Here is a 110,729-nt window from a genome sequence, read left to right as displayed (position 1 = left end):
CAGACATCCTACACAGACACATCTGGCTCCGTCTGATGTGTTACTCCGTTCCCCCAGTAGGACTTTGACCAACTATCAGACCAGAGTTAGGCAACCCACCGACCCACCACCATCACCCCGCTGGGACTGCACACTGCACACTGCTCCAGCTGATTCAACACATGAGCTCATCTTCACTGTCCTGATTTCAAAATGTTGGAGGGAGGAAATGAATTATGTTCTGACTGAAAATTCTGAATCAACAGCCTGGCTGGCTGGAGTGAGTGAATGTGGACTCAATGGCAGCCCTCTCGGACTCACTTAAGTACTGTAACATCAATCTAGTGAGAAGCAACAACAACAAAAAATCAATGTGCTCACTTCCATTCTTCGTCTTATCTGATGTACAGTAGATCCAAAGCCAGTATCTTGTTAAGTTGTATTGCACTTTTTACAAATGCACAAAGTCCTCAACATACTCCCCCCCACTAAACCCTCAAAATACCTAACCAGGGTGAGGGTGGAGAGGAAACCTCCTTGGTCCACAGAAACATTGAGAGGAACCAGACTACGGGATCATCCCATTCTCGGCTGCATGCCTGCCGCCCTATCTGCTTGCATTCTTATCTTCCTTCCTGTCTGTCTTCCTTCCTGTCTGTCTTCCTTCCTGCCTGTCTTCCTTCCTGCCTGTCTTCCTTCCTGCCTGTCTTCCTTCCTGTCTGTCTGCCTGTCTGGGTACACTAATTATATGACGGATCAAACACTGAGGGGTAAATGGATCCGGAACACAAACACCTAAATCTGGTCATTTATCCCTGTATTCAGCTCTCCCTGTGATATACTCTGACCACAGGCAGAGCTGCTGGACACCACTAAAAGGCCAGAGCCTCAAACACACAAAGATGTCCATTAGTGGTATCACTCATACTCTGTGTGGTTGTTGAAGGAGGGGGAGGGAAGGAGGGAAAGAGAGAGAACGAGAGAGACGTGGCAGTTAGATGGCAAGGAGTGCACATGGCCTCTAGTACGTGCACGCACACACACACACACACGTTGCTCCACCTCCCTGTTGGGACTTGTACAATGCCCAGATCCATCTCTGTGAACTCATACATACAGACACATAAGATTTGTCAGGTGTGCTTCATTCTGTTTTACAGAAAGCACATCATACCAATGCAGTTATGAACCCAGAAACACACAGTGACAGACACAATGAGTAGAGAGGGGAGAGAGAAAACATGAAGAGTGGAGAGAAGAGAGGGGAGAGGTGAGAGGGGAGAGGGGAGAAAGAGGAGAAAGAGATGAAGTATAGAAAGAGAAGAAGTAGAGAAAGAGAAGAAGTAGAAAAAGAGAAGAGGGAGAGAAGAGAGATAGAAAGAGAAGGGAGAGAGAAGAGAGGGAGAGAAAGAGAAGAGAGAGAGGGAGAAGAGAGATATAAAGAGAAGACAGAAGAAATGGGGAGAAAGAGAAGAAGCAGAGAAAGAAGAGAGGGAGGAGAAAGAGGAGAAGCAGAGGAGAAAGGGGGAGAGAAAGAGCAGAGGAACAGAAGAGAGGGAGAGAAAGAGAAGAGGGAGAGAGGAAAGAGAGTCAAATTAAAATAGGAATCTTAAGTCAGCTCATGTAACGATGTCAGGGTAGTGGCAGCTGCACTAGTCCTTGTATCCATGGCGACCCCAAAGTGCCGTCAGAGTGGTGACGCTACTGGGATCGCTGTGCTGAACTGAGCTGCATTGAGGCACGTGCCTAAACCTGGCTCCACTCAGCGTGACTATTCATAGCACTCAGTGTCGAGGCAGGACTATGGCAGAGGTGTGGCTATGGGCAGGTGTACGGAGGGACAAGGCATGGAGCTGCTGTTTTTCTCGCTCTGATCCTGCTCCAGACTCTGGAGGGTGACACCTGGTCTCCCTACTGCCTTACAGAGATGGACCGTATGTCTAGTCAATCACAACACAGAGCTTATGAGCTTTCCTCTGGGCTGCATTCAGGATCACACTGATCATGTAGATTGGAGAAGTAACAACAACCTCCATTAGTAATAGGACTGTTAGTCTTAAAGGAGTCGTGGATTCAGTCCTGATTCTTCCTGTCCTGTTGAGCTGAGATTTCAACACGTCATTAGTATTGTCAAAACCATAGCAACTTTACCTAAACCCGTGTCATAGGGTGTTAGTGGAATGCAAGATGGCAGGAGCATTAGGGAACTGTCATCCCCCCACCGTATCCATGTAATCTCCTAAGGCCTAGCTGTGAGTCAGTTTCACTGTAGTGACTCAAGGCCTGGCTCTCTCTCACACACTGGCCTACTAATTTATCCATATCCAATCAATAGCTGACATGCAGAATGATCTAATTCAGCTGAACAGTGAATAACGGCACCCAGTCTCCATAGCACACAGTGCTAGCTGGATGGCTGGCTGGCTGGCTACTGCCCAATGTTCTAGGGTACGTACGGCCAGGGGGGTGGACCGAGTGAGCACCTCCCATTGTGAGCGATTGTTCAAGCTCAATTGGCACTTCTGTAACATTGCTTTGTCGGAAGGATCAGCGGGGAGAATGAGCCAGGCTCTGAGGTGCAGAGAGAGCCCTATTGTGGCCGGGGCCGGGACAGTGTGAGGGACACAGAGTTGCTGAGTGAAATCGATCTGGGTGGGATTAGGACCACTCTTTCATGAGTGTGTGGCACGGGCCGGGCCAGCTTTGTTGAATTCAGCCGACGCAGGCCTTTCCCACCCCTCGGATCAGCAGTCCCCCCCCCCCCCTCCACAGGACAGGGAGACAGTGGGGTGGGCTTTTTGGAGACCCCCTTTGTGCTCCTATTGTGCCCAGGCACATCAATGGTGCTGGGCATAACCCTGGGCAATGGGAAAGTGCTGGAGAGGACACTTTAGGATAAAGCTTCCATGCACCTGGTGTGGCATGAAGGAGAGAGGTAACAAAGAAGATGATTAGCTTTGATGAGCATAGAGTTGGCCCAAAAAGACAAACGTTCACATGACCCACGTTGCACCATCACGCCAATGTTCATCGCTGCAATAAAGATTGTCTCCGCCCAATACATTTGGAAGGAATAGGCGCGACTCTCGTTCACAATAAAAACGTGATACTTGATTGATCTGATTAGAGCTGAAATCGGCTGTCAATGTCCTTCATCAGAAACATGTTTCCAGTACATTCACTTTTTCCAGATACAGGACAATGATTTATCCCAATGATACCATTGCCATGGCCACAGCTACATGTCACACCCGCCAGTGTGTAAAAATAACCGTAGTACCAAGGGCCTATGGCTTGTAGTGTGTTGTTTAGGGCCCTCATTGCATAACAGCTGAGATGTGAGCAAGCCTGGACATGTTTCTCGTCCTCACATCGAGAATGCCTCAGCAAATGGTTGAGTGAACTGGAGAGGCAGAGACCAAAATGTTCAAAACATGGTCCTGTGTGTTCCTCCCAGTAAATCATTGTCCCATCCTGGCAAAGGTCTTGGTAACACTTTAGTAATCCTACTTAAATAATCCTACTTTAGTAATCTTACTTTAGTAATCTTACTAATCTTACTTTAGTAATCTTACTTTAGTAATCCTACTTTAGTAATCCATGTCAGCAGGTAGCCTGGCGAGTATGAGCATTAGGCCAGTAAACGAAAGGTTGCTGGATCGAATCCCCAAGCGGACAAGGTAGAAATCTGTAGTTCTGCCCCTGAGCAAAGCAGTTAACCCACTGTTCCCCTGGCGCTGAAGACATGGATGTCGATTATGGAAGCCCCCCACACTTCTGTTTCAGAGGGGTTGGGTTAAATGCAGAATACCCATTTCAGTTGAATGCAATCAACTGACTAGGTATCTCCCATTCCTTAACATAGGGTGTCATAGCAGAAATCGAAAGTGGTTCAAATTATTTGTTGTCATTCAAGTCAAGTGTCACTAAAACCTAAGAGAGAGCGCATTTACCTCTGATGGCACTCCTACGTAGCTTCTAGATACAGGATGTGTCTGGGAATGTCTGGGAGTGTGTGCATCCAAGCTGTCCAACACTGAATAGAGGTACAGGTCCTCCTAGGGTGGAATCACTAGGAACCAAAACAGAGAGGGACCTACCTCAATTTATCCAATAAGAAACTCCTGTTCTTGTTTTTCCGTTGAAAAACGTTTTGCTATGGTGTGCTCTAATGAATACATTCCTAAACTGTCTAGTAGACACACCTGATGCACAACAGACCATGTGCAACAAAGTGACTACACAGACCTATATCAACTCCTCTGCACAGCACCTGTAGACAGGTCCCTGTGGCTGTGTGCCACCATTCTATTCAAAACCTGATGGTATTTTTACCTTGACATTTCCAACCAATTAATGTCATATCTAAGTGTAACCATAACAACAGGGGGCTTTGCGTTGGTTTGAAATAAACACGCACACACAAATACTACACAGAGATACACACACACACACCAATGCGCACGCACACACACACACACACACACACACACACACCAGAGGTGTTGTTCATTATCACTATAAGTGTGATTAGCAAGAGTAACATGTGTCCTGAGCATGCATTGAGCAAGACCAGAAATTAATAATACTCAGTATTCACGAGAAATTATGACAGATTTGGTGAATTTGATTGATAGGCTATTTGTCACGATAAAACATATGTCAAGTCCTGCAGTAGGTTATATTGATTAAGCATTTATTTCAGATTTAATTATTCTCTCTCTCTTAAAAACACAACAGGATTTGACCGTATTACTACCATCCTCTCCCTATCCTCGGCGCCATGTGCCAGTGAGGGCATCCATTCAGTTTATGAATGGATGGGTGTGGCGGAGGCGGTGGATGAGTGACTGGCGCTAGGTTGTCGTCACTGCTCTCGTTGATAGGCACTGGCGTTTTGTCGCTGGCTGGACTGGATTAGAGCGCAATTTGGCTCCTCCACCGTATGTGACAATTGAGAGCGAGAGACAGACAGCGACACCACAGCGACTCAAGCCGAGGGGTGAACTTCGGGCGGATTTGGTGAGGCTATGGGGCAGTCTCGCACCGCATGCACTACACGCGTTGAAGGGGTGGAATTGGAGCAGGGTTACAGAGAAACAAACGATTTGAGATTCATTTTTTTTGTCTCAAAATGTCCTTACTGACAAAAAAACAGAGTCTATAGCCTATATAAAAGCATTGCACGTAGTGAATTCCACGTTTCCTTTTGTCTTATGCTTGCGCTCACATTTGTGTAGACCAGGTTTCGGCTATAGTTAGATTTGGATGAACGTATAGGCAACCAGTCACTGGTTAGATAATAGTCTAATAAGAAAGATCAAGAAATGTACAAAAATATATATTGTTTTGGTAAAGGCGATAGAAGGAAACAGACAAAGAAAGTCGGGCACATGCCTTTCCTCCAATGGCCCCTTTTAGGTGTGACAGAAACAAAGGACGTGGACAAACTCGCATCAGCACCAGTGAACACCCAGTCCCCTAAACAAGATTGTCTCCAGCTTTTGCAATATGCAATATGCTGCATATTTACATTCCTTCTGGCGTCAGTACATGGGAGTGTTTTAGAGCTGACTGGTCACAACAAAACCGGTCCAAAAGGCATCGGAAGACAGGCGTCAAGTCTCACCAAGAAAAAAACTTGCCAGTAAATATTAAGTGCACACTGTTCACAAATCTTTTTATCAGTAGCATGCAGGAATGTACTGAAAATGGTTATTGTGTGTTGTGCCTTGCAGCTAAGAGGGAAGAGAAATATACGAGCGCTGTGAAAATAACTGTAAGAAAGCTAAAAGTGGAGAGTGTGAAGTGGACTACGCAGAACACCGAAAAGATTCCAGAGGCGAATGACCATTGAAGGTAAATTCCTAATTGATTGCAATAATCGGGCGAAATAATGTATGCTAATGTGTTATTATCATAAGAAATTACAAGCAACTGACCACACATGCACAGTGGTATACAAAAGTTTCGCGGGCCAGCAATGTCTGAGCCCACCGTATGAGCCATGGAAAGTCTTTAGCGCACACCATAAACTAAACGTTTTGCAAAAGAAGAACAGGCGTTTCTTATTGGACAAATTCAGGTAGGTCCCTCTGTTTCGGGGTGTTTGCTTCCTTTTGGCAACCTCATAAACAATTCATGGTAATTCATGGTAACTTCATAAACAATTCATTTAGACCTGCCGTTTATTTGAGAGGCGTTTATTTATGGTGTGTACTTGCTGATATGTGTGCTGAGGGAGCATGTTGCTGTTTTAAAGCTAATTTCATGCAATTCAACACATTTTGACATGGGTCAGAGAAAACAATTTGCAGTTGTATAGCTAATCTCATGCTATTCTACACATTTTGCAATGACACTGAGAGAATTTAGAATTTTTAAAGCTAATTTCCTGCAATCGTAGCTTGGTTAAACCCGTATATTAGGCCAAACGTTTCAACAACCAATAGGTAACAGAAATCTTATTAAAAATAGAGTATTTAACATGGGTTTGTATAGCCTATCTCAATAAGATAGGTTACTTTCTTTCGTAGCACCTGCTGTCAGTGGACCATGACAAAGAGAAAGCCACCACAACAATGTGTCTCCTGAGAAGTTACGTTATTAGAATGACAGCAGGAACAGTTCATACCTACCCCTCTCTATAGACACCCACTGTAGCCTATAAACGTTCAAGCGTTTTGCCTCTGAAAATGACACCACCCTTCATATCTTTATCAACTTGACCAACAATCTACATAATTCCCCCATCTCTCTCTATCTCTCTCTCTCTCTCATTCAATTCAATTCAAAGAGCTTTATTGGAATGGGAAACATATGTATATATTGCTCCATCTCTCTCTCTCTCTCTCAGAATTTCCCACTTTATGAGATGTGGATTGTCAGATACAGTGTTGACAACGGTTCCTCTGCTCTGTTTTTGTACCAGCTGTAGAATTTGAGCCATTCTTCCTTGGGTGAGGCCTGTACGGCTCTGTGGAATATGTTAGTCTCCTGAGGGGGCTGGGAGTGTGTATTGGCAACTGGGGCTTTCCACTGGGGTTGATCACCAAACATTCCAGGCTGCTGGATGGAGGGTTAGCGGGCCAGCTCTGCACAGCTGGGAGCCATACACACACACACACACACACACCCTCCGACCCCCACCACTGTTCAACTCTGCATACCCCGATGAACGCATGGGGTGGGAGGCCGTGAGGGCAATGTATGTGTGTGTGTGTGTGCATTCCACTCTCTACCAAGGGACAGAGAGCTGCTGAAACCATGTGACGCTTCATAACAGTTAGACGTAGTCTCCGTAAGATACATTGCAAGACAAAGGAACACACACAGACTGCACAGTGCGCACGTGTGCAAACTCTCTCACACACACAGCCATTGTCACCTTGGCAGTCATAAAACATTCACTGATATACCCACAGAGATACACAGAGATACAAAAGTTAGTTATCCTCTCTAAACCACATGATGTTTGTCTCTCTGCTGAAGTAATGCTGTTTCAGGGAGAGGGAGAGAGTGAATAAAGGAGAGAAGGAGAAAAGGAGAGAGGGAGAGAAGGAGATAGGGAGAGGGGAATGTAGCAGGCGATTGAGAGAGGGATGGCAGTCATACAGTTCTTTCTTTCTTTTCTGGCTGCCACTGTGGTTGTTTTTTAAGCAGGGTGTCAGTGTGCAAAGAATGTGTGTCCGTGTGCGCATGCATGTGTTTGTATGCTAGTGGAGAGCAGAGAGCAGAGCTGGGGATGAGACAGTGGGCCTCCCCAGAGAGGAAAGGAGGAGCACAGACCCCGAGGAAGAGGGAAGCAGCCAGGAGAACAGCAGAGAGGAACACAGACAAGAGGGCTAGATATCACAAAGCCTTTGTTTTGCCAATACAGAGTTGGGAGTCAGGTACTAAGTCCGTTACAACACCTTGTGAAAAACATAAACAATCCAACATGGGCATAACAGAGGCAGACAGACAGGCAGGCAGACAGACAGAGACAGGCAGGTAGGCAGGTAGGCAAGCAGACAGACAGGCAGGTAGGCAAGCAGACAGACAGGCAGACAGACAGACAGGCAGACAGACAGGCAGACAAGCAGGCAGACAGGTAGGCAAGCAGACAAGCAGACAGACAGGCAGGCAGGCAGACAGACAGACAGGCAGACAGACAGACAGACAAGCAGACAGACAGGCTACTAGAGTCATCTACTTGCCATATATTTTACAGTAGTGCTCCCTCACTTCCTCTGCTCCTCAGGTGAATCCTAACTTCCACTTGAAGTAAAATGTTAATTTAGTCTCCCATTGATATCAATGAATAAAAAGACATCAGTTAAAGTTAAGATTCGCCCCTTTCCAAAGTAATTCCGCTTAGTTGAGTAATGTCATTAGTCAGTGCACTCAGTTACTCTGTGTTACATAGGTCTGAGGCTCTGCAGCTGCTGCTACACATAACCGTGTGCATATTTATGTAATAACAGATCTAACAAACACTGCCTTTCAAAGACATTTATCTTTTTTTCATATTCATATTTTATTCTAGAAAAACCAAAAAATACAGTTTGTAATATTCTACATTTCTATACCTACATGTACACTCACTGTCACGATCGTTGGACGCATACTCGGACCAACGTGCAGTGTGATCTGGGATCCACATCTTTTATTAGAAATAAGTGAACAACAAACCAAAGCCTAAACAAACCGTGACGACACTAGCGGGAATCATACAAATCACCAACAAAGAAAATAAACTAGAACACCACATAGAAATAAATAAACTAGATCACCCCCAGTCACGCCCTGACCTACAACACCATAGAGAAACAATGGCTCTCTATGGTCAGGGCGTGACACTAACACTCCTATCACATTCACATACAGTACATATATACATGGAAGTTTACGTTTAAGGTGATCACATATACACAAGCACACAGAAACATTTTCAAGCCCTCTGTCCTCTCCCTCTGTCCTCTCCCTCGGCCCACTCCCCCACTCTGAGAGCCCTAGGCTGGGGACAGGGCCTGAGTGGGTGTCCTGTTTGTGTCCCTGGTCCAGGGTGACGGGACAGATAAGCGTGTCTGTTGCACAACCCCCCATACTGGCACACTTTGGGGTAAGAGCTCCGAGCTTCCAAGTCAAATGTTCAGCACAGCAAAGTGTGCCTTTCTTCTATGGGGATTTTGGCTTCCCACACTGGATTGTAGCATTATTGCATTGTCATTTCTGGCAACTCAAAGGCCCTCTTTATAAACTTTTCCAGTTGCTAATGACATTATTTGAAGCTCTCCCTCTGCATTATGTAATGATCTCACAGCGTAAACACAGATCCTAAGAAGTGGTGGAAAAAACAGCATTAGCACATTCTCGGAAGGACAGGGCTTCAAATGACAGCACCAGACCTGAGGTAGGACAAGGTCTGGGTCAAATGACAGCACCAGACCTGAGGTAGGACAGGATCAGGGTCTGGGTCAAATGACAGCACCAGACCTGAGGTAGGACAGGGTCAGGGTCTGGGTCAAATGACAGCACCAGACCTGAGGTAGGACAGGATCAGGGTCTGGGTCAAATGACAGCACCAGACCTGAGGTAGGACAGGGTCTGGGTCAAATGACAGCACCAGACCTGAGGTGGGTCAGGGTCTGGGTCAAATGACAGCACCAGACCTGAGGTGGGTAAGGGTCTGGGTCAAATGACAGCACCAGACCTGAGGTAGGACAGGGTCAGGGTCTGGGTCAAATGACAGCACCAGACCTGAGGTAGGACAGGGTCAGGGTCTGGGTCAAATGACAGCACCAGACCTGAGGTAGGACAGGGTCAGGGTCTGGGTCAAATGACAGCACCAGACCTGAGGTAGGACAGGGTCAGGGTCTGGGTCAAGTGACAGCACCAGACCTGAGGTAGGACAGGGTCAGGGTCTGGGACAAATGACAGCACCAGACCTGAGATAGGACAGGGTCTGGGTCAAATGACAGCACCAGACCTGAGGTAGGACTGGGTCAGGGTCTGGGTCAAATGACAGCACCAGACCTGAGGTAGGACAGGGTCAGGGTCTGGACAGGGTCAGGGTCTGGGTCAAATGACAGCACCAGACCTGAGGTAGGACAGGGTCAGGGTCTGGGTCAAATGACAGCACCAGACCTGAGGTAGGACAGGGTCAGGGTCTGGGTCAAATGACAGCACCAGACCTGAGGTAGGACAGGATCAGGGTCTGGGTCAAATGACAGCACCAGACCTGAGGTAGGACAGGGTCTGGGTCAAATGACAGCACCAGACCTGAGGTGGGTCAGGGTCTGGGTCAAATGACAGCACCAGACCTGAGGTGGGTAAGGGTCTGGGTCAAATGACAGCACCAGACCTGAGGTAGGACAGGGTCAGGGTCTGGGTCAAATGACAGCACCAGACCTGAGGTAGGACAGGGTCAGGGTCTGGGTCAAATGACAGCACCAGACCTGAGGTAGGACAGGGTCAGGGTCTGGGTCAAATGACAGCACCAGACCTGAGGTAGGACAGGGTCAGGGTCTGGGTCAAGTGACAGCACCAGACCTGAGGTAGGACAGGGTCAGGGTCTGGGACAAATGACAGCACCAGACCTGAGATAGGACAGGGTCTGGGTCAAATGACAGCACCAGACCTGAGGTAGGACTGGGTCAGGGTCTGGGTCAAATGACAGCACCAGACCTGAGGTAGGACAGGGTCAGGGTCTGGGTCAAATGACAGCACCAGACCTGAGGTAGGACAGGGTCAGGGTCTGGGTCAAATGACAGCACCAGACCTGAGGTAGGACAGGGTCAGGTTCTGGGTCAAATGACAGCACCAGACCTGAGGTAGGACAGGGTCCAGGTCAAATGACAGCACCAGACCTGAGGTAGGACAGGGTCTGGGACAAATGACAGCACTAGGCCTGAGTTAGGACAGGGTCAGGCTCTAGGTCAGCACACATTCCATCTCAAATCAAATCAAAGTTTATTTGTCACGTGCGCCGAATACAACAGGTGTAGTAGACCTTACAGTGAAATGCTTACTTACAGGCTCTAACCAATAGTGCAAAAAAGGCATTATGTGAACAATAGGTAAGTAAAGAAATAAAACAACAGTAAAAAGACAGGCTATATACAGTAGCGAGGCTATAAATGTAGCAAGGCTACATACAGACACCGGTTAGTCAGGCTGATTGAGGTAGTATGTACATGTAGATATATTTAAAGTGACTATGCATATATAATGAACAGAGAGTAGCAGTAGTGTAAAAAATGAGGGGTTGGCGGGTGGTGGGTGGGACACAATGCAGTTAGCCAATGTGCGGGAGCACTGGTTGGTCGGCCCAATTAAGGTAGTATGTACATCAATGTATAGTTAAAGGGACTATGCATATATGATAAACAGAGAGTAGCAGCAGCGTAAAAAGAGGGGTTTGGGTGGGGCACACAATGCAAATAGTCCGGGTAGCCATTTGATTACCTGTTCAGGAGTCTTATGGCTTGAGGGTAAAAACTGTTCAGAAGCCTTTTTGTCCTAGACTTGGCACTCCGGTACCGCTTGCCATGCGGTAGAAAAGAGAACAGTCTATGACTGGGGTGGCTGGGGTCTTTGACAATTTTTAGGGCCTTCCTCAACCCCGCCTGGTGTAGAGGTCCTGGATGGCAGGTAGCTTAGCCCCACTGGGCCGTACTGGGCCGTACGCACTACCCTCTGTAGTGCCTTGCTGTCAGAGGCCGAGCAATTGTTGTAACAGGCAGTGATGCTCCCGATGTTGCAGCTGGGATTTCTGGGATAATAATGTTGATGTGAGCCATTACCAACCTTTCAAAGCACTTCATGGGTATGGACGTGAGTGCTACGGGTCTGTAGTCGTTTAGGCAGGTTGCCTTTGTGTTCTTCGGCACAGGGACTATGGTGGTCTGCTTGAAACATGTTGGTATTACAGACTCAATCAGGGACATGTTGAAAATGTCAGTGAAAACACCTGCCAGTTGGTCAGCACATGCCCGGAGCACACGTCCTGGTAATCTGTCTTGGCCTGCAGCCTTGTGTATGTTGACCTGTTTAAAGGTCTTACTCACGTCGGCTACGGAGAGCGTGATCACACAGACGTCCGGAACAGCTGATGCTCTCATGCATGCCTCAGTGTTGCTTGCCTCGAAGCGAGCATAGAAGTAATTTAGCTTGTCTGGTAGGCTCGTGTCACTGGGCAGCACGTGGCTCTGCTTCCCTTTGTAATCTGTAATAGTTGGAATGCCCTGCCACATAAGACGAGCATCGGAGCCGGTGTAGTATGATTCAGTCTTAGCCCTATATGGACGCTTTGCCTCTGATGGTTCGCTTTGCCTCTTTGATGGGCATAGTAGTATTTCTTGTAAGCTTCCGGGTTAGAGTCCCGCACCTTGAAATCGGCAGCTCTACCCTTTAGCTCAGTGTGAATTTTGCCTGTAATCCATGGCTTCTGGTTGGGGTATGTACGTACAGTCACTGTGGGGACGACGTCCTCAATGCACTTATTGATAGACAGTGACTGATCCCGGAACATATTCCAGTCTGTGCTAGCAAAACAGTCCTGTAGTTTAGCATCTGCTTCATCTGACCACTTTTTTATAGCCCGAGTCACTGATGCTTCCTGCTTTAATTTTTGCTTGTAAGCAGGAATCAGGAGGATAGAGTTGTGGTCGGGTTTACCAATTGGAGGTAATAAAACACATCTTCAAATGTATGGGAAACAACCAGCAGCATACCACCCTGCATACAACTGCTGGCTTCCTTCTGAAGCTAAGCAGGGTTGGTCCTGGTCAGTTCCTGGATGGGACACCAGATTCTGCTGGAAGTGGTTTTTGGAGGGCCAGTAGGAGGCACTCTTTCTTCTGTTCTATAAAAAAAGATATATCCCAATGCCCCAGGGCAGTGATTGGGGACACTGCCCTGTATAGGGTGCTGTCTTTCAGATTGGACGTTAAACTGATGTCCTGACTCTCTGGGGTCATTAAAGATCCCATGGCACTTATCGTAGGGGTGTTAACCCTGGTGTCCTGGCTAAATTCCCAATCTGGCCCTCAAACCATCACGCTCACCTAATAATCCCCAGTTTACAATTGGCTCATTCATCCCCCTCCTCTCCCCTGTAACTATTCCCCAGGTTGTTGCTGCAAATGAGAATGTCTTCTCAGTCAACTTACCTGGTAAAATAATAGATTAAATGTAAATAAAATAAAACCCCACCTAAAACACAACAGCAGATTTGGACTGTTTTCTCATACCCATGGTACATGCAACATTTTCTCACAGCCTTAATGACAGAATATGTAGAATAGCATTATGAGACTGCAAATTGAGATGTAGGATCTTAATTTGATCACCCTGTCACAGGATGCAGGAAATTCAAAATTTGCAGTTTATTTGAGGTTTTATAAAAAGGCTTCTGAAGTTAGTAAATTCCATAATTAGTATTTTCTCTTCCTACAGGATATTTTTTTTTGCTGTAGCAAGCTGGCTCAAGTTAAGATCTTATATCTACACAGTACGTCACTGTGACTATGTTTGTATTTTGGAGTGTGTGTCAGGGATTTGATCTGGAGGTGCCATTCTGTAGCGTCTGCTGCTGTTCTCATGTTTGTGTTGGAAAGCTGATCCCCCTGGGAGACATAGCACTTCAGTCATATGACTGTGTGTGTGTATGTGTGTGTGTGTGTGTGTGTTGGGGGGGGGGGGGGGGGGGGGGTTGTGCGTGTGCATGAGAGAGAGTGTGTGTTGTCACAATATATCACTACTGTGTGGGATGTGTCAATGTTCATGTGTGCATGTTGCATAAGTGTGTGTTTGAGCGTGTGTACATGATTGTGTGTCTGTGTTTGCATTATTTATTTTATTTTACCTTTATTTTACCAGGTTAGTCTCATTGATGTTAAATATATATTTTTCAAGAGAGACCTGGCCAAAAAAGCAGCACACAAAGTTTCTAAGATTTACAACATAAAGCACTTCCTACTAAGTATGTACCGATGACGATGTATTTTTTTGGTCCTGTCCGGACCAGCCTTCTTGTTTTGGTCCTGTCCGGACCAGCCATCTTGTTTTGGTCCTGTCCGGACCAGCCATCTTGTTTTGGTCCTGTCCGGACTAGCCATCTTGTTTTGGTCCTATCCGGATCTTTTTTTGGTGCAGTCCAGCCTTGATTTCAATGCCCACAGACGTCCGGTCCGGACTAGATTTAGCCCAAACATAGACGTCTATATTTGGTTTAGATTTGGTCTGAATTTTGGTAGATTTGGTCTGAATGAATCATAGATGTCTATGGTTCACAAATTTGGACAGCACGGTATAGTGCAGTAGAGCAGGGGTTCCTAAATTTTAGAAAAATACCCAGCATGCTTTGCAAGTATTTGTTTTTACATTTCCATTTTGGTCATTCAGCAGATGCTCTTATCCAGAGCGACTTACAGTCAGTGCATTCAACTAAGGTAGATAAAGAACAACATATCAGTCATAGCCAGAATTGTTTTTTATGGAACCATTACTGAGAATGTTATTGTAGTTGAAGTGGTCTGTTAGTTTCTTCTATGATTTTGATTACTTTAAACATCATAATTGACAGTTTTGAAGTTTGAAAGAAGTCTAACATAAGTGCTTGTGGCTGAATGGAGCAATAAAAAATATTCTGCTGTGAACTCCTTTTTCCTACAATAAGAGGCTTGAAATATTATTAATGTGACTAAAGGACACCAATAAGCAGAAGAGACTTGCTTTGGCCAAGAAACATGAGAAATGGACATTCGACCAGTGGAAATCTGTCCTTTGGTCTGATGAGTCCAAATTTGAGATTTTTGTTTCCAACCACCGTGTCTTTGTGAGACGCAGAGTAGGTGAACGGATGATCTCCACACGTGTAGTTTCCACCATGAAGCATGGAGGAGGAGGTGTGATGGTGTGTGGCTGCTTTGCTGGTGACACTGTCAGTGATTTATTTAGAATTCAAGGCACACTTAACCAGCATGGCTACCACAGCATTCTGCAGCTATACGCCATCCCATCAGGTTTGCAGTGGGACTATCATTTGTTTTTCAATAGGACAATGACACCTCCAGGTTGTGTAAGGGCTATTTGACCAAGAAGGACTGTGATGGAGTGCTGCATCAGATGACCTGGCCTCCACAATCACCCGACGTCAACCCAATTGAGATGGTTTGGGATGAGTTGGACCGCAGAGTGAAGAAAAAGCAGCCAACAAGTGCTCAGCATATATGGGAACTCCTTCAAGACAGTTGGAAAAGCATTCCAGGTGAATCTGGTTTTAGAGAATGCCAAGAGTATGCAAAGCTGTCATCAAGGCAAAGTGGCTAATTTGAAGAATCTAAAATATAACATTTATTTAGATTTGTTTAACACTGTTTTGGTTACTACATGATTCCATATATGTTATTTCACAGTGTTGATATTGTCACTATTATTGTACAATGTAGAAAATAAAGAAAAACCCCTGTGTAATGTGTAAGGACAGACGCTTGGAGACGAGAAGCAAGTACAGGGAATGAACATTTAATGAATAGTGGACATGAAACAAAACAATAACAGCGTCTGGACAAGGGAAACATAACGGAGTGGTTCAACTTGGGTTCAAAATGGCAACATAGCCTAGCATAGCCTAGTGGTTAAAGCGTTGGACTAGTAACCAAAAGGTTACAAGTTCAAATCCCCGAGCTGACAAGGTACAAATCTGTTGTTCTTCCCACAAAGTGTGTACATTCTTATGTGTGTGTGTTTTTTATTTTTTGTTTAGATGATACTATGCCTTTTTGGTCAGACACACACACTAGCCATGCCTGTTATGTTCAGACTCTCCAGTATTCTCTGGTGTCTCCTTGCATCTCTCTGCTTCCTGCCTTCCTTTAATAACATCCCACATCACACTCTTCCAGTGGCTGTGGGTTTCATTAAATCTGAATTAAGAAACACCATTTGCACCTTCGTCGCCAGCGGTGTTTGTGCTTGTGTGTGTGTGTGTGTGTGTGTGTGAGAGAGAGAGAAAGAAACCGATTGAAAAGACAGTATTGAAAAGACAGTACCAGAAATTGAGGAGTGATTTGTTATGAATTCCTTCTACACTTTCTCTACAGATCTTATAGCTCTTATGTCTGTCATTTATATGTTAATGTTTTAAATATATGTCAATTATATGGTATTTTTGTTTGTAATATATTTTGTGTTACGTGTCGGACCCCAGGAAGACTATCTGTTGCCATTGGCGATCCTAATAAAATCATAAATAAAATCATAAAATTATAAGCTCTAATTTTCTATGTGTTTGACATTGATGCCTGTGCCAATAGGCTAGATAGTATTGTAGTTGCTAGTAGGCTCGATAGTACTGTACTGGGCAGTTTGTTAGATCGGGAGGTCCAAGGTACTGCAGGGGGCCATTAGTTAGCAACAACAGAATAAACAGCCTTTGAATTACATACCTACAGTAGAAAATAAGAGAACATCTCTTTCTAATGATTTCTCAACTCCTAATATTGAGCTAATTACACTATTCAGAGCCATGTAGTATCTGACATAGGCTTTCGAAAAGCATCCACCAATAGGCTAGCAGTGCAGAAAATGCCTCTGGCGGCTGGTATGTTAGAGTTTACACTTCATCTTCCAATTATAATGTGGGGAGGTCAAAATAATGAAAAACTATCTACCAAATCTATTCATTTAAAAATGTGGATTACTTCTCCTTGCCATTATCATTCACCTGATGATAAGACAAGAAACGTGAAAAATCTAAGTTTTGCTAATGCATGATAGGGGTACCTGAGTCTCCAGTTTGCCTTGGAGGGGTCCACGGGCAAGAAAATGTTGAAGACCCCTGTGCTAGATAATATTGTAGGTGCCAGTATGTTAAATTGTATGGTATTTGCCAGTAGGCTAGATAGTATTGTATTTGCCAGTAGACTAGATAGTATTGTATTTGCCAGTAGACTAGATAGTATTTTATTGGCCAGTAGGCTAGATAGTATTTTATTGGCCAGTAGGCTAGATAGTATTTTATTGGCCAGTAGGCTAGATAGTATTTTATTGGCCAGTAGGCTAGATAGTATTTTATTGGCCAGTAGGCTAGATAGTATTTTATTGGCCAGTAGGCTAGATAGTATTTTATTGGCCAGTAGGCTAGATAGTATTTTATTGGCCAGTAGGCTAGATAGTATTTTATTGGCCAGTAGGCTAGATAGTATTTTATTGGCCAGTAGACTAGATAGTATTTTATTGGCCAGTAGGCTAGATAGTATTGTATTTGCCAGTAGACTAGATAGTATTTTATTGGCCAGTAGGCTAGATAGTATTGTATTGGCCACCCTGTTCTTCACTAAGGAGGTTGGCAATTACGACCAAGCAGCATCGAAAAGACATTGGCCATATTCAGCTGCCATAGATAGAAACTAAACTGGATTTTAAATGGCACATGCATGCCCACACACACACACAGACACACAGACACACACACACAGCCTCACACCTAGATTGACCTGGATGTTTTACAGAGACTAGAGGTCTACTGATTATGATTTTTCAACACCGATACTGATACCGATTAATTGGAAGACCAAAAAAAGCAGATACCGATTAATCAGACAATTTTTATTTATTTATTTGTAATAATGACAATTGCAACAATACTGAATGAGCACTGATTATAACTTAATATAATACATCAATAAAATCAATTTAGCCTCAAATAAATATTGAAACATGTTCAATAGGGTTTAAATAATGCAAAAACAAAGTGTTGGAGAAGAAAGTAAAAGTGCCATATAAGAAAGATAACGTTTAAGTTCCTTGTTCAGAACATGAGAACATATGAAAGCAGGTGGTTCCTTTTAACATGAGTCTTCAATATTCCCAGGTAAGAAGTTTTAGGTTGTAGTTATTATAGGACTATTTCTCTCTCTACCATATGTATTTCATTAACCTTTGACTATTGGATGTTCTTATAGGCACTCTAGTATTGCCAGTGTAACAGTTTAGCTTCCGTCCCTCTCCTCGCTCCTACCTGGGCTCGAACCAGGAACACATCGACAACAGCCACCCTAGAAGCAGCGTTACCCATGCAGAGCAAGGGGAACAACTACTCCAAGTCTCAGAGCGAGTGACGTTTGAAACGCTATTAGCGCGCACCCTGCTAACTAGCTAGCCATTTCACATCGGTTACACCAGCCTAATCTCGGGAGTTGATAGGCTTGAAGTCATAAACAGCTGCTGGCAAATGCACGAAAGTGCTGTTTGAATGAATGCTTACGAGCCCGCTGGTGCCTACCATCGCTCAGTCAGACTGCTCTATCAAATCATAGACTTAGTTATAACATGATAACACAGAAATACGAGCCTTAGGTCATTAATATGGTCAAATCCGGAAATTATCATCTCGAAAACAAGACGTTTATTCTTTCAGTGAAATACGGAACCGTTCCGTATTTTATCTAACGGGTGGCATCCATAAGTCTAAATATTCCAGTTACATTGCACATCCTTCAATGTTATGTCATAATTACGTAAAATTCTGGCAAATTAGGCGGCCCAAACTGTTGCATATACCCTGACTCTGCGTGCAATGAACGCAAGAGAAGTGACACAATTTCACCTGGTTAATATTGCCGGCTAACCTGGATTTCTTTTAGCAAAATATGCAGGTTTAAAAATATATACTTCTGTGTATTGATTTTAAGAAAGGCATTGATGTTTATGGTTAGGTACACATTGGAGCAACGATACGCACCGCATCGATTATATGCAACGCAGGACACGCTAGATAAACTAGTAATATCATCAACCATGTGTAGTTAACTAGTGATTATGATTGATTGATTGTTTTTATAAGATAAGTTTAATGCTAGCTAGCAACTTACCTTGGCTTACTGCATTCGCGTAACAGGCAGGCTCCTCGTGAGGCAGGTGGTTAGACCGTTAGACTAGTTAACCGTAAGGTTGCAAGATTGAATCCCCCGAGCTGACAAGGTAAAAATATGTCGTTCTTCCCCTGAACGAGGCAGTTAAACCCACCGTTCCTAGGCCGTCATTGAAAATAAGAATGTGTTCTTAACTGACTTTCCTAGTTAAATAAAGATTAATTAAAGGTGTAAAATCGGCCAAATCGGTGTCCAAAAATACACATTTCCGATTGTTATGAAAACTTGAAATCGGCCCTAATTAATCGGCCATTCTGATGAATCGGTCGACCTCTAACAGAGACATCTACTGTCATGGCGCTGTAGTTGCTGTTCAGGGTCAAACCAGTTTGCATGTTTGCAAGCAATCCAGGAAGCCATTAGGATTGGCTGTCCTAATCAACCTTGTGAAAGAAGCCACTTGTTATAATGGGGAGAACTGATGTAACATCACTGCCATAGTGAATTAGTCAGCCACCCAAACCACAGGTTGGACGTGTTGCTGCGGGCGCTTTCATCCCACTGAGTGGGAGAGTCTCCCAGTCTCTGTCTGGCTTTGTGGTCGACTCCCAGCCCAGCCAATACTGGGAGGTCACTGTGGAACAACTATCATCTCTGCATTACAATAGATAAAAGCTAAGCGGGGCCCCTGGGTACAATAAAACACAATGTCATGTATCATGATGGGGAGGCCTTATTGTGCATATCATACCAGGAAGGGATCAGGGCATAGCACGGTGATAGTGACAAATGTCACACCGTACTGTCTATAGATAATTGCCTCTGTGTGAATTACAGTTATGACTGTGCTCATAAATCTTCAGAGCGCTGGAAATAGGCTCAGCCAGCTCTCTGGTCATTCAGGGTGACTCTTACTAGCTTGTCTTACTGTACATGAATAGCCAGCTCTCTGGTCATTCAGGGTGACTCTTACTAGCTTGTCTTACTGTACATGAATAGCCAGCTCTCTGGTCATTCAGGGTGACTCTTACTAGCTTGTCTTACTGTACATGAATAGCCAGCTCTCTGGTCATTCAGGGTGACTCTTACTAGCTTGTCTTACTGTACATGAATAGATGTGCATATAGTGTGCTCCTATTTCATCACACTCTGATGATTGTTTTGATTGGCACCTGTATGACTACATGTACTGTAGATGCACAGAGCACATCCAACAGTGGAGGCTGTTGAGGGGAGGACGGCTCATAATAATGTCTGGAATGGAGTCAATGGAATGGTATCAAACACATCAAAGACGTGGTTTCCATGTGGTTGATACCACTCCATTGACTCAATTACAGACATTATTATGAGCCTTCCTCCCTTCAGCAGCCTCCACTGGTATCCAACTAATCTCACCTAAATGTACTAATCATTTACCTAAGAGCATTTAGGCTATGGTTGCTCTATTGGGTATTGTTCAGCCTTATCTTAATTCCATAGGTTACAAACTGCAAACTATAAAGATACAAATGTGTATGAAATCATAGTCAAAAATAATTACTGCAACCATAGCCTAAATTATCTTTCTCTATCTAGGCCTTTTTTTCAGTCCCAGTCACTCACTGTCTGTCGCTGTCTATGTGTCTGCGACGCTGTCTTTGACATGTGGTCACAGTGTGTGGTGATGGTTGGTAACCCATGTAGAGTGGGAAATGTGGGGACAGTGTCCAAGTGGACAACACATAGCTAGCTATGTGTGTGGAAAACAGTTCACTTGTTTAGTACAGTTTGTTTGTAACTCCATTCGCTACTTGTAGCTGTATAGTCCGTTTGTTTGTGCTGTTGGTTTTGGCTAGCTTATTTTCCTAGTTTTGGCTAGCTTATTAGCTAACACTCACTCAAGTGGCTCCTAGCACCATCATGAAAAGGGGCATGAGGGAAGCCCTACATATTATGTTGTTCTAAGTAGTGAGATCGCTCGGGAGCAGGCAATGTTGAAAAAATAATCTTTAGACATCTTGTACTTTTCTTAAATGTAGTTTTGTAATTGATAAAACAACCAGAAAACAATAACATTTTGTTGGAAAAAGGTTAAGTTTTTGCTGTGAGCCAATGAGGTAACCTAGGTAACCACAGGTTATGTTCCCCTCAGACGGGCGGGGCCGCAATGTTATTTATTATATGGACTGGGACTGTGTGTTTCCCAGTCAAATTGCCAGGGTTAGAGGTACCGAGCCCATTCTATTCACTCTATTTCTATGTGTGCTGCTGCAGGGAAGGGGGCCTTGCGAGTCCATGTTACCGCATAAACGGGCTTAACCCTAAGAATGCCTGGCAGTCCCGTCTTCAGTCAGCTGTTTGTTTTTTAAAGGAAATTTAAAACGGCCAATGACGGTTATTTTATTTTTCAAGCCAGTCTTCATCCATAACTGTCGCTAACACGGTTATAGAGTAATTGTGCTAGCCCTACGTGTGTGTGTGTGTGTGTAGAAGAGTATGAAGAACACAGAGCAAAGCAGTTCAGACAAACAACATTCAAGCTATTTGTAGTAATCACAACAAAGGCCCTTCCTGTTTGCAGTGGGAAAAGCCCCTATGAATTCAATTGAGTGGGGTCTCTCTTACTGAGCTAGACTGTCTGGTGATACAATATGTTCTCCCTCTCTTCCTCTCTCTTTCTCTTGACCCCGTTCCCCTCTCTCTCTCTCTGTTGACTTTGTCTGAAACATTGTAGTGTGTTAGGACCTGTGTTTGTCAGTGTGGTTACAGTCTGATCAGTGGCCTCAGGCTGCAGGCAGCTCCATCAGGCTGAAGTCCAGAGGTGTTTGACTTGGCCTGCGACTGTGTTTGATCAGGCTGTTACTGGAAAACTGACCACTGGTTCTGCCAAAAGCCCCCCTCTCTTCCACCTCTCCAAGGTCTCTCTCTCTCTCTCTCTCTCTCTCTCTCTCTCTCTTTCTCTCTCTCTTTCTCTCTCTCTCTCTCTTTCTCTCTCTCTCTCTCTCTCTCTCTTTCTCTCTCTCTCTCTCTCTCTCTCTCTCTCTCATCCTGTCTCTTATCCTGTCTCTCTCACATCCTCTCTCGCTCTCATCCTGTCTCCCATCCTCTCTCTCATCCTCTTTCTCTCTCGCTCTGCAATATTTGTTGAGGTATTAGTCTTGCTCACTGAAATACAGATCTATCATAATTTAATTACTATGTATGACATTAGGGACAATTTCTCATCAACCATATCCCAGTCCAGCAGCATCGTACCATTCTCTTCCATATCCTGGTTGGTCAGGGTGAGGTCAAGCAACATCAGTGCGACATTACCTCTCTCTGGCTCTCTGTGTGTGTTGTCTCAACCCCAGTCCAAGCTTTACTAAGTGTGAAGAGTGGCTTGGACCTGTTCGAAGTTCACACAGGTTAAGAACATTCCAACAATCCCACAAGTAGCACAGGGCTGCAAATGCTTCGTAAGTGGATGGTGAAACAGGCCAGTGGAAAGATATAGGGCCTAGAAGCAGGGCTGCTTGAATCAGGAACCTCTCTGCATACAGTAGGATACAGATGCTACGGCTTCCCATGTCAAGTGGCTCTTTGATCCAGGGTGATGGATCGACTAAAGGACGTAATCTACAGTACTAAATGAGGTTGGGAACAATTCTAGCAGATGAACCTCATTTCAGACTGATCTCTGGACGTATGGGACAAGTAGTTAGTGTGTGAGTAGTATGCAGAGTGATCGAGGGAACATGTTCACTGGATTCTACTCTTTAAACACTAGACACTCTGGACCTAGATGTTTTGATCATTATACTGGCCTTAGAGTTTTCTCATGCCAATCCTAAATCTGGGAGCTGTGTGTGTGTCCCTGGCCTGTGTCATACAGAGGTGTGTGTGTGTGTGTGTGTGTGTGTGTGTGTGTGTGTGTGTGTGTGTGTGTGTGTGTGTGTGTGTCCAGTGCAGAGGCAGGTTGTGGGGCCGTGTGCTTGCATACTTGTGTGTGTTTGGCCTGGGTAATTAAGCCCTTGAACAGCGGCTGAGTGGAGCCTTAATGAGATTAGAACTGCCACTTGACAGAGCCACACTGTAAGGAGCACCTCTGCTGACCTGTGTGTCCCTTTCCCCACTGAGGGGATGTGTCCCTATAAGATACGCCTGAGCAACCTCGCTCCCCTTGTAGCAGTAAGTACAGGGTGGTGTGTGTAAGTGAGTTCGGGGTTGACACATGGCAGGCTATCCACAGACATCGTTCCATGCAGTTTGTCTCCATCAAAGCAGTCAAGAATTCAGAGCGTCCACTTCAAACCCCTCCGTCTCTACCTCCCCTCACCCCTCACTCACTCCTTACTAACTGTGTTGCACTCAGGGCTGTGGCATTTCAAACACTGAAGCAAAACAAAAACAGTTTAGCTAGAAAACAATGTCTGGAATTTCTTGTGTTTGACTTGAGCACTGTGAGGTGTTTGGACTTGAGCACTGTGAGGTGTTTGACTTGAGCGCTGTAAGGTGTTTGGATTTGAGTGCTGTGAGGTGTTTGGACTTGAGCGCTGTGAGGTGTTTGGACTTGAGCACTGTGAGGTGTTTGGACTTGAGCACTGTGAGGTGTTTGGACTTGAGCACTGTGAGGTGTTTCACAGCTGAGTTCCTCCCATGCCCCCCACCCCCTGAGTTCCTCCCATGCCCCGCGCCCCCTGAGTTCCTCCCATGCCCCCCGCCCCCTGAGTTCCTCCCATGCCCCCCGCCCCCTGAGCTCCTCCCATGCCCCCCGCCCCCTGAGTTCCTCCCATGCCCCCCACCCCCTGAGTTCCTCCCATGCTCCCCACCCCATGAGTTCCTCCCATGCCCCCCACCCCCTGAGTTCCTCCCATGCCCCCCACCCCCTGAGTTCCTCCCCCACCCCCTGAGTTCCTCCCATGCCCCCCACCCCCTACTTTTAAGCGGTGCATATCTAGCTGAAGGGGGTAAGGGAGTGGTGCAGAAGTGATGGCAGAGAGCAGAGATGCCACATGACTGTACATGGGCTGTGGCTGGTGTGAAAGGACTGCCTGCCTGCTCAGTGGTATGGTGGTGGTGGTGGGGGGCTCTGATAAAACTCACTGCTGGCATCATCATCATCAGAGGCCTGTTTTACATCCCTGAGACACAAGGCATTTAAACACAACACATCCTCTTCCCTCTAAGTCACTTCACATTCCCTGCATAGCTGCATTCATCACAACCTCTCATCACAGCTACTGACGTGGACAGGAGGGTTATAGTCATCTAGCTAGCAGTCTAGCTCAGGGCCATATCCAAACTGATCCTAGATCAGCTCTCCTACTGGGGGCCCTGTCGTTCTGTAATTGTTTGTAATGTGTTTTTAGTTCTGTGTTGGACCACAGGAAGATTAGCTGGCGTCATGGTGTCAGCCAATGGGGATCCTAAGAAAATTCAAGATTCCTATGCTGAGACACTTTGTGAATATGGCCTATGATCTTATCCAGCAGAAAGGCCTTTTGTCAGTGCATACTTTTAAAGTTGTAGGGCAAAAGGCATAGACATGGATATCACAAACAAAACTATCGGAAAGTATGTAGGACCTAAAGTCCTTGCCTTCAATATCTGCTGTTCTATATAGTCCTACACAATAGTACAACCAATATAAAGTACAGCATTACACATGACAACTATTACATTACATTGAGTACTGCATCAGAAGAAGAAACTGAGGTGCCCTACATTATACTATACAACCTCATACCCCACAACAGTTACATACTGGTCAAATGTAAGTGTGTTTCCTGTATCATGGAGGCTATGTTGTTGTGCTGTGTGCAGAGACTGATATGTCCCCATTAGGACTAGTGAGACGCATACTGTTTACTGACAGCTGGGCTGACATACACTGTGTGTGTGTGTGTGTGTGTGTGTGTGTCTGTCTGTCTGTCTGTCTGTCTGTCTGTCTGTGTGTCTGTGTGTCTGTCTGTCTGTCTGTCTGTCTGTCTGTCTGTCTGTCTGTCTGTCTGTGTGTCTGTGTGTCTGTGTGTCTGTGTGTCTGTGTGTCTGTGTGTCTGTGTGTCTGTGTGCACGTGCATGTGTGTGTGTATTTAGGAATGCCAGCTTCACTTTTCCCAACAAGGTCGCCTGCCCCTCCAGTATCATCATCTTCACCCCTCACCTTTGACCACTACGTTTCCCTGAGGACAAGCAAGCAGCAAACTCCACTTCCCTTTGCAAAACAAAATAAAAAACTATCTCCCTGATGACTTCCAAACTTCCTCAAGCTCTGACAGAGTGAAATTGAGAGTTGACTCTGTGGTAAGCCTATCTCTTCCCTGGTTTTGGGGGACTGTTGGATGGCCCACTATGACACTGACCTAGTTGTGTCAGTGTGGAGGCTTCTGGCTGTCACATGGTGTCTGAGGGGAGCTCTCTGTGGGTGTGGAGGTGCAAGATGCTGGGTGTTTTGACCAGAGGTGGAAAAAGTACCCAATTGTCCTACTTAAAAGTAAAGATAACTTAATAGAAAATGACTCAAGTAAAAGTGAACGCCACCCAGTAAAATTTTACTTGAGTAAAAGTGTCAAGGACATTGGACTGAGCTGACAGGGATTGAGACTGAAGCACGGGACATAGGACATTGGACTGAGCTGACAGGGATTGAGACTGAAGCACGGGACATAGGACATTGGACTGAGCTGACAGGGATTGAGACTGAAGCACGGGACATAGGACATTGGACTGAGCTGACAGGGATTGAGACTGAAACACGGGACATAGGACATTGGACTGAACTGACAGGGATTGAGACTGAAGCATGGGACATAGGACATTGGACTGAACTGACAGGGATTGAGACTGAAGCACGGGACATAGGACATTGGACTGAGCTGACAGGGATTGAGACTGAAGCACAGGACATAGGACATTGGACTGAGCTGACAGGGATTGGGACTGAAGCACGGGACATAGGACAGTGGACTGAACTGACAGGGATTGAGACTGAAGCACGGGACATAGGACATTGGACTGAGCTGACAGGGATTGAGACTGAAGCACGGGACATAGGACATTGGACTGAGCTGACAGGGATTGGGACTGAAGCACGGGACATAGGACATTGGACTGAGCTGACAGGGATTGAGACTGAAGCATGGGACATAGGACATTGGACTGAACTGACAGGGATTGAGACTGAAGCACGGGACATAGGACATTGGGGTGAACTGACAGGGATTGGGACTGAAGCACGGGACATAGGACATTGGGGTGAACTGACAGGGATTGGGACTGAAGCACGGGACATAGGACATTGGGGTGAACTGACAGGGATTGGGACTGAAGCACGGGACATAGGACATTGGGGTGAACTGACAGGGATTGGGACTGAAGCACGGGACATAGGACATTGGACTGAACTGACAGGGATTGAGACTGAAGCACGGGACATAGGACATTGGACTGAACTGACAGGGATTGAGACTGAAGCACGGGACATAGGACATTGGACTGAGCTGACAGGGATTGAGACTGAAGCACGGGACATAGGACATTGGGGTGAACTGACAGGGATTGAGACTGAAGCACGGGACATAGGACATTGGACTGAACTGACAGGGATTGAGACTGAAGCATGGGACATAGGACATTGGACTGAACTGACAGGGATTGAGACTGAAGCACGGGACATAGGACATTGGACTGAGCTGACAGGGATTGAGACTGAAGCATGGGACATAGGACATTGGACTGAACTGACAGGGATTGAGACTGAAGCACGGGACATAGGACATTGGACTGAGCTGACAGGGATTGAGACTGAAGCATGGGACATAGGACATTGGACTGAACTGACAGGGATTGAGACTGAAGCACGGGACATAGGACATTGGACTGAACTGACAGGGATTGAGACTGAAGCACGGGACATAGGACATTGGACTGAGCTGACAGGGATTGGGGGAAGTGTCAGTGTCTGAATGTGGCTCATCTTGGGGAGCTGTTGGGTGAATGTTCTCAGGGTCAGGGATTCATGGTCTGGGCACAGAGGGAAGAAGACACAGGCAGACAGACAGACTGTGGCCTAGTCAGCAAGGCTCCCCTACTGCTCCAGCAGCCTGTGTAAATGTGTTCTATCCTTGTGTGTGTGTGTGTGTGTGTGTGTGTGTGTGTGTGTGTGTGTGTGTGTGTGTGTGTGTGTAAGAAAGCTAAATCAACAAATATGGCAGAGCATATTTCCCAGTCTTATGTTTGTGTGACGGCCACTTGTTACTCTGTATTTTTAGGAAATAATTTACTTTGTTTAGATAAGATAACTCTCTTCCTTAATCTATGGCCTCAATTATTCTCAACCCACAGTTCATTACAGTACACCATGAAAGATCATTCTCAACCCACAGTTCATTACAGTACACCAGCAAGGATAATTCTCAACACACAGTTCATTACAGTACCCCAGCAAGGATCATTTTCAACCCACAGTTCATTACCGTACACCAGCAAGGATCATTCTCAACCCACAGTTCATGACAGTACACCAGCAAGGATCATTCTCAACCCACAGTTCATGACAGTACACCAGCAAGGATCATTCTCAACCCACAGTTCATGACAGTACACCAGCAAGGATCATTCTCAATCCACAGTTCATGACAGTACACCAGCAAGGATCATTCTCAACCCACAGTTCATGACAGTACACCAGCAAGGATCATTCTCAACCCACAGTTCATGACAGTACACCAGCAAGGATCATTCTCAACCCACAGTTCATGACAGTACACCAGCAAGGATCATTCTCAACCCACAGTTCATTACAGTACACCAGCAAGGATCATTCTCAACCCACAGTTCATTACAGTACACCAGCAAGGATCATTCTCAACCCACAGTTCATTACAGTACAGCAGCAAGGATCATTCTCAAACCACAGTTCATGACAGTACACCAGCAAGGATCATTCTCAAACCACAGTTCATTACAGTACAGCAGCAAGGATCATTCTCAAACCACAGTTCATGACAGTACACCAGCAAGGATCATTCTCAAACCACAGTTCATGACAGTACACCAGCAAGGATCATTCTCAACCCACAGTTCATTACAGTACACCAGCAAGGATCATTCTCAAACCACAGTTCATTACAGTACACCAGCAAGGATCATTCTCAAACCACAGTTCATTACAGTACACCAGCAAGGATCATTCTCAAACCACAGTTCATTACAGTACACCAGCAAGGATCATTCTCAAACCACAGTTCATTACAGTACACCAGCAAGGATCATTCTCAAACCACAGTTCATTACAGTACACCAGCAAGGATCATTCTCAAACCACAGTTCATTACAGTACACCAGCAAGGATCATTCTCAAACCACAGTTCATTACAGTACACCAGCAAGGATCATTCTCAAACCACAGTTCATTACAGTACACCAGCAAGGATCATTCTCAAACCACAGTTCATGACAGTACACCAGCAAGGATCATTCTCAACCCACAGTTCATTACAGTACACCAGCAAGGATCATTCTCAAACCACAGTTCATTACAGTACACCAGCAAGGATCATTCTCAAACCACAGTTCATTACAGTACACCAGCAAGGATCATTCTCAAACCACAGTTCATTACAGTACACCAGCAAGGATCATTCTCAAACCACAGTTCATTACAGTACAGCAGCAAGGATCATTCTCAAACCACAGTTCATTACAGTACACCAGCAAGGATCATTCTCAAACCACAGTTCATTACAGTACACCAGCAAGGATCATTCTCAAACCACAGTTCATTACAGTACACCAGCAAGGATCATTCTCAAACCACAGTTCATTACAGTACACCAGCAAGGATCATTCTCAAACCACAGTTCATTACAGTACACCAGCAAGGATCATTCTCAAACCACAGTTCATTACAGTACACCAGCAAGGATCATTCTCAACCCACAGTTCATTACAGTACACCAGCAAGGATCATTCTCAAACCACAGTTCATTACAGTACACCAGCAAGGATCATTCTCAAACCACAGTTCATTACAGTACAGCAGCAAAGATACATTTCCAAACACATTTAATAACAATGTGTAATACAATTGTAATAACATAGTAATAAAACACTGATACAAGCCCAGTGCTTCTTGCAACTGGAACAAGGAAGCCACTTGAGAGTTCTGTCACAAGGCACCTTCTTAACAAGCACTGCCTCTTCTAATGTTATAGCCCTCAGTGTAAGACCATGACCCCCCTGTTTTATGCAGCATTCCAATCCCATCATTCATGACGTTCCATTTGTGCCATGCCAGAGGGGGCAAGGGGGCAGCGCTTTCTCAGGACGTGTGTGTGTGTGTGTGTGTGTGTGTGTGTGTGTGTGTGTGTGTGTGTGTCCATTTGAGTGTGTGTACACGCGTCTGCAGGTGAGTGCATGTGAATCCGTGTGTGTGTCTGGTGAGGGCTGTGTGTGCGTGTGTGCGTGCGTGCATACACTCGTGTGCAGGTTTGTGTGTGAGTCTGTGCGTGTGTATGTGTGTGTGTCGGCTGACGGACAGGGCTGAGTGACTGCATTGACAAGACTGTGGGAACAGGGGGCGTAAGCTAAGCTGTTCCCGAGCAGTAACAGCCTTTCACTACAGAATGACAGAACTACCTGTCAGCACCAAAACATGTTTTCCTCCTACATTCTTTTTGAACATGAAGTACCTAGGTCCACCAGGAGATGTCAGTCTTCTTTGCCTTATACAATCAGTAGAGGGTATTTTTGGGTAGCATTTAAATGTTGGCCCTAATTCCCACCTTTTAATGACAACATTTTCATCCAGAGGATTTTTTGGGCATCAGATGAGAACATTGGAAATATTGGGCGCATAGGCCAAAGGCTAAGGAGTGAGCCTATCACCTGTGATGCCAAAATATATATTTTTTATTTTTACTTCACCTTTATTTAACCAGGTAGGCCAGTTGAGAGCAAGTTATCAATTACATCTGCGACCTGTCCAAGATAAAGCAAAGCAGTGCGACAAAAACAACAACACAGAATTACACATGGGATAAACAAACGTACAGTCAATAACACAATAGAAAATCTGTATACAGTGTGTGCAAATGAAGTAAGGAGGTAAGGCAATAAATAGGCCAATAGTGGCGAAGTAATTACAATATAAAGAAACATCCTACAGGACACATTGTCTGGTCACCGTGCAGGGGGTAGTCAAAGGTAGACTCAGTGAAATGACTTTGCCACGTGCAGCACTGCAGATATTGTGATGAGCGACAGTCACACACAGTATCGTCGTGTGTGCACAGGTTTGCTTCACACTTGTACAACGTGGTAGCCACTGGACCAAAACAGCGGAGAACTTGAGCCTCGTGCTTCAACACTCTTAGTTGTTGCAGAAATTGATCCACTATGCTGTTTACTTTCTGCATCTACGTCATAACGCTGACTCTACCTTTAAAGCTAGAATCCTTAGTTGCTACATCAATTTTTGGACTTATAACTTAATGATATATACCCATTGATTCTTGAAGAATATAACTTATAAATGCCTCATGAGCTCAGTTCAACTTGTTATACTCCAATGTTTGCAAGCCAAGTTAATGTAAACAAACACGGTATAGCCTCAACACATGGCTAAAAGTATCATTTTGAAATGATGGATGCTTTGAATTTGAGAGTGGTTACATTTCTCAGCTTTTTACCAAAACACAGGCAGGGTGTCACTTTGTTATTGTTTCAATGAAGGATTCCAGCTTTAAGTGTTAAATCTATGCCCTTATAATGAAAACATAAAGTCATGCGTTACGTTAAATAAATGTTTATTCTTGGCAACACAGTGGCACTTAATCCCCTGTGGCATAGCTTCCAGGAACTGAATTCCCAGACGTTCCGATCATGAAAAATAATGGCTAGTTTATTATACAGCTGAGGGAGGCTTACCTTTCTCATCTACAGTGCCATCTCTGTGCTCCTGTATTTACAGGGGTGGCTGAGCACATGACTGTTGGTGTTGCTGTGTGTGGTAGCACGTTGCCATGCCAATGATCTCACATACAGTGCCTTCAGAAAGTATTCATTCTGCTTGGATTATTACACATTTCGTTGTGTTACAGCCTGAATTCCACACAATACCCTATAATGACAAAATGACATGTAAAAATAATAATAATAATAATGTTGCTCATTTATTGGAAGTAAAATACAGAAATATCTCATTTACACAAGTATTCACACCCCAGAGTCAATACATGTTAGAATCATCTTTGTCTTGCTAAGTAAGTCTCTAAGAGATTTTCCCACCTGGATTGTAAAATCTTTGCACATTGTTATGAAATAATTCAAACTCGGTCAAGTTGGTTGTTGATCATTGCTATACAGCCATTTTCGAGTCTTGACCTAGTTTTTCAAGTCGATTTAAGACAAAATTGTAACTTGGCCACTCAGAAACATTCAATGTCGTCTTGGTAAACAACGCCAGTGTAGATTTGGGGTGTGTTTTAGGTTATTGTCTTACTGAAAGGTGAATTTGTCTTCCAGTGTCTGTTGGAAAGCAGACTGAACCAGGTGTTCCTCTAGGATTTTGCCTGTGCTTAGCTCTATTCTATGTATTTTTATCCTACAAAACTCCCTAGTCTTTGCTGATGACAAGCATACCCATAACATGCTTGAAAATATGAAGAGTGGTACTCAGTGATGCCCCGAACATAATGCTTTGTATTGAGGTTCATTTCTTTGGCACATTATTATTATTATTATTATTATTGCAGTTGTACTTTAGTGCCTTATTACAAGCAGGATGTATGTTTTGGAATATTTTTATTCTACACAGGCTTCCTTCTTTTCGCTCTGTAATTTAGGTTAGAATTGTGTAGTTACTTTAATGTTGTTGATCCATCCTCAGTTTTCTCCCATCACAGCCATTAAACTCTGTAACTGTTTTAATAACCTCTACAGGATTGGTGGGACAGTTGCGCTAACATGGGCTAATGCAATTAGCATGAGGTTGTAAGTAACAAGAAGATTTCCCAGGACATAGACATATCTGATATGGGCAGAAAGCTTAAATTCTTGTTAATCTAACTGTGCTGTCCAATTTACAGTAGCTATTACAGTGAAAGAATACCATGCTATTGTTTGAGGAGAGTGCACAGTTATGAACTTGACAAGTTATTAAGAAACCAATTAGGCATATTTGGGCAGTCTTGATACAAAACTTTGAACAGAAATGCAATGGTTCATTGGATCAGTCTAAAACTTTGCACATACACTGCTGCCATCTGGTTGCTAAAATCTAAATTACGCCTGGGCTGGAATAATACATTATGGCCTTTCTCTTGCATTTCAATGATGATGGTACAAAAAAAATACTAACTTTCTTTTACCAGATCGAATGTGTTAAATTCTCCTACATTCATTTCACATTTCCACAAACTTCAAAGTGTTTCCTTTCAAATGGTATCAATAATATGCATTTCCTTGCTTCAGGTCCTGAGCTACAGGCAGTTAGATTTGGGTATGTCATTTTAGGGGAAAATTGAAAAAAAGTTAGGAAGGACGCATGTATCTTTGTAGTGATTGGGTATATTGATACACCATACAAAGTGCAATTAATAACTTCACTATGCTCAAAGGGATTTTCAGTGTCTGCTTTAAAAATATATATATATATATGCATCTACCAATAGGTGCCCTTTATACAAGGCATTGTAAAACCTCCCTAGTCTTTGTGGTTGGATTTGTGTTAAAAATGCGTGGCTCGACTGAGGGACCTTACAATTATCTGTATGTGGGGGTTACAGAGATGACGTAGTCATTCAAATCAAATCAAATTTTATTTGTCACATATGCCGAATACAACTGTTGTAGACTTTACTATGAAATGATTGCTTACGAGCCCTTCCCAACAATGCAGAGTTTAAAAATAAAATAAATAAATAGTAACACGAGGAATAAAATAAAATACACAAGATTGGAGCTATATACAGGGAGTAGCAGTATCAGATCAATGTGGAGAGGTACGAGGTATTTGAGGTAGATACAGTGCCTTGCAAAAGTATTCGGCCCCCTTGAACTTTGCGACCTTTTGCCACATTTCAGGCTTCAAACATAAAGATAGAAAACTGTATTTTTTTGTGAAGAATCAACAACAAGTGGGACACAATCATGAAGTGGAACAACATTTATTGGATATTTCAAACTTTTTTAACAAATCAAAAACTGAAAAATTGGGCGTGCAAAATTATTCAGCCCCCTTAAGTTAATACTTTGTAGCGCCACCTTTTGCTGTGATTACAGCTGTAAGTCGCTTGGGGTATGTCTCTATCAGTTTTGCACATCGAGAGACTGGAATTTTTTCCCATTCCTCCTTGCAAAACAGCTCGAGCTCAGTGAGGTTGGATGGAGAGCATTTGTGAACAGCAGTTTTCAGTTCTTTCCACAGATTCTCGATTGGATTCAGGTCTGGACTTTGACTTGGCCATTCTAACACCTGGATATGTTTATTTTTGAACCATTCCATTGTAGATTTTGCTTTATGTTTTGGATCATTGTCTTGTTGGAAGACAAATCTCCGTCCCAGTCTCAGGTCTTTTGCAGACTCCATCAGGTTTTCTTCCAGAATGGTCCTGTATTTGGCTCCATCCATCTTCCCATCAATTTTAACCATCTTCCCTGTCCCTGCTGAAGAAAAGCAGGCCCAAACCATGATGCTGCCACCACCATGTTTGACAGTGGGGATGGTGTGTTCAGCTGTGTTGCTTTTACGCCAAACATAACATTTTGCATTGTTGCCAAAAAGTTCAATTTTGGTTTCATCTGACCAGAGCACCTTCTTCCACATGTTTGGTTTGTCTCCCAGGTGGCTTGTGGCAAACTTTAAACAACACTTTTTATGGATATCTTTAAGAAATGGCTTTCTTCTTGCCACTCTTCCATAAAGGCCAGATTTGTGCAATATACGACTGATTGTTGTATACGACTGAGTGATCATGGGCCTCTTGGCTGCATCTCTGATCAGTCTTCTCCTTGTATGAGCTGAAAGTTTAGAGGGACGGCCAGGTCTTGGTAGATTTGCAGTGGTCTGATACTCCTTCCATTTCAATATTATCGCTTGCACAGTGCTCCTTGGGATGTTTAAAGCTTGGGAAATATTTTTGTATCCAAATCCGGCTTTAAACTTCTTCACAACAGTATCTCGGACCTGCCTGGTGTGTTCCTTGTTCTTCATGATGCTCTCTGCGCTTTTAACGGACCTCTGAGACTATCACAGTGCAGGTGCATTTATACGGAGACTTGATTCCACACAGGTGGATTGTATTTATCCTCATTAGTCATTTAGGTCAACATTGGATCATTCAGAGATCCTCACTGAACTTCTGGAGAGAGTTTGCTGCACTGAAAGTAAAGGGGCTGAATAATTTTGCACGCCCAATTTTTCAGTTTTTGATTTGTTAAAAAAGTTTGAAATATCCAATAAATGTCGTTCCACTTCATGATTGTGTCCCACTTGTTGTTGATTCTTCACAAAAAAATACAGTTTTCTATCTTTATGTTTGAAGCCTGAAATGTGGCAAAAGGTCGCAAAGTTCAAGGGGGCCGAATACTTTTGCAAGGCACTGTATATGAAGGCAGGGTAAAGTGACTAGGCATCAGGATAGATAATAATAAGAGTAAAATAAAGAACAAAATAGCAGCAGAAAGTTATGTGTGTGTGTGTAGTGAATGTGTGTGAGTGTCAATGTGTGTGCGTGAGTGAGTGTGTGTATGGTGTGTATATATAGTCAAGTGAGTGTGTGTATGGTGTGTATATGTAGTCTAGTTAGTTAGTGAGTGTGTGTATGGTGTGTATATATAGTCTAGTGAGTGTGCATAGGGTCAGTGCAAGATAGTCAGTGCAGACAGTTTGGGTACCATTAATTGACTATTTAGCAGTCTGGCTATTTGGCAGTCTTATGGCTTGAGGGTAGAAGCTGTCTCAGTTGGTCAGTTTTCGGGGCTTCCTCTGATATAGATATTCTGATATAGAGTTCCTGGATGGCAGGGAGCTCGGCCACAATGATGTACTGGGCTGTCCACACCACCCGCTGTAGCGCTTTTTGGTCAAGGGCGTTGCATTTGCCAGACCATGCGGTGATGCAGCTAGTCAAGATGCTCTCGATGGTGCATCTGTAGAACATTTTGAGGGGCCCATGCCAAATCTTTTCAGCATCCTGAGGGGGAAGAGGCACTGCCTTGCCCTCTTCACGACTGTGCGGGTGTGTGTGGACCATGTTAGGTTCTTCAAAATGTATATTAAACACTTACTGCACACAGAGTGAGTCCATTCAACTTATCATGTGACTCGTTAAGCACATTTTTTACTCCTGATCTTATTTAGGCTTGTCATAACAAAGGGGTTGAATACTTATTTACTCTAGACATTTCAGCTCTTTATTTTTAATGAATTTATAAACATTTCTTAAAACATAATTCCACTTTGACATTATGTGGTATTGTGTGTAAGCCAGTGACACACAATTTCAATTTAACCAATTTTACATTCAGGCTGTAAAATTGATTAAGTCAAAATAGATTAAGTCAAAATGCCACAAAGTCAAAATTATGAATTTAAACCTAACCTTTACCTTAACCACACTGCCTAACCCTAACCTTAAATTAAGACCAAAAAGACAATAACAAAAAAGTAATCAGGAATTTTTACAATTGAGCTAGTTTGGACTTTTCGGTTCTGGTAACTAGTGACAACCATCTCACAGTGATCTGTTTGGCAAATATTTTACCTGAATTTTAAATGTTATATACTTTGTATAATATTTGAAAATCATAAATAGATGTTCCACTTGTTTCATCTACAGTTTGTGCCAAAATACACTTGTGGCAATGCTGTTGATAATGGGCAATTTCACGATAACAGAATTACACTGAGACAAAAAACAAACAAACACATTTACTGGGAAAAAACTGTGCAGATGCTAAATTTGGTATTATGGTAAAATCTCACTCAGTTTTATTCTGTTATCGAACGTTGTATCTGTACAGTTATTCCTGCAGATGTGTTCTTGTAAAATGATCAGGGGAAATTGTGAAAAGTAGTCCTTGTGCATAGAGTTCTATGGTTTGTTAAACTTTCAAATCAATGTTTTTTGTTTGGTATACATTTTAGTATCGGCGTAATTCCTTTTTGGTTGTTAACGGGCGGGGAAACTGCTTTAGGGCGGTAACAGGAAGAGCACGAGTCCTTACCATTGGCTCCCCGTCGCAAAGACATCATGACGCACACCAAAGGGGCGTGACTTTGAAGAAATCAGCTGGAGAGACGTGAACTAATAGACGCCTAGCTCACAGGGGAGATAGGGTTATGGTTGATATTTTACCAAAGAAGAGCAGTTTAAGCAAAAGTACAGAGTTACTTACTGCTTTAGCTAGATGCTAAATTAGTCAGTGAGCAATCTGAAGTGAAAGGAAGGAAAATGCTATCTTTGTTTTAGCGCTGAGTTTTTGTGCAACATTAGCTCTACTTAGCTAGTTCTCTCAAGCCAAGGCTCTCGAGGAGGCAGCCTCTTCTTTCCTCCACACCACTCATTTCTCGCGCCCGGTTAATGTGACGGACGGACCGACATGTGGGTCAGTACTGGAACAGTCGGAAGGTAGGGGGAAATGACAGTGCAACAGTGTTGCAGGCGTAATGGTCACGTGTTTACCTTTTGTTTCTGTTTTTTGCATTAGGAGGTTGTGATTACAACTCACTGCTTTAATGTTTCCCCAAATTTAGAGCTGTCAACAATAGACTACAATGACAATGTAACAAGCAATAATGATGCTAGATTTTTTTTTCTGCACACGGGTCCTGCTGCTCGGAAGCTGCTTGCGTTCGGTTGTGGTGCAGCAATGGGCTTGGTCTGTTACGCAAGACTATTGCACCTGTTTGGGGTGTACCCACTTACCCTTATCTCCACATTAACGTGTTTTGTCTCACAATTTTAACTAATTTCACGTTTGTTTTCGAGTAATCTAGTGTATATTTTGGGGATATATCTTGTCAGCAATAAATGCTTATGCATCAGTTGCCTGCAGGTCTCCTACCAGTGAACAATATATTGGGTCTCACACTGTAGAGAATATGAATAATCTGATGCTTGGTTATGAATGGATGCGCATCAGCAATCACACAAAACACCTTTCATTGATGCCAATTTAATAGTATGTTATAGTCTCCAGCAGCTTTCTGCTTCCTTGCAGTGTTTCAAAATGCAGTCTTTCATAGAAGAAAAGCTGAATTGCAGATTGATTGTTGATTTGACAGACACGGCCTGTGATGGGTTAGGTTACGCTAGGTTGCTGTACCACTGTCAGTGATTCAGTTAGTCAGTACTCCAAATCACGAATTGCAGTCTGCCAATTATGCTGTTAGAAACATCCTTTGTCATATTATCTGTTGACCAAAACCAATGCCTTGTGAGGAAAGGTTACTTTTTGTTAGGGAGGACAAGAGGAATTATCTTCCCCATATATGTTATAGATGTGTAATAAACACAACATTGCATCTGCTTCGGCCCTGCACTCAGGAAGTAGGATTTAACAAACAAAAAACTATGATGCTGCTCTCGTTGAATGCCCAGCTTTATCCTATATCTACATTATATATCTTATCATATGGATACAGGGCCAAACAAGCCGTTATAGTGACCAGGGCCTGTTTTGTCTGTCAGAAGTTAGCAGATAACATGCTGCATTGAGACACATGGACGTAACAGAGAGAGAGAGAGAGACCACATTAGAGACACATATTTCCAACAGATCACAGAGACCCACAAAGAATTAGAAAACAAATCAAACATCGATAAACTCCCATATCTGTTAGGCAAAATACCACATTATGCAGTCACAGCAGCAAGATATGTGGCCCATTGCCATGAGAAAAGGGCAACCAGTGGAGCACAAACAAATTGTAAATACCACCAATATTTGTCTTCCCTTTCGTACTTCAACTACTTGCACATTGTTACAACACTGTACATAGCGCATAGTATACCATGTAAAATGTCTATTCTTTTAACTTTTGTGAGTGTAATGTTCACTAATGTTTCCTTGTTTATTTACCTTTTGTTTATTGTCTATTCCATTTGCTTTGGCAATGTAAACATATGACCTTTGAATTGGAGAGAGAGAGATGAGACCGACGCCGTTGGGGCAGTGTGTGGCAGACAGGCAGAGCCGTGCCTAATGCCAGGGTCTGAGACAGAGCAGATGCCTGAGCTGAGAGGAGTGACAGGAGTGACACTTATCCTGCAGTCCAAAGTAAAAGTGTTCTTGTGGGTGGTTGGTTTACTGGTACATGTTGTGAGTGTACTGCTTGTCATTTTGAGCACCTTCCCCCTGAAAAGGCTGTGCACAGCCCTGTGTGCAAGTGTCTCTGGTGTTTACATATGCCTGAGGAGTTAGTGGTAGTCCCAGGTGATGTTTTGGTCATGTGACGTGCACTTGGAGCTTATGAAACACTGTTAGTAATGTCCATTGTGTAAGAAAGGCTGTCTGGTTTATTCAGGCTCCTAACAGAAGCTATGGAAGCTATTGATAATGGAAGGACATGGCGAGACATTGCCATTGGCTAAGACATTGTCAACCCTGGGGATATGGCTTGACCAAAGAGGAAGAGGGAAGGCATTAGAGAGAGACAGAAAGGGAGAGAAAGAGACAGAGAGGGAGGGAGAGAAACCTAGGAGGATATGGATTGGCAAATGAGGGTCAGAGAGATGGAGGAGGAGAGGGAGGAAGTAGGACAGAGAAGGATGCATGTCTTGTTTACAAGGCAGTGAAGCAGTAGAGTCACCCATCCCCAGACATACTCCCATAGTGCAGAGAGCTACCCATTAGGCCTGTTGTGATGGATGCATTTAGAAATCTTTGTGTTGTGTGTTCCTATAGCTCTTTGTGTGTGTCAATGTCGGTCTGTGTGTCAGAAGCCCGGGGCAGTTTAATAACATAGGAGACTGTAGCTGGGTGCCCATGCCTCTCCCCTGGACCTGTTTACAGTAGACCACATTAGCCAGGCTGTTTACAGTAGACCACATTAGCCAGGCTGTTTACAGTAGACCACATTAGCCAGGCTGTTTACAGTAGACCACATTAGCCAGGCTGTTTACAGTAGACCACAGCAGCCTGGCTGTTTACAGCAGACCACAGCAGACCACAGCAGCCAGGCTGTTTACAGTAGACCAGTGCAGCCTGGCTGTTTACAGTAGACCAGTGCAGCCTGGCTGTTTACAGTAGACCAGTGCAGCCTGGCTGTTTACAGCAGACCACAGCAGCCAGGCTGTTTCCAGTAGACTGGTGCGCGGCCAAGATGTTTCCAGTAGACTGGTGCGCGGCCAGGCTGTTTCCAGTAGACCGGTGCGTGGCCAGGCTGTTTCCAGTAGACCGGTGCGTGGCCAGGCTGTTTCCAGTAGACCGGTGCGTGGCCAGGCTGTTTCCAGTAGACCGGTGCGTGGCCAGGCTGTTTCCAGTAGACCGGTGCGTGGCCAGGCTGTTTCCAGTAGACCGGTGCGTGGCCAGGCTGTTTCCAGTAGACCGGTGCGTGGCCAGGCTGTTTCCAGTAGACCGGTGCGTGGCCAGGCTGTTTACAGTAGACTAGTGCGGCCAGGCTGTTTACAATAGACTAGTGAGACCAGGCTGTTTACAGTAGACTAGTGTGGCCAGGCTGAGGCAGTAGACTAGTGTGGCCAGGCTAAGGCAGTAGACTAGTGTGGCCAGGCTGAGGCAGTAGACTAGAGCAAGTAGACTAGAGCAGACTGCCACTCTTGCCACTGTCTCCCCCTTTTTTTCTCTCTCTCTCTCACATGCACACACACACGTCCAGACATGCACAGACACCTGCTCTATTTATGAATAACCTAGGGTACACATTTGCCGACAGTATCAACGACCTAGCTACCATCGCCAGTCATTTTCAATGGAAGGAAGACAATTAGCTAGCTCGTGACCAGAGTTAAATTTGTGTTTGTAGTGTGTGTATGCGTGCGTGGAGCAGACTGTAGCTGTCATCCTCTGAGGGGGTGCTACAGGCAGCCAGCTGTGTCATGGTGTTTGGGTGAACTCTAGCCTTGAGGAGGAGGTGGGGGAGAAAGAAGGTAAGCCAGGAAGGGAGGGACAGTGGGTAGATAGAGAAGGTAAGCCAGGAAGGGAGGGACAGTGGGTAGAGAGAGAAGGTGAGCCAGGAAGGGAGGGACAGTGGGTAGAGAGAGAAGGTAAGCCAGGAAGGGAGGAACAGTGGGTAGAGAGAGAAGGTAAGCCAGGAAGGGAGGGACAGTGGGTAGAGAGAGAAGGTAAGCCAGGAAGGGAGGGACAGTGGGTAGAGAGAGAAGGTGAGCCAGGAAGGGAGGGACAGTGGGTAGAGAGAGAAGGTGAGCCAGGAAGGGAGGGACAGTGGGTAGAGAGAGAAGGTGGGACAGTGGGTAGAGAGAGAAGGTGAGCCAGGAAGGGAGGGACAGTGGGTAGAGAGAGAAGGTGAGCCAGGAAGGGAGGGACAGTGGGTAGAGAGAGAAGGTAAGCCAGAAAGGGAGGGACAGTGGGTAGAGAGAGAAGGCAATGGGTGTGAAAAAGAATACTTAAACTAAGGACAGAGAGTAACACCCAGGGAGGGAATAGCTGTGTAATCGAGTGGAGCGAGAGAGAAAGGAGATAGAAACACCGCAAAGAGGCCTCCCGAGTGGCGCAGTGGTCTAAGGCTGTGCCACTAGAGACTCTGGGTTCGAGCCCAGGCTCTGTCGCAGCCGGCCGCAACCGGGAGGCCCATGGTGCGGCGCACAATTGGCCCAGCGTCATCTGGGTTAGGGATGGTTTGGCCGGCAGGGATATCCTTGTCTCATCGCGCACTAGCGACTCCTGTGGCGGGCCGGGCGCAGTGCACGCTGACCAGGTCGCCAGGTGTACGGTGTTTCCTCCAACACATTGGTGCGGCTGGCTTCCGGGTTGGATGGGAATTGTGTCAAGAAGCAGTGCGGCTTGGTTGGGTTGTGTTTCGGAGGACGCATGGCTCTCGACCTTCGCCTCTCCCGAGTCCGTACGGGAGTTGCAGCGATGAGACAAGACTGTAACTACCAATTGGATACCATGAAATTGGGGAGAAAAAAGGGGTGAAAAAAATATATAAAAAAATAAAACAGCGAAAAGAGTGGTGGATGGAGAAAAGGAGGGAGCATTGGGAGAGGTATGAAAGCTCGCACTGCACTGACACAACCAAACCCATACTGAGACACTCTTATTTAAAATGTGCAGGAATACTGGAGTAATAGAGGTAGATATGTATAGTGGTAAGGTGACTAGGCATCAGGATATATGATAAACAGAGTAGCAGCCTCGTATATGATGATTGTGTGTGTGTGTGTAGAGTCAGTATAAATGTGTGTGCATGTGTTATGTGTGTGTTGGAGTGTGAGTGTAGAGTCTTGAGTCAGTGCAAAAATAAAATACAATGGCCAACTCAGGTAGTCAATGTAGCCATTCTGTGAGCTGTTTAGCAATCTTATGGCTTGGGGAAAGAAGCTGTTCAGGAGCCTGTTGGTGTCAGATTTAATGCACCGGTACCACTTGCCATGCGGAAGCAGAGAGAACTGTCTATGACTTTGGTGGCTGGAGTCTTTAACAATTTTCAGGGACTTCCTTTCACACTTCATTTCACACTGCCTGATAGAGGTCCTGGATGGCAGGGAGCTCGGTCCCAGTGATGTACTGGGCTGTCCGCACCACCCTCTGTAGAGCCATGCGATCGAGGGCGGTGCAGTTGGCATACCAAGCAGTGATGCAGCCAGTCAACATGCTCTCAATGGTTCAGCTGTAGAACATTTTTAGGAATTGAGGGGCCATGCCAAACCTTTTCAACCTCCTGAGGGGGAAGAGGCGCTGTTGCACCTTCTTTATGACTGTGTGAGTGGACCATGGAAGCTCTTGACCCCCTCCACTGCAGCCCCGTCAATGTTTCCTCTAGTCCACTATCAGCTCCTTGGTCTTACTGACTTTGAGGGAGAGGTTGTTGTCCCAAAACCACACTACCAGGTCACTGACCTCCTCTCTGTAGGCTGTGTCATCGTCACCGGTGATCAGGCCTACCAATGTTGTGTCGTCAGCAAGCTTGATGATAGTGTTGCAGTCGTGCGTGGCCAAGCAGTCATGGGCGAACAGGGAGTACAGGAGAGGACAAAGCACACACCCTTGTAGATACCCCGTTTTGAGGGTCAGCATGATGGAGGTGTTGTTGCCTACCCTCACCACCTGGGAGCAGCCCATCAGGAAGTCCAGAATCCAGTTGCAGAGGCAGTTGTTCAATGCCAGGGTCCTAAGCTTGGTGACCAGCTTGGAGAGGACAATGGTGTAGAAAGGGGGATATTTGCAAGCCGAAGAACCCCATCCCAACCGTGAAGCACGGGAGTGGCAGCATCATGTTGTGGGGGACATTTGCTGCAGGAGGGATAGCATCATGAGAGGGGAAAATTAGGTGGATATATAGAATCAACATCTCAAGACATTAGTCAGGAATTTAAAGCTCGGTGGCAAATGGGTCTTCCAAATGGACAATGACCCCAAGCATACTTCCAAAGTTGTGGCAAAATGGCTTAAGGACAACAAAGTCAAGGTTTTTGAGTGGCCATCACAAAGCCCTGACCTCAATCCTATAGAAAATTTGTGGGCAGAACTGAAAAACCGTGTGCTAGCAAGGAGGCCTACAAACTGTCTCACCAGCTCTGTCAGGAGGAATAGGCCAAAATTCACCCAAGTTATTATGAGAAGCTTGTGGAAGGCAACCTGAAACGTTTGACCCAAGTTAAACAATTTAAAGGCAATGCTACCAAATACTAATTGAGTGTATGTAAACTTCTGACCCACTGGGAATGTGATGAAAGAAATAAAAGCTTAAATAAATGATTCTCTCTACTATTATTCTGACATTTCACATTCTTAAAATAAAGTGGTGATCCTAATTGACCTAATACAGAACATTTTTATGAGTATTTAATGTCAGTAATTGTGAAAAACTGGGATGGTGGAGTTGATGTGTGTCATAACCAGCCTTTCAAAGCTTTTCATGATTACAGATGTCGGTGCTACAGTCATTGTGCCTTGAAGCCGAGTTCTTAGGAGCAGGGATGATGGTAGTCATCTTAAAACATGTGGGGATTACAGACTGGGACAAGGAGATGTTGAAAATTACAGTGAATGTGCCTGTACTCTGATCTGCGGAAGCTCTGAGAACGCGCCCTGGAATACCGGCCCCGTCGCCTTGCGTCTGTTGACCTGATTAAAGACCGTACTCACGTAGGCCTCAGAGAGCGAGATCACCATAATCCTCTGGGTAGTTAGGGGTCCTCACGCACGGTACAGTCTTGTTATTGTCAAGGCGTGAATAAAATGCAGTGAATTAATCTGGTAGAGAGGCATCATTGGGCAGATCATGGCTGGGTCTTCCTTTGTAATCTATAATGGACTGCAGCCCCTACCACATGCGGTGGGCGTCTGAGCCTGTGTAATATGATTCCACCTTATTCCTATATTTTTCTTTTGTTGACTCTGAGGTCGTAGTGGGACTTCTTGTACTTGTTCCTGTCCTAACACCTTTCATTACTCACTTTTCCATTCTTAGATCAAGGTGAAACAACCCCATAATATAGAGGTAAAAAAGGCCTTGATGTAGAGAGATTTGGGATGTTTTTATGTTATTTTTTCAAGGGGAACATGTCTTAGTAGCAGACCTGAAGTATTGGCTTGCACCTTCCTCAGTGTGTCTGCTGTTCACTGACGTTTCCAATGGCTGTAGTACAGGTGACAGCCTAACAGATGGTGTCTAGACTGCTGCTTTACTCCGCATCCGTCACTGGCTGTGAATTAAAACCTACACAGCTCTCAGTGTCTAGTTACCTCTGCTGCCTCTCAGCCAGCCTCTCTGTGTGTGTGTGTTTGTGACTTTGATATGTGGTTGTCTCAGCTACCTTAAGATGAACACAGTAGTTGGAATCGGTCTGGATAAGAGTGTCTGCTAGATGACTAAAATGTCAAATGTGTGCGTGTGTATGTGTTCTCTGCCCTCTGCGTGGTGGATGCTGTGCCACAGAGCGATGGTGTAGTGCTCCAGGGATCCAGCGTCTGATCCCCTGAGAAACTGTCCTCTGCCCCTAGTTTCATATCTCCATGCCTCACAGCCTGCCTAAGCCTGTTACACCCAGGGGACCCTTAACACCATACAGACCCAGGGGACCCTTAACACCAAACAGACCCAGGGGACCCTTAACACCATACAGACACACACGCGCACAGGCAGGCCTTTGTTTTTTTTACACATGCAGACACCCTCTCAAATACAAACATACAAACAAGCATGAGCCAGTGGTGAGTGAGCTGTGACACTGCTGATGAGACACATTGATGCAAATTCACTTACACACTCTGTCCTACACATAGGTTCTCTGTCAGCCCCATTACTTGGAGAAAAAAAAACACATTGTACCCTGAGTGGGGGTGTGCTGATCACATAGGGATGATTGTCTAATATTTCTCTTTATTGCTCTTTCCATCTGCAACTCTGAGCTGTTATTGATGTGCTCCTCTTGCAGCTGCTACGACCATTAAAGAAAAATTCCAACCCAAAATTATATTTTGTTATTTGTTTCATTAGTCCATTGTTGATATAGTCCCAAAATGTTTTGCACGTCAGCAATCAATTTTCGAAAATATTTAACTTTCAAAATACATAAATACATCTGGTATGATGCAAAGTGCACCATCAAAAGTTTGGAAACACCTACTCATTCCAGGGGTTTTCTTAATTTTTTACCATTTTCTACATTGTAGAATAATAGTGAGAGAATGCCAAGAGTGTACAAAGCTGTATCCAAGGCAAAGACTGGCTACTATGAAGAATCTCAAATATAAAATATATTGTGAACACTTTTTTGGTTACTACATGACTCCATATGTGTTATTTCATAGTTTCGATGTCTTCACTATTAGTCTACAATGTAGAACATAGTAAAAATAAAGAAAAACCCTTGAATGAGTAGGTGTGTCCAAACTTTTGACCGGTACTGTATGTATTTTGAAAATGTAATATCTTGAAACTTCATTTCTGACATGCAAAAAAATTCAGACTAATGAAACAAATACCAAAATCTTGTTTTGGGTGTAATTTTCCTTGAAGTGAAGACCTGTTAGATAAGGATAGAATGTGGTGACTTTTACTGCCCTCTCTATCACACTATTAACTGACTCACGTAGACCTACAGTACGTGCCTGACTGTGTGTCTCAGAAAGACAAACACAAAGCGAAAAGTAGGGAGGGAGCACAGATAAAGTCTAGATAGACAGCCACTACTCCCTCAGTTCCTCTGCATCTCTCCGGGTTCAGTCACTCCCTCCGCTACTCACATCGACTAAGGTTAAGGTACAGTGTAATAATAACACCTGCTGCTCAGTGGCTTTGACAGCTCTGGGACTATAACGGAGATGGAATATTCCAAAGGGAACACACTGTTTGTTGTAGCTCTTAAACAAGACCTGACATTGTTTGTTTAGGCCTATTGCAATATTGTCTCAATCTGTAGCAACAGCAACAATGTATGAGACGAGAGGAGCAGGAGTTGGTGGAGATGAGTGGGGGAGGGGGGCGAGCTGAATATCCGGCTGCCTGTCGTCTCGTGTGTCCGATGAATGGATGCCATTTTTATCCGCTACTGTCTATCAGGGCAGGGATGAAGTGCATCTACGTCAATGGAACAATAATAAGCCTATGAATCTTTCAAACAGCCTATTTATGGGACCTTGTGTAGGTTGGAGTGGCAGAGGGGTAGGACAGGACTGCAGGTCTGTTCAGGTCTGGTCTGGCCGTATCAATATCACCTTCAGTGAAGCACGGGAGTCTAACCAACTTTCTCTCTCTCTACTGGGTCGGTCCACTTCAAAAAGCACCAGAAAGAGGAATTCGACACTCACCATCTCAGATTGTTCTGAAATCATTTATTTTGTTAGAAACAGGTAAGAGTAGCATTCCTGCAACATTATTTTGTTGAAATATAATTTGATTGAGAAATGAAGCTCATTGATTGCATTCAAATTGGCCATTTTAATGTATAGGATTCATATCATATTCAATAAATATAGTACCTAACATCTGATATGGACCAAACTTTTTTCTAACAATGACTTAGACATGAGGAATCCCACCAACAATGAGTATATAGTATCAGTTCTCTATGTTTGACAAGTACTATGGAGCTGCAGCTTGGTGTATTGTTTCTTCATCCTATGTAATGTATTCTCAGTGAATTTGGTGATGTCCCCCCCCCCCTGAGTATTCTGTCATGGAAGTTGTTAGGTTTAAGTCCCATCGTATATCCTGATATTACCAGGTTCTGACCACTAAATGGTGTTGTTCCTGCTATTAGGTGATAAAGGGACAGTTCACCCAAATTACAAAATTACATTGGTTTCCTTCCTGTAAGCAGTCTATTGACAAGGTATGACAATAATAATGCTTGTCAGACATAGAGAGCTGATACTGTATAAGCCTGCTCAGGTCTTCCCCTCCCGGAGGACCTGAGCCCTAGGATCATGCCTCTGGACCACCTGGCCTGATGACTCCTTGCTGTCCCCAGTCCACCTGGTCATACTGCTGCTCCCGTTACAACTGTCCTGCCTGCGGCAATGGAACCCTGACCTGTTCACCGGACGTGCTACCTTGTCCCAGACCTGCAGTTTTCTACTCTCTCTCTCTACCGTACCTGCTGTCTCGAACTCTGAATGCTATGAAAAGCCAACTGACATTTACTCCTGAGGTGCTGACCTATTGCACCCTTTACAACCACTATGGTTATTATTATCTGACCCTGCTGGTCATCTAAGAGCGTTTGAACATCTTGGCCATGTTCTGTTATAATCTCCACCCGGCACAGCCAGAAGAGGACTGGCCACCCCTCAGAGCCTGGTCCCTCTCTAGGTTTCTTCCTAGGTTCCTGCCTTTCCCGTTAGATTTTCCCAGCCACCGTGATTCTACATCTGCATTGCTTTCTGGAGTTTTAGGCTGGGTTTCTGTGTAGAACTTTGACATCTGCTGATGTGAAATAGGGCTTTATTAATACATTTGATTGATTGATTGATGGGTGGGATTGGCGTGGATGTGGGAGGCTCTGTGGGTGGCTTTTAACAATTTCTTTGGATTCCTCATATCCTACTCATTGTTAGAAGACATTTTGTTTGAAATTGGATGTTACCTACTGTATTTATTGAATATTATATTCATTCTGTAAATTAAAACGGGCAATTTGGGTGCAATCAATTCGCTCAATTAATCAGAGATCAAATTATATTTCAACAAAATAATGTTGCAGGAATGCTACTCCTATCTGTTTTTAACTACAGAAACGATTTCAGAACAATCTGAGACTGTGGGTGTCATGGCTTGCCGAAATGAAATGCAACAACCCTGTTCCAATGTCATAAGATCATTCCTCATGAGAGGTGAATATTGACAGCCTTGATTTGACATGCCAAAAATGGTGTGTTGTGTACCAACGTCTAAAAACAGCGCCACTGTCGCCCCAGCATCTTTGTTATTGTTTTGTGTAGGAAAAGGAGGTGAGATGTGTCGAGCAGTGTGTTAAAACGGAGGTGAGATGTGTCGAGCAGTGTGTTAAAACGGAGGTGAGATGTGTCGAGCAGTGTGTTAAAACGGAGGTGAGATGTGTCGAGCAGTGTGTTAAAACGGAGGTGAGATGTGTCGAGCAGTGTGTTAAAACGGAGGTGAGATGTGTCTAGCAGTGTGTTAAAACAGAGGTGAGATGTGTCTAGCAGTGTGTTAAAACAGAGGTGAGATGTGTCTAGCAGTGTGTTAAAACAGAGGTGAGATGTGTCGAGCAGTGTGTTAAAACGGAGGTGAGATGTGTCGAGCAGTGTGTTAAAACGGAGGTGAGAGTTGGTTGGTGTTCTGACTCTGATAGGGGAGCCTAATGGAGACACTGTCCTGTCCTGTGTGTGACCCAATCACATGAATCATCGCTTTCATCGCATTCTCTGTTAAATAATAGACAAGACAAGTCTCTGGGAAACTTCTTGCTTTTCAGACCCATTTGTCTGTTGAACCAGGTCAAAGTGGTCTGTCCTCTGTCTGTACATCACCACTTCCTTCAACACTTCCTTTTGGCATAGTGCTAACATGCTCTTTTACTGTTCTGCTGCTGTGGCTCTAGACTAGAGTTTCAGGACGAGCCGAGACACAGAACTCTGTCGTCTGCCCTGTTCAGATGCCACTGTTTCTGTTTTCAAAGAGGAGGCAATCTTGGCCTCAGCAGACTCTCCAGGGAGAGAGAAAAAGAGAGGGAGGGAAGGAAGGAAGAGGGCTGGCAGGAGGGGGTGGGTCTTTTAATGAGTGCCCCTCGGCAGATGAGAGCAAACCATAAGCTTGTTTAAGCATGTAGGACTTTCACCATTTTGAAGTAGTCAACTGGGTGGGGCTTCCTATGGATTAAGGAAGGATCACATAATTCCATCCAGGTCATCAGGAGGAATCAGCCAATGAAATATACTCGTGACCAGACATAAATAGGCAACCTTGTCTTTATACCTGTTCAAACAACACACTCCAGGTGGCAGTGTGCACCCTTTCAGTTTGTTAACCAACTCATAGAAGTAGTAGAAGAAGAAAATTGACTACTTCAAAATGGAGATGGCTTCAATGGTGCAGCCCGTGGACTCACAGACGCCATAATGGGACGAATACAAAGAGTCCTCTATCATTCTCTATGGAGCAAACTCATTCACTTATCAGAAAGTTTGCCACTAGGACTGGGTCCTGGTTTATCATGGACCACTCTGATAAGTGGCTTTCTCCTCCAGCAGGGTTGGAGGCATAGCTACGGTACACTTGTCAAGTTCATGAAGAGACCGTGTGTTCCTTTAAATGATGACTGTCTGTGGAGTGTGGATCATGGGGCTGTGTTTGTGTACCTTCACAATGTACAGTACATTGGCTGCAGGCGCTAGTGGTTATGCTTGACTCCTCCCTGCCTGAGAAAAAGAGGAGGCTAGAAGTGTTATCCTCGTTCTCTCGCTCTCTCTCTGTTATGACATAAATAGCTGCTTGGTTCTTTATTTCTCTGCCTCCGTACCATGTGTTCACTCTGAAGGAGTTTGGCAGGAGCTGCTCATTACTGGTCAGTGTTGTTCCGTTTGTAACTGAATTCTTCACTTAATCTCTCTCCCCCTCTTTGTCTCTCGCTCTTTCTCTCTCCCCCCCACCCCCTCCACTCCCCCCCCCCCTCTCTCTCTCTCCCCCTCCACTCTCTCTCTCTCTCCCTCTCTTTCTCTCTCAGGACCCTCTCCATGGATATAGACACAGACTATGAAAGGCCCAATGTGGAAACTATTAAATGTGTGGTGGTAGGGGACAATGCAGTGGGCAAAACCAGGCTCATCTGTGCCCGCGCCTGCAATGCTACCCTCACACAGTACCAGCTGCTCGCCACCCACGTGCCAACCGTCTGGGCCATCGACCAGTACCGCGTGTGCCAGGAGGTGGGCATGGACGCACGCTACACACACACACACACACACACCGACACATATACACACACCTACACACACACACTTCTTCCATTGATGTGTGTTTGTGCCTCTAGGTGTTGGAGAGATCTAGGGATGTGGTGGATGAGGTCAGTGTCTCCCTAAGACTATGGGACACCTTCGGTGACCATCACAAAGACAGACGCTTCGCTTATGGCAGGTGAGGAGATATATATATATATATATATATATATATATATATATATATATATATATATATATATATATATACACACACACACACACACACACACACACACACACACACACACACACACACACACTGGGAGGCTGTGAGTACTTTGGGCTCAGGGTACTTGTTGTACAGCCAGATTCCCCCCCCTAGCTGGTCTCAGGTCATTGGCAAAGGATTGGCACCATTTATTTACCAGCATTCAGCTCACCTGGCTTTTAGGCTGAAGGACACACGTGTACACACAAACACATACACACACTGTCACGTACAGTCATGGTGGCTGATATGGCTACCATTATTAATGTGTTCTGATAGCTAGATACAATATACCTCCCCTCTAGCAGGCAGACATGATGGAATCATCTCTCTATCCCTCTCACCCAGGCCATTCAGACAGTAAGCTTCTGGCATAACACTGATCCTTACTCAGCCAGCTGGCAGGGCTTAATCCACACACACACACACACACACACACACGTACACGCACACAGTCACTGAGCAGGTTAGGTGGGGGCTGGGTTTGTATAACAAGTCACCCTGTCACTTTGTGGATCTGTTTTTTAGTGACAGTGTGTGTGTGCACATTTTAAATAGTGTGTGTGTGTGTGTGTGTGTGTGTGGATTAAGCCCTGCTAGCATTTTAAATGGTCAACGACTCGGTGTGTGTGCTCAGTCAGCCTGCAGTCAGCTGATGAGAGGCACTGCCAGATCAGCTGTTCTGTGTCTGCCCGTCTGTCTGTCGGTCTGTCTGAGTGCTGTTCTGCTCAACCTCTGGCCCTAAACCCACTAGACAGGCCACCATGCATGCACCCTTATCCAACAATCAGCTGCTTATAGGCACACTCACACTGTCCTCTGTGTCCAACACTATCTGATAGAGTTTATTTGATCATTTATTGTGTCATTTACTTGTAGATGGCTCTAAAGAAGTTGAAATATTATTGACCTTTGACCTTGTTGTTCCATAGACTGAATAGGTGAGTTTTTTTTTTTTTTACCCCTTATGTCAGTGCATAAGGGGGTGGCGTAGCACCCTGCATGCTCTTTAATAACAGAGGAGAGTGTGTGTTGAGGGGGATCTCTGCTGGGTTGTGTGTACACTGAGCAGTCAGCCAGTCAGTCAGGAGTTTGATCTCAGCCTCGCTCTATGTCCTGTAAAAACACCAAACACTCTGGTTACATGAGGATAGCTAGCAGCCCTGCTGACCTTTGTAGTTTGGCTTGACAACGAGGGCAAAGGCATGTACACAATAACTGTGTTCTTTTGCCCATCTTAATCTTTTATTTATATTGGTCATTCTGAGATATGGCTTTTTCTTTGCAACTCTGCCTAGAAGGCCAGCATCCCGGAGTCGCCTCTTCAAATCAAATTGATTTATATAGCCCTTCTTACATCAGCTGATATCTCAAAGTGCTGTACAGAAATCCAACCTAAAACCCCAAACCTCAAGCAATGCAGGTGTAGAAGCAATCTTCACTGTTGACATTGAGACTGGTGTTTTGCGGGTACTATTTAATGAAGCTGCCAGTTGAGGACTTGTAAGGCGTCTGTTTCTCAAACTAGACACTCTAATTTACTTGTCCTCTTGCTCAGTTGTGCACCGGGGCCTCCCACTCCTCTTTCTATTCTGGTTAGGGCCAGTTTGCGCTGTTCTGTGAAGGGAGTAGTACACAGCGTTGTACCAGATCTTCAGTTTCTTGGCAATTTCTCACATGGAATAGCCTTCATTTCTCAGAACAAGAATAGACTGACGAGTTTCAGAAGAAAGTTATTTGTTTCTGGCCATTTTGAGCCTGTAATCGAACTCACAAACGCTGATGCTCCAGATACTCAACTAGTCTTAAGAAGGACAGTTTTATTGCTTCTTTAATCAGACAACAGTTTTCAGCTGTGCTAACATAATTGCAAAAGGGTTTTCTAATGTGATCAATTAGCCTTTTAAAATTTATAAACTTGGACTAGCTAACAATGTGCCATTGGAACACAGGAGTATTTTAAAGGACAAAAAATGTGCTTTTCTTTCAAAAACAAGGACATTTCTAAGTGACCCGAAACTTTTGAACGGAGGTGTACACTGCCTAGTAGCAGACTCTTGTCATATGAACCTCAGACAGGAATGGACCTCTACCATCCTACATTACCCTCTCTGTCTCCCGCTGTCTTTTCTGTGTGTGGTGCAGGTCTGACGTGGTAGTGCTGTGTTTCTCCCTGGCCAACCCCAACTCCCTGCGTCACGTCCGCACCATGTGGTACCCTGAGATCAAGCACTTCTGCCCCCGCACCCCTATCATCCTGGTGGGCTGCCAGCTGGACCTGCGCTACGCCGACCTGGAGGCTGTGAACCGCGCCCGCAGACCCCTGGCCAAGTGAGACCGCTATCATCCATGCTGCTGACACGGGCGAAATTCACTGCAGAACACCCATCACATCACACATCACATCACACATCACATCACACCCATCACACATCACACCCATCACACCCATCACACATCACACCCATCACACATCACACCCATCACACCCATCACACATCACATCACACCCATCACACATCACACCCATCACACATCACATCACACCCATCACACATCACACACATCACATCACACATCACATCACACCCATCACACATCACATTGGCTGCATGTGCAGCATTTGACTGAAACGCAAACATACCTGTTTCACCTTTTCTCTGTCCATAGCTTCTGTCAGCACAATCCTTTCAATAGAGACCTACCACTCTGCTAACATACCTGTTTCACCTTTTCTCTGTCCATAGCTTCTGTCAGCACAATCCTTTCAATAGAGACCTACCACTCTGCTAACATACCTGTTTCACCTTTTCTCTGTCCATAGCTTCTGTCAGCACAATCCTTTCAATAGAGACCTACCACTCTGCTAACATACCTGTTTCACCTTTTCTCTGTCCATAGCTTCTGTCAGCACAATCCTTTCAATAGAGACCTACCACTCTGCTAACATACCTGTTTCACCTTTTCTCTGTCCATAGCTTCTGTCAGCACAATCCTTTCAATAGAGACCTACCACTCTGCTAACATACCTGTTTCACCTTTTCTCTGTCCATAGCTTCTGTCAGCACAATCCTTTCAATAGAGACCTACCACTCTGCTAACATACCTGTTTCACCTTTTCTCTGTCCATAGCTTCTGTCAGCACAATCCTTTCAATAGAGACCTACCACTCTGCTAACATACCTGTTTCACCTTTTCTCTGTCCATAGCTTCTGTCAGCACAATCCTTTCAATAGAGACCTACCACTCTGCTAACATACCTGTTTCACCTTTTCTCTGTCCATAGCTTCTGTCAGCACAATCCTTTCAATAGAGACCTACCACTCTGCTAACATACCTGTTTCACCTTTTCTCTGTCCATAGCTTCTGTCAGCACAATCCTTTCAATAGAGACCTACCACTCTGCTAACATACCTGTTTCACCTTTTCTCTGTCCATAGCTTCTGTCAGCACAATCCTTTCAATAGAGACCTACCACTCTGCTAACATACCTGTTTCACCTTTTCTCTGTCCATAGCTTCTGTCAGCACAATCCTTTCAATAGAGACCTACCACTCTGCTAACATACCTGTTTCACCTTTTCTCTGTCCATAGCTTCTGTCAGCACAATCCTTTCAATAGAGACCTACCACTCTGCTAACATACCTGTTTCACCTTTTCTCTGTCCATAGCTTCTGTCAGCACAATCCTTTCAATAGAGAGCTACCACTCTGCTAACATACCTGTTTCACCTTTTCTCTGTCCATAGCTTCTGTCAGCACAATCCTTTCAATAGAGACCTACCACTCTGCTAACATACCTGTTTCACCTTTTCTCTGTCCATAGCTTCTGTCAGCACAATCCTTTCAGTAGAGACCTACCACTCTGCTAACATACCTGTTTCACCTTTTCTCTGTCCATAGCTTCTGTCAGCACAATCCTTTCAATAGAGACCTACCACTCTGCTAACATACCTGTTTCACCTTTTCTCTGTCCATAGCTTCTGTCAGCACAATCCTTTCAATAGAGACCTACCACTCTGCTAACATACCTGTTTCACCTTTTCTCTGTCCATAGCTTCTGTCAGCACAATCCTTTCAATAGAGACCTACCACTCTGCTAACATACCTGTTTCACCTTTTCTCTGTCCATAGCTTCTGTCAGCACAATCCTTTCAATAGAGACCTACCACTCTGCTAACATACCTGTTTCACCTTTTCTCTGTCCATAGCTTCTGTCAGCACAATCCTTTCAATAGAGACCTACCACTCTGCTAATGCCCTAACCCTCTCCTCTCCCCTTGTCCTCAGACCCATCAAGCCCACAGACATCCTGCCTCCAGAGAGAGGGCACGAGGTGGCCAAGGAGCTGGGCATTCCATACTACGAGACCAGCATCGTGGCCCAGTTTGGGGTCAAGGATGTGTTCGACAACGCCATCCGTTCCGCTCTCATCTCCCGCCGTCACCTCCAGTTCTGGAAGTCCCACCTGAAGAGAGTCCAGCGGCCCCTCCTCCAGGCCCCCTTCCTGCCCCCCCGGCCCCCGCGCCCTGTGGTGGGCATCCCCGACCCCCCTCCCATCGACGGAGAAGCCCCCGACTCCCTCCTATGCCAGCCGCTATGCGCCGATGTCCTCTTCCTACTCCAAGGCGGCGCCACGCGTGTCTTCGCACACAAAGTCTACCTGGCCACCTCCTGCTCCAAGTTCTACGACCTCTTCACCCTGGATCTGCTGGCCATCGAGGCGGATTGGGAGGGAGATGAGCGCGCCGAGAGCGGTGAGGAGGATGAACAGAGTAGGAGAGGTGCCAAAGAGCAGGCAGGGCGTACTAAGAGCTTGGACATCGATAATGATGGGGAGGGTGGAGCCAGGGGAATCAAACGGCCACCCATGCTCCAGCAGGGCTCCCTGAGGACTTCCAAAAGTGATAACGCCCTCCCCGCCAGGAGCCAGTGCTCCGTGGGGCCCCTGGGGGCCGGCCGTGGCCTTTCAGGCTGGGGGAGGGGCTTCCTGAGTGTGTACCTGGAGCACGTAGCTGACCCCGAGACGGGGCGACCCCGCCTCATGACCGTGGTCTCCATGGACGGTCTCATACAGGAAGAACCCTTCCAGGTAAGATCAGATCGCAGCAACAACATCAAGTCTTGCAAGTAGCTTTGGGTAATAGCATCTGCTTAAATCCCCGTATTAATACAAAACCAGCTCACCGTGAGGTTTTCATTCCCTATACTGTACACACACCTATTCCTATCCTATACTGCTCCAGGACTGTAGCATCTTCTTAGAGCACTTTGAAGAGTGCCCTCTACTGGTCGGCATAACCATAACACATTTTAGGGAAGCAAAGATGCAGAATTCTAATGAAAGGTTATTAGACTGAAGTGAATCCATACACCTCAAGTGGTGTTTATTCACTTGATTTATACCACAGCTAATACTCGATTCCGATAGGTCGAGAGGGTGATTATATTTCAACTGTGTGGTGGTTTCAGGCGGTGCTGCAGTACCTGTACACAGGCAGTTTGGATGAGGGCCGTGGGGATCTGATGCAGGTGGCCACCATTGCTGAGCTGCTGGAGGTGTTTGACCTGAGGATGATGGTGGCCAATGTGCTGAATCGTGAGAGCTTCATGAATCAGGAGATCACCAAGGCCTTCCACGTCCGCCGAGCCAACCGCATCAAAGAGTGCCTTAGCAAGGGCACCTTCGCTGGTAAACACACTGCCTCCAATTGCTGCGTCATCAGAGATTCTCTAGTGTGTGTGTGTGTGTGTGTGTGTGGATTCACACGTCTGGATCTATGGTCATTATATTGTTTTTCCTATATGCAATATCTGTGTTTGTGTATCCTGGTGTCCTCCATCAAATGAGTCCATTTGGTGTCATTGCTCTAAACATGTGTTGCTGAGCATTTATCCGTTTGTCCTTATGTGTGCCATGCCCATTCCTATGCGTTTCTGTGTATCACTTTTGTCTGGGTTCTTCGGTCTGTGTGCATGTTGGCTATAGCGTTTCTCACAAGGTGAGAGTCGTATTCTATCTATATGTTAGAGGTCGACCGATTATGATTTTTCAACGCAGATACTGATACCGATTAGTGGAGGACCAAAAAAAGCAGATAGCTATTAATCGGACGATATTTTTATTTATTTATTTGTAATAATGACAATTACAACAATACTGAATGAGCACTTATTTTAACTTAATATAATACATCAATAAAACAAATAAAAAATAATTTAGCCTCAAATAAATAATGAAACATGTTCAATAGGGTTTAAATAATGTAAAAACAAAGTGTTGGAGAAGAAAGTAAAAGTGCCGTATAAGAAAGATAATGTTTAAGTTCCTTGTTCAGAACATGAGAACATATGCAAGCTGTTAGTTCCTTTTAACATGAGTCTTCAATATTCCCAGGTAAGAAGGTTTAGGTTGTAGTTATTATAGGATTATTTCTCTCTATACCATTTGTAGTTTATTAACCTTTGACTATTGGATGTTCTTATAGGCACTTTAGAATTTCCAGTGTAACAGTAAAGCTTCCGTCCCTCTCCTCTCCCCTACCTGGGCTCGAACTAGGAACACATCGACAACAGCCACCGAAGCAGCATTACCCATCGTTCCACAAAATCCGGGGCCCTTGCAGAGCAAGGGGAACAACTATTCCAAGTCTCGGAGCGAGTGATGTTTGAAACGCTATTAGCGCGCACCCCGCTAACTAGCTAGCCATTTGACATCGGTTACACCAGCCTAATCTCGGGAGTTGATAGGCTTGAAGTCATAAACAGCTGCTGGCAAACGCACAAAAGTGCTGTTTGAATGAATGGTTACGAGCCCGCTGGTGCCTACCATCGCTCAGTCAGACTGCTCTATCAAATCATAGACTTAGTTATAACATGATAACACACAGAAATACGAGCCTTAGGTCATTAATATGGCCGAATCCGGAAACTATCATCTCGAAAACAAGACGTTTATTCTTTCAGTGAAATACGGAACCGTTCCGTATTTTATCTAACGGGTGGCATCCATAAGTCCAAATATTCCTGTTACATTGCACATCCTTCAATGTTATGTCATAATTACGTAACATTCTGGCAAATTAGGTTGCCAAACTGTTGCATATACCCTGACTCTGCGTGCGATGAACGCAAGAGAAGTGACACAATTTCACCTGGTTAATATTGCCTGCTAACCTGGATTTCTTTTAGCTAAATATGCAGGTTTAAAAATATATACTTCTGTGTAGTGATTTTAAGAAAGGCATTGATGTTTATGGTTAGGTACACATTGGAGCAATGACAGTCCTTCTTCACGAATACGCACAGCATCGATTATATGTAACGCTGGACACGCTAGATAAACTAGTAATATCATCAACCATGTGTAGTTAACTAGTGATTATGATTTCTAGCTAGCATTAAACTTACCTTGGCTTACTGCATTCGCGTAACAGGCAGGCTCCTCGTGGAGTGCAATGAGAGGCAGGTGGTTAGAGCGTTGGACTAGTTAACTGTAAGGTTGCAAGATTGAATCCCCCGAGCTGACAAGGTAAAAATCTGTCGTTCTGCCCCTGAACGAGGCAGTTAACCCACTGTTCCTAAGCCATCATTGAAAATAACAATGTGTTCTTAACTGACTTTCCTAGTTAAATATAGATTCAACAAAGGTGTAAAAACAAAATACCAATTTCCGATTGTTATGAAAACTTGAAATCGGCCCTAATTAATCGGTCGACCTCTACTACATGTAGCCTCTTTGACCTTCAGGTGGCTACCACAATCTTTATATTGTTGTCACGATGTCTGTTTCTGTGGGAATTTATTTTTTTATTATAAACTGCTTGGTTCGAGCCCTGAATGCTGATTGGCTGACAGCTGTGGTATTTACCACAGGTATGTCAAAACATTTATTTATACTGCTCTAATTACGTAGGTAACCAGTTTATAATACCAATAAGGCACCTCTGGGTTTGTGGTATATGGCCAATATACCAAGACTAAGGACTGTATCCAAGCACCCCGCGTTGCGTCGTGCGTAAGAACAGCCCTTAGCCATGGTGTATTGGCCATATGCCACAACTCCTCATGCCTTATTGCTTAAATATACCTCCTGAATAGATCTGATTTAGGCTACTTGTTCTAGTGGGTTCTATGCCCCATAAAGATTAGTGAGGCCTATAGGTCTGCCCTTTCTTCTTAGATAGTTTATTTCTTTAGAATGACAAAGTTGGGGAAGCTAGTCTGAAAGCTACCAATTACTTCACACTGGAAGAACTTAAGCTACACTAAAGCTATCTTTTAAGAAAAATGTACTTAACTGAAGTTAATTTGAAAAAGTAGTTCACTACGTCCAAACTAATTCCTGAAAAATTATCATATGTAATAAAATAAAAAATTTAAAGGAAACCTAGTCAGTTGTCCAACTGAATGTATTCAACTGAAATGTGTCTTCCACATTTAACCCAGCCCCTCTGAATCAGAGAGGTGCTGAGGGCTGCCTTAATCGCTCTGTAGTCAGATGTTAATTAACAGAATGTCATTTCTCATATTAAACACAAAAACAATGTTTCAAGTGAGAATTAGGCAGTCTGATGAAGGAAAAGGAAATTCTTACCTACTTTACCCATATTGTTTTTTTGCAAAAAGACTAGTATGTAGTTCCAGTAGTTAGCTACAAAACTACAAAAAAAAGTAATTAAACTACTGAAAACACTAACAAGATTTGAATTTAGTTCAACTACTACCAAGCTACAGCCAAATGGAGTTAAATGTAGTTCACTACTCCCCAACACTGATTCCTTGGGTATCCAAACAGAATAGAGCCACAGTCCAAGCCCTTACAGACAGTGTAGTTAGGTAGGATGCAAGCTATCCGAACAGCTTCAAAAGTCTATATAGGTTTCAATCTTAGTATCTCAACTCTGTTTTGTACTATGTCCTTCCATCTCCCTCCCTTGCACCCTGTGTCAAATAGAGCTCTTTCTACCTTTCCATTTATCTCGGTCTGTCTACCTGTCTCTGTTTCTGTGTGCGTCTGTCTGCGTATATCCCTGTGTGTCCCCGTCCGTCTGTCTTCCCCTCTGTAGCCTCGACTCTGTGGTTCACTCCGAGATGAGTGCTCTTTTCCCTCTCCGGTTTTAGATGTGGTGTTCTGCCTGGACGATGGCTACCTGCCGGCCCACAAGCCTCTGCTCATCTCCAGCTGTGACTGGATGGCCGCTATGTTCCGCGGATCCTTCATGGAGAGCTACATCAAGGAGGTGAGTGTGAGAGTGTGAAAGAGATTCGGTAAGGATGGGTTGTATTTAAGTGTGTTTGTAGAGGTGGGGTGGGGGGTGCATGAGGCTGGCCAGCACTGTGATCTGTAAAGCTGTGTTTCACCCGTGGTTGTGTTGAAAGCACACTATACTATAAGCCTCCCCTGGGGGCTCACAGCCAACTGCCATGCTAACCAACAATATGTACAGTACTGGCGTTGCACACAGCCAGAAACATGGTCCAAAGCGAGCAGGTCAGACGGTTCCGCGTCTGAGCAGATGCGGCAGGAAGTCGGCTCACCTCAGCACTTTCTGGGTTGAGGGCCCTTGTCATTTCCTCTTTACACATACTTGTTGGAGAAGAGGCAGCGTGAGAATATTAAAATATCACATCACAGCTAACCAGACATACTGCCCACATTCCTGTCTGTTATCAACACACTCGTCACAGCCTCATCGGATGGCTGGAGAAGAGGCTGAGGAGGGAGGCTGAGACTGCAAGAGGTGGTAGACTAGAGGACAATATGTATCTTAAAGGGACCGCTTTTAGAGATCTTTTTCCTTTGACATTTGACCCCAAGACAACGGTGTAAGATGACATGCATTCATGTTAGAGAGCCGCTCATGAGAAACTATGCAGGCATTGAGCCTGCAGCGTGTCCAGTTACCCCCGGCTTCTCTCTGATGGCTCGGGTTCTAGAAAGACTAGACTCTTCCAGGGCGTTGCTGCCAACCTTCCCAGGGAGGGGAAGGTTTTCTCTCGATGCTGTGGGTGTCCGCTTCCTGGGCCCTTCTGGAGAACTGGATCCCCCAGGTACGGTTACAGTCCAGGCCCCACAGGCTTTGAGTTACGGCCCTGCCAGGAAGCAGGCAGCCCCAGGAAACAGGACGCTGGACAGGCCTTCTGGATACTCTTACAGCCAGAGTCCACAGAGAGGGAGGAGTGGACAGGGTCATGGTGTGCTGCGTGCTCTAAGGTGGAGACTGGGAGGCTAAGAGGTTGTCGTATCCATGGTAACCCGTGTGGCTTTGTCCCCATTATGACACTCTTTATGGCGTTTGGTTGGCATAGTACATCTAACAAAGACTGAGGCTCTGGACAATGTGAGGCCAACCAGCATTTGTCTTTGTGTGAGAGATTTCCATAGTGATGCAGCAATGATCGTGGTGTTTAAAATCTCAGCAGCAAACACTTCCCCTGCTTAGCTGGCTGGCCTTGAGGTGCATAGACAACGCCTCCCTTGGAGTGACACAGATGTGGCTATGGTTGTGGGCATGGCTAGGAATCAGAGTGGCGTGGAGAGGCGTGTGACCTTGGGAGTCTCGGACCAATCGGTGTACTGTAGTGTACTGTGACTTGTCTGGCCTCTGTTTCAGAGTGTGTTGGACTGAGACTGTCTGCCTGTCTGCCATCAGCTAACACAGTGCGATCTGTCTTTAAAATAGCTGTCCAGTGTTTCCAGATTTCTATGAAATATTACCTATAGTTAATTACAATATTAGTGCAATCGTTTTTCTTCCATTAATTGTTTATTACGTATGTTTAAAAGCAGCTTTTCTGTGTTTGAATGGTGTGGGCATATACCGGTCAATTAAAATATTCATGACAAGTAAACAGCTGATTGGACTGCTCAGCCAATGAGACGTCTCGGACGAAAACATGACATCTTCTATGAGGAAAAAGCAAGCATTTTTTAAACAGTCTGTTTGAGATACAAATTTGTGGTGGGGCTTTTAGTGCTGAGCGATTAACCGACATTTCATTTTTATTTTCCCGGCTATTAAACAACTTATTTTTTCTGTTTTTTTCTGAACACAACGTGCAGTTTCTCTAGAGAGAAATGAAAGTTGTCGTTTTTTATTAAGCAAATATTGAGCCTAAAGACTGTACGGTATGGGGAGCAGAGAGAACATTGTCTGGCTGCTACTGCCTGAGCAGAGATGAGATGATTACTTTTAAGGAATGAAAAATAATAAAGTCATCAATTAAAAACGTTTATTACTTCAATGTAATTTCCTGTTTTTCAATTGATGTCTATCCAATGTAGATCTGACAGAGAATGGAATATTTTCTATGTTTTGGCAATTGAATGTTCACTATTTTTTACTTTGGAATTTCTATTAAAAAGCTCTAAAATAATTTGTATGTAATTATTTCATAATGCATTTCATGATTAAATACAAATTTGAAACCGAAATTGAGAACGTAGATATTTTTTGATAATCAAACTGAAACCAAACCGACCTCAAAAAGCACTAGTCGCTTAGAGGCTTTTGAGGTGTTTTTTTTCCTAATTTGTACTTTGGACACAAGTACGAGTATAGGATGAGTCAACAACATTATTTGTGTACAGGTTAACAGATTGAGCTTTTAAAAGTGACATTTTCACAGGACAGTTACTTTAACACATTTCACCCTGACTCTTCTCACCACACTCCTCTCTCATTTCTCTCATTCGTATCTTTAGCCTGTCACTGTTTGTATTCACGAGGTGCTGTGATAACGCTTCTATTCTGGTCCTACTGTTACGATCTGCTGTGTCAGCAGCCTGCTGTGTCCTTGTCAGTCACCCCCCCCCCCCCCCCCCCCCACACACACACACACACACACACACGTTTCCACCTATAAAAGATCACGTTGAACTCAATAAACCCCTCCCTGATTGGATAGTTTGGTTTGAATGCCATTCTGATGAGGAATAAGGACTTGTGTGTGTTTAGGAGCTTTGAACTGGAGCGGGCCACCTGTGTCTTTACCTCAACCTTTTCTGCCATAATGAAGGGTCATTGCCAGGCTGACATTCACCTAATTGGCACAGAGACAGGCAGGTGAGGGGCACCCCTGGGACTGAGGAAGGACCCCTGTGGGTCCCATGGCTCTTCCCACCTCCTACTGTAGCTTAAACCACAAGGCAATACTCAATAGTGGTGTTGAGACTGCTCTGAGACTTTAAAATGTCTCGTCCCTTTTTAATCCAACCATTTGAACAACCAATTGGGCTGAAAGGTTGAAAACATAGAATAACATTTAATTGAATCACTACCTAGGGCAGCAGAGAGCCTAGCAGTTAAGAGCGTTGGTTAAGAGCATTGGGCCAGTAATCGAAAGCTCGCTGGTTCGAATCACAGAGCTGACTAGGTGAAAAATCTGTCTATATGCCCCTTGATCATGGCAGTTAACCCTAATTTCTCCTGTAAATCGCTCTGGGTAAGGGTGTCTGCTAAAGGAGGAACATGTAAATGTGCCTTGGTTTGTACTTTATCTGAAGCCAACCACAGTTATACTTTAGTGACACCTAGTGGCCAGGGTGGTGTAGTTTTTAAAATGATCTATATGCTGCATGCGTTTGTGGGAGGGCAGGGGGAGACCACATGAAAAGGGAGTTACCATGGTCCGACAGTCCCAGAAGTTCTTTCTATCACTCCCCAAATTGTCCCCGTAAACCTTTGGCCGTCACTTGTGGCTGTGGGAATAAGTGTACATCTGTTTGCTCTCCTCTCAGGAGAGAAACACACTTTTGGCCGACTGGCAACATATCAAATCAACATTTCTTTGTCAGGTGAAATACTTACAAACTTAACCAACAATGTGATTTTAAGAAAATACCTATAAAAAGTAAGAGATAAAAGTAAGAAATAATTAAGGAGCAGCAGTAAAATAACAATAGCGAGGCTATATGTAGGGGGTACCGGTACAGAGTCAATGTGGAGGCTATATACAGGGGGGTACCGGTGTGGAGGTAATTGAGGTAATATGTATATGTAGGTAGAGTTATTAAAGTGACTATGCATAGATAATAAACAGAGAGTAGCAGCAGTGTAGAAGGGAGGGGGGGCAATGCAAATAGTCTGGGTAGCCATTTGATTAGATGGTTTGGGGGTAGAAGCTGTTTAGAAGCCTCTTGGACCTTAACTTGGCGCTCCGGTACCGTTTGCCGTGCGGTAGAAAATGACTAGGGGGGCTGGAGTCTGACAATATTTAGGGCCTTCCTCTGACACCACCTTGTATAGAGGTCCTGGATGGCTGGAAGTTTGGCCCCGGTGATGTACTGGGCTGTACGAACTACCCTCTGTAGTGCCTGGTATGGCCAAACAGTTGCCATACCAGGCAGTGATGCTCTCGATGGTGCAGCTTTAAAACCTTTCGAGAATCTGAGGATCCATGCCAATTCTTTTCAGTCTCCTGAGGGGGAATAGGTTTTGTTGTGCCCTCTTCATGACTGTCTTTGTGTGCTTGGACCATGTTAGTTTGTTGGTGATGTGGATGCCAAGGATCTTGAATCCCCCAACCTGCTCCACTTTAGCCCCGTCGATGAGAATGGGGGTGTGCTCAGTCCTCTTTTTCTTGGAGTCCACAATCAACACCTTTGTCTTGATCACGTTGAGGGAGATGTTGTTATCCTGGCACCACACGGTCAGGTCTCTGACCTCCTCACCATAGGCTGTCTCATCGTTGTCGGTGATCAGGCCTACCACTGTTGTGTCATCGGGAAAATTACTGATGTCTAGGGCACCTCCAGCCGGCCCACTCTGCCTGTATGAGTAGCTCTGGTCAGCCTGTGTGCTGCTCCAACGACAGACCATGTTATTGGAGTGGGACACAGTGAGCCACAGACAGTGAGTGGACATTAACTTATTTTCTGTAGCTGTAGTTTTATTGTCCTTATACCCCATAATGACAAAGCAATTAAAAAAAATAATAATAATAAACAACTAAAATATTACATTTACATAAGTATTCAGACCCTTTACTCACTACTTTGTTGAAGCAGCACCTTTGGCAACGATTACAGCCTCAAGTCTTCTTGGGTATGACGCTACAAGCTTGGCACACCTGGATTTGGAGAGTTTCTCCCATTCTTCTCAGCAGATCCTCTCAAGCTGGTTGGGTGGGGAGCATCACTGCAGGTCTCTCCAGAGATGTTTGATCAGGTTGAAGTCCGGACTCTGGCTGAGCCACTCAAAGACATTCAGAGACTTGTCCCAAAGCCACTCCTGCGTTGTCTTGGCTGTGTGCTTAAGGTTGTTGTCCTGTTGGAAGGTGAACCTTAGCCCCAGTCTGAGGTCCTGAGTGCTCGGGAGCAGGTTTTCATCAAGGATCTCTCCATACTTTGCTCCATTCATCTTTCCCTCGATCCTGACTAGTCTCCCACTCCCTGCCACTGAAAAACATCCCCACAGCATGATGCTGCCACCACCGTGCTTCACCGTAGGGATGGTGCCAGGTTTCCTCCAGACGTGAAGCTTGGCATTCAGGCCAAAGAGTTCAATCTTGATTTCATCAGACCAGAGAATCTTGTTTCGCATGGTCTCAGAGTCTTTTGGCAAACTCCAAGCGGGCTGTCATGTGCCTTTTACTGAGGATTGGCTTCCGTCTGGCCACTCTACCATAAAGGCCTGATTGGTGGAGTGCTGCAGAGATGGTTGTCCTTCTGGAAGTTCTCCCATCTCCATAGAGGAAATCTGGAGCTCTGTCAGAGTGACCATCTGGTTCTTGGTCACCTCCCTGACCAGGGCCCTTCTCCCCTGATTGCTCAGTTTGGCCAGGTTGGCCAGCTCTAGGAAGAGTCTTGGTGGTTCCAAACTTCTTCTATTTAAGAATGATGGAGGCCACTGTGTTCTTAGGGACCTTCAATGCTGCAGAAATTGTTTGGTACCCTTCCCCAGATCTGTGCCTTGGCACAATCCTGTCTCGGAGCTCAACAGACAATTCCTTCGACCTCATGGCTTGGTTTTTGCTCTGACATGCACTGTCAACTGTGGGACCTTATATAGACAGTTGTGCCTTTTCAAATAATGTCCAATAAATTGAATTTACCACAGTTGGGCTCCAATCAAAAACTTGAGTTACAGACAAATTACTACTGGAAGACATACTAAATGTAAATATTTCTCTCTCTACGTCTCTCTCTCTGTCTCCCTCTCTCTCTACATCTCTCTGTTTCTCTCTCTCTCTCTCTCTCTCTCTCTCCATCTCTCTCCTTCTCTCTTTCTCTCTCTCCCCTTCTCTCCAGGTGTCCATCCCTGACACCAGTAGTGCCTGTATGCGTGCGGTGTTGGAGTTCCTATACTGTGGGCTGGTGACGGCCTGTCCTGACTGGGAGCCTATGGAGCTCATCGTCCTATCCAACCGTCTGTGTCTGCCACGCCTCGTTGCCCTCACAGAGCAGCATGTTGTGGATGAGCTGCTCCAGTGTTTGGTGAAGGGAGTAGACATTGACGGACAGGTGCTTGCTTACCTGGAGTTGGCTCAGGTGAGTCTCCAAATTCATCTACAACTACTCACTGTATATTCTCAGTGACAGTTGTAGTGAAGACACTGTTACTGCAATACAGGTAATACTGTACGTGGTGGTATAGAATGTTCCCTCCAGTGAAATAGTAACTGACATCCCTGAACGATATAGAACTCTGTTCTACAATGACAGGTGACATTAGTCTTAAAAAGCCATTTGTCCACTTCTCATTCAAGTTCATCTTTCTTATTTGTAAAGTAAGAAAGTTTGAGGTGTTCTTCCTTGTCATTTAAACCTTTTTGATGGACTGCTCACCTATTCATTCATCCCTGGCAGTTCCACAATGCCAAGCAGCTTTATGCCTGGTGTCTCCATCACATCTGCACCAACTACAACAGCGTTTGTCGCAAGTTCCCCAAAGACATGAAGGTCATGTCTCCAGGTACAAACCAAGGCCCTCTCTCTCTTCTCTCCATCTCTCTTGTCTCATCTCTCCTCCCTCTTGTCTCATCTCTCCTCCATCCCTCGCCATGTCAATAGATAGATTACTCATATTAATGTAGTGCTTGTTTGTTTTTTGCTTTAGAAGTGCTTTGAGATTTATGTCTGTTATGAAAAGCAATATAGAAGTTTAATCAATTTTTATTATTCTTAGCTTGTTTTGTACTGCCTGTCCCACCTCCAAACCCCAACTTCCCTTCCCACCTCCCCTCCCTCCTCCAATCCCCAACTTCCCTCCCTCCTCCAATCCCCGCCTCCCCTCCGTCCTCCAATCCCCAACTTCCCTTCCCAGTTCCCCTCCCTCCTCCAATCCCCACCTCCCCTCCCTCCTCCAATCCCCACCTCCCCTCCCACCTCCAATCCCCAACTTCCCTCCCACCTCCAATCCCCAACCTCCCTCCTCCATTCCCCTCCAATCCCCAACTTCCCTCCCACCTCCAATCCCCAACCTCCCTCCTCCATTCCCCTCCACTCCCCTCCTCCATTCCCCTCCACTCCTCCATTCCCCTCCTCTCCCCTCCTCCATTCCCCTCCTCCATTCCACTCCCCTCCTCCATTCCCCTCCTCTCCCCTCCTCCATTCCCCTCCTCCATTCCCCTCCACTCCCCTCCTCCTCTCCCCTCCTCCATTCCCCTCCTCCATTCCCCTCCTCTCCCCTCCTCCATTCCCCTCCTCCATTCCACTCCCCTCCTCCATTCCCCTCCTCTCCCCTCCTCCATTCCCCTCCTCCATTCCCCTCCACTCTCCTCCTCCTCTCCCCTCCTCCATTCCCCTCCTCCATTCCCCTCCACTCTCCTCCTCCATTCCCCTCCACTCTCCTCCTCCATTCCCCTCCACTCCCCTCCTCCACTCCCCTCCTCCATTCCCCTCCTCCATTCCGCTCCTCCATTCCCCTCCACTCCCCTCCTCCATTCCCCTCCTCCATTCCGCTCCTCCATTCCCCTCCACTCTCCTCCTCCACTCCCCTCCTCCATTCCCCTCCACTCTCCTCCTCCATTCCCCTCCTCCATTCTGCTCCTCCATTCCCCTCCACTCTCCTCCTCCACTCCCCTCCTCCATTCCCCTCCACTCTCCTCCTCCACTCCCCTCCTCCATTCCCCTCCACTCTCCCCCTCCACTCTCCTCCTCCATTCCCCTCCATTACCCTCCTCCATTCCGCTCCTCCATTCCCCTCCACTCTCCTCCTCCACTCCCCTCCTCCATTCCCCTCCACTCTCCTCCTCCACTCTCCTCCTCCACTCCCCTCCTCCATTCCCCTCCTCCATTCCCCTCCTCCATTCTCCTCCACTCTCCTCCTCCATTCCCCTCCACTCCCCTCCTCCACTCCCCTCCTCCATTCCCCTCCACTCCCCTCCTCCATTCCGCTCCTCCATTCCCCTCCACTCTCCTCCTCCACTCCCCTCCTCCATTCCCCTCCACTCCCCTCCTCCATTCCCCTCCACTCCCCTCTTCCATTCCGCTCCTCCATTCCCCTCCACTCTCCTCCTCCACTCCCCTCCTCCATTCCCCTCCACTCTCCTCCTCCACTCCCCTCCTCCATTCCCCTCCACTCCCCTCCTCCATTCCGCTCCTCCATTCCCCTCCACTCCCCTCCTCCACTCCCCTCCTCCATTCCCCTCCACTCCCCTCCTCCATTCCGCTCCTCCATTCCCCTCCACTCTCCTCCTCCACTCCCCTCCTCCATTCCCCTCCACTCTCCTCCTCCACTCCCCTCCTCCATTCCCCTCCACTCCCCTCTTCCATTCCGCTCCTCCATTCCCCTCCACTCTCCTCCTCCACTCCCCTCCTCCATTCCCCTCCACTCTCCTCCTCCACTCCCCTCCTCCATTCCCCTCCACTCCCCTCCTCCATTCCGCTCCTCCATTCCCCTCCACTCCCCTCCTCCACTCCCCTCCTCCATTCCCCTCCACTCCCCTCCTCCATTCCGCTCCTCCATTCCCCTCCACTCTCCTCCTCCACTCCCCTCCTCCATTCCCCTCCACTCTCCTCCTCCACTCCCCTCCTCCATTCCCCTCCACTCTCCCCCTCCACTCTCCTCCTCCATTCCCCTCCATTCCCCTCCTCCATTCCGCTCCTCCATTCCCCTCCACTCTCCTCCTCCACTCCCCTCCTCCATTCCCCTCCAATCTCCTCCTCCACTCCCCTCCTCCATTCCCCTCCACTCTCCTCCTCCACTCCCCTCCTCCATTCCCCTCCTCTCCCCTCCTCCATTCCCCTCCTCCATTCCCCTCCACTCTCCTCCTCCATTCCCCTCCACTCCCCTCCTCCACTCCCCTCCTCCATTCCCCTCCTCCATTCCGCTCCTCCATTCCCCTCCACTCTCCTCCTCCACTCCCCTCCTCCATTCCCCTCCACTCCCCTCCTCCATTCCGCTCCTCCATTCCCCTCCACTCCCCTCCTCCATTCCCCTCCTCCATTCCGCTCCTCCATTCCCCTCCACTCTCCTCCTCCACTCTCCCCCTCCACTCTCCCCCTCCACTCTCCCCCTCCATTCCCCTCCTCCATTCCCCTCCTCCATTCCGCTCCTCCATTCCCCTCCACTCTCCTCCTCCACTCTCCCCCTCCACTCCCCTCCTCCATTCCCCTCCACTCTCCTCCTCCACTCCCCTCCTCCATTCCCCTCCACTCTCCCCCTCCACTCTCCTCCTCCATTCCCCTCCACTCTCCCCCTCCACTCTCCTCCTCCATTCCCCTCCACTCCTCTCACTTGTTTTTTTCACATTTGTTTTTCCTCCTTTATATTCACACTTTCCCCTCCTGCGTCCTGTTCTGATGTTATTTGTCTCTCTCTCTCTCTCTGTCTCTGTCTCTGTCTCTCTCTCTCTCTCTGTCTCTGTCTCTGTCTCTCTCTCTCTCATTCACTCTCTCTCTCTCTCTCTCTCTCTCTCATTCTCTCTCTCTCTGTCTCTGTGTCTCTCTCTCTTTCACTCTCTCTCTCTCTCTGTCTCTGTCTCTGTCTCTCTCTCTCTCATTCACTCTCTCTCTGTCTCTCTGTCTCTCTGTCTCTCTGTCTCTGTCTCTCGCTCTCTGTCTCTGTGTGTGTGTGTAGAGAACCAGAGGCACTTTGAGAAGCAGAGGTGGCCTCCAGTGTGGTTCCTGAAGGAGGAGGATCGCTACCTGCGCTCTCAGAAGGAGCGCCAGCGGGAGGAAGAGATCCTCCGTAAGCAGCACACCAAGAGGGGCTGGTGCTTCTGGAGACACCCGTCCTCCTCACCCCACGTCTCCTGAGGCTGTCGCCCCTCCATGACCCCTCCTAACCTCAGACTGAGGAGGCCATGAGCCTACCACCCCTCCATAACGGGAGAGCCAAGTCTCACCTCTGTATGATTGTCTGTGGTTGTACTGGGGACCAGAAGTCCTCACAAGGACCATTTGGACAACTGGGGACATTTTGCCAGTCCCCACAAAGAAAAGGGCTATTTTAAGCTTAGGGGTTAGGTTTAGAGTTACAATTGGAGTTCAGGTTAGAATGAAGGTTAGGAGTTAGGTTTATTTTTAGGGTTTGGGGTTAAGGTTAGGGTAAGTTTTGGGTTAGGATTTTGAATGGGAATAAATGTGTTGGTCCACACAAAGGTAGTAAAACAAACGTGTGTGTGTGTGTGTGTGTGTGCACGTATGTGCGGGGTTCTCCACCCCCACAGCTGTAGGTCAGGCGTGGGCAATTTTCTATACCCCAGCTGGCCGCTTCTTGCCGGGCCGCAGTCCAGTGCTGCCTCTTCCCCCTGAGCTCCACCCAGCCACCAACCGGGGGTGATGGGACTGGGAACAAGGGCTCTCTCTGTCTCTCAGTCACACAGATGCTAAAGACCATTCCACAGACCACTGCGAAGACTCCCCTATGGGGAGGTTACCTCTGCCTTCAAGTCTATTCAGACTGTTAGAATACAGGACCAGACCGTTAGCCAGAGGCGCTGGTCCAACACACCAGGAGGAACGTTTCTGTTTGGTTTTCTTTCGCTGTGAGGTCTGGTCAGGGGTAATGACACACACCACCCAAAGACACACGCAGTGTTGAAGACCCTGATGACCAAAATGGCGGCAGGGATTTCAAATTAGAGTAGAGCCGATCCCAGACCTGGGTGTTTTGCTTCAGAGTCTCTGACCACCACTTATGCCTGTCTAACTTCTCATCCATAGACTTTGTCCTCCATTTTGGAAAAGTTTGACACCATTTTGTTTTCTTTCGGGTCTCATCCCAGTGAAGCTCTGTGTTGGAGGTTTGAATCCCAAATGTTGTCCTAGGGTACCTAGACTGTTCTAGAATCACCTGTCTCAAAGGGAGGGGGAATAAAGGGGGTAGTCTAGGTTTAGGAACCTGCTCCAGCCCAGCAGATGGCTGGTGGTTCAAGCACGCATCATGACCCCCCCAACCCCCACATAACACTAAGAGGAGAGGCCAACAGTGCTGAACAAACTGACCAAATCCCCCTCAAAGACATTCAAAGTGAACACTTGATAGCAATTCTGGATCAGAGGGCTATTTGATACCACTGCCATGGGAGGGAGTAAGAAGCAGAACTGAACAGAGTTTTTGCTCTGCCTTGATTGACCACTAGGGTGCCCCTCAGCCAGCCTGCCTTTACTCATCCTTACCACAGGGGGCAGCACTGCTCAGGGTACCATCATCAACCGTCACCCGGAGCAAACAGGAGTTTTCTCCCCTACCTGTTTATATCCTTGATTCCAGTAGCTTTTGACTTTTTTATTTTATTCCAGTTGTATTTGAAAGGCAACTTTAGCTGTTTGTCCTCACATAGTGTTGAAAGGTATTATACCAAAAATGAAGCTGTGACATGTTCTCTCCCTCCTGTCTCCTCTCCTCCTCCGTAACATGGCAAATATGGGAGGAAAGGAAAAAGGGATTAGGAAAGGAGGAATAATCTTTTGATCCCTGTCTGTGTGTCTTTAAAGCTGCAGTGTCAGGTAAAACCCAAGTGTCACTGCAGCACATTGTCTTTCACTCCTCTAGCTGGAATTGAAAACGGTGCTCAATATGTCTACTAAAAGACACTATGACACACACACACACTTACATACATACACACACACACACACACACACACACACACACACACACTTAAACATACATGCTCACCTTGTTCCTTTTCTGTCCACTAATTTTGAAATGTCAGCCCAGTCCTTCATCAGTGTTAATATGCAGGAACCGGATCTACAAAGATAATGTTACATTCACATCTGATGCACAAGTGTCCTATGAACGGTTTAGGATCTCTTGGAAAAGCTTGAGGGGTTTTGGGTTATTTTTCCTTATCCAAAGGTGTGTGGCAGTCTAATAGGCGTTGTGTTAGTGAATATATTCAGAGTATTATTCATTTCAATGATGGTCGTTTCAGTATGAGTAGAGTTGAATCTTAACATTAAGTTAAATACATCATTTGCAATACAGTATTAGACCAAATATTGGACTTGCTTTTAGTTCCAGGGTGCAGTTTTATTTATTTGTGAGGGAGTGTGATGTTTCAATCAGTTGTTAACAAAGAGGATGCAGTTCCAGCTTTTAGTTGAATGCTATTGGAGTTGGATGTTGAACTGCTGAGGAACTCTTCCTAACCCACCTTTAAGATCTCCGTGAATCCACCACAGTGTATCAGAACAGGCGTGTTATTTTCTTCTCTTTAGGAGTGAATGTGGGGGAAAAACAAGACTTTTTGACACGTTTTTTATGAAGCACTGTTGTTCTATTTGTGGCTTTGAGATTTCCTGTAACATTTCCGTCATATAATAGGGGCTCTTATCCAGAGCGAATAGGGTTAAATTCTTTGCTCAAGGGCACATAGGCAAATTTGTCACCTCTGGGATCAGAACCAACAACCTTTCGGTTACTGGGCCAACGCTCTTACCCGCTAGGCTACTTGCCGACGGTGACTAACAGCGGGAGTTGGATAGATGGTGTGAAACATGGCTCGTTTTGCTTTTCTCCACAGAAGACATGTTTTGAGTCTTCAACGGCTACTGAAATAGCTGTACGGTAGGATCTCATGGGACCCAAGTGAGAATTGGGCTGACCTTACCAACAAAATATAGAAGGGAAAATAACCCAGGCTGACCTTACCAACAAAATATAGAAGGGAAAATAACCCAGGCATCTTAAAAATAGTCCTAGCGCCCCTATTTAGGGCTGGGATATTGGAACATTCATCTGGGGTTGACGTGGGGACATACAGATGTTTTCACTTCATGACCCCTTTCTATGCCCCAAGGAGGAGTTATTTGAGTCCTACTAATGGTAGACATGCCCTACAAAGCCTTCCCTCATGGTTTGTGCCTTAAAAATGTACATCCACTATTAGGAACCGAGTATACTCTTAAGTGTACAGTGTAGTTTTAAGGTAGTTGTATACAGTTACAGACAGGTTCTGCAAAGGATAATAGCTGAACTGATTGATTCAGTGTCTGGTTATGCTAACACACCCAGTCTCACCCCCCACCCAGGCCAGAGAGGCAGGTCTCTCCCTGGTCTGTCTCCTACAACTGAGCCTCCCTCTGTGGTAACAGACCCCAGCCCTCCTGGAGAGACACTGGGTCTACTGGTGGTCAGTCAACGACAGTCCTTAAATTAGTAGATGAAGGGGATTTCATATATTGTAAGGTCTGTTTCTGGTTGGCAAACTGATTGAGTCAGTCCCAAACCAGCAGAGGAGCCACTGTAAACCCCTAGAGACCCAGGGTTAGACACCTCTGACCTCACGGATACCAAAGCTTACTATGAGGATACTGGTTTCCTTGTGTGAATGATGGTCAATACTTGTGGGATGTGGTTATTAGTATTTTTGCATGGTGGCCTAATTTTGGCATTGTAATGACACTTTTCTCTTGACTTTTAATATTGGATTGCACTTTTCTTATTTTCTGTCGTTTTACCTCTGCCTTTTTGTGCTTGGCATGGACTACTTCTTTCAAAAGTTTATAAAAAAACAATGATATTTTGTAGCATGGGGTCTCCTTTTGTTTTTTAACTGTCCATGTGGTGTACTTGGTTTTATTGAGTGGGTGTCTCATGCTCACGGACAAAGACAAACTGGACTCAGTGATATTATTCATAGCATTAGTGGCTGACATTGAAGCCTGCGTCTATATTGTGGGAAGCCTCTTTAGTCGTAATATTCTAATTTTATATCATATTATTCTCCGAATAACATTGACGGTACACAGGAATTTTACAGAGATGTCTTGCTTCTTGTACACTGTTATAGCATTATCTTAGCACTGTTCTGTGGTGTTTTGGAAGCAGCAGGTTAGATATGAGACATGGTGTTCTTGGGTTGCCAACTGTTGGGCATGTGGTTGCCCCAGGAATTGACAGTGCTAGTACAGTACATAGTTGTAGTTTGCCACTCCAGTTCTAACACTATATGAATTCATACACCTTGAGAATGTCCCATTTATACAACGGGCTGCCTTGGGAGCTAAATGGACTGTTTTGATTGGACTTGTAAAACGATTCCTTGGCTTTGACCAGCCACCGACAGTTGAGTCCCATTTTCCCCTAGAGGCTCATTTCTGTAACATCACATTTGGTGTGAGATGATGGACTATTATTTGAACTGTGGTTACTGCACTACAGTCATTTAGTCCAGACTCTTTTATGGTGTCACTTTAACATCACCCTAGTTCAGATTAGCTATAGAGTGTAGTAGTACAAACTCAAGAAAACATGAGTGTTCCTATGAGAATTTGCTGTAGCATTGATTAAGCTAATATTTTCTAACATGACATTTATTCATGGAAAGCAACCATTGTTGTTTGTCCCTGGCCTGGCGTCTCCTGTGCCTTTTGAGATATTCTCACGCGGTTGCCTGTCTTCCCGAGCCCTCCTATAGGCTTGCCATGTGCATGAGGGGGCCTCCAAACCACTGCCTTCTGGGTTCAGGTTGGCACCCAAGCTAAAAACACACGCGCGCACATTCAACCAGGCAGCTTTCCTTCTTGTCTCTTAGTGCCTGTGGATCGACCCATCTTTCGTAAATCCTATGCTGTGTACCAGAGAGGCTCTGCTAATGAGGCCTACGGTAGTCTACAGTAGTAAGGCACCCGACTTGAGAGCTTACAAATATGTCACCCAAACCTTGTTACATCATCCAAACAAGCGAAGCTATAGATAATAAACTGTGGGAAAGACATTGAGGTCCAACAGATTTCAGATTTCGTAACAAACTGATCTTTTGCACTCGGCAGTCTGTCAAGGCCTGCACTTTCCGTCTATTATGTAGCCTTTAAACCATGTGTGTACTAATACATTATTAAACCAAGATTTACCAGCTCGCCTGAGCAGTCAGAAACAACTTCAACCCAAATATCTCTCTCTCTCTCTCTCTCTCTCTCTCTCGCTCTCTCTGTCTCTCTGTCTCCTTGGTAAAGGCTCTTTAGACAGAGACTGCGGTTGTGGGGAACTGGGCTCTTAATTTGAAATGTAGGGCGGGAGTCCCATCTGTAAAGACTGAGACACTTCCACAGCAGTACTGTGTCTACCATTTTGACTCGAAAAGGCAAAACTGCTCCTTTGCTGTAATGGTATTCCACAGTTAACTTTGTAAACCCAACCTCCACTTGTTTGACCCAAAGCTAGCTGTTAGCCTAGAGAATCCTGTCTCGAAAGTGGCCCAGGACATAGAGCTGGGAGGGGGAGAGACAGGGGCCGTAGTAGGGTGAAGAGGAATCTCTGCTCTGTGACTTTTCAGTGTGATTTATGCATATTATTATTATGCACTTTTGTTTCCCCCTTCTAATTTCATTTTCCAGTTCAAAGTGATATTAACTGCTTGTGTTAATACGCTTATGAAACACAACACACCACATACACAATACTAAGGGCTTATAAAAAAAGACAACAATCAGAATGTTTTGCTGCTTTTGAAAAATAAAAAAATCATTATTTAATATTTTTGAACCACTGTGATTTGTAAAAAAAAAAATATATATAATAATAATTAAAAATGTTTTTGTTAAAAATGTCTGCATATCTGTATTGTTCCTACACAATGAGTGCTGGGAGCCAACCTGTGGACCTATTGGAAGGATCCCTGCCTTGGCCTATACAGAGGAAAGCATGAAGATGTGAAGCTGCCGCATGTACGTACACACACACACACACACACACACACTGGCTCTTTGTCTCTGTTTCTACAGAGGCACATCTCTAGTGTCAGCTAAGCAACACACACACACAGCAAGTCACCTCAAGGTTTGTTATTAATGCTGCTGTTGTAGTGACCAGCCTCCTGTGCTGCTGTTATAGTGACCAGCCTCCTGTGCTGCTGTTGTAGTGACCAGCCTCCTGTGCTGCTGTTATAGTGACCAGCCTCCTGTGCTGGTGTTGTAGTCATAAATTAGATGGATTATCTCTCCAAGGTGGAGAAAAGGCAGGAGAAGATGAGAGAGAACTCCAGTGAAGATCATAGGAGACGTTGCCATTGGTCGTCTACTTCACCGATCACTTAGAAATGTCCTTGTTTTTGAAAGAAAATAGATATTTTTTGTCCATTAAAATAACAAAATTGATCAGAAATACAGTGTAGACATTGTTAATGTTGTAAATGACTATTGCAGCTGGAAACAATTGAGAGTGCGTTGAAATGCACAAATTCACAGCGCCGACTGGTCCAAGGAAGAGAGGAAAGGCTGCCAGATTTGGTCAAATGTTGACCATTTATTGTTCAGAATATATCTTAATTCTTTCTTAGTGTGTGGTGTTTGCCAATTCGCTGAGCCATAATTTGGTAGAGGGCGCTTCCCTCCTTTTCCGAAACAACAAGATACATTTTTTTGCCGAAATGAGACTGTAAGAGATTAGTTGTTTTTGGGGGTTGGTTAATCCGTTTGGGGAATCAGAAACTCCCAGGATTATCAGAAGCGGGTCTGGGTCTATTGAAGTCTCCAGAATTTCAGAGAGGATCCTAAAAATCCCACACCAATAATCATACAAGCTAGAGCATAGGGCAAAGCAGTGGAGTAGTGTACCCTGCGCAGCCTGCCATTTATCACACATAGGGGATGTATCAGGAAATATCCTATGCAGTTTAGTTTTGGAATAGTGTAATCTGTGTAATGCCTTGAATTGTATGAGATGATGTCTGGAGTTAATGGAGCAGTTGGGATATACAGTGGGGCAAAAAAGTATTTAGTCAGCCACCAATTGTGCAAGTTCTCCCACATAAAAAGATGAGAGAGGCCTGTAATTTTCATCATAGGTACACTTCAACTATGACAGACAAAATGAGAGAAAAAAAAATCCAGAAAATCACATTGTAGGATTTTGAATGAATTTATTTGCAAATTATGGTGGAAAATAAGTATTTGGTCACCTACAAACAAGCAAGATTTCTGGCTCTCACAGACCTGTAACTTCTTCTTTAAGAGGCTCCTCTGTCCTCCACTCGTTACCTGTATTAATGGCACCTGTTTGAACTTGTTATCAGTATAAAATACACCTGTCCACAACCTCAAACAGTCACACTCCAAACTCCACTATGGCCAAGACCAAATAGCTGTCAAAGTACACCAGAAACAAAATTGTAGACCTGCAGCAGGCTGGGAAGACTGAGTCTGCAATAGGTAAGCTGCTTGGTATGAAGAAATCAACTGTGGGAGCAAATATTAGGAAATGGAAGACATACAAGACCACTGATAATCTCCCTCGATCTGGGGCTCCACGCAAGATCTCACCCCGTGGGGTCAAAATGATCACAAGAACAGTGAGCAAAAATCCCAGAACCACACGGGGGGACCTAGTGAATGACCTGCAGAGAGCTGGGACCAAAGTAACAAAGCCTACCATCAGTAACACACTACGCCGCCAGGGACTCAAATCCTGCAGTGCCAGACGTGTCCCCCTGCTTAAGCCAGTACATGTCCAGGCCCGTCTGAAGTTTGCTAGAGAGCATTTGGATGATCCAGAAGAAGATTGGGAGAATGTCATATGGTTAGATGAAACCAAAATATAACTTTTTGGTAAAAACTCAACTCGTCGTGTTTGGAGGACAAAGAATGCTGAGTTGCTTCCAAAGAACACCATACCTACTGTGAAGCATGGGGGTGGAAACATCATGCTTTGAGGCTGTTTTTCTGCAAAGGGATCCGTGTAAAGGAAAGAATGAATGGGGCCATGTATCGTGAGATTTTGAGTGAAAACCTCCTTCCATCAGCAAGGGCATTGAAGATGAAACGTGCCTGGGTCTTTCAGCATGACAATGATCCCAAACACACCGCCCGGGCAACGAAGGAGTGGCTTCGTAAGAAGCATTTCAAGGTCCTGGAGTGGCCTAGCCAGTCTCCAGATCTCAACCCCATAGAAAATCTTTGGAGGGAGTTGAAAGTCTGTGTTGCCCAGCAACAGCCACAAAACATCACTGCTCTAGAGGAGATCTGCATGGAGGAATGGGCCAAAATACCAGCAACAGTGTGTGAAAACCTTGTGAAGACTTACAGAAAACGTTTGACCTCTGTCATTGCCAACAAAGGGTATATAACAGAGTATTGAGATAAGTATTTGGTCAATAACAAAAGTTTATTTCCCACCCTAATTTGCAAATAAATTCATTAAAAATCCTACAATGTGATTTTCTGGATTTCTTTTCTCATTTTGTCTGTCATAGTTGAAGTGTACCTATGATGAAAATTACAGGCCTCTCTCATCTTTTTATGTGGGAGAACTTGCACAATTGGTGGCTGACTAAATACTTTTTTGCCCCACTGTATATCCCAACAGTGAGTGTGCACTGTAATCTCAATGCCCACACAAACTGAGCCGTTGTCCCATTTTGAACCGTCGTTCCCCTTCTTGCTCCGCTTGTTCCCACCAACACACAATGGCTTTCTGACAAGACATCTAGCAGTCTGCCTGTATCCATGACAATATTCTACTTTCCACAGTTTCCTGGAAGGTTCTGGAAGTCAGACAGACTGAATACTGAGTCAGCACAAACCCATGCCATTTGGCTCACTGCTCTACTCATAGGACACATTAATCATTAATATATTTTACTTTCAGCTTTCAGAGTTTTTTGTTTTAATAGAGAAAGTCTGGTAAGGGTTTAGTGAAAAGCACTTTAACTGGGCTGGGGATCGCTGGGTTGCCATGGTGACTTGTAGTGATATGGCTGATGGGTCACATCAGAAACGCAGTGGGGGGTTAAGGGTCATGGAGTTCTTGTACCCAGCAATCTCAACCGGTGTGCTTGTGTGCATCTGCTTGTGTGCCTTGTGTTAATTGGTTGATGGCAATAACAACCCTCCCATGTGCCCCAATGTTGACAACACCCATTCATCACCAGTAACACTAGTCCAGCTGCCACCCAGAGTCTTTAACTCACCAAATTTCTCCTCATATTGCAGTAAATGTGAGCATTTCCAGATGTGTGGTGGTTACTGCTGGTTTGTTGTGTCATCTGTCCACTGGCATTGGTGAAGCCCTGATTACAGGCCTGAACGCTGTGTCCTGTGATGTGATGTGTACCTAGTTCCCACTGAGCACCAACGCCAGGCCGCTACAGCCTCGCTTAACGCAGTCTGTGATACAGTTTTCTCCGGGGAGAAGAGAAGAAATGTGAAGAACGGAGGGAGAATATTGCCTTCCAGCTGACTATAATATATCTGAGCTGAAAGTATAGATAATAGACTCGAAGTACCTGGGGGTCGGTGTTCTTTACAACAGAGGTTTCTGAGGCTAGTGAGTGTAAACTGCAATGCACTATTCTGTAGCGGTCATGAGTCGGCCATGGTCACGTGACGACGTAGCTCCACCTACAAACTTCAAAACCAGTTACTGCCCTCAGCCCAAGGAATTTCCTCTTGGTCTAACAGCCTTGGATGTTGGTTGCTCCTGTGGGAGATCCGGGTTTATACCCCGTGTGTAACACACTCTTGGATGGACAAGCAGTGAAAAGCTGTTTGTTGTTGACATGCATTGCACGCACGCCCACACACACAGCCTGGGCATTCCTGACAAGAGTGACATACCAAAAAGCCCAGGGAGTTGAGTAGTGACAGCACATTCTTCTTCTCTTTCTATCACTCCTCCAGGGCATGCTGTTGATCTACGTCTTCACTGTCCTCTCCACCCACACACACCTCTCAACCAGACCAAGTTCACACAATGTCCATCATGCCATTGTGGGCTACATTTTCCATCAGCATGATGACGTTTCTGGGCTAATTTAACGACCTGTTTCCGTAGGGGAAAACATAACTGTGTTCTAACTAAGATGTTGGACAATAAACTGATCTTTCCCCTGTTTATGTTTTGCCATATCTCTCAGAGGCATGGCAACCTTGTGATGAAAAAGAGAGAGGGGACAGGAAGAGAGGGGGAGAGATGAAGAGAGAGAGGGGACAGGAAGAGAGAGAGGGGAGGAGAGTGAGAGGTGGAAGAGAGAAAGAGGGGGGGGGGGGCAGGGAGAGAGAGAAGTGATACAATGTGTTCATAAATTAGGTATTTTGTCAGTGCATATCTCTGTGTGCATGTGAATTGTGTGTATAAAGTGTGTGCGTGTGAATCGTGTGTATAAATTGTGTGCATGTGAATCGTGTGTATAAAGTGTGTGTGTGTTAGACATATTTGGGCTCCAAGGGAAGATAAGTTAACCAGAGTTAGCTGAGAGGTGACCTCAGCTGAGAGACCAGGGAGCTTCAACGCTGTCAAAGAGCAGATACACACTCAACATATACTACTACATGCCTGCATTCTCTCTCTCAATTCAAATCCATTTCAATTCAATTTAAGGGCTTTAATTGGCATGGGAAACATATTTTTTACATTGCCAAATCAAGTGAAATAGATCAAAAACTAAAGTGAAAATAACAACAACACAAAATAACAGTTAAGGCACATCACACATAAAACAAAATATAAAAACAGTACATCATATAACATTATTACACCACTACATATCTACAATACAAAATGTATAATACCACCATACAACAATATTACAATGTGTGTGTGTGTGTGCTAGCGTGTGTGTGCGTATGCGTGTCTGTGCATGTGTGTGCGTGTGTGTATCTGTGTCTCTTCACAGTCGCCGCCTTTCCAAAAGGTGTATTTTATCTGGTTTTTAGATCTGATTCTACTGCTTGCATCAGTTACATGACGTGGAATAGAGTTTCACTGTGAAGAGACCTCTGGTAGCATGTCTTGTGGGGTATGCATGGGTGTCCGAGCTGTGTGCTAGTAGTTTAAACAGACAGCTCAGTGCATTCAGCTTGTCAACACCTCTTACATAAACAAGTAGTTATGAAGTCAATCTCTCCTCCACATTAAGCCATGAGAGATTTACATGCATATTATTCATGTTAGCTTTCCGTGTACATTTAAGGGCCAATCGTGCTTCCCTATTCTGAGCCAGTTGCAATTTTCAGAGGTCTGTCTTTCTGGCAAATATTTAAGACTAACTTATTCATTGCCACCCGTTCTGAAACTAACTGCAGCTCTTTGTTAAGTGTTGCAGTGATTTCGTTCACTGTAGTAGCTGACTTGTATAGTGTCATCCGCATACATAGACACATTGGCTTTACTCAAAGGCAGTGGCATGTCATTAGTAAAGATTGAAAAAAGTAAGGGGCCTAGACAGCTGCCCAGGGGAATTCCTGATTCTGTTGGACAGGATACTATTTATCCACAATATAGCAGGGTAAAGCCATAACACATATGTTTTTCCAGAGGTGTCTACCTTGATAATGTAAAAAACCGCACTGAAGTCTAACAAAACAGCTCCCACAATCTTTTTATCATCAATTTCTCTCAGTCAATCATCAGTCATTTGTGCAAGTGCCGTGCTTGTTGATTGTCCTTCCCTATAAGAGTGCTGAAAGTCTATTGTCAATTTGTTTACAGTAAAATAGCATTGTCAAACACCATTTTTTCCAAAAGTTTACTAACGGTTGGTAACAGGCTTATTGGTTGGCTATTTGAGCCGGTAAAAGGGGGCTTCCTCCTGGCCTGAAGGCACACACTTTCTAGTAGGCTTAGATTGAAGATATGGCAAATAGGAGTGGCAATATCGTTGGCTATTATCCTCAGTAATTTTCTATCTAAGTTGTCCGGCCACCTTGTGGCTTGTCATTGTTGATAGACAGCAATAATTTTTTCAGCTCTTGCACACTCACTTTATGGAATTCAAAATGACTTGTCTGGTTGAGGTCTTTGATAATCTTCAAGGCCTTCCTGTGAAACCGGGTGCTGTAGATGTCCTGGAAGGCAGACAGTGTGCCCCCGGTGATGCGTTGGGATGACTGCAGCACCCTCTGAAGAGCCCTGCGGTTGCGGACGGTTCACTTACCGTACCAGGCAGTGATACAGCCCGACAAGATGCTCTCAATGGCGGTGTTGTCACTGTCTCAACAGGGTCTGCTGGTGGTGGTGGTAGTCTGGTTCCCTTCCTGCCTCACATGGTGTCACTGTCTCAACATGGCCTGGTGCTTGTTATGGTCTGGGTCCCTTCCTGCCTCGTAAACCTATTGCATGGCTTATCATGACTGAGGGAGTGCTCCACTATGGCCTAACAGCAGTCCAGCTCTCTCACGTCTAACTCAATACCACCCAGACAGACAATAACACACAACCTTACAGGTTCAGTTCTGAAAAGTTATGAGGGAAGCAGAAACAGGCAGGAAGGGAGACTTATCAGGCTGCGTTTGCTCAGTGCTATTCCATAGTGTCATGCAGGGCCACATTCTAACTTCAGATATGATCATGCAGATCGGAATTTCACTCAAATCACACATTGATTTCTTTGAGAGTTATGTGTTAAGAGAGATATGTTTAAGTTAAACCTACACTTAGAAAAAAGGGCTCCAAAAGGGTTTTGGCTTTCCCCATAGGATAATCATTTTTGGTTCCAGGTGATAACCCTTTTTGGTTCCAGGTAGAACCATTTCGAGTTTCATGTAGAATCCTCCGTGGAAAGGGTTCTACATGGAACACAAAATGGTTATAATTGGAACCAAAAATGGTTCTACCTGGAACCAACAAATGTTCTTCAAAGGGTTCTCCTATGTAGACAGCCAAAGAACCCTTTCAGGTACTAGAAAGCACCTTTAAATTTTTTTATTTTTTTTTTAAATATATAATAAACATATCTCCACGTAGTTATAAGGGTAGCCCTTTGCTGCAGTCAAATGACCCAGTAGCCTCATCGGTGGAATGTCAGTCAAATGACCCAGTAGCCTCATCGGTGGAATGTCAGTCAAATGACCCAGTAGCCTCATCGGTGGAATGTCAGTCAAATGACCCAGTAGCCTCATCGGGGGAATGTCAGTCAAATGACCCAGTAGCCTCATCGGGGGAATGTCAGTCAAATGACCCAGTAGCCTCATCGGGGGAATGTCAGTCAAATGACCCAGTAGCCTCATCGGGGGAATGTCAGTCAAATGACCCAGTAGCCTCATCGGTGGAATGTCAGTCAAATGACCCAGTAGCCTCATCGGTGGCATGTCAGTCAAATGACCCAGTAGCCTCATCGGGGGAATGTCAGTCAAATGACCCAGTAGCCTCATCGGTGGAATGTCAGTCAAATGACCCAGTAGCCTCATCGGGGGAATGTCAGTCAAATGACCCAGTAGCCTCATCGGTGGAATGTCAGTCAAATGACCCAGTAGCCTCATCGTGGCATGTCAGTCAAATGACCCAGTAGCCTCATCGGTGGAATGTCAGTCAAATGACCCAGTAGCCTCATCGGTGGAATGTCAGTCAAATGACCCAGTAGCCTCATCGGGGGAATGTCATAATTCCATAATTAATCATTGTTATTTTATTAATGAACTTGTTTTTAAATGCAGGACATCCTGTGTTTTTATGTCAAATGTTTTTTGTTATATTTCAGTCTTCTGTTATATATATAAAGTATAGTATTGGGATGCAAACTCAAAATGTAATACATTGTACAGGTGTCTTCTTTGTTTTAAGCCCATAACCATGTGTGAGGTGTATACCTGTGTTTCAAAGTAGATTTGTTCAAGACTACCCTGATTTAGCCCACTGCAGTAAAAGGTTAATGGACTTGAATAGATAGAGTAAGCCTACAATTAAAAGGGCCAGTTTGGGTGCAATCAATTAGCTTCATTTCTCAGAGATCAAATTTGATAAAATCATACAATTATATTTCAAATCAAATTGTATTTGTCACATACACATGGTTAGCAGATGTTAATGTGAGTGTAGCGAAATGCTTGTGCTTCTAGTTACGACAATGCAGTAATAACCAACGAGTAATCTAACCTAACAATTCCAAAACTACCTTATAAACACAAGTGTAAAGGGATGAAGAATATGTACATAAAGATATATGAATGAGTGATGGTACAGAACGGTATAGGCAAGATGCAGTAGATGGTATCGAGTACAGTATATACATATGAGATGAGTAATGTAGGGTATGTAAAGAAAGTGGCATAGTTTAAAGTGGCTAGTGATACATGTATTTGTGTTTTTAGGTAGTGTTAGATATTACTTGTTAGATATTGCTGCACTGTCGGAACTAGAAGCACAAGCATTTCGCTACACTCGCATTAACATCTGCTAACCATGTATATGTGACCAATAAAATTTGATTTGATTTGACAGTCCTGTAAGCCCTCATTTGCGTGTGTGTGTTTGCGTGGGGTGTGTTTGTGTGGGGTGGGTGTGTGTGTGTTTGTGGGTGTGGGTGTGGGTGTGTGTTCAGTGTGAGCTATGTCTGGAATGCTTAATGGTCTGCTTATGGAACAGCCTTTCCCAGGACATTATCATGTTTAATTGTCTTGTAAAGGCACTACTCACCGGAATGTGCCTACCTTTGAACGTTGCAGGGTTAGCCTCATTATCTATCCTCCAAGGTAAATATTGCTATAGGCAAATCAGATGATTGAATCATTCTCAGGCATTCAACACCTGCTATGATGATGAGTACTATATTGAAATCGCCGATGATGAAAACATGGACTCAAGTTATCCATCAAGATAATTTTTTGGGCCAAACAGAGAGGACACATGCTCTGTACCAAAAACAAGCATAATCTGCCCCATTAAGGCACCAATCACTGCAACTGGTCACCAACATCATTTGGGATGTAGAGACATCACTTTAATAGAAGGTGCACTGAAGAAAGAAAACACAAATGAAAGAATGAAATATGGAATGAGTAGTCCTGAATGCTGTTTTTGTTTTCATATAATTTTTCGTTTAGATGTATTTGGGCCAATACATTGTTCTAACATTCAACTCTTCACTACATTTATAAATCATTATTATTTTAATTAAGGTTGAGTCTTGAATTAAAATTGAGAGAGGGGGGGGGGGTCTTCTAGGGGGCAGTACCTGGTAATAGGTTGTATGACGGTACATAAACCTAACAACTTCAATAAAACACTTATCAGAGCAGGGGAAAATAACCATCACATCTGAGTGGGCATTCTATGTTATATGTCTAGTTTGTCTATTTCTATGTTTGGCCTGATATGGTTCTCAATCAGAGGCAGGTGTTAGTCATTGTCTCTGATTGGGAACCATATTTAGGTAGCCTGTTTTGTGTGGGGTTTTGTGGGTGGTTGTTTCCTGTCTTTGTGTTTGCTGCACCAGATAGGACTGTTTCCTGTCTTTGTGTTTGCTGCACCAGTTAGGGCTGTTTCCTGTCTTTGTGTTTGCTGCACCAGATAGGGCTGTTTCCTGTCTTTGTGTTTGCTGCACCAGATAGGGCTGTTTCCTGTCTTTGTGTTTGGTGCACCAGATAGGGCTGTTTCCTGTGTTTGGTGCACCAGATAGGGCTGTTTCCTGTGTTTGGTGCACCAGATAGGACTGTTTCCTGTGTTTGGTGCACCAGATAGGGCTGTTTCCTGTGTTTGGTGCACCAGATAGGGCTGTTTCCTGTCTTTGTGTTTGCTGCACCAGATAGGGCTGTTTCCTGTCTTTGTGTTTGCTGCACCAGATAGGGCTGTTTCCTGTCTTTGTGTTTGCTGCACCAGATAGGGCTGTTTTGTGTTGGGTTTGGTGGGTGATTGTTTCCTGTCTTTGTGTTTGGTGCACCAGATAGGGCTGTTTCCTGTCTTTGTGTTTGTTGCACCAGATAGGGCTGTTTCCTGTCTCTGTGTTTGGTGCACCAGATAGGGCTGTTTCCTGTGTTTGTTGCACCAGATAGGGCTGTTTCCTGTCTCTGTGTTTGGTGCACCAGATAGGGCTGTTTCCTGTCTCTGTGTTTGTTGCACCAGATAGGGCTGTTTCCTGTCTCTGTGTTTGGTGCACCAGATAGGGCTGTTTCCTGTCTTTGTGTTTGTTGCACCAGATAGGGCTGTTTCCTGTCTCTGTGTTTGGTGCACCAGATAGGGCTGTTTCCTGTCTTTGTGTTTGGTGCACCAGATAGGGCTGTTTCCTGTCTTTGTGTTTGCTGCACCAGATAGGGCTGTTTTGTGTTGGGTTTGGTGGGTGATTGTTTCCTGTCTTTGTGTTTGGTGCACCAGATAGGGCTGTTTCCTGTCTTTGTGTTTGGTGCACCAGATAGGGCTGTTTCCTGTCTTTGTGTTTGTTGCACCAGATAGGGCTGTTTCCTGTCTTTGTGTTTGCTGCACCAGATAGGGCTGTTTCCTGTCTCTGTGTTTGGTGCACCAGATAGGGCTGTTTCCTGTGTTTGTTGCACCAGATAGGGCTGTTTCCTGTCTCTGTGTTTGGTGCACCAGATAGGGCTGTTTCCTGTCTCTGTGTTTGGTGCACCAAATAGGGCTGTTTCCTGTCTTTGTGTTTGCTGCACCAGATAGGGCTGTTTTGTGTTGGGTTTGGTGGGTGATTGTTTCCTGTCTTTGTGTTTTGTGCACCAGATAGGGCTGTTTCCTGTCTTTGTGTTTGTTGCACCAGATAGGGCTGTTTCCTGTCTTTGTGTTTGTTGCACCAGATAGGGCTGTTTCCTGTCTTTGTGTTTGTTGCACCAGATAGGGCTGTTTCCTGTCTCTGTGTTTGGTGCACCAGATAGGGCTGTTTCCTGTCTTTGTGTTTGTTGCACCAGATAGGGCTGTTTCCTGTCTCTGTGTTTGGTGCACCAGATAGGGCTGTTTCCTGTCTCTGTGTTTGGTGCACCAGATAGGGCTGTTTCCTGTCTTTGTGTTTGGTGCACCAGATAGGGCTGTTTCCTGTCTTTGTGTTTGGTGCACCAGATAGGGCTGTTTCAGTTTTACCACGTTTATTGTTTTGTATTGTGTTCGTGTTGAGGTCTTATTAAAAAACATTAACTATAACCACGCTGCATTTTGGTCCGCCTTTCCTTCCCAAACTGTCACACCCTTTGCATTGACTCCCCCCCCCCCCCCCCCCCCCCCCACCCCACACACACATTTTTGCACTGCTGCTACTCTGTTTATTATATATGCATAGTCACTTTACCTCTACCTACATATACAGTGCCTTGCGAAAGTATTCGGCCCCCTTTAACTTTGCGACCTTTTGCCACATTACAGGCCTCAAACATAAAGATATAAAACTTTTTTTTGTGAAGAATCAACAAGTGGGACACAATCATGAAGTGGAACAACATTTATTGGATATTTCAAACTTTTTTAACAAATCAAACTGAAAAATTGGGCGTGCAAAATTATTCAGCCCCTTTACTTTCAGTGCAGCAAACTCTCTCCAGAAGTTCAGTGAGGATCTCTGAATGATCCAATGTTGACCTAAATGACTAATGAGGATAAATACAATCCACCTGTCTGTAATCAAGTCTCCGTATAAATGCACCTGCACTGTGATAGTCTCAGAGGTCTGTTAAAAGCACAGAGAGCATCATGAAGAACAAGGAACACACCAGGCAGGTCCGAGATACTGTTGTGAAGAAGTTTAAAGCCGGATTTGGATACAAAAATATTTCCAAGCTTTAAACATCCCAAGGAGCACTGTGCAAGCGATAATATTGAAATGGAAGGAGTATCAGACCACTGCAAATCTACCAAGACCTGGCCGTCCCTCTAAACTTTCAGCTCATACAAGGAGAAGACTGATCAGAGATGCAGCCAAGAGGCCCATGATCACTCTGGATGAACTGCAGAGATCTACAGCTGAGGTGGGAGACTCTGTCCATAGGACAACAATCAGTCGTATATTGCACAAATCTGGCCTTTATGGAAGAGTGGCAAGAAGAAAGCCATTTCTTAAAGATATCCATAAAAAGTGTTGTTTAAAGTTTGCCACAAGCCACACCAAACATGTGGAAGAAGGTGCTCTGGTCAGATGAAACCAAAATTGAACTTTTTGGCAACAATGCAAAACGTTATGTTTGGCGTAAAAGCAACACAGCTCATCACCCTGAACACACCATCCTCACTGTCAAACATGGTGGTGGCAGCATCATGGTTTGGGCCTGCTTTTCTTCAGCAGGGACAGGGAAGATGGTTAAAATTGATGGGAAGATGGATGGAGCCAAATACAGGACCATTCTGGAAGAAAACCTGATGGAGTCTGCAAAAGACCTGAGACTGGGACGGAGATTTGTCTTCCAACAAGACAATGTTCCAAAACATAAAGCAAAATCTACAATGGAATGGTTCAAAAATAAACATATCCAGGTGTTAGAATGGCCAAGTCAAAGTCCAGACCTGAATCCAATCGAGAATCTGTGGAAAGAACTGAAAACTGCTGTTCACAAATGCTCTCCATCCAACCTCACTGAGCTCGAGCTGTTTTGCAAGGAGGAATGGGAAACAATTTCAGTCTCTCGATGTGCAAAACTGATAGAGACATACCCCAAGCGACTTACAGCTGTAATCGCAGCAAAAGGTGGCGCTACAAAGTATTAACTTAAGGGGGCTGAATAATTTTGCACGCCCAATTTTTCAGTTTTTGATTTGTTAAATATCCAATGAATGTCGTTCCACTTCATGATTGTGTCCCACTTGTTGTTGATTCTTCACAAAAAAATACAGTTTTCTATCTTTATGTTTGAAGCCTGAAATGTGGCAAAAGGTCGCAAAGTTCAAGGGGGCCGAATATTTTCGCAAGGCACTGTACATATTACCTCAATTACCTCCACACAGGTGCCCCCGCACATTGACTCTGTACTGGTACCCCCTGTATATAGCCTCCACATTAACTCTGTACTGGTACCCCCTGTATATAGCCTCCACATTGACTCTGTACCGGTACCCCTGTATATAGCCTCCACATTGACTCTGTACAGGTACCCCTGTATATAGCCTCCACATTGACTCTGTACTGGTACCCCCTGTATATAGCCTCCACATTGACTCTGTACTGGTACCCCCTGTATATAGCCTCCACATTGACTCTGTACCGGTACCCCTGTATATAGCCTCCACATTGACTCTGTACAGGTACCCCTGTATATAGCCTCCACATTGACTCTGTACCGGTACCCCTGTATATAGCCTCCACATTGACTCAGTACCGGTACCCCAGTATATAGCCTCCACATTGACTCTGTACCGGTACCCCCTACATATAGCCTCCACATTGACTCAGTACCGGTACCCCCTACATATAGCCTCCACATTGACTCAGTACCGGTACCCCCTACATATAGCCTCCACATTGACTCAGTACCGGTACCCCCTACATATAGCCTCCACATTGACTCTGTACCGGTACCCCCTACATATAGCCTCCACATTGACTCAGTACCGGTACCCCCTACATATAGCCTCCACATTGACTCTGTACCGGTACCCCCTACACATAGCCTCCACATTGACTCTGTACCGGTACCCCCTACATATAGCCTCCACATTGACTCAGTACCGGTACCCCCTACATATAGCCTCCACATTGACTCTGTACCGGTACCCCTGTATATAGCCTCCACATTGACTCAGTACCGGTACCCCTGTATATAGCCTCCACATTGACTCAGTACCGGTACCCCTGTATATAGCCTCCACATTGACTCTGTACCGGTACCCCCTGTATATAGCCTCCACATTGACTCAGTACCGGTACAGGTACCCCTGTATATAGCCTCCACATTGACTCAGTACCGGTACCCCCTACATATAGCCTCCACATTGACTCTGTACCGGTACCCCTTACATATAGCCTCCACATTGACTCTGTACCGGTACCCCCTACATATAGCCTCCACATTGACTCAGTACCGGTACCCCCTACATATAGCCTCCACATTGACTCTGTACCGGTACCCCTGTATATAGCCTCCACATTGACTCAGTACCGGTACCCCTGTATATAGCCTCCACATTGACTCTGTACCGGTACCCCTGTATATAGCCTCCACATTGACTCAGTACCGGTACAGGTACCCCTGTATATAGCCTCCACATTGACTCAGTACCGGTACCCCCTGTATATAGCCTCCACATTGACTCTGTACTGGTACCCCCTGTATATAGCCTCCACATTGACTCTGTACCGGTACCCCTGTATATAGCCTCCACATTGACTCTGTACCGGTAACCCTGTATATAGCCTCAACATTGACTCGGTACCGGTACCCCCTGTATATAGCCTCCACATTGACTCTGTACCGGTACCCCTGTATATAGCCTCCACATTGACTCAGTACCGGTACCCCTGTATATAGCCTCCACATTGACTCAGTACCGGTACCCCTGTATATAGCCTCCACATTGACTCAGTACCGGTACCCCTGTATTTAGCCTCCACATTGACTCTGTACCGGTACCCCTGTATATAGCCTCCACATTGACTCAGTACCGGTACCCCCTGTATATAGCCTCCACATTGACTCTGTACTGGTACCCCCTGTATATAGCCTCCACATTGACTCTGTACCGGTACCCCTGTATATAGCCTCCACATTGACTCGGTACCGGTACCCCCTGTATATAGCCTCCACATTGACTCTGTACCAGTACCCCTGTATATAGCCTCCACATTGACTCAGTACCGGTACCCCTGTATATAGCCTCCACATTGACTCAGTACCGGTACCCCTGTATATAGCCTCCACATTGACTCAGTACCGGTACCCCTGTATATAGCCTCCACATTGACTCAGTACCGGTACCCCTGTATATAGCCTCCACATTGACTCAGTACCGGTACCCCCTGTATATAGCCTCCACATTGACTCAGTACCGGTACCCCTGTATATAGCCTCCACATTGACTCAGTACCGGTACCCCCTGTATATAGCCTCCACATTGACTCAGTACCGGTACCCCCTGTATATAGCCTCCACATTGACTCAGTACCGGTACCCCTGTATATAGCCTCCACATTGACTCAGTACCGGTACCCCTGTATATAGCCTCCACATTGACTCAGTACCGGTACCCCCTGTATATAGCCTCCACATTGACTCAGTACCGGTACCCCTGTATATAGCCTCCACATTGACTCAGTACCGGTACCCCCTGTATATAGCCTCCACATTGACTCAGTACCGGTACCCCTGTATATAGCCTCACCATGTGTTATTTTTTTATTTTCTTATTTTTTTCATTGTTTACTTCAGTTTATTTAGTAAATACCTTCTTAACATTTTTTTTCTTCTTTAAACTGGTTCAAGCATAGATATTTATTTATTTTAATTTAACCTTTATTTAACTAGGAAAGTCAGTTAAGAACAAATTCTTATTTACAATGACGGTCTAGGAACAGTGGGTTAACTGCCTTGTTCAGGGACAACAGATATTTATTTACCTTGTCAGCTCAGGGATTTGATCTAGCAACCTTCCGGTTACTGGCCCAACGCTTTAACCACTAGGCTACCTGCCGATCCACATTTCACTGTAACGTCCACACCTGCTGTATTTGGCGCATATGATAAATACAATTTGATTTGATTTGATTTTGGTTTGAAGACCTTTTTGTTTTGTACTGCGAGGAAACCTCACCATGCACCAATGTACTGTGCAATCAACCATGCTTATAACCATGCTTGTAATCATGATAGAGGCCTACTATGTCTAGCAATAGCTATACATAGTGACCAATAATAACCATCTAGACACACAATCAAGAGATCTGTGAGAGGATGTTGCCTTTCGGATACTCACCTCAACACTGTCACCCACACTGAGTTTGTTCAGGCTATTTCAGACCAAACAACCAACAGTCAACAGCAACTCCTACTGAGAAAATTTAGAGAGAGAAAGAGTTTCAGTAAGATGAATGCCCTCCCCCAACCAGCCCCCTCTATATCTCACCTCCCCCTTTGCCCACTAAAAGCCCCATCCAACAGCAGCTGCCTGCCACTGCACCCGAACGGAGGAAGTGCCGGAGTCGTCTGAAATGAAGCATAACAGCACAACAAATCATGTCCGGCCAGGAACCCCGGCCAGGGCAGAGAGAAGCCCCTAATGACAGGAAGTTGTATGAATAATAAAGGCTTGGGGATATGGAGATGTGGGGGAAGTAGCACTACATGCAGTTCAGTGGAGGCTGGTCGGAGGAGCTGTAGGAGTACAGGTTCATTGTAATGGCTGGAATGGAATAAATGGAGCAGTATCAAACATAACTAACATTTAGAAACCACGTTTGACTCTGTTCCATTCATTCCATTCCAGCCATTACAATGAGCCCCTCCTGTTATAGCTCCTCCCACCAGCCTCCACTGGTGCAGTAAGAGAGTTGTGTCAGATTAAGGCAATTGGACTTAAACGAGGAAGCTGGAGAAAGCATAGTTCCTCCTTATTATTTTTATGGTTATGATTTCATATGCCAGACAGACACTGAGTCTTTGTGAGTCTGATGAGCAGATATTAAATGGGGCTTTGGTCTCTGTCCGAATCTCTGAAGACTTAAGGGGAAACTCTGTACTGGCACACCAGAAACAAAGATTCTATCAAATGATACATCTGGACTGAACGATAACAGAATGACCATCCCAAAAAATGCTGAGAAACCTACATAAGCGCTATGCATACCCCCCAACCCTGATCAGCACTCAAATACCAGAGAACTGCATTTTTTTAACATGCTGGCTGCCTCAGACGCAGTTCCCATGAAATTGGTCCCTCTGATTCTTCAAGAGTCTCGATGGAGATGGCCCTCACTGTACATTGATTCTCTGGGAGCTGCCAAGGGCTGCTAGGGGCCAATTCAAAGGGCTGGTGGGACAAAGCCAGAGTGGCAGTTCTATAGGTGCCCCCCCCCCATTTGCCCCCTCTAAACCGCCCCTCCCTTCCAGTGCCAATATAAAGTGTTTTGTTTTCCTGTGGCCTTTCTTGAACCTGACGCAGACCATCATGCCAGCCAGATACACCCTCAGCTGTGTTGTGTCACCGTTGTTTCTGGATGATATTAGCTTACTGAAAGTGAGAGATGTTGATGTACACGAATGGCTCTCAAAATAACTATATATATAATTTCCACCTTATTATTAAAGTGTGGAATGAAGGAGAAAATAATGTTGTGAGGACCAGGACAGCTAGAATGTAACTGAGATTTCCCCCCATTCATCTGGTGGGGCTTTTGGTGAACACGTATTTACATCTCACTGAAGAAAGTCTGTAACAGCCCCAACTAGGCAGTCTGTATGTGTGTGTGTATATATATATATATATGTGTGTGTGTGTGTGTGTCACAGGAGGCTGCTGATGGGAGAACAGCTGATAATAATTTCCGGAATGGTGCAGATGGAATGGCATCAAACACCTGGAAACCATGTATTTGATTGATACCATTTCACTTACTCCAGTCATTACAACGAGCCTGTCCTCCCCAATTAGGGTTCCACCAACCTCCTGTATGTGTGTGTTTCCCAAAAAGTTTTAGTACGTTCTTGAAGGGACTTTGAGGTACAGTTTGCTCCGTTTTGTGGGTGTGCCAGGGTGTGGCTTGAAGCAATGGCTGACTTATTTAAAAGCTAGAGGTGCATTTTGAAGCCACAACCCCATTTTTCAACTGGTCGTTCACCAGGCTACAGCACCGTTTCCGTTCAATTGAACGTTCTATTACGTTTTTATTTACTGAACGCTGCCCTACATAGCCTGCTGGCGGACCTTCACCTTCTTCTCCACTTGGTACTTCCACTATTTTGCATGAGATAAGCCTACAGATCGTCCTCCTGGCCGTGAATGCGCGTCACTGTTTCAGTGTGACCGTTTATGCGGATAAGTTTCTAGTGCAATTGGCTAAGTGAAGAAATCTTCGGGGCTGGATTGTGAAAAAGTTCTGCATCACTATGGGAGCGATTAACCTCGATACCTACAGCCTGTCACTGCTTAACGGCCAAAGAGGACATTCTCAACCCCCCGCTCATCAACAACTGGTAAAGCTCTTTATTTCCTGCCAAGTGCCTGAATGTCTTTGCATGTTCTATTTAGTGAGCATTGCTCTTTTCAGAATTTCATGTCACTTTTAACTGTCATAAGAACGTTTCTAAATAATATTTGGATGGTTTAAAAATAGCCTAACTCCTTCATTCTGCCCTGCGTGTTTTCGCGTTTAAAGAAGAGGGTGTTGTGTAATTCAAGTTTGATTTCATTTTGGTTCCAGCACTGCAAAGGTTATGGAGGTGTCAAAGGACAATATAAAACGGTGCTGTAGGTGTGTCTATAGGCTATGTATAGTGGCAGACCGACAGTTATAATCAGGGCAATTCAGATGGCTCAGTTAGTGTAGGTAGCCTACCTCACGACCAACACAGGAGGACAGGCAGGTGGTGTGGGGCATTAGTTCGTGTGCCAAACTGTTCAGAAGTGTGTGATTGCGGCCTGCAATACAAGGCGTTCCTGCATGTGGGCATTCCTGCATCTGCAGGAACGCCCACCCTTTGAGCTTCCCATTGGTTCCTGCATGAACGCCCCCCCGCCCCCCCCCTCCCCTCCGGCATGCCATCTTCATGCTTGCGTGACAGATTTCTCCTGATTGTTGATGCCATTAAAATGTGGGCCAAAAGGGAAATAAACTATTATCTGAGTTTTATGGGGGTGAAGTACACTTTCTACCGGTGTTCCAGCTAGCTATCCACCGCCTGCTGTCTACCAGTGTCCCAGGTAGGACACAGTGCCTTTCACTCCCGCCTGCCGAATTGTGGGCCATAATTACACCTTTCTCACACTGTTGGCTATCTACCTGTGTGGCACATGGTTGGACTCAAACACCTGTCTTGCGCTCTGCTGCTGGCCTGATGTGCAGTGTCTCGGCTATTCTCCAGGGCTCTTTGACTTTATGCTTTGTGCTCAGCTCAGGTTTCTGCCTATATGGTGATATTTATGTAATTTACCACTATGTAGAGGTTATCAAAGTTGGACAAAGTAATGGAAACCCTTCAGTAAATGAGGGATACAACGTATATTGAGAGCAGGTGCTGCAATACACGTGTGGTTCCTGAGTTAATTCAGCAATTAACATCCCATCATGCTTAGGGTCATGTATACACATGCTCAGTTGCACATTCTTTTGTCTACCATGGCTAGAAGAAGATATCTCAGTGACTTTGGAAGAGGGGTCTCAAAGGGGCATAGGGAGTTTAAAGTGTGTGTGTGTCTCATTCACCAGATCTCAACACAATTGAGCACTTATGGGATATTCTGGAGAGGTTCCTGAGACAGTGTTTTCCACCACCATCCACATAACATCAAATTATCTTCTCTGCCGAACTTCTTAATGTGTGTGTTCTCTCGGTTCTGTTGACGTGATCCCACACAATTAGAGATAATAAAGATATGTCGCCATGGTGATGTCATGACTTGTGTGGTCCGCTTTGTGGTTAACCACCCATCTATCAAACATCCAAGGTTATGTAACCTAGTTGCTGTACATTCCAACAAACTGTTATAGGTCCTATGTAGTAAAAGTGTCATATGAAGATGTTGATAATCAATGAATGCATAATAGCTGCTCTATTGATTAAGAAACCTCTTAAAACTAACTCTGTTATCCATATTACTCTCTGGACAGTCTCAGCTGACATAAGAGTGGCTTCTCAGATATTTTTATTAAAAAGTATCCCTCCAACAAAGAGTAGCCAGACAGAGAAACGTGCAGAAGCAGGATCATGGAAGTGAACCTGACACTCAGCTTGGTGTTTTCCCCTCTCATCGTGTCATGACTTGGCAGCTCCGTCGTCATGGTGACTTATCCATCCTGCATAAACATTGTGTTCTCTCTCTCTCTCTCTCCTCTCTCTCTCTCTCTCTCTCTCTCTCTCTCTCTCTCTCTCTCTCTCTTCTCTCTCTCTCTCTCTCTCTCTCTCTCTCTCTCTCTCTCTCTCTCTCTCTCTCTCTCTCTCTCTCTCTCTCTCTCTCTCTCTCTCTCTCTCTCTCTCTCTCTCTCTCTCTCTCTCTCTCTCTCTCTCTCTCTCTCTCTCTCTCTCTCTCTCCTCTCTCTCTCTCTCTCTCTCTCTCTCTCTCTCTTCACACTCACTCACTCACACAGAGAGAGAGAGAGGAAACCCACTCTAAAAGGCTGAATAACACTCTGCAAACTGTCTGGCTGGACTGAATTGTGAAGTGGGTGTTGCAATGACATCAAAGTTCCTGTGTGAGAGAGAGACATAGTAGGGGGTAGACTAGAGGGCTGTTCTATAGCCTGTCCTCCCACACTTACACCATGTTGGTCTTGAGATCCCACTGTGTTATCTGATGTCCTTGTGAATGGGAAACAGCCCCTGTGAGGTAAGACCTCTAGGAATAGGGAGGCTGACTATTCAACAACACCGTTCCAGAGGTCTCTCCTAGTTCCTTTTAATGACTTTAGACTTTAGACTGTTTCACACACAGCCTCCAATTTGCAGTATGTGGTGTGTGTGGAGCAGTAGTCTGAATTACATCAACATACGTCCTACTGCATTCAATTTTCAAACCAGATATTTACTGTATGTCCAAAGACACACATGGTGATGTACAAGGTTGCTTATGGAAATTGTTGAAGTAAGCTGTCAAACGTACACTGTGTTATCTCATACACTGTGTTCTGCTTTGTAACCTTACAGGTAACTTTCATAAAAGTACAGCTACGGATGATTTTAGCTACAGTAGACGGAGGGCTGAAAAATCCCCCTTTCTCACTTTTCATGACTCCAGAAAATACCTCAGTCAGTAGCCGTGCTCCTAATGGTGGTCAAAGGCAGACACACGGTCATTTACTGTCCATCCAACAGGACTGGGCACTGGGCACTGGGGACTGGGGACTGGGCACTGGGGACCTGAGGAACATTTCAAGATTGGAATGTAATTTCTCTGCCGTAGTTTAACAGTTTTTTTTGTGTACTTTGTCAGGCAGGCAACATGCATGGGCAGAAGTGTTTAAGGCCTGCCACAGACTGAGTATTGTTGTACCAATCCAGTAAACCATATGAAAACAGAGAGGAATATAAGCAGTGAGGCTCTACAAATGTTTTATCAGACTGAAAGTTTACAGCTCTTGCTCTGCACATTAGCTCATAGGATTCATATTGAGCTCAATAGGAGTGTGACTCCTATTCATCATCAGTGTTGGGTGTGGGCTGTATCTAACCATCTCTGGGCCCTGGTGACTTGGAACACTGTCAGACACACCTTGTTCTCCCCACTGCTCTTGGCAGACTGTGTGTTGACTGTGGGTGGGGGAGCATTTTTACAATTAGTTCTGACTCATTGCAAAGATTTGACCACAGCTGATTTGGATGGTGATAAGGTACACATTCGATTCCTTTCCAAAGGTTCCAAAATAACCTTGTTGATTTTTTTTGTTGTTGTGTGGAAGTGTGATAGTGTTTTCAAAAAAATAAGTGAGATGTTCCCTTCCAAAGTAAAGATGAGATGTTTGTGAGAAGTTTCAGTGATTTGGTGTAATTTTTATTATATTGTGTTAAAAAGATCACAGCCAGTCCAAGGAAGATTGTGCAATCTGTGAGCTGTGCAATCTGTGAGCTGTGGTGTATCCTATCATTTGTTGTGTTTGGTGTTCTCACACACACACTTTGGTCTGAGTCCAGCATGACACACTCACTCACACACTCCCTGTTCCAAGGGAGATGTTGTTGAAAGGACGTCTTGTTAGCAACAGGCAAGGACAACTCCTTGTTGATCTGTCAAAGTATTAATTTCACACACTTTGACTCTCACAATGGAAGAACAAGAAATGCCACTGACCTTTGTCACCAAAAGTCTAGGTAGTAGTGAGAGAACTCATAATTCAGTTATATAGGAGTATTATTAAGGACCTAATAGTTGAATTAAATGCTTGAATGAACAAGTCCTGTACCTTTGGGAACCCTCCAGTTCCCTCTCCTCTTCCACTCTTCTTTAGCATATTATTTCCCTATGATGCTGTTTAACCTGTTTGAATTAATACTGTATTAAACTGTGTATTCCCAGCCGGTGGATTAGAGGGTATGGGAATGTAATGCTATAATGCAGCTGTTCTAAGCCATTAAACAATCCACTGAGTCAACCCCCCCCCCCCCCCCCCTTTCCTGTCCTTACTGTCTGTCACAGTATATTGGAGGCCTGCTATCGGTTCCACAGGCTCAGCTCCTTAAGGGTGCCAGTGTTTAAGGTTACATGGTAGAGGACTCAAATGTGTGTGTGTGTGTGTGTGGCATTGGCCAACCAAGGCGTGTGCACTGGTCACAGTCAGACATGAGTGAACCTAAACGACCGCTAACTATCTGGCTGCTATTTCCAGTTGGGCATTTCCATGGTAACGGAATTACGCTTAGACTCAGTTTTTTTATTTTCACTTTAAAATGTATGCCAAACAAAAACAATTGATTTCAAAGTTTAATAAACAACCAGGAGTACTTTGAACAATTTCCACAGAAACATTTACAAAAACTAACTTAGTGGAAGACCTGTGCAGATGCCAACTTTGATGATGGAATTAGAGTAAAATCTCCCTCAGGGTTTTTATGCGACCACATTTTCCAAAAACTCTTAAATATCAGCCCCGAATTAAGGTTCAGAGATGAATGCAGAAAGAAATGGGTGTCAGCTATGACATGTTGAGTTTGGTTATTAAACTACAGTAAGTGAAGTAGATTTCCACCCAGTAACGGAATGACATCATGGGTCCCTGATCTGTACTACACAGAAATACATAATATAAATGTTGTTCTTTGACATCACAGAGCAGCAGAGTACAGTATATTCCAGTATAATAACGCACAGAACATTACAACAGAGGACAATATACTGTACTAAACTCTTTTCTTTACTGTATTGTACTGTACTCAGTTCTTTACTATATTGTACTGTGCTCTGCTCACTGTACTGTACTCAGTTCTTTACTATATTGTACTGTACTGTGCTCTGCTCACTGTACTGTACTCAGTACTTTACTATATTGTATTGTACTGTACACAGTACTGTACTCAGTTCTTTACTATATTGTACTGTGCTCTGCTCACTGTACTGTACTCAGTACTTTACCATATTGTATTGTACTGTACACAGTACTGTACTCAGTTCTTTACTATATTGTACTGTGCTCTGCTCACTGTACTGTACTCAGTTCTTTACTATATTGTATTGTACTGTACACAGTACTGTACTCTACTGTGCTATCCAAACTTGTGAAACATATGTCTATGATAGGTTCAGATTTGTTCCAGTCAGTCTGTGGAAGTTAACATCAAGGCCAGGGTGGACTGACCAAATTTCAACTACTTTTCAATGTCCGTAGACGTTCGGTGTCGATCAGTGGGTGAGGATGCTGGTTACAGAAATGGAAAGAGCGGGGGCTCATGGGTAGGTGTCAGAGAGAGCTGGGAGAGGTGACATTAACTGGAGAGAGTGAGGGGTTGTTCAGACTGTGTTAACACTCATGGTTTGACCACCAGATGAAAGAAGGAGATATAAAACAGTTATGAGCTGAACATAACGGTATGCTGGTGGAAGGGAGGAACATAACAGGTGACCCAACTCTGGTTCATGACTATTATGATTTCCCATTGAAGCCAATTCAGTTGCAGTAATTCCGTTAATGATTTTTGTTGGTTATTCCGTTACCAATTTGGTAACAGAATTACGAGTTTGAATCACTTAATTCATAAACAAAGTTGATATGAGTAAAATCACTATAACTAATATGACAGGTCTACCATTACTTGTTAATTCTGAACTTTCATTATCCTTCCTCCTCATGAGGGAGATAAATTAGAAAGTATCTTCAAGATATATGAGTTTTTGGTATTAGAAATACAAGCCACAAGGCAGTAGTTACAGAAGGTAAACAATTTCTCAAACTAAATGGAAGTGTTGATATTTGTTGTCATGGGTCTTTACCTCACATTATTGTGTTTTCATGTATTTCTTGATTTTTTTACAATCCAGAAATCAGACTTTACTTATGCCAACTATTTAAGATGGAAAATGGTTGGGAAATGTATCTGACTTCATTTCCCAAAAATATAGGCACTTAGCTTTCATTTGACATCCAATTTGATATACTCTTATGAACTTTGCATGTTGGTGCTCATGGGTTCTTTTACATGGAAATGCCCAGTTATCCCAATGTCTGAGTCACTGAGAGCTTAAAGTGTCATTGCTACTTACACACACACACACACACACACACACACACACACACACACACACACACCTGTATCCAATGAGTCTCTAGCTGTGCTTACTCACGGTTACACACCAGATTCCCACGGTGGGATGTATCCTGGAGATAAGATTGAACCCATCTATAAATGAAGCTAACACTCGAAGGCCAGTCCTCATTCCTTGTTTAGTTAGTTAATCCCCCACTCCTGATGAGTGGAATAATATGTCTTTCTTCACTGTACTGAATGTGTATATGGATGGGTGTAGGGTGGAAGAGAGGCTAGAGAGAATGGGGGCTTGCTCAATAGACATTCAGAAAGAGATGGGGATGTCATACAGACATATGCATGAGCTGCTCTGCCCCCTACTTTCCCAGGGGATGCCCTAGCTCGCTGGCATCCAGATATGTGGGTGGCAGGTTGATGAGGGTGCTGTTTAAATCAGCTTTGAAACTGAAGAGATGTTCGTCTTTAAACAACTGCCTACTGCTCTCTTAAACACGGTCTATGTGTGTCGGGTAATTTCAGGTCTGGCACGATGAGACATGACTCTTATACAACCATACAACCAGTGCGCGTGTGTGTGTGTGTGTGTGTGTGTGTTTTATTGTGTGACTCATACGAACATATTTATCCTTCAAACCAATTGTCCGTAATCCAGATTTCCTCTAGAAAGTGTTTCCAATGGAACTACAATCCCTCTGTAACCCAGTGATGTTGAGCACAACAAAACATTGTTTTCTAGTGATCCTAGATAAAGCGATTTGGACTCTCAAATGGAAACGTAGCCTCTTGTCTTTGTTGCGCGACACAATAGTACTACACAAATACTATGCAAATAGAACTGAATGGAAATGAGTTGAATTCCCCCGATCCTACCTACTGTCCCACAGTGCAATGTGTTATACAGTACAAGGGGTGTTTCAGGCAGCTGTTGAAAGCAGCTGTGTGTCTCGCTAAACATAGGCTGATCTAGAGTCAGTGCGAGACGTGTGTCAGGGCCCGGCCCTCCCTTTGACACTACTCTGGGACTGATCTAGAGTCAGTGTGAGACGTGTGTCAGGGCTCGGCCCTCCTGTCTAAGCTAGACAGAGCATGACATCACTATCCATATGATTTAGTCAACACGTACAGTGCCTTCAGAAAGTAATCATACCCATTGACTTATTTCACATTTTGTTGTGTTAGTCTGAATTCAAAATAGGTGAAATTGGGGTGTTGGGGTCAATACTTTGTAGAAGCACCTTTAGCAGTGATTAGTCTTTTGGGGTAAGTTTTTAAGAGCTTTCCACACTTGGATTGTTGAACATTGCCCATTTATTCTTTTTAAAATTCTTCAAGCTCTGTCAAATTGTTTGTTGATCATTGCTAGACAACCACTTTCAGGCCTTGCCATAGATTTTTAAGTAGAAAACTCTTAACTCTTAACTCAACTACTCAGGAACATTCACTGTCTTCTTGGTAGGCAACTCCAGTGTAGATTTGGCCTTGTGTTTTAGGTTATTGTCTTGCTGAAAGGTGAATTCACCTCCCAGTGTTTGTTGGAAAGCCGACTGAACCAGATTTTCCTCTAGGATTTTGCCTGTGCTTAGCTCCATTCAGTTTATTTTTTATCCTAAAAAAACTCTCCAGTCCTTAACAATTACAGGAATACCCATAACATGATGTAGCTACCACTATGATGTAGCTACCACTATGCTACCAACATGATGTAGCTACCACTATGCCATTATGAAAATATGGAGAGTGGTACTCAGTAATGGATTTGCCCAAATATAACACTTCTTATTTAGGACAGAAAATGAATTGCTTTCATTTTTTGCATTATTACTTTAACTTTATTACTTTTACTTTAACGCCTTGTTGCAGACAAGACAGATATTTGTATTCTGTACAGGCTTCCTTCTTTTCACTCTGTCAGTTAGGTTAGTATTGTGGAGTAACTACAATGTTTTTGATCCGTCCTCAGTTTTCTCTTATCACAGCCATTAAACTACATATCTGTTTTAGTCACCATTGGCCTCCTGGTGAAATCACTGAGCGGTTTCTTTCCTCTCTGCATGCTGAGTTAGGAAGGACGCCTGTATCTTTGTAGTGACTGGGTCTATTGATGCACCATCCAAAGTGTAATTAATAACTTCACCATGCTCAAAGGGATATTCAATGTCAGATTTTTATCTTACCCATCTACCAATAGGTGCCCTTTGTGAGGCATTGGAAAACCTCCCTGGTCATTGTGGTTGAATCTATGTTTGAAATTCAAATCAAATCAAATGTTATTTGTCACATACACATGGTTAGCAGATGTTAATGCGAGTGTAGCGAAATGCTTGTGCTTCTAGTTCCGACAATGCAGTAATTCACTGCTCAACGGAGGGATCTTACAATTATCTGTATGTTTGGGGTACATTCAAAAATCATGTTAAACACTATTATTGCACACAGTGACTTGTTAAGCACATATTTACTCCTTATTAAGGCTTGCCATAACCATAACAAAGGGGTTGAAAACTTATTGACTCAAGTCATTTCAGCTTTTAATTTTTATGAATTTGTAAAACTATCGAAAAACACAATTCTACGTTGACATTATGCGGTATTATGTGTAAGCCAGTTACAAAAAAAAAAATCTAATTTGTATTAATTTTAAATTTAGGCTGTAACACAATGCAAAATGTGGAAAAAGTCAAGGGCTCTGAATACTTTCTTAAGACCCAGTACATAGACACACATGCTTGTACACACACACACACTCACACACACACGCCCTCCATCCATTTCTCTTGTGGGAATGGAAACACTGTATAATGCCATAAAGCAGACTGTGCATTTCCACTGTGCTGCTGGGCAATACCATGGTAACAGAATTACGCTTAGACTCACATGCTTCACTTTAAAATGTTTGCCAAACAAAAGCCATTGATTTCAAAGTTGAAAAACCATACAACTCTATACACAATGACTACTTTTAGCAATTTACACAAACACATTTACTGGAAGAATTAAGCAGATGCAAAGTTGGTTACATAATTCTTGTAAAATCAGGGTTTTATGCGACCATGTTTTCCCCAAACTCTGTGAACTCTCTGCTCTTATCTAAGATTGAACGATGTCTGCAGAAAGAATGGGGTGTCAGCCATGACATGACACCTTGACTTGGAGGAAATATCTATTGGTTATTGGACTACAGTAGGTGAAGTGGATTTACATCCAGTAACAAAATTGTGGTAACAGGTCCCTGATCTGTACTATACAGGAATGCATAATTATGAATATCATTCTTTTCATGGTGATATATTCTGAATACTGGAGGTACACAAAGGTAGAAATATGCAATATCCTTCTTTTGCATATTTGGGTATTATTCTACACTCTGGCTATTATTCTAATGAACTGCGCCCCAAACAAGACCACATCTGAACCAATCACAGACATCTATGTTTCACAAGTTTGGACATTACAGTACAAGAACAGTAGAGTACAGTAAAGTAGATCTGTTCAGTACAGTACAGGGCTCCCGAGTGGCGCAGCGGTCTAAGGCACTGAATCTCAGTGCTAGAGGTGTCACTACAGACCCTGGTTCAATTCTAGGCTGTATCACAACCAGCCGTGATTGGGTGGCACACCATTGCACAGCGTCGTCCGGGTTAGGATTTGGCCGGGGGTAGGCCATCATTGTAAATAATAATTTGTTCTTAACCGACTTGCCTAGTTTAAATAAAGGTTAAATTAAAATAAATTCCATGGGGTCTGCAGGTTTTGGTATTTTCCTTTCAATTAGGACCTAGACAACTAGGTGGGGGGAGTTCCTTACCTTCAGCCCTCCGTTGAATGAGTTTTGACACTTGGGTTGGAACAACAGGGAAGTAGTATTTCTGACTCAAGAGTTTTAGTGAAGATCCACTATCACACGCATTCAACACCACTGAGTCTGACAAGAATTGTCTGATAATGATTGTAGTTCCGAAAAGAAGATAGATAAACTTAGGCTGTAGTACTGATAAGCATGACATGCAAGTACAAACTGTTTACTTGTAAGGCCTGTAAGCATAACATGGACTAAACGGGTTCAATAAGCTAGGGGACTTGTACATAAGCAATGTAGAAATGTCTACAGAATATAACCAGCATAGCATGAACGATTGATTATACACAGATGACAGAAAATGGCTTAGCACCACGAAAGAGAAATGCTAACAAATGGCTACTGCTAATAGGCATGCTAAATACCAATGCATTCTCAATGACAAACGCTAGCTAACAAGCTCAACATAAATGGTAATTACAAACAACAATGGGGCTCCGAAAACAACAAGACATCTTATGGAACTTACTTTTAGACTCACTATAAAACATCAGAACAGCGAATGTATTGGGACCACAGGAGCAAAAGTGTTTATTAGAAGGGAAAACATGAAATGCTGTCAGAATGGTGAAAGCAGGTTTTCTGACTGAAAGTATCTTTCTGACATCTGCCCTGCTCGTACTGGGGTCCTACACTGAACTACCCAGGAATACTGATTGCTGATAGGCTAACATAATACTGACTGGCATGACCTTGACCAATAAGAACTAAAGGAAAGTGGGGTCTTATAAATAGGAGGCTGAGGTGAAGTCTTTTTTTTCTATTGGCTTTCATTTGACACCAAATTTGCTACTATAAACTTTGCATAATGGTATTCATGGCTCCCTTTTAAATGGAAATGCCCTATGTCAAACAATGTTATGTAGAGTGACGACTTTGACAGGAGTGATGTGAGGGGTTCTAGCTGAGACGAGGTGTGCTGAAACCTGGAAGGTCTCCTCCTTGTATTCTGTAGTGTTTACTTGACTGGAGTGTTCTTTGTGCTTGTGCCAAACCAGAGCTAGCCCCATTTGACAGCATTTAATCTCTCCACAATGTTTGATGGATAATACCTATGATGTTCAATAATTATAGTGTTATGAAATCATCAGGCACACCTCTCTACTTCACCCTCTCCCTCCCTCTCTATCTCCCTCTTCGCTTTTCTCAAATCAGAGCAGTCTGACAGTGTTTAGTAGCGTCAGAGATGAGTATGATAACGTGCTAAGTGATTTAGCACTGTAGTGGTAACAAAACAGACAGTGATACCATAACAAATTGAGGGCTGGCTAGCTAGCTAGCTGTGTGTTTCTGTGGGAGACTTGGCTTTACACTGGGACACTAAGTTTGTCTTTTCTGTCTTATTTGTTCTTAGGGGGGCTTGAGCGCCATTGTCAAGGCAGCCCTACTGGAAGGGCCAAAGTTGTTGTTTGTTTAGTTGAGTGAGTGAGTAGAAGGGAATAGATGAGAGAGTGATTGATTTAGTGTATAAAATGGAAGGAGGCCTGTGTGTGCGTGCAGGACATCCTGGACAAAATGTCAGAGCGGTCCCAGAGAAGTGCTACTTTAGAGGGGCCTGTCTGGCCATCAGTCACTCCCCTGCCCCCCTACGCTGTCCCATCATCAGCTGTTGAGGGTGACCAGTACCCCCCTCTGAACACACCGTACCCTCTCCCTGCAACCCACATAGGGAAGAGGCTATCTGTGAACAGCAGCATGCAACCCCTGTATGCACTTTGACCCCTCTCAACCTATGGCTGTAGTGCTTGTTTGAATTCCCAGAGCTCCTTAGCAGTAAGCATCCCCCAGAGTGTTGTCTAGCCCCCCCCCCCCCCCCCCTCCCCTGAACACACCCCCAAATGTGCCCCAAATAGTACACTCCTATCATCATCGGCACCTGGAGTATAGAGCTGTTCCTCTGAGAAGTTTGGCTGCAGTGCTGTACAAACAGGCAACGTGCTCTATTGATGTACATTGTGAACAGAACTCAGCAATCTTACTCTAGGCCCAGTGTGGGCTGTAGACTGTCAATTCACAACGTCAATAGGCTTTTCACTCACGTTTTGGGGTGATCTGTGATTAGTGTTCCTGTAGTGTTGATTCCATATAAACATGGCAGCATCCCAAATGGTACCCTGTAGTGCACTACTTTACATACTAATCCCATGGGCCCTGGTCAAAGGTAGTGCACTACATAGGAAATAGGATGTAATTTGGGATGCTATCCATGCCATGTGGGAGCTGCTGTGGTCCTCCTGTCATCACCTCCTGTTAACTGATACATACACCAGGGGAGGTGTAGACTGCTTCCCCTTAACATGGACAACCCTGGATGGTGGCTAGGAAACACATTTCTATTGGTCTGCATCTTTCTCTTCCCATGCAGACTGGAATATTCTGCTGCATGCCCTCAAAATAATAATTTCTTAATAATATTATACACGCGCACACACACACACACTGTATGCGTGGCCGTTAGGATTAGACTACAGCAGCGTGAGGACTGTGGTAACCAAGTAATGAGTGTTCAGTGCGATTAGAAGATAAAGTTATTTTGGGATTAGTAACCACTACCTGTAGCAGGAGATTTACACTCCATTCAGAGCACCCAGTCCATGACACTACAATGTTTAACGAGAGCTCAACTCTTCCTGATAGTCTTGGTTTCAATTGAGATTAGAGATTATATTTTGTTCCAGGTTTAGATAACGTCAATAGGTAAAGAAAACGGGGTGTTTTTGATGAGGGACCCCTCTCCTTCTCTCCTCTTCTCTCCTCTCCTTTCCTCCTTCTCCTTTCCTCCCTGTCCTTTCCTTTCCTCCTTCTCTCCTTTCCCTCTCCTTTCCTCCTTCTCTTCTCCTCCTTCTCTCCTTTCCCTCTCCTCCTTCTCTCCTTTCCACTCTTCTTCTCCTCCTTTCCTCCTTCTCCTTTCCTCCTCTTCTCCTCTCATTTCCTCCTCTCCTTCCTCCTCTATTTTCCTTCTTCTCCTTCTCCTTTCCTTTACTCCTTCTCCTCTCCTTTCCTCCTTCTCTCCATCTCCTTTCCTCTCCTTTCCTCCTTCTCCTTTCCTCATAACCTCTCATTTCGTCCTTCTCCTCTCCTTTCCTCCTTGGCAGAGATATATGTTTATTTGGCTCATCATGTTTTCAGGTTCTCTGGCTCTAGGTTCTGCTGAGAGCAGACATTTCCATTCCTCCCTCGACATTCCATCTGCTCTCCCTAAGCCATCCTTTCTTTGAAACGTTTCTCTATCCCCTTCCCGTATCTCCTTCTTCTTGGCCATGGGCATTTTCATCAAAAAGAACCAATGAGCACCAACATGTGAAGTTCGTAAGAGCATATCAGATGAAAGCTAAGAGTATACATTTATTTATTTCATATATATATATATATATATATATACACACACTACATTATCAAAAGTATGTGGACACCTGCTGGTCGAGTATCTCATTCCAAAATCATGGGCATTAATGTGGAGTTGGTCCCCCTTTGCTGCTATAACAGCCTCCACTCTTCTGGGAAGGCTTTCCACTTGATGTTGGAACATTGCTGCAGGGACTTTTTTGAGAGAGAGTAAGCCCTCTCGCTTCGCCTCTTCCTCTCTGCTAAAAAATGGCACCAGAGAAAGCATCCTAGCGAGCTGTCTGGCTAGACATAGAGCATCAGATACATGGTCTTCACATAGTGAGACAGAGGGACGCTGTTTCGCTCTGGGCGTCTCAGTCAAATAAATGATCAATATTTCAATATTTTATTTGGACAGGTAAGGAGGTACGGTAGGGCGGGCCAGGCCCCCGATAGGTCCTCCCATAACGCCGGACCTGAGTCCTCGTGCATAGTTGTATCGTTTGTTTAAACTTTGAAATCATTGGGTTTTGTTTGAAATACATTTGAAAGTGAAATAACTGAGTCAAAGCTTGTCAATTTAACGTGGAATTGCCCGCTTGTCTTTCTGAAGTTACCGTGGAATTGCCCGCTTGTCTTTCTGAAGTTACCGTGGAATTGCCCGCTTGTCTTTCTGAAGTTACCGTGGAATTGCCCGCTTGTCTTTCTGAAGTTACCGTGGAATTGCCCGCTTGTCTTTCTGAAGTTACCGTGGAATTGCCCACTTGTCTTTCTGAAGTTACCGTGGAATTGCCCGCTTGTCTTTCTGAAGTTACCGTGGAATTGCCCGCTTGTCTTTCTGAAGTTACCGTGGAATTGCCCACTTGTCTTTCTGAAGTTACCGTGGAATTGCCCGCTTGTCTTTCTGAAGCACTCTGCCTCTTGCCCTTTCTGTCTGTTGATTGTCTTTTCTCCTCCATTGCCTCTCTGTCCTGCTTCTCCATCCTCTTTTTATTTCTACAATTCCTTTCCCTTCTGCACAAATACTGCAGCTCTATTGGCCTGTAATGGCTACTCGGGGGAGTCCTCCCTGAGGGGGAGAGCACAGGCTCACCCCTCTTCTTTCTGTATGAACTCACAACCAGTGGGAAAGATGCAGGAAATGCTCCATTTCAACTTTAGAGGAGGTCTATTTCCATACAAAGTCAAATGGGAACTTGTCTTGTCACATATTATCCCAATAATACCAGTGATAAATACGACACTAGGTATTGCGCAGAGTGGACACAGGCTTCAATGTGTGTGTTGAGTGGATGTGGCTTGTGTGCAGTAGTCCAGTCTGTCTCCCAGAGTGTTTGGCCATAAACTGTGATGATTAAGACTTGGCACAGTGTTGTTACAGGGTCAAGGGTACTGTGCCAGGCAGTAACATGTCCACAGGGCAGGTCTGTGCCAGGCAGTAACATGTCCACAGTGCAGGTCTGTGCCAGACAGTAACATGTCCACAGTGCAGGTCTGTGCCAGGCAGTAACATTTCCACAGGGCAGGGCAGGTCTGTGCCAGGCAGTAACATGTCCACAGTGCAGGGCAGGTCTGTGCCAGGCAGTAACATGTCCACAGTGCAGGGCAGGTCTGTGCCAGGCAGTAACATGTCCACAGTGTAGGGCAGGTCTGTGCCAGGCAGTAACATGTCCACAGTGCAGGGCAGGTCTGTGCCAGGCAGTAACATGTCCACAGTGCAGGACAGGTCTGTATCAGGCAGTAACATGTCCACAGTGCAGGGCAGGTCTGTGCCAGGCAGTAACATGTCCACAGTGCAGGGCAGGTCTGTGCCAGGCAGTAACATGTCCACAGTGCAGGGCAGGTCTGTGCCAGGCAGTAACATGTCCACAGTGCAGGGCAGGTCTGTGCCAGGCAGTAACATGTCCACAGTGCAGGGCAGGTTTGTGCCAGGCAGTAACATGTCCAAAGTGCAGGGCAGGTCTGTGCCAGGCAGTAACATGTCCAAAGTGCAGGGCAGGTCTGTGCCAGGCAGTAACATGTCCACAGTGCAGGGCAGGTCTGTGCCAGGCAGTAACATGTCCACAGTGCAGGTCTGTGCCAGGCAGGCCTGTGCCAGTCAGTAACATGTCCACAGGGCAGGGCAGGTCAGTGCCAGGCAGGTCTGTGCCAGGCAGTAACATGTCCACAGTGCAGGGCAGGTCTGTGCCAACTGTTGGAGTGGCTCCATAGTGAAACCTATTTGACCAAGCAGCACAATTTCCCCCAGGACAAGGGAAGGACAAAAAAAAATAAAACACTATTCAATGCATATTATACACACAGGTTGGGTGAACTTAGGTCTGGTGAATCAACATTCCTCTGTTTGGATTCACGCAGTCAATTAAAACACAGTAAATTATTGTATGAAGCAAAATAAAGGAAACACTTCAGGTAACAAAGGATACAAAGTATACTGAAAGCAGGTGCTTCCACACAGGTGGGGTTGATTAATTAATTAACATCATGCTTAGAGTCATGTATAAAAATGATTTTGTCTACCATGGCTAGAAGAGAGAGGTCTCAAAGGGGCATAGGGAGTGTAAAGTGTGTGTGTGTGTGTGTGTGTGTTTCTCAGTCACCAGATCTCAACACAATTGAACACTTATGGGAGATCTGGAGAGGTGCCTTAGACAGCATTTTCAACCTCCATCAACAAAACACCAAATTATGGAAGTTCTCGTGGAAGAATGGTGTCTCATCCCTCCAATAGAGTTCTAGACACTTGTAGAATATATGCCAGGCTAACCATGTGTATGTGACAAATAAAAGTTGATTTGATTGAAGCTGTTCCGGCTCGGGGTGCCCCAACACCCTATTAAGACACTTTCTGTCGGTGTTTCCTTTATTCCGCCAGTTACATATTACTAACAGGGAGATATTGTCAGACATCACTGGACATGGCACATCACCTGTCTTTTGATTATTATGTTCCCAATAACTACAGTGACCTCCCTGGTCTTCCATCTCCACTCTGTAGTGGTTAGATAGCATGCTACATGCTAACCAGTAGCTGAAAGGACAGTAAAGGGGATATTGCATTGTGTTGGCCTGAGGCAGTTTGGCTTGCTTCGCTCCTGATTACATTGTATGAGCTCCTCTAGCCCCTGTCCGTCCCTGTGTCTGTCCCCCTGTATGTACCTCTTCATTCATCTCCCCCACTGACTATCTGTCATTATGTGGACGGCTGCTGGCTCTGTGAGGGGATGTCTGACTGTCTGTAGTGTACCTGACTAACTGTACTCACTATGGGCTCTCTACCTCTTCCATCTGTCTCTCTAAGATCAGGTCAAGTCCCCCATTGGGTTTTAAATGAGCGCAGAGAGCTTTTCATATGAACACCAGTCTAAATTCCCTGTCCTGACGTTCACCTATCAGTGCTTTCCGAAGCGAAAGGCCTTTTTGATGTGATGGTCTTTGGTCAGTGTGGGAACCCTATTGGACAAGGGCTTGGCTGTTATGTTGTTATGACAGGAAACACCTTGGGAAAAATCGCATATCCGCACGGACACATACCTTTCTACACCTCCCAGAATGGATTGCTCAAGTCTTCAAAACTTATTTTGTCTGCGCCACACACAGGAGTGGGTTTGTCTAGAACTTTCCACCACATCAGGTACAGTTAGTCAGGATGTTTACTCTGATGCCCCATCACCTCAGACTGAGGAGACACAGAAGCAGCCCGTAGCTACCACCAGCACTGTGTAATGGAATGCGTTGAGCGACAGGGTCACTGTGCTGGAGCAGCACATACAGTACGTGAAGGGGGGGAAAGTGTATTTCACAGGCAGCAGCACAAAGTCTGGTCTGGCTGTTTTGTCCATGTTTGGAAAGAGGAAATGAACGCTGCGCTGAGCGACGTCTGTGTTCCTCATTCAACTCTAGTCGGTCTCCATTCCAACACCGCGTCAGACACACAGACTGACTGACTTGCTAATGGCTATAAATAGCAGTCTGAGCCCAGGTCACAACTCCAAAGGAGACAAGAGACAAGAGACGGGAGATTAGGAGTGGTGTGGGGGTGGGGGGGGGGGGGGGGGGGTGTAGGAGGAATGATGAAAAAAGAAGAGACTGGAGTTAGAAGGGGAGAAGAGAAACATATTAGGAGGGCCCAACATAACCTCTGATTCTCTCTCCATAGTTATCACCATAGAGATATAGTTTGAAACAGGAGGGAGAGCTGTTGAGTGATTTTCTGTCATACCCAGAGCACAGATATGCCATCAAAACAAGATGGTTCCCCTAGACATCCCATGGAGAGTTCTAATGTAAGCTGTATATCTTAGCATGAAACCTCCGGATACATCCCATCTGGCCCCCACTATCTGTGTACCTACAGGAAGTTGTATCGTGTTAGGAGAGTGGGCTCTCCACAAATCTCTCAACCCTCCACTGAACTCAATGCAGGGGTTGCTGACACTCCACCTATAAATCTCACTATTGTTTGTAGGAGAGGTATAGAGCTGGAAAGAGGAAGAGATTAAACATATTGGCATTGTGTGTAGGGGTGGTAGAGAGGTGTGAAAAGGGGTAATGAAAA

The 110,729-nt window shown here is 44.9% G+C and overlaps 1 protein-coding gene across 3 annotated transcripts; it reads left to right on the top strand.

Annotated features, from left to right (window-relative positions):
- The first annotated feature begins 4,791 nt into the window (after positions 1 to 4,791).
- Positions 4,792 to 74,493, top strand: rhobtb4 (Rho related BTB domain containing 4). Of its 3 annotated transcripts, XM_036979425.2 has the most exons (11): positions 4,792 to 5,001; positions 5,718 to 5,838; positions 49,139 to 49,340; positions 49,445 to 49,548; positions 51,766 to 51,951; positions 53,910 to 54,711; positions 55,092 to 55,311; positions 58,743 to 58,861; positions 64,873 to 65,112; positions 65,431 to 65,536; positions 68,645 to 74,493. In XM_036979425.2, exons 3-11 carry the CDS (start codon positions 49,149 to 49,151, stop codon positions 68,821 to 68,823), a joined length of 2,148 nt encoding a protein of 715 aa, XP_036835320.2. In that variant the 5' UTR covers positions 4,792 to 5,001; positions 5,718 to 5,838; positions 49,139 to 49,148; the 3' UTR covers positions 68,824 to 74,493. The 3 variants fall into 3 exon arrangements, with proteins under 3 accessions (XP_036835320.2, XP_036835319.2, XP_036835322.2); XM_036979424.2 differs by lacking the exons at positions 4,792 to 5,001; positions 5,718 to 5,838 and adding an exon at positions 36,070 to 36,436; XM_036979427.2 differs by lacking the exons at positions 4,792 to 5,001; positions 5,718 to 5,838 and adding an exon at positions 45,143 to 45,216.
- The last annotated feature ends 36,236 nt before the right edge of the window (positions 74,494 to 110,729 follow it).

The sequence above is a fragment of the Oncorhynchus mykiss genome, chromosome 6, assembly GCF_057628025.1.
Source record: "Oncorhynchus mykiss isolate SJ-2025 chromosome 6, ASM5762802v1, whole genome shotgun sequence".
In the NCBI taxonomy this organism is placed as follows: domain Eukaryota; kingdom Metazoa; phylum Chordata; class Actinopteri; order Salmoniformes; family Salmonidae; genus Oncorhynchus; species Oncorhynchus mykiss.
This window is presented reverse-complemented; position numbering and strand designations above follow the sequence as displayed.

Coding starts and splice junctions, on each gene's coding strand:
- rhobtb4 (XM_036979424.2), top strand. CDS start 36,408: ATGTGGGTCAGTACTGGAACAGTCGGAAG. Junction 36,437..49,138: donor AGTACTGGAACAGTCGGAAG/GTAGGGGGAAAT, acceptor TTTCTCTCTCAG/GACCCTCTCCATGGATATAG. Junction 49,549..51,765: donor AGACGCTTCGCTTATGGCAG/GTGAGGAGATAT, acceptor TGTGTGGTGCAG/GTCTGACGTGGTAGTGCTGT.